The following is a 116,336-nucleotide window of genomic DNA, read 5'->3' as shown; positions in this document are numbered from 1 at the left end:
AAGTCTCCTGCAGCTCAGCCCCAAGCCATCTGGAGGCCAGGCTTGCCCTCATTGTTCAGGGCAGCATCAGTACTCTCTCGTCCAGGAAGTGACCCTGTCCATGGAGTGGATGCATAGAGTGGGGCTTGGCTGTCAGAGAAGTTGATGTGAGCACCCCTGGTGCTTGCCCTTTGTCCTGGAGCCTCCCACACCTGCACCAACACCAGAGGCACCTTGCTCCTCCCTCTCCCCTATCCCAGGTCCCAGGGCTCTCATCCCGGTTCCACACCTCAATCTCCCGTACCAGCCCACAGGTCCCCAGGGCCCTACACACATTCCTCGGAGACAGGCACAGGGGTCCAAGGATTTGGGACCTGGATGTACCCACGTGCAGCCTGGTGCCAGGGGAGGGTGAGGAGCAGCATCCTCTCAACAACTCCTGGGGAGCAAGTTCTTGATCTGCGGGAGGCCAGGCCTAGCCCTGGGGACCCAGGGGTGACCAACCCCTGGCTGGAGTTGCTGATTGTCCACCTGGTGGGGGAGGCAGCCACAGACACCAGCCAGCTATGAGCCTGGAGAGAGGACCCACAACTCTGCATGGTGGGGACCCAGGATCTGCAGAGCACCCTGAGGTCACTGCAACAATTGCCTTGCCTGTGTGACAGGGACCACCAGGAACAGGGTGGGTTACTAGGTCAGCCTTGGCAGCTGACAGTGCCCCATGCCTAGTGCTGCGGAGGGAGAGGGATGGGGGCAGGGGCCGAAACCAGCAGGAAGCACTGCGGGCTCAGCCCCCGCCCTGGGGAGTGGGGAGCTTATGGGGGTGTGGGGGGCAGGGAGACAGCCAAGTGACTGGGTAGAGAATGCCGTGGAGCAGAACAGGCCCCAGCCTTCACCCAGCCTTCAGTGCTGCTGGATGTGGGTGGAGTGAAGGAGAAAAGGCAGCAAGTGCCACTGCAGAGACCTTGCCCTGCCAGGGCCTCGGGCTGGGGTCTGGGCCTGGGAACTGTGAGTTTCCCGTCTGTCACACTCTGCAGCCAGCCCCCCGCCCCCTACCCTTGAGTTCTCAGCAGAGACCAGGCCAGACTCTGGCAGGGGGCGGGGAGAGGCCTGGGAAGCTGGCGGCCTGTTTGCTTTGGACTCATCCCTGCATTCCTTCTCCTCCCGGCCCGGCCCGGGGCCCACGGATATGGCACTTCCTGTTTGGACTGGGTCAGAGGTCAGCAGCCTTGGAGGCACTGGCCCTGATGGGGAGGGCCCCTTGCTTTCCCAGCTCTCACGACCCCTCTTCCCCCGCCTGGCTGCCTGGCCCCAGCCCTCCCACTCCACTCTGGTCAGCCACCAGCCCCCTCCTTCCCCGCAGTCGCAGAGGTCAGGCCCTAGGAGGCACAGGAAGTTCAGGCTGGGCCACCTCCCCCCAGAGCCGCTCGCACCTCTCTATTGAGCAGATGGGGCCGGAAGGCCTCAGAGGAGAAGGGCCACACCTAAGGACCCACCGCCACTTGTCAGGGCCGCTTGTCAGGGCAACCTGGCCGCGGGGTTGGGGCAGAGGAGTGGAGGAGGGCAGGGGATGGAGGAGGCAGGCAGCCTAGGCAGTTCCCCGGGTGAATTCCACTGCAGACAGGGAGTCGCTGGGCTCTGGGGGCTGCTGTCAGGTGGCCTGAATCCAGGCAAGCGGGCCAATCCTTCTGTGATCTTCCTGAGACCCTAGTAGGTGTCTGCCAGTGAGCTCCCTGGAAGCTGACCCACCAGAGGCAAGGATGAGTGTGCAGGAAGTTTTCTGGGAGTCTCCTAGGGGAGGAGAGGACAAGAGCAGGAGTGGGCCCAGGGAGAAGCTGGCTTGTGACCGACGACACAGGCCCAGCCAAGGCCTCCAGGTGCTCTGGAGCTGAGCTGGTCCTGAGTTAGGACAAGGGGACTGGACCTTTCCATCCCCCTGTCATAGTTGGGTAGGGCTGCCCAGCAAAGGGGCTGTCACTAGGGCAAGGGCACTCTCTTCAGCCCAGGCAACTCCCCAAGAGGGCCGGGAGCTCAGGGCTGGGGTGCCAGCAGCTGGAGACCAGGGGCTTCAGTCCTAGCAGGGAGGTGGCTGTGGCAGCATGACGTGCCCCCAGGGGGAGAGGCGGGTCAGCAGCCCACCCAGGGACATCCCCAGACAGACCCCCGGCCAGGGGAGCATGCGCAATGCAGCCAATGCCTGGTGGCAGGACCAAGGCCACCTGTTGTCCTGTGCCTGTCCCTCCTTCACCCACGCCCCAACCGTGTATCCTCTACTCACTCGTGCCTGCCTGGAGGTGGTCACTGTGCTCTCCAAGGCGGGGGCTGGCTCGGCAGGAGGGTATAGCGGTAGGCGTGGCCCAGTCAGGAACCCGGAAACACTGGGCATCTGATGGTTCACCGTAGTGACTGTTGTGATGGTGGTGACAACACAGTAGGCTCAGGTGGCAAAAAGCGAGGCACTCATCAGTCGCTGGATCCAGGTGAGGGTAAGGACAGCGGGGACAGTGGAGACAAGGAGCAGATCACATAGGCTGGCAAGTGTGAGGAGCCGAGAACAGGGGCAGGAAGCAGTGGTGCACTCCTTCCAGGGACTTCGGCCCTCTCCCAGCCACAGTCCCAGACTCCTGCCTATTGGCCTCCAAATTCCTCTCCAACCCGCCTACTCCTCTCTGTCCACAGTGCCCCTACCCAAGGGCCCGCCACCCACTCCTTCGCCAGGCTTTCTGTCTAATGTACATCCGGTTCCAAACCTTCCTACTGCTTCATACCCCATGTCGTGGCCTCCAGGAGAAAGAGGCCAGGAAGGAGTGTGTGTTAGCAGAGGAGGGCAAAGGATGTGTCAGGCGTGGTGTGCCTCCCTCCGGCCTGTCAGCAGGGCCACCTCAGTGGCACGCAGGGCCAGTCCCGGAGACGCTGGCTGCCTGGCCCCCTCCCCTGCACCTGCTCTCACCCACTGCCCCCACCAGAGCCTCCTGGTCCTGCAGGCAGCAGGAAAATCAGACACTGCTCCTGGGGGCTGACCTCCCCCAGGGGAAGCCCGGGGGGACCCCAGGGTACATCCTGGCCTCCCTGTGTCTCGCTGGCTTTGCAGGCGGCCCACAGACACCTCCCTGCGGCACAACCCCCTGCCCACCTTCCCTCATCGGGCCGCACCCCAGACCGTGCCTCTCTAAAGATAGCTAGACGCAGGCCGGCCTCCGCGGAGCCCCCTTCAAGCCCTGAAATTACAGCCCTCACGGCCCGGGGCAGAGAGCCGCTGTGTGATTATGTCCTGAGGGGGAGGTCAAAAAAAGCTCTGGCGTAAAGAGTGCCAGCTTTCACCAGCCACGCCTCAGCCATCAGCACTGGGAAACTTCCAGATAGCAGAGGGTCGGCCCACTCCGCAGTAGCTCAGCTCCATCTTAGGCCCATTAGCATGAGCCTCTTCCAGAATGACCCCCTCGATCCTGAGGGTCACCTGAGCACAAGTTAAACCTGCCGCCTCTAGGGGCTCCAGGATGTCAGGGCTCTGGCCTCAAGGGATCAGTGAAGTGGGCGGGGCTGCCCCCTAGTGACTGTAGGCCTGGCCCTGGCCCTGCCCCCCGCCCAGCTCCTGACTGTGCGATGAAACCAGTAGGCTATGAGTAGGGCCATGCAAGGCTGTGAATCTGGGGGTACCGGCTCGGGTTCAGCTGCTGCAGTGCCTGGGAGCTCCGAGGGCCCTCTCCCAGCTTTTGGTTGAGTTCTGTCTGTATGTGATGTGTCCCTGCCTGGGAATTCATCCTGGAGGCCTAAGGGGGCTCCTGTGGGTGAGATGCCTCGCTCTGGGCTGGCTCTAGAGATCCGTGTGTGAGCGCCCCAGGGAAGGGCTGGAAGGCAGCCCCAGGGCGCCTCCTCCAGAAGTCCTCCCCTGCGCCACACCACACTGGGTCACCACTCTGCTTCTTCACATGCATGTGCTCCAAGGGGGGCTGGAAGTTGTGGCTGACTGATTCAGTGCCCAGGGAAGGGACAGAGATGCAGAGGGGAGATCTGAGAAAGGAGTGGAGAGCCCAGAAGAACAGATAGGGGAGCACAGAGGCAGAGAGGAGCGAGCAGGGGACCAGCCAGACACAGCAGGGCAGGGGGGCCAGAAAGGCCTCAGAAGGGGACTGAGAGAGGGCCCCTGAAGGTCAAGGCCAGGCTGCTCTTTCCAGGCCCCAGACATTCATGGGACTAGCTGCTGGGTGACCTGGAGCTTGGGGTTGGAGGGGAGCTCTCAGCTGCTGCCACCTCTGTAGGGGCTCCCTCTCAGCTTCTGGAGCCCTGCCCAAGGGGCCACCTCCAGGCTGCCAGGCTCTGCCCTTGAGGAACCCGCACCCAAGGCGAGATTTTTTGCCCAAAGGGGAATCAGAGACTTGAGGTCTGCCTTTTGGGTGCCCTGCTTCTCTCCTGGGCCTCCCCCTCTAGCTGTGAAGCCAGGGCACTGACAGCTGCAAGCCAGCTGTGGGGACGGGCCACAGCTGACTCCAGGCCCTTCTTCACACACAGGCCTACAGGATGGCAACAGGCTTAGACCGCCTTGCCCAGGGTGGCCCCCACATCTGCTCACCAGCCCGGCCTCCCCTCCTCTCAGCTCCCTTCCCTCCTACACACTCTTCTCCTTGGGTCTTCTGAATGCCCCCCACCCCCGCCCGCTACCTGCCAGCACCTGCCCTGGGCTCTGGGGCTCTGGGCGGAGCACTGGGGAGTTGGCAGGGGCAGCAGTGACCCAACAAGTGCTAGGTGAGGACTGGCTGCTCCATGGCCAGGGGACCTGAACAGGGGCAGGGGTGGGGGCCCAGGGCAGGACACTTTCCCGGGAAGCCTGAGCCACCACCAGGCTCCTTCTCAGGTCCAGAGGGACGCGTTCTTGGCTCCTTCAGCGCCTGCTGGGGTTTCCAGGTTGAGGGGTGGGCTGGTGCTTCCAGGATCACCCAGCACTCTGCAGTCCCTTGGGGCAAGTGTCCAGGCTGGGGCTTCGGGCGCCTGTCCAGTGGTGTCCCAGATGCGCAGGGCATGCTGGGAGAGGGCACTAGCGCTCCTGCTGGTGGAGGCAGGCTTCTGCCTCCCACACCCCCCTGCACCTCCAATCACTCGGCCAGCTCCATCTGCCACTCTTGTGGAGCTGAGACAGCTGTGCATCAACCTCCTCCAGAGCCTGGGGGCCTCAGGAAATGCCTGCTCTTCCTTCCTGCCTTGCCCCTCGTGCCTGTCCTCCCCTGCCTCCTGCTGCCTCCTCCCAGCCCTGAGAGGCCAGAGGGCAGGAGGTCTCCGGCTCTGCTAGCCGGCAGGGACGTGCTGTCCCCAGCGCTGCTTGAGCTGGGGTCCAGGTTTTCCCCGCACCACCACAGAGAGAGCTGAGGCCTGGGAAGAGGGAGGGGCGAGGGGGAGGCTCAGGACTGAGGTACTGCCCAGCTGGTCTGGGAGTGGCTCCCAAATTAGAGGGCCAGACCAAGTGACTCAGTGGGCCTTGGGCCGGGCACACAGTTATGGCTTATTGCAGACTGCAGACCACAGACACAAGAGCCTTTCAGGCGCGAGAACCATATTTATGGAAATATTGCCTTAGATGCAGCCCGTCAACTGCGGGGAAGAACTCCAAGGTGCATATGTGCCCTGTGCAGGGTGTCACCTCACTGCCACCCCCAAGCCACCTCCAGGAACTCGCTGTGCAGGGGAGACTGAGACAGGCCCACCTCATTGCAGGAGACTCGCTCCTCCCTGCTCCCCACATCCTTCACACCTGGCCCTGTACTCTTCCTTCCACCACAAATGTCCCTGTTCCCTACTTGTCTGTTCCAAGTCACCTCCTCCAGGAAGTCTTCCTGAGCCTCTTGTGCTGTTTATGGCCCTGGGGAATCCAGAAACCAGAGTGCCCCACTTCCCTTGCCACAGAGCTCAGAGCCCAGCCCCTGAGCTCCTAAAGTGTGTTTTCTCCAGCTAAGCCCTGACCACTGAATCTACAGTTCTTTTACCCCCGCTGGGACTCCTGGAGGCCAAGGCCCCTGAGTGACGGTTCCTAGGGTCCCAGCCCTCAGAGCAGTGCCAGGCGTAGTGGAGGGCTGGCTGCGAGCATGAGGCCAGGTGGGGCCTTATTCAGTAAGCAACTTGGTTAAAGTCTCTTTGGATAACGGGCATGCCTTATGTGCTTCTTTTTTTCCATTTTTTAAACAGCTTTGTTTGTTTGAAAACATAATTTACATACCATACAATTAGCCTATTTAAAATGTACAACTCAATGGGTTTTATTGATACATTCACAGAGGGCGCAGCATCATCACAGTCATTTTGAGAACATTTTCATCACCTTGAAAAGGAAACTCATACCTGTAGGTGTCACCACTCTATCCCCAATGCCCTAGGAAACCACTGGTCTACTTTTTGGCCTATAGATTTACCTGTTCTAGACGTTTCATGCCCAATCACACACTATGTGGTCTTTTTCAACTGGCTTCTTTTGTGGAGCACAATGTTTTATACATGTTTTGGATCCTCTTTCTCCTGCTCCCGGGGCTTCACTATATTAGTCTTTCTCCTGCCAGACGGGTTTGAATATGTCTCCAATAAACAGGAAAAAAAACCCACAAACAAACAAGTAGACAAATTGATCCCCTTTGTCTGGAAGGGCAAATGTTCTCTCCAATCTCCTGGTCCCAACCATTTGGAACTGCCTCATCCACGAAAACAAGAGGAAGCCAGAACTCCCAAACTGGACTCTGCTTTTCCCATGCCTCTCTCATCTTTGGCCCACACTGGAAACTTCTCGCAGGCAGGCCCCACAGTTTGGGCAGGCCACCATTGTGTCCCAGGTCTGACTGGGGGTCCTTGAACTGATACAGGTGCCCAGAAAAGGAGTCCAGTCCCAGCCACTCCCCACGTCCTTCTAGACCCCACCTGCACGCCAGGCCTCAGCTGAGCATGAAATGCTGACCCGCAGCTGGCTGAGTGGGCAGGAGCCTCAGGCATCACCCCTGTTCGCCTTGTGTCGGACCTGCCTCTCCCTGGCCTGGCCCCACCCCTGCCCTATTGAGCTTTTCCTCTCTCTATGCAGTTTTCTTTTGGTCTCAGTGGAGTTCTGTCCTGTCTGGCATTGCCTGCCATCATTTCTCCCCCTCTCAGTCTCCTATTCTCCCTGCCTCAATTTCTCGCCTCGTCTAAACCCTCCCCTTTGTCTCCTCAAAGTTGCTCCTGCAGGAATCTCCCTATGACCGAGGCTGGGCACACGGGCCAGGGGAGGAATGGGACCACAATGGACAGGGAAGAGGTGTCGTGCTATGGCCCTGGGCCCCTGCGCATGTAGGGCTGGGCTGCTCTGGACCCTCAGGAAGTGGCCAGGCTTCCAGTGGTTCTGTGGGTGTCATGGCTGATGATGGCCTCTTCCTGGGATGCTTGGTGGGCTGACCCAGTGAACCCCTGTAAGTGGCCAGCCCTGGGCTCAGCCCCGGAAATGCCCACCCACAGAACAGTTATTGCATCCTTGGGGACCTGCACAGATGGACCAAGAAGGATGACTCGCTAGGCTCCTCCTCTCTGAATCAGCTTCTCCAGACCTCAGCTCAGAGCAGACGCGCTAGGGAGGCCCCTCAGAATCTGTGCTGCCTCGCGCCAGCTCCTAGTTGAGTCCCATCCTGAGATCGCACAGACAGGACCGGCTCCTCTACTTTTAGGGAAAAAAGGCTGGAGTAGGGTGGGAGGTGGAGCGTCCAGAGTGCCTGGGAGCCTAGATCAAGCCTTTCCAGAAATCCACAACGGCTGCCTCCCTGACCCCAGAGAAACACTTCCTTTTTCAGGCCCCGGCTGCCACAGGTTCTGGGAAGACTGGATACAGAATTCCAGGGGCCACTCACTGGACTGGCCCCTCCTTTGTCTCCCCTTCCATTTCTGCCCTCTCCCCTTCCTCTGCCCGGCCTAGTGCCAGCAAGCCAACTCCCGCCCCTCTTTGGCCCTCAGTGTCCCCATCTGGACAGTGGAAAGTTTGAATTTCTGAGTCTGTGCCTGCCAGAGACGCCAAGGGTCCTCGTATGAGTTAGTTTGTGTCCCTTCACTTTGTGCCCCAGGATGAGGGGGTTGGGGGGAAGTCCTGGGGGGATGCAAGGGGGAGGGGTGCAGCTAACCCAGCTGTCTACAAGAAAATTGCTCCCTTTGAAGCTGCCAGGGGGGCCGGGAAGCCTGCCCCCTCCCTCCCTCCCTCCCTGCCTCCCTCCCTCTCCGCCCCACTGGCCCCCTCCCTCCTTTCCTCCCTCCCCGCCCTCTCCCAGCCGTCCCCTCCTTGTCAGCCGCCCGCCCAGTCTTTAGCCTCCCTCCCACCACCGCCTCTGTCTCTCTCTCTCCACGAACTGCCCAGGAGTGAGCAGCTGCTCTCAGACGGACAGCCTGACGGAAGACGGACGCACAGACTGCCCGACCCCCAAGCCTGCCAACTAGCCAGCCCGCGCCCAGCTGCTTCCCCTCCCCAGGTAGGGCCCCCACGCCAGCCCCACACCATCCCCGCTGTTCCTGTGCTGTCTGGAGCTGCCTTCGCTGTTTCATCCCCCTGTCAACTGCCCCCTCGCTGTCCTCAAGATGCCCCCGACCCTGCTCCTCCCACGCTCACCCTCCACGTCCCTACCGCTGTTCCTCGCTGCCCCCCTTGCTGCCCTCTCCTGCCCCTAGGCTGCTTGCAGATCCCCACGAAACAACTGCTTCTCCCAGTCAGTGCCCCTTCGTAGCCACCTTGTGGCCCCCTTGGTCCTTGTCCCATTTCTGCCTCTTCTCCCTTCCCTCTTCCAGGCACCTTCTCCAGCCCCTTCCCTCTCCCCTCTCCACGGCTGCCCTCTCTGCCTCCCTCTCCGGGTACTTCTGAAAGCATCGTCAAGGCATGGCTGGGTGGCTGGCACCGTGGTTCGGCCAAAGGCCCTCTCCCCTCACTGCAAGTCCTGGGTATGCCCTGCTCTCCCACTGGCCCCACTCTGCGCTTTGCACTTGGCCCTGGTTTGAAGGACCTCTGGGCACCCACTCGAGCTCAGCACCGGGGAGCAGTGCGCCCTGCCCAGGGCTAGTCCTTGGAGTGGGCTCAGAGGCTTGGTTTCCCAGGCACGCCCCAGGCACCCTGCCCAGATGTTCCTCACTCACCCACAGGCGAATGCCCTGCCTCCACCTCCTCCTGGCCGAGGTGTGGGTCCACAGAGCCCTGGCTGTGGGGGCCCTGGGTGGGGCTGCCTGGGTGGTTCAGCCCTCTTGGATTGGGGCTCCAACAGAGAGGGGTGTGTTGCAGAGACAAACTCAGGCAACTGTAGGGTGTTAGCCAGGCAGGCCTGGCCTGGGGCCCAGAAGGCTTCAGGGAACCGCGGGTAGATGTGAGGACACCGTCGTCCCAGGATGGGTACCTTTAGGGAAGGCTGAGGTTCAAGAGCTCCAGACTAGATGCTCTGTCCCCCAAAGGCAGCCCCCCACTGCATTGAGGGCATCTCTGGAATGGAGAGAGCCCAGGTCTGAAGCAAAGTGTAGCTGCAAGGTTGCCCCCCAGGGCCCTTTTGGAGGGGACGCGTGGCCCCTGCTGGTCCTATCCCCACCTCATCCATTGTACAGAAGGGGCGGCGAGACCCAGGGAGGGGCAGGAAGCTGCCCACGGTAGCACTGCCAGTCAGGGACAGAACTGGGGTCAAGACCCCGGGCTCCTGATGGACAAACCCTGGCTATTGACCCCATAGCTCCCAGGGAGCCCTCCAAGTCACCTGAGTGGTGATGATGATAGCTTATGGTCAACTACAGTGTGTGGGGATTGGAGTGGGAGGTGGCCGGGTCACTGGCCCCTGTCCTACAAGCTACCGAAATGGCTGGCATGCCGAGGGGTCCACCAAGAGACCCAGGATTGGAGCAAGGAAGAGCGGAGCTGGCTGGGTGTGCCACCAAGTGCCTTGGCAGGCTGGGGGATGGGAGCACCACCCTCGCTGCTCCAGGGGCGGGGCTGGGGCCTGGGCACTGGTTGGTGAGTGCTTCCTGAGTTGGTTCTGCTGAGTGGAGCAGACGGCCCAGGGTCCTCCAGGGCAGAGCGGTGGGTGGGTGGGGGGAACCTCACTCAGGCCAGGGAGATTGTTCCCAAACGGGGGAACAGTCTTCAAAAGGGCCACTCAGGTCACCAATCGGGTGGCCAGTTTTGTCCTCCTGCTTCTGCGCACTGGGCCCTCCCTGGCCGGCCAGCTCTCTGCCCTATTAGGACTGATTGGGATTGGGACAAGCTGGGGATGCTCAAGCACACTCCCCCACCCCTGCCCTCAGGGCCAGGAAGGAGGGTTCCCTAGCATCTGCATCCAGGGCTGCGGTTCTGCAAAGAGGCAGACTACATAAGTGCAGGTGAGCGCCTCCTGGCGACACACAGCCGCCTGTGCCCATCCACACCCTGGGAGGGCCGGTGGCCAGGCAGAGGCGCCTTTGTGAGGAATCTGCCCATGTCCGGCTGCCTTGGGCCAGCAGGGGTGAGCCTTTCAGGGCAGGACTCTGTGAGTACACCGAAGGGAAGGCACAGGGTTGCCTCGAAGGCACGGGGCCGGGCAGTGGGAACAGGCTGGGAGCAGGGAGGGCTCTCATAGCAAGCCAGCCAGCAGCTGAGTGGCTGCCCTGGCCACCTCTGCTGGCTCACCCACTGACCCACTTTCAAGCCCCAAGGACCCAGGTCATGGGAGCATTAACCATCCTACTGCTTCTGTCTGCCCCAGAGCAGGCACCAGGGACCCCACTGTACATGTACAGGGGGAGTCCAGGGCCCAGCCCCTTCACTGGTGGGTCTGGTGGCAGTCTGTGCCAGCTCATTTCAGGGACCCAGAAAAGTGAGTTGTTGGCCTTCTGACCGTCGTGCAGGGTGAAACTTACAAGCATCGACCAGAATTTCTCCCCAATCCCACCAGTGGCCCTGGCCCACTGGAAAACCATGAACAGAAAGGACAGGAGAGAGGGTGTCTGTAAGACAAGGAAGAGTTTCCCTTCTTTAGCAACACTACGTAGGCACTCAAGATCACAGAGTGTCCCAGTGCCAGCAAAGTCCCAGAGGAGGGATCTCTATTGAGCCTGTGTGCAAGAGTCTGCAGTGGTGCCTTCCAACAAGGCATCCCATCCTTCTGCTCCCCTGCATCCTGGGCCCACCCACCACCATCCCTCCTGCACTCCCCGGAGAAGCCCACGGAGACAGTGCAGCTCAAGCCTGTCCCAGCAATCACTTGTCTTTGGCCACCTGGAGACACAGCTTGAGGGAGTGGTCAGCCCCCAGGGCCACCCTGGGGGGCATGCATGTGAGCAGCAGGCAGCAGCCCAGTGCACAGACCCACAGCATGGCCGGGTGCTGTCACCCAGCCCCAGGTCCCAGGCCTCTGAAGCCCCATCTGCTAAGCCACTGGGCAGTTTGTTCTTTCGGTGGCCCATCTGGGGCCCCTCTCCTTCTTTGCTTATCTGCCAACACCCTGGATTGTTAGAAGGATCTTCGCACGCCCACGATGACTCCTCCCCAGCCTTCCTCATCCGCTACCCCAGGGCGGGGGGGCTGGGTCCCTGCTCTGAGCTGGCCACCCCTTCCCAGGCCTGTCCACCCTGCTGGTGGGAGGGGACACACCAGCCCAAGGGCTTAGTTCCAAACGAGGAGCCAGAGGGTGGGGGTGGCTCTCCTGGGCTCCCTCTGAAGGCAGGCACACAGGGGTCCTGCCAGCTCTGCCCCTCCTGCCGGCTGGTGCCTGGAGCGGTCAGAGCCCCTCCTGTCCGCTCTGTTCTCTCTGCTCAGACACTGGGGCCTGCACTTCGGTCACCCACAAAATCTTTTCTGTGAATCTCATTTTAGTGGGATGGGTGGGCAGAGGGGACTGAGCTGGGGGATGGGGGGGTGTCTGTTCAGTCCTGTCCCAGGCCGGAGGCCGGCTGAGGCTAATTGGCAGCCCTCTAGCCAGGACCCCTTCTCCAGCCTTCCAGAACCAGCTTCCCAGTGCTCTCTGGGACTGTGGTTCATGTCCCCATCTTCCAGATGGGAGGTCCTGGGGTAAAGGCCCTCCCGCCTACCTAGAGCCCCCAGTCCAAGGGTCCGTGGGACTTCCTTCACTCCCTCCAGGACCCCAGGCTCCTGGGAGCACCATAGCTCTGCCTTGTTTGGCTTGTCACCCATCCTCTCTGCTCTGGGGCAGGGCAGCTCCTGGGGTGGCCGTGGAAGCCACCTGCTTGCCCAGAGGCCACCAGCCTCGGCTCTTCCGGGTGCTGCTTGGCCCCCATCACAGCCTGCAGAGCAGTGGCAGCTCATGCTCATTGGCCCACCAGCGTCACTGACATTCCCAAGCCCACTGAAGGTGCCAGGGCCTCAGATGACTCACTCTCGTCCCCCGCCTGTGATGAGAGAGAGCGCTGAATCCTAGACAACCAGGGGTCCCCTGCCTGTGGTGACACATCCCTCAGGTTTAGGGGCCTGGAGGCTCTACCCAGCCTCCTCGGACCCAACCCTCCTGGTCTGGGGCATCTGAAAGCCAAATTCAGCAGAAACAGCAGCCTGGCGCTGAGCTGCAGGACAAGAGGCTGCGGGCTGGGGGAGGTCCCAGACTCTGTATGACTCTGAACTCGCCCCTGCGTCCCCCCAACCAGCTGCCTCTAGACCAAGAGGGACACAGCCATCAGAGGCCCGAGTGGCCGAAGGACTGGGGATTGGGGGAACAGAGGTCGGACTTGAAGGAGAAGGGCAGAAGGCAGAGAGAGGCTGGGGAAGTCTGGGAGGCGGGTGCTACTTCCATCGTCTCACAGTCTGAGTTCTAGCTTGGCTCTAATTTTGGTCCTATAGGCCTTACAGTCCGCCTGGCTGCAAGGAGGTGTGCATTGCCGGAGCCCTGGGAGAAGCTGATGGTGAACAGGTCCCGTTACCTCCCAGGCTGGCCACAGAGGGCTAAGTCCCACCCCAGCCAGAGCCCCTGGCAGAGAGAGGAGGACCCGGTTCAGGAAAGGGTCTACAGGAAACCTTGGGCACAGGAAGGGAGAGGGCTACAGGGCCTCCCTCCTGGGTGTCTGGCTGCTCTCCAGCCCAAGCAGTGGGGCCAAGCCCCCTTGCCTGGGCCAGGCTCATGGAGAGAGCAAGGCAGACAGGGCCTCAAGCTCTGGGAGCCAGGCTGAGAGCATCTCCCTGGGGGGTCTGGTGCCTGCTGGGACCTGAAATGCTTGGGGGAAACCCCTGGCCAGGCTAGGATGATGGCTTTTCCAGGCAACTTTTCTGCTGCTGGAGGCGGAGGCAGTAGGGCTGGGGCTGCCCTGGTGGTGCGCTGGGGCCGAAGAGGGGCATCTGGCCCTGTGGGCTGAGGGGAGCTATTGACAGTGAAAGCTAGACAGAGACGCTATGTTTCCAGAGGATTCAGGCTGCAAGTTGGGGAGGAGGTGCAGGACGCACAGAGCAGGGTCTTGCGCACCACCAGTGTTACCTCCCAGCCACAGTGAGGGAGCTGGCAAGGAACCATCTCCATGGACCCTGGGACTGGCCCAGCCCCCTGTGCAACCCAGGGAGTGGGGGATCCCGCGGCTTTGGAGTCTGTGGCAAAGTCTGCATTAGTGGAGGATGGAGCCAGACACATGGGCAGGTAGACAGACAGATGCTGGAGTCCCAGCTCTACCATTTCCTCACTACGCGGCCTTGGGCAAGAGTTTCAGACAGACTCTGGGCCTCACTTTACCAATTCATCAAGCGTAGAAACAGCACTCTTCCCCTGGCCATCAGCTGTGTTAAGAAATCACTTGAGTGCCCCCTCCCACCCCTGGGAAAGGAAGGCATCCTCCCCTTCAGTCAGGATTTCTTCTGTGAGTGGGAGGAGGAGGAAGGGCAAACAGCTCAGGTGCGGAAAAACCAGGAAATCCAGGACCCCCAGCCGACCTAGGTCCTGGCTGCCTGCCTCCTGGTGGGGCGGAAAGCCAGCAGAGGGACCCTCCTGCTTTCCAGAGGTTTCCCAGCGGGGTTGAGGGGGTGTGCGGAGGTGGATGGCTCTCCTCAGTGCTGTGGGGAGAGAAGTCTGGCCTGGCCAGCACCAGCCCCCTCACCACCTCCCCAGTGCCAACACTTTGCAGCTGATGGGCTGGCTCCCTGCTGGTCCCCTGCAGTCTCCAACACCCACCTCCAGGTCAGTTCTGTCCCCCAAAGCCTGCGGGAGCACAGGACCCAGCTCCGTCCAGTCATCCCAGCAGCGCCAGGGCTGCGGCAGGAGGGAGCCGCCCTGGCCAGCCAGGCTTGGGGCTGGAGGGCGTGTGAAGGCAATGGCGGTGGGCTCAGGGGGGCGGGGGGGGGGGCGGCACAGATGGGGCAGGGCTCAGGTCCATCCCCTCCCCACTCCAGCCACCAGCCCCTCACACAGTCACTGCCACACGCACGCACACACGTAAGTTCAGGAGACACATGGATAGCACACGTCCCATCTCTCTGAGTGACACCCAAGTGCAGACTAGAGCTGTCGGGCAGGGGTGGGGGATGCTGGCGGACTGGGGCCTGGGGGTGGGCAGTGGGGAGTAGCCAGCATCAGCCTGTGGGGCGGAGCTCTGGGCCGCGCCCCTGCCTCCAGCCTGCTAGTCAAAGCTGGGACTGGAAAGCTTTGGTGGACAGAGGGGAGGGAGGAAGGGCACCCTGCAGTCCTGGGGACTGGCAGGGCTGGGTGGAAGATGGCATGTGTGTCCGAGTTCAGGTAGGGTTGCTCCGTGGGGCCAGACACCCAGGCTGAGACTGCCGGACAGCATCCGGCGTCTGCGACTTGGCAGCTGCAGGCCACACATCAGCAGGCGAGCGCCCAGGGCCTGCCAGACCTCAAGTCCCGCCGCCCTTGGCCTGGCCTGAATGCCTGGCCCCTCCGCGTTCTCAGGGGCTGCCAGGGTGTCTTGTTTGGCTGTGCCCTGGAGCCATCCCACTCAGAGGACTGGCTGGTTTTCAAAGGGCTAGACAAGGAGGGCCCTATTGGGTGTGCGGTGCAGGCTCCAGGAAGCCCAGCCTCTTCTCTCCCTCACACCTGTGGGTGCCAGCCTGAGGCCTCACCGCCATGACCACTTCTTTCCTTTGCTCTGAGGAGGTGGGGCCCATCGAACTCAGAGAACGCTTTGTGGGGCTCGAGGCTCTCCTTGAAGCCCTTGGGGCCACGCCCAGGGAGGCTGATGAAGGGAAACAGGCTCACTGGCTTGGGGAGCGTGGGGAGGAGGGCCTCGGGGGGCGTGCCATGGGTCTCACAGCACCCGTCTCTGGAGGGCTCCTACATGTGTGTGCAGGGCGGGGCCCCAGTGCGAGGAGGTGGGGGGAGGCCGGGCTGCGCTATCTGCAGCCCCTACCCCAACCACCAGCCACCTCAGATTCCTCCCCCAGGCTCCCTGTGCTGCCCACGCTCAGTCAACCAGCCAGCCACCTCGAGACCCCTATCGCCCCCTGCTGGGTCAGGAGCTCCGTGGCTGAGGCCTGAAAGCCCAGGGCCTGGAGTCACCTGAGCTGGGCTCCAAGTCTCAGGCTGAGTGACTCGGGGAAAGTTGGTTCTTCTCTCTAGGCATCCCTTTTCTCTTCCATAAAATGGAGATAACTAATTGTGTGGAAGCAGAGAGACTTCCTCCAGAGCGCCCCTTCATGGCCCCTCCCTGGCTCCTTCCGGCTCTGTGGCGGTCTCTTGCCGCCTCCTGTGTGCTGGGTGTCAAGCCACCAGTACCCCTGTCCTCCCCCACCCAGCTCTGGCCGCTGAGTCCAGTGCCAGCTCTCCAAGGGCAAGCAGGGGCTATGCTGGAAAGCCCGCCAGCCTGCACAGCTCCTGCGCCCAGCCAGGAGCCAGGGAGAACCAGCCAGACCTTGTCCTCTGCTCTGTCACGGGGCCCTGGTAGAGGGCTGCCAAGCCCTCCGCCTCCTTCCCCCTCAGACTGAGCTGGCGCTGGAGCCCGCCCTTCCCAGCGCCCCTTCCTCAGCTTCTGCAGGGGCCCCAGATGCAGCGATGCAGCAACAGCAGGCACAGCTGCTTTGAGCTGGTTCACCTCCTCTAGAGAGCCTCCATCCCCCCAGGGAGGGTCCCGTGAGCCTCTGGGGGCCCTAGTGCCTAGTCCTGCCGTGGCTGCCCTTCCCAGCACCCATCCACCCTCTCCCATGCTGGAGGGGCCAGAGGCCCGGCGGAGGTTCCTGGCGGAGGCCCACAGCCCTCCCCAGTCACACCAGGCTGGAAGAGGCCTGTTTGCACCCGTGTCTCCCCACACCCTCCCCTGAGCCTGGCCAGACCACCCCACCCCACCCCTACCTGCCCAGGTGAACAGTGGCTCCCAGAACCTTCCAAGGCTCCCACTTGGCGTTCCAGGCCTGACTCATTCCCGCTGTGAGGCAGCGGCTTTGGCAGAGGTGCCGGCAAGGGGGCGCAGTCTCCTCCCTCTCCTGCTCCATCTCACCCTCCTGCCTTCGTCCTCCCCTTCCTGTTCTCCCTGCTGCTCTTCCTCCTCCCAGCCCTGGGTGTCCAGTGGCACCTGGGCAAGGGGCGTGCGCAGCAGCAGCGAGCTTGGGAGGCCTAGGCCCGCCCTGCTTTGCCTTGGGGTTTGCAAACTCGTGGGAAGAAGGAGGTGCCCTCAGTCCAGGTAGGCAAGCCTTCTCCCCCAGTCTGTGCCATGGCCCTCTGGGGGCTCCCCAGGGTCCTGCCCAAGGTCCAGCTGGGGCTGGCAGGACCTGGTGTGTGATCATAGGGTCTTAACACTGGAAGGAGCCAGGGAAGCTGGGTGCTCCCCCAGCCTGAGGGCTCCCTACTTGGCTTTGTCACCTGGGGCAGGCAGGCAGCTTTTCTGAGCCTGTCCCTGGGAGCTCTGGGGCTGACTCCACAGCCGAGACGGCTGAACCACATCCTGGGCTCCCCGGGCTCGGCCTGCCAAGCACACAGAAGCCCCGGTGACCAGAAAGGCTGCTCTGGTCCCTCACGCTGGCAGCTGCAGCTCCGTCCTCAGGTGGGTGGGAGCTAGGACAGGCCACGTGACCGGCTTAGGGGTGCCTGAGCGGGGCAAGAAGGGGCGGCGAGGGGGGATCAATGGGAACCCGAGGCACAGAGCTGTGGTGCCCAGGTCTGGAGGTGGCAACAGGCCCCCAGCCTGCTGGTGGAAGGACCCCAGAGTAGCAGCCCCCACCCTCAGCCTCTATGCAGGGGCTCCAGATGGCAGCCAGCCCAGTCCCAAGTCAGCGGGGCCTGCCCAGGAAAGCAGCAGTCCAGGCCAAGCTGCTCAGAAGGTACTCCTCTAGGGGGACAGAGCCTCCACCCCTAACCAGGGCATCCTTCCACCTTCGCAGCCAGCCCCACCGAAGCCCCCAACAGCCCCTCCCCCGGCCAAGATGGACTCGGAGTGAGGACTTCCCAGAGGTGGGGCCGGTTCAGGTCTGCACCCAGGGTGACCCCAGACACCTCATGCCTGGGAGAAGAGCAGGACAGGCACTCTGATTCCTTTTTAATGCATGGGAAAATGAGGCTGGGCTTTCCTAGGAAATCTGGGGAGGTGGGGATGGTGGGAGAGGCAGGAGCCTCTGGATGAGGGGCAGACTCTGCCAGAGGAGGAAGGAGGCAAACTGATGTGGGCACTGAGGACAGGTTCGGGCAGGGCAGCTTTCCCCCCACCCCCACCCCGCTGCCCGGCCTGGGGGGCCTCCAGACAAGCCTGACCCTGCCTGCCACCCTGGCAGCAGCCTGCTCCCCTCCGGTGGCCTCTCCAGGGGGCCAGGCCGTGGGCAGGAGGAAGGGTGGAAGCAGATGTGGAAGCCCTGGGGCTCCACTGCCTGAGCCAGGGAAAGGTTTGTGGGCCATGGGAGGAAGCCAAGGCCTCGGCGAGCAGCAGGGAGGGCAGGAGGGCAGGCGGGCAGGAGGGCAGGCGGGCAGGCGGCTGCGCCCCCGCCATCTCTGCAATCTCACCTGCAGCCTGGGAGGACGCTCCTCTCCTCCACTTTACCTCCAGGGCTGGCCCAGCTCTCCACCCAGCATGCCCAGCCCTGTGCCTTGGCCCCTCAGCTTTCTTAGAAAAATGTAGGTGCATTGCAAGGGGGACTCAGGCAGGAAAGGAAGTGACTCGTGGTCGCCTAACTCCACCCTGAGTGTACCCACGTTGCCCTGAGCATGTGGACTTGGCCCGGACCTCAGTGGTATCTTTAAAACTGAATTATTCAAAGCATGTGGGGGGTAAATGGTTGAGCTTCCCTCTCCACCTCCTCCATTGGCCTCATCGACCCCCGAGGCAGGCTGCCAGCTGACTTGGTGGCTTGTGTGTGTGTGTGTGTGTGTGTGTGTGTGTGTGTGTGTGTTTCTGTGTGTGTGTTTCAGGGTTGCAGACTCACTAACTGGGAAGACACTGCATTGCCCACTGGGGCCAAGTCCTGCCTGGGAATGGAGGGGAGTGGAGAAAGCCAACAGCACCCCCATCCTGCCTGGGGCTTCCGCCTGCACCTCCATCCCTGCCGCTCCCACCCCAGGGTCTGGCTGCCCCCCTCCCCGTGAGGAACGAGGGGCACGAGGCCCACACATGCAGAACCCCAGCCCCTGGGGCTGGGTGGGTAGATGGGAAAGGGCCCAGTGGCCCGGCCCTCCTGACAGCCCCTCTGCACTGGCCTCGCAGGCACGCCCACCATGTGGCCCCTGTGGCTCCTCGCATCCCTGCTGGCCCTGAGCCAGGCCCTGCCCTTTGAGCAAAAAGGCTTCTGGGACTTCACCCTGGATGACGGGCTACCCATGCTGAACGACGAGGAGGCTTCGGGTGCGGAAACGACCTCAGGCATCCCGGACCTGGACTCTCTTCCTCCCACCTACAGTGCCATGTGCCCTTTCGGCTGCCACTGCCACCTGCGGGTCGTTCAGTGCTCCGACCTGGGTCAGTCCTGGGGGATGGGCACGGAAGGCTGAGGGTGGGTGTGGAGTGATCCCAAGCTGGCTGGGGGGCCCTGATTTCAGTGGGAGGGTGTCCATTTGTCTGGTTGCAAGCAAGCAGGGAGCAAGAAGCACCTCCTGCTGCCGGCTCCAGAGCTGGCGCCTATCGGTGGCCGAGTCCTCGGGCGTGGATCTGTGTGTGAGTGTGTCTCTGTGCCCCACACCACTCTGGGGCCGTGGCCGTAGCTCACACTGGTGACAGTGGCACCGGCCCCCAGGTCTGAAGGCTGTGCCCAAGGAGATCTCGCCCGACACTACTCTGCTGGACCTGCAGAACAACGACATCTCCGAGCTCCGGAAGGACGACTTCAAAGGCCTCCAGCATCTCTATGTAAGCCCGCCCCAGCCCTTCCAAGCCGCTGCCAGAAGGTGGCAGGCCTGTAGCCGGGGGGGGGGGGGGGGGGGGGGGGATGGGGATTGGGCCCAGATGGGTGTGGGCACGTCCGGGTGGAGTGCAAGAGAGAGAGGACTGGGGAGCTGCGGGAAGAGCTGAGAAGTCTGAAGGCGGCTGAAGCATGAGCACCCAGGGTCACTGTCACGTGTGTGGGTGTCAGAGACCATAAGCACAGTGCAGAATCATTCAGCCTAACTCCCTCTTTGGCTGAAAACTTTTCATCTTATTGGTTCCTCCCAGTAACACGGGAAGAAAAGATTTCACCATGCAAGAAAAGCTTTCAAGGTGCAAGTGGGAAAACAGAGGTGCAGAGAAGTGATGGGATGGACTAGGCAGAGGCTTTGCTGGGCCTGAGTGCCAGCCACCTGCTCCGCACTCTGCCCGCCAGCACAGAGCTCCTTGAGGCCAAGCTGGGGCTCAGACATCCAGCTCAGGGGGCAGGAGAGGGAGGGAAGGGGGAAGGCGGACAGGATGGAGAGCTAGGACCCTCACTTCCGGCCCCTGCCCTGCCTCAGGCCCTGGTCCTGGTGAACAACAAGATCTCTAAGATCCACGAGAAGGCCTTCAGCCCCCTGCGGAAGCTACAGAAGCTCTACATCTCCAAGAACCACTTAGTGGAGATCCCTCCCAACCTGCCCAGCTCCCTGGTGGAGCTCCGCATCCATGACAACCGCATCCGCAAGGTGCCCAAGGGCGTGTTCAGCGGGCTGCGAAACATGAACTGCATCGGTGAGTGAGGCCCTGCCCCCGGTGGTCCTCACCTGCGCTTAAGTGTGGGGTTCTACCAGCCAGAGCCGCTGGGTGCTGGGTTGTCTGCGACAGCCATAGACAAGCTGGATGGGCCTCCTGGGACTTTCCAGAGGCTGGGCTGGTCTGAGAACTTCCCAAGAGCTGCCAAGGCCACGTGAAGAGAAACCAAGGGCCTGTAAAGAAAGGGAAAGGAAAAGGCCAGTGCAGCCAAGCAGCCAGAGGGGCTGGACTGGGCGGGGGAGGTCTTGCCTTGATTTCTGGCTCCTCTCCCTTTCTCTCTGCTGCCTGCCCCCTGAGGCCGATGCTAGGGGTCTTGAACCATGAGGAGTCCATGAGGAGTAAATTAGTGACACTGCCTTCAGGGGAAGATGGAGTGGGTGATGAGCAGGGCCCATCAGGCCAGCCCAAGCCAGGAAGCTGATGGGCCCTCGGGTGTGTGGGCAGATGCCCAGCCTCAGCTCCAGGACTGAGGGGTGTCTGTTTCCTAGAGATGGGTGGGAACCCCCTGGAGAACAGTGGCTTTGAACCTGGAGCCTTCGATGGCCTGAAGCTCAACTACCTGCGCATCTCCGAGGCCAAGCTCACCGGCATCCCTAAAGGTATGAAGGTGGCCCTTGCTTCCCACACTACCTGACCTTCAGGGCACAGATGGGCAGAGGTGGGGGGCTGGCTGCTGGAGCCATCCGGAGCCAGCCAGTCTACTCAGGGAGGTCTCTGGTGGCCCTTCTCCATCCTGCCCCAGGGCAGAGCTAGGGTCTCTGCTCCCATGGATGAATGCCAGCACCAGCCCACACACATGGCTTCCTCTCTTGAGCTGAGCTGAGAGCATCCTCTTTTCCTGGCAGACCTCCCCGAGACCCTGAATGAACTCCATCTGGATCACAACAAAATCCAGGCTATCGAGCTGGAGGATCTGCTCCGCTACTCCAAGCTGTACAGGTGGGCTGGGAATCTGAGGGGGGTGCCTGTGTCCCCCCCAGGGCCATGTGGCCTGTGGGCCCCACCCCACTGTCCTTTTCTCCTCTGGCCTTTCAATATATCTCACCCATCCCCTTCACAGGCTGGGCCTGGGCCACAACCAGATCCGCATGATTGAGAATGGAAGCCTGAGTTTTCTGCCTACCCTGCGGGAGCTGCACTTGGATAATAACAAGCTGTCCAGGGTGCCTGCTGGCCTCCCGGACCTCAAGCTCCTCCAGGTGAGAGCCGGGGGGAGGGGCAGCCCCTGGTGCCAAGTTCTCTAAGACAAGGGGAGGGGAGCAGCCTATGGCCTCAGGGCGGTTCCACAGCCCGTGCCCCTCCTTGCTCTGGCCCAGCACGTGCAGGGTTAAGGTCCAGGCTGGAATTGAACCTCGCTGTGCAGCTAGCCAGATGCGTGGTCTGGCCAGTTACTCCTGCTTTCTCAGCCTCTGCCTCCTCACCTGGAAAGGAGCGGTCACAAGGATCCCTCCCTCAGTGCCGAAGATCCGTGCTGAGGAAGAAGAGAGGGAGGGCAGGGCAGAGAGAGAGAGGGAGAGGCAGTGAGGGCTGAGCAGGAGTTGGCCTTGTAGATATTGGATCTCTCAGGTGGGGTGCGACACCATGAAGGTGTGTGGCAGGGCCTGAGAGCTCAGGGGACAGTCTGGGCCTGAGGGTACAGAGATCTGTGGCAAGAGAGAGACAGCCTAGGGCAGGAAGTGGGCTGATGAGGGGCTGTCAGTCACACAGGTGAACTCGGCCTTACTCACCCTTGCTCTGGGCCTCAGTCTCTTCCTCAGACGCATTCTCACATGCCAGGAGCCCGGCTATTCTCACGAGTCCACTCGAGAGCCCTGTATGGGGACAGCCCAACTGCAGCGGCAGCGCCACCCTTGCCGGGCTGAGCGCGCCCTCTAGCGGCTGCGTGCTCTCCGCCTCTAGAGGGCGCTGCTGCAGTCTGAGCGCCTTCCGGCGGACTACGGGTTACTTACCCGCCCACCTGTCCCCTCTGCTTCTCCCACAGAGCCAGACTTCAGGGAGCTGGGGCGGGGTGGGGCGGGGTGGGGCGGGGCTGGGGTGGGTGGCGCTGCTGGAGGACAAGTGCCCCTGAGGACTGGGAGGAAGAGGAGGCTCTGTCTCCACTTAGGCTTCTGGGGTCTCTGGAGTAAGAGGCTGCTTCCCTGGGGGGCGGGCCCAGAGCCCAGGGAACCCAGATGGAGAGCCAGGGACTTTATGTGAGCCCAAGGTGCCAACTTTTCTGCATCGACACCCACCACACACCCACCCCCACCAGAGGTCCTCATCCTGGCCCCTGGTCACACATCTGCGCCTTAATGCTGGCCAACACCCACTCCCACCCTGAAAACCATACCCAAGCCTTGGTTTGCTCCTCCTGACAATGGAAGAATCATCTGCAGTCCCTCAAAGGGCCGTGCAGATGCCAGGCAATGAAATGACACCACCAAAGCAGTTGTGTGGGACTCAGCCAAGAGGGAAGGCACAAGCCTCTGTGTTCTGCCCTCCGCTCTGCCTGCCCAGGCAGAACAGACTAAGGGAGGGTGGTCGTGGGGAGGCAACTGGGCCACTGACATTGAACCTGAGCCACGCCCCTCTGCCCCCAGGTAGTCTATCTGCACACCAACAACATCACCAAGGTGGGAGTCAACGACTTCTGCCCCGTGGGCTTCGGCATCAAGCGGGCCTACTACAATGGCATCAGCCTCTTCAACAACCCAGTACCCTACTGGGAGGTGCAGCCGGCCACCTTCCGCTGCGTCACTGACCGCCTGGCCATTCAGTTCGGCAACTACAAAAAGTAGAGGTGGCGGCAGCTGCCAAGGTGGCTTGGGCGGGGTCTCTGGGGAGCACAGAAGATGCCCTGAAGGGGGAGACAGAGCAAGGGAGTGAAGCCAGTGCCCAGCCATGCCCAACCCAGCCCCACCCTTGATGCCCAACCCCCACTCACTGCCCCCTGATGCCTTCACCCTGGCTCCCAAGTGGGCAGTGGGGCATGAGGCCTGACCCCCATCACTGCTCCTTGGCTTCAGAGCTGCCCCTGCCCCTCCATCATAGCCACTCAGAGCCCCACCCCCTCCACCAAGCTTTCTTCCCATTCACTCCAAAACCAAATTGTCTGAGGCTCCAGTCCAAGGAAAATGGTCCCCGGATCTGGCGGGCAGGAGGGAGGTAGGGGAGATGGAGATAGCGGATCCCCCTGAGCCCACCCCACCTGCCTGGCACAATCCCTCCTTCTCGTGTACTTCCAGCTTCCAACCCTCCTTGGCCTGGCCTGCTACCCAAGTCCTCCCTGTCCCCTGCCATCCTTCTGCAAGTTCAAGGCCCATCCATCCGATCCTCCTTGTTCTACTAGTCCCTGGACCAGTCCTCTTTCTCTCTCTCTCTCTCTCTCTCTCTCTGTCTCTTTGTCTGTCTCTCCCTCATCCTCCCTCTCCTCTCTCACATCCTTGGGCTGGATCTGGACCCATTCTCACTGGGCCTCTGCCCAGCCCCTACCCAGGTAAGCTGCCCCCTCAAGCCTGGATGATCCTCGAAGATGTTGGCAGGTGGAGGCACTGCACCCCCCATATGCTCCACAGTCAGGAGGGGAGCGCTGGACTCAGACCCTGGGAGTCTGCCCCTTGGGAGGGACCCAGCATCCCGCCGGAGTCTCCAGTATGCTTTTCATTGTCCCCCCCATGATGGCTAAGTCTCCCCTCCCCTTGCCTTCCAGCCCCCAGTGTGGTGGGGGTTTCGAGCAATCACACCCAGCTTGAGGAGGGGCTGCTTCTGAGGTCGGTTGTGTCTTTCAATTAAAGAAACACTGTGCAGTACGGCTCTCTGTGCCACCATTCTCGGGGTGGCCTGGGGACCCAGAAGAAAAGACAGCCACCGGGGCCACCGCAGCAGGCTCCCAGATTCTGCCTCTCCATGCCCACTCTGAGCCTTGGGCTGCCTATTTGCTGCCTTCCCTGCCTTAAAATGAGGGTCCTCAGCACCCCCGGGTTTGGGACTGGGTAAGGAGGCCCCAGGCAACCAGGCAGAAGGCCTTAGGCTGAGCCCTTCCCCCCTCTTCTAGGCACTTCTGTTGCCCCCGCTAGCCTTAGACTGGGCTCCTGGAGCTGGCCCAGCCAAGGTAGCACCTGCCATCCCAGAAAGGAGCATTTGCCGAGCACCTGCCCGCTGCAGAGGACCAGGCTAGTGCCCCTCCACAGAAAGAGGAGCCCATGAAGCCTAGGGGTCAGGGCCTGCCTGTCTTGATGGGGTTTGGGGGCTCAGAACAATCTCCGCTGTGGTCAGAGCTGTGTGCTACACCCACGTCAGCACCAGGGGGTGCACCCCCAGGAGGGCCAGGTCTCCGAGGGACAGGGCAGAGTGCTGTGCACACCCACCCAGGCTGGCTTGGCCTGGTCTTCCAGCCCAGGGTCCCCCTAGTGGGTCACACTGTCAGGCCAGCTGAGTCAGGCCCAGGTGACAGCGTGCAGGTACTGGCTCCGAAGAGAGAATGCGGGGCACAGCTTGTGAAGCTGGCTCACTGGGGACACAGGTCTGCCCTGGAAACAGCAGAGTTAGGGGTCAGTCCCCAGAGTGAAGCCCCTTCGGATGGCAAGCCCAGAGGGCTGAGCAGATGACAGGCTATGGCCTGGCTGCTCTTCCTTCGTCCCACACAAGGGGCCTCTGTCTCGGGGGGTGGGAGCCAGGGCTTCCCTGGGTGGCGTGGGCCACCCACGAAAACAGAGCAGGCAGGCTCCCCGCTCCGGGAGTGCCAGCCCAGGAGAGAAGGAGCTGGAGGCGCCGTGCACACAGAGCCATGCACCCTTCTGCCTGGCCTGGCACCAGGGCACCCGGAATCCCCGGGTTTCTCCTTTTGGGGATGGGAGGCACCGCTCAGGGTGGCGGCCCAGCGATAGAATGTCACCCGTCGGCATCATAGCACTATTCTGGGCCATGTGCTCCATGGCCCGACAATCTCTGCTGAGCTGGGCAGGCTCAGGGCAAGGGCACTGGAGAGGGGCCAGGAGTCAGGGCCTCAGTCAAGTCCCCTTGCTGGTGGGAGGAAGGGCAGCCAGCACAAGGGCCTGGCGGAGACAGAAAAGTGGGGCCCTCGGGCCGTTTCTCTGCGGGCAGGTCTGGGGCCCCATGTTGTGTGGGTTCCCAGCCTTCCTGTCCTTCTTTTCCCCCCTGTCTCCCTGCCACTTGGGGACACAGGTGTCATGACAAGCTTGTGGGACAAGCATCATAGTGGTGGTAGGCACAGAGGAGAGCCCCTGGCTGGGCCTCAGGGAAGGCATCCTGGGGGCCTGGTGGGTCACTCCACACAAGCAGGGACAGTGCCCTGCAGGCAGGCCCCACACTCAGCATAGACCCACGTGTGACTGTGAGGCACCCAGGGGAGAATTCGGGCCCCACAGCAGGAGCCAGGGAGGTGACCAGGGCCACACCCTGTAAGGGTTTGTGGGTGGTGGCTGGAAGGGAGGGCTTCATACCCAAAGCAGCTGGTCAGCCTCACTCTGCTACCACGTGTGTCACAAGCTCAGATAAGAATAATGACAATACAGAAGTTGAGGCCGATTGGGCTTTGGAAACAAACCTATGGCAATGTCCCTGCCAGCCAATGGCCCCTCATGTCCTCTTCCACATCCTCAGGCAGCTCGGGACCCAGCTGTAGTCCCAGGGAGCCCCAGGGTGGCAAAGCTGCAGAGGGCTAGGGTCCTCCCCTGTGAGCTCTGGGCGGCTGGATGGGCAGAGGGGGTGCAATCAGAAAGCCTCGGGTAACCATGGGGAAGTGGCAGGAAAGATGTGGGGAAGGGCCAGGTTCCAGCCGATGTTGAGCTGAGTAGGAGCCCCTGGACTTGGGTGCAGGATGGACGTGAGAGGAAGGGAGCGGCTGGGTGGGGGTGGTGTGGTGCCCCCAGCGTCTGAGGGATGCTGCTGTGGGCCAGGAGCACCCTAAAATCTGTGGGCTCACGGGGATAGCTCAGAGGAGGAGTCTGATCCAGAGGGAGAGCTGGGACAGCCGCACGCGTGCGCGTGCACACACACACTTGCACGCGCATACACAGGGTGAGGACAGCCACGGGAGTGGCTCCCTGGGGGAGGGCTGTCCCATTAAAGGAGAGGCCATGGGGCTGGGGTAGGGGACATTTCCAAGGACTTATTGCAGGTCAGGTGCCTGCTGGATGTGGCAGGGCCCAGCTGGAGCCTAAGCTGAATCCACTGCTTGGGTTTAGACGCGTCAGGGCTTGTCAGAGGGGCAGCCAGCCAGGTGTCCGCAGGCCGTGGCTGAGGATGGGGGCAGGGCACCTAAAGGGACAAGCCCTCCTTGAAGGGCCTGAGGGGTGGAGGGGCAGCTCTGAGATCTTCAGAGGGAGGGAAGTGGTTCATCCATCACTGGGCCCACCCTTGTGAGCTCTGGACTCCAGGCTCCAGTCTCGGGAGGGCAGGGGCTGCAGGAAGGGGCAAAAGCCAGCTCCACTCTGGACACGTGGAGCAGGGGACCATCGTGTGGGGTGGCGCAGAGCCGCTGTGGCCCTGGAGAGCCCAGGGCCACTCCAGCACTGGAGGGCAGCCTGTGGGCTGCCAGGGCAGGGGAGAGGGTGCCGGGGGGGTGAGCCCACCCTGGAGGCTGAAGCCTTGCTGGCAGAGGGAGTTGTGCTCAAAGGGCCACCTCCCCAGAGGCAGCCCTGAGCTGTTCCTGAGCATGGGAGAGGCCACCCTGGCTTTGCAGAACCTCTGGAGTGGGGGCTATTGAGGCTGAGCACGTGGGAGGCCAGAGGGGAAGGGCAGGGCTCTTCAGGGCCAGGTCAGGGCTGCTAGGAATTTCCCAGGGTTGCCCTAACAAAGGACCACAAGCAGGTGGCTTCAAATGGAGATTGATCCTTTCACTGTTTCTGGAGTTCACAAATCCTCTGCGCTCCCTCCAAAACCTCTAGGGGAGGCTCCCTCTTGGACTCCCCCAGTTTCTGGTGGTTCCAGGCATTCCTTGGCTTGTGGCTGCGTACCTCCAGCCCCGGCCTCCATCTTCACCAGACCTCCTGCTCTGTCTGCGTGTGTCAGATTTCCTCCTGCCTCCTTCTTGTAAGGACACTTATCACTACATTTAGGGTCTGCACAGATAACCCAGGCTCGTCTCCCCATCTCAAGACCCTGAACTTAATCACATCTGTGAAGTCCCTATTTCCACATAAGGTCCCAGTCTAGTTCCAGGGGTTAGGATGGGCACATCTCTCAGCGTGCATTTCAGCCAACCCCAGGCAGCAGGGGAACCCTGGTCTGGGAGGTCCAGGCACACTGGTGGCCCCTGAAGCCGGGGGTGGTGGCTGTGATCTCAGCCAAGGAGAGAGTGGGCATGAGAGGAAGAGGGGGACCCGGGCCCAGCCAGAGCACCCCCACTTCAGGGCTGGGCTGAGGATTGCTGTTCCCAGAGGAGCTGTGACAGCCACACTAAAAGTGTCAGGAGCGAAACCGGACCAGGGAGGGGTGGCAGCTGCAGGTCCCACAGAGAGGAGGGGCCTGGGGACAGGTGGTGGCCAAAGACCAGGGAAGGAAAGCATTTAGGGAGTGGGAAGGAGAGTGAGGGCAGAAGACAGCTGGAGGCAGATGACAAGAGAAGGGGGTCAGTGGGAGAATGGACAGCAGGTCCTGTCCGCAGAACGTGGGTGTGAAGGTTGGAGGGGCACAGGCCGGAGGGCGGGCCACTTGTTCTTGCTTTATGTCAGGCTGAGAGGTCTCTGAGGTGGTCCTGGGAGGAGATCGTTGACAGGGAGCCACCAACAGTGCAAGAGTGAAGGGCAGTGACAAAGGCCTGAGGCCGCCGAGGAGGCACCAGGGGCAAGCGCACAGTGGGGGCCGGGTATAGGACCAGAGGAAAGGGATGGGGGCAGATACAGGGAACAGGGAGGCCATGGGCCTCCCTGGAGCTACTCCCTAAGCATTTCCAGTGCAGAGGACAGGGCTTGGCACAACGAAGAACTTTGTAGGGGAAGTCTTCCCACCCACATCTGTACAGATGAAGAAGCCAAGAAGGTCACTGGTGACACTGGCAGAGTTTGCCTGGCACCCAGGCTCCCTCACTCCTGGGCTTGAGCCCGCCCTCCCTCTTGGCCTCAGGACCCCAAGCCAGGGACCAACTGACTCAGAGTACAAAAAGGAGGCCATGCCCTGCCCTGGCCCATGAGCTGCACGGGGACTGACAAGTTCTAAAAACTGGAGGACCTTCATGACACCTTGAAGGACTGTGGCTTTGTCTGCTTTTGCAGAAGCAGCACCCCCAGGTCAGGGGAGGAAGTGAGAGGTGGCGGGGGGGGGGGTGGTTCCTATCTCTGACTTTCTCCCCCTACCTTCTTCTTCCCCGTGGTGTTTGAAGACAGCCTGAGCAAGAGGGAGGCTGTGCCGGGCGCAGGGAGAGGGGCCCAGGTCACCGCCCAGCCAAGGCAGCCAGCCCTGAGCTCTGCAACGGGGCGAGCTTCCCGTGCTGCTGCCAGGGCCCCGTGCGGACAGCCGCCATCGGTAAAACGAATACCCCTCCCTGGGAGCGATCAGCATGTCCCCTGGTCCCTGAGGGAAGACGGTGACACGGTCTAAAGTGAGTCTTCTGTTCTTCAGCCTCTCTCCCAAAAAGCCTGCACAGGTGGGCACCCCCCTCCCCTCCCCAGGCCTCCCCTCCCCTCTCGGCCCCCATTTCTTCCGACCTCTGTCCTCCCAGAGCTGCTAACATGTCTGCTAAGAGGCTGGCCAGTAACTGAGGTGTTCACTCTCAGCCAGAGCATACTCCAGCCTCAGAGAGGCTCCGGAGGGGAGCCAGGGGAGGCCAGATCAGCAGCCTGCCCTGACCTCCTCTGGCTGTGGGGCCAGGGGCCTCCGGCCCAGGGACTGAAGGACAGAAAGACGTGCCACCAGGCCAGACGCCCGGGATCCTGCCCTCATCGTGGGAGGCCAAGAAGGGAGCAGCCTGAGCCTGGGGAGAAGGGCCCTCAGGAGGTGCTCCCACCGCTCTGGGCTCCTCTTTCTTGTGTGGGTGCCCAGGGGTGGGCGGGGCAAAGGCAAGAAGAACAGCACCACGACACAAGGCCCCATGGGCAGCACGGAGCTGGGGGTCCACGGTCAGGAAACTGTGGGCTCCCTTCGGCTGTGATCCTCCCTGTCCCGGGCTGCGGGTCAGGTGGGAAGGGGGCACGTGCGCAAGTGAGCATGTGCGAATGAAGTGGGTGTGTGTGTGTGAGGACAACCATGTGAGCCCATGTGAGTGTGATGTGTATGCATCCCTGAGCGGGCGAGAGTGGGTGGACGTGTGAAGAAACGTGAATACCTGTGTAAGTGTGAATGCAGGTGAATAACTGAGAGTGCGTACATGTGTGTGCGCTAGTACGCGACTAGGTGTGAATAATTGGGTGCAAGTGTGTGAAGGCGCATGAACAAGTGAGCACGAAGGGCGAGCCTGCATGAGTCATCGGGTGTGCATGTGACTGCGTGTGAGTGTGACCGAGCGCACGGAAGTGTGCATGAGTGAGCACATGAGCGCGTGTGAGCTTTGGTGTGAAGGAGAATGAGAAAGGCTGTGTGTTGTGAGTGTGTGTGTGAACAGGCATGAGGGTGTGTCATCATGTGTGAGTGTGTGTGCGCACGTGTGCGGGCTCGTGTGTGACCTCTGCCTGAACTGACGGGTCCCAGATCTCAGAAGCTGTCCATGGAACAGCTGCTTCCGGCAGAAGGGACAGACCATGGGGAGGTGTGATGGTCCCCCAACCCACGGAAGACCCCCTGGAGTGCCTCTGTGTCCTTCAGATCTCTGTCGCATGGCGCCTCCTCACAGAAGCCTTCCCTGAGCTCCCAGCCCCGTCTTTCATCTCTCCTTACTGATGGCCTCTTGGGGCCCTTATCCCAACTGCAATGTTCACTCTCTGCCTGCCAGCCCCTTGTTTTGGGGTCCCAGCTCAGCACCCAGCCCAAGTCTGGCACACAGGACACCCTGGGCCCCTGTTTGCCCAAGACAAGAAAGACTTTTGCTCTTTCCAGGCTGTGTCCCGGCCTCTCCTACCTGCTGGCCCCGGGCTGGTGATGCTCACTGCCAGTCCGTCATTTCCCTCCTGCACACTCAGCCCCCTTCCTGTGCCACCCCCGCCCCCTTGCACATCTGCTCGCTACTCATAAATAGTGGCAAAGGCCTGATCTGGGTTCGGAAGCACTCACTGTCCCAGGAGCTGGGAAGTTTGGGGCTTTAAAGACAAGGGGCCTGTGCCGGCCAGCTCCCGCCTGGCCACTGAGTGTCCACGGGCACACACCTGGGTCTCTGTCCACAGATGTGCCTGTGTGCATTTGTGCACATGGGGGTCTTCTCTGCGTTGGGGTTTTGTCTGCGTGTCTGTCTCCACTTGTGTCAGGAACCTGTGTTCCTGTGTGTCTGCCTCTCCGTGTCCTGTATAAGGGTGTTGGTGTGATAACCTTTTGGGGTCACTGACTTCGAGAATCTGTCCCAAACTCCAGCTTTTTGTTTAGATGTCTTACACCCAACAGTTAGCTGGCAGTTTCCTATGCCTTGTAGGCCACGGACGTTGGGGTCGGGGGTTGGGAGGGGAGGTGGTTAGCGGGGTGGAGGGGTCATGGGCCCCACGCTACAGATCTGCAGCCCGGTTCCACATCTTATTTGATTGTCAGGGAGACGGACCCAACAGGCAGTGGCCTTGAGAGGGCGCGGCAGCCTGCGGGCTCACTGCCCTTTCTCTGAGCTCCCTCGTGCCAGGGCCCCCTAGTTTCCAGCCACACCCACCCCCTCCCCTCGGGCCAGCACCCTCATGGGACGCCCCCCTAGGCCAGGAAGGGCGCGCACCTGCGCACGTCCTGGGGGACAGAAGGGCGCGCCCCGGGCGCGCAGCTCGGGAACCGCTTGGCTCGGGAGCCCCGCGGCCCCCGCGCCGCGCGCCGCCCCCCGCGCCCGCTCCCTCCTCCCTCCCCTTTCCCCCCGCCTCCCGCTCCCTCCCTCCCTCCGCGCTCAGAGCTGCGGCTGGAGCCGAGCGCGCCGCGTCGCCCGCCGCCGCCGGTGCGGAGCGTGGGGAGCACTCGGCCGCAGCCCTCGTCCGCCGCGGAGGGTCGCGCCCGCGCTGCCGGCCAGGCCGCCCCGTGCCCGGGCCTTTACGGTCCTCCGAGCGGATCGTTGCCCGCCGGGCGCCCGCCCGCAGCGACCAGCGACAGCGCCCGCCGGAACCGAGGCCGCGGTGGCGGCCGTGCCCATGACCGGGTAAGTGGAGAACCGGGCGCGCGGGCGCCGCCGGGGTGGGTGCCGGGGCGGGCGGGGCGGGCGGCCCGGCAGGTGGCGCGGCCGGCAGGTGGGGGGACACAGATCCCCGCTCGCGGCACCTGCTTCCCGCGTCTGGCCTGCGTGTCCTTGCGGCGCCTCAGCCGCGCGTCACCCCCTGGGTCCCCCGGCCGGCGGGCAGCGCCCTGCAGCCGGCACCCTGCGCCCCGCATCCCGGGCGCACGCGCATCTGCGTCTGGGGAAAAAGGCCTCTGGGGGCTGCGGGCGGGGTCCCGGGCGGGCACAGCCGGGGGCGCCGGGCCTGGGCCGGAGCGGGCCGCGCACGCACCTTCTCGGAGCCTTGGGCACCCCCTCCCCCCGCACTCTCACATTGTGTCATCCTTCCCGGACACACAGCCTGAGAAACCCTCACACGTTCCCACAATGTCCCCCGCACGCCCACATAGCCGCCCAGCCGACCCTGCCGCTGGCCTGGTTAGTGCTGACGGCAGGCAGCCCCGCCACACTTGGGTAACTCCTTCTCCATCCCTCTATGCACAGCGGTCCTCCGCCTCCTCACCTGTGTGACCTTGGCCAGACGGCTTCTCCTGCCTCCTGCCGGGTCCTCAGTTTTCCCACGGGTTTAGGATTCTGGAATTTGGAGCGCTGGTGTGGCGTCTCCCAGAGGAGGGAGCCCTGGGTCTCCCCCTTGGACAATCCAATTCGCTCTCTAGGACCTGGTCTCCTTCCTTCTGCTGGCCCCTTTAGGGCATAGCGGCCTGGCCAGCTTGGGAGGGAGGCACACCAAGGGGCAGGGCAGGACTGGAGGGAGCCTTGGAGAACCCAGGGTGAGGGTCTGGTGAGGGGCTGGGAGAGAGTGTGGAAAGTCTCCCTGAGAGGATGGGGCAGTGCCAACATCCCTCAACTAGGCACTCGGTACTCCCCGGGCTGGGGTAGGGGAGCGGGACCACTCGGTATTTCAAAGGTGAGGCCACTGGGCCTCTGACCTGAAGTGGGTCTCTGTCAGCCACATAGTCAAGTCCAATGTGACCCCAACCGTCCCATTCTCCCTTGGCTCCCCGCAAGGACTTGGGTGCCAGCCTAGCAGGCAGTCCCCCTCATTTGCCCATAGCTCTGGGCCCTCCTGACCCACTGCAGTCACCCTTCAGATCTGTGAGCATCTGAAGGCAAGGACCAGTTACTAATCTGCACTGGCTGCTGGGGTGCCCTGCACAGGCCTGGCTCAGAGTGGGCACAGGATTCTGTGTGGCACATTCACGACCTTGACCACATAGAATCTGCAGAATCACCTGGTGAGGGAGGCAAGGCCTGGATTTTTGTCCCCATTTTTTACATGGGATAATTGAGGCCCCAAGAGGGGAAGGGACTTGCCCCCGTGTTGACTGGTTAGGCGGGTGGCTGGGGACACTCTCATGGGCCTGGTGAAGGGAGCACCTCCCAGCTGTCCTGTCATGGTTCTAAGCAGGTTCCTAGACCTTCCAGCTGCGTCTCACTATCAGCGCCACTGCTTTCATCACCCTTTCTCAGCCAAGGAAACCAAGGCCACATGGCTCATGAGAGGGGAGCTGGGTTGCAGACCTGGGAGTTGGGAACTCCTGCCGGCTCTGGCCTGCAGAGGAGGCTGCCCAGGCCCCTGAGGGCCTCAGCTGAGGCTGGACAGGGGGGTCCGAGGATGGAGCCAGCCCCTGGAGAGTGAGCCATTTGGAAGCTTGTGGTCCAAGGGTATTGACTGTCCCTGCTGCTGGCCTCAAGGAGAGGGAGGGCCAAGGACACAGTCGGTCTTGATCAGACCAACCTGGTCCATGCCCAGTGCTGCCAGGTGGTTTGAGAGAAAGGGCAGGCGTCTCTGGCACAGAAGGGGGGAACACAGGCAGATGGAACTGAGGCGGCGTGGGAGAGGGCTCTGTGCAGAGCCAGAAGGAAAACCAGTCCTTTGGGGAAGGAAGCCCAGGAGGCTAAGAGCGCGCTGGGGAGACGGCTACCAGGCCATGCCAGGCCGGGGAGCAGGGATGCTGCAGCAGGCCCCTGAGGGGCAGAGAAGGTGGTGGGAAGTGTCTTGGTCATGTGGGGAGCACCCAGGTTGGGGGCTAGCTCTGGGCTTGATGGTCTTTGTGACCTTGGCTGAGTCTCTTCCCAGCTCCAGGCCTGGGGAGCGCGGGGGTGGGCCTCGGTGGACTCCACTGACATTTCAGGATTCCGAGCTGGAACTTCAGAGGTTGAATCATTTGCGGGCGCGGGGAGAGGCCAGGCTGTGAGTCAGTGAGCAGTCTTTATCCCAGAACATCTTCTTCCAGCCCAAGGAGGCAGCCGAAGGGTGCTGGGGTCAGCTGCAGCCCCTGTCCCCCTCCCCCAACGTGGCTTTTAGAGAGGAACCCTTGCCTTCTTGGTGGACAAGATGAGAGTGTCCTGGGCCCCTGGAGCCTTTGGGAGCTTAGCTTCATCGGAGACTCTCGAAGCCAGCAAAGCCGGGTCCAGCTTCCTCCCCCCACCTTGCAGAGCAAGTTGCCAGCACACATGTGGGCTTTGCCCCTCGCGCTCCCTTCTGGTTTTCAACCGAGGGCGTGGATATTTAGCTGGTGGCTGCCATCTCTGTCGGAGGTTACCAGCACATCAAATAATGGCAGTAGTGACAGTAATAATAATGGCGTTCATCCTATGCCAGACACTGCTCTCAGCGCTTCGCAGACATTCCCTCACTTCAGTGAGACAACCACCACAGGAAGCCATGGCTATCACTGTCCCCATTTTGCAGATGAGGTAACTGAGGCCCGGAGAGATTAGGCAACTCGCCCAAGGTCCCACAGCCAGTAGGTGGTAAAACTAGCATGGAAGGCAGGCCGTCAGGCTCCTGAGTCCGGTTTGTGTATGTAGCCACTGGTTCCGTCCTCTCTAGAAGTCTGTGCTGAACTCAGCAGAATGCAGCATTGTGTGAGTGAGCCGATTGTCAAGGGCACTTCTATTCTTTGGAAGACCCTGAGCCCACCTCTACCCACTGAGAGAAATGGTTAAACTGTAGATTGGTATCAATCCGAAGTTGGGGGACTACCCGTCCTCCAGTAAGTCTTCCCCGTGACCCCACCAGGGCACCTCTGTGAAGGGATTATCTCAGTGTGTCTAAATGGCTGCTGAGAGATGGAGACCTGGGCTGCGGCACCAAAGGCAGATGCTGAAATCTAACAAAGGGCGTGCTGCCCGAGAGTCTCACCAGTGCCATCTTGGAGATGGGCACAGGGGCTGGGCTCAGGCTGTGACTTTGCTGGGCACGGTAGGCAGACACCTGGCAGGCACAGATGTCTCCTCCCCACCCCACCCCCGTCATTTCCCAGAAGGCCACTTCTTTAGATGGGGCCCCAGTTCCTCACTCTTTCTCCGTTCCCTGCCCTGGCTAAGCTGGCAGAAGCCAGGCCAAGCAGGGCCCGGCTGGAAAGCCCTCCCCTGCCTGTGCACCTTCTGTTGGGTGGGAGGTGCTGGAAGTGGGCCTGGGAGTGCCGCCTGGAGAGCAGGATCTAAGCCCACACATCACCGGAACAGAGGGAAAGATGCTGTCAGGCAGAGGAGCAAAGACTGGGTGTCCAGACTGCCCAAGGCTGGGAAGGGGACGAGATCAAGGTCACAGGACTGAGCAGGTGACAGAACCCAAACCAGAGCCACAGGGTGCCGGGAGGAAGGCCCAGAGTGGTGTGGGAAAGGGCTGGAGGTTTCTCGGGATTCCCACCTCCGAGGACTGGCAGGGGATTTGGGGCACCAGAGGATTCCGGAAGCTTGGGTCCACATCAGCACTGTGCAAAGGGGGTGCCTTGGCCACCGTCCTGGGGGAGCACCTGATTTAAAGGGACCCTGAGCCTGCCTCTTTGTTCTGTAGGTGAGTCCTCAGTAAAAGGGAACCCTTTTCTTCCAAGGAGAACTGCTGTCTGCAGCCACGGGCTCAAGGTGCTTTCTGGGGTGGTTTTTTTTTTTAATATTTTTTTATTTTTTTTGTTTTCTATGGGGGAGGTAATTAGATTTACTCATTTATTTTTAGAGGAGGTACTGGGGATTGAACCCAGGACCTCACTCTACCACTGAGCTATACCCTCCCCTCGAGGTGCTTTCTAGAGTGGCGAGATTTATTGTAGTAGCCACTAGCCACAAGTGGAGATTTAATTAAAATTAAGTCAAGTTTAAAATTCCGTTCCTCAGTTGCTCACCACGTTTCAAGTGCTCCGTAGCCACACAGAGAGAGCATCTCCGTCACTCCCGGAGGTGCTATCATCCAGCGCCACTTCAGAGCCAATGCAGACAACCCTCACATGGACCCCAAGGCCACTCCCATGCCTCTTCCCCCATGGTTCCTTGAAAGGGACTGGGTCAAGCGGGTGTGGACGCCTCGGGGCAGCCTGTCCGCCACCTGAAGAGTCTGGGGGGCTCTGCCACACTTGCTAAGGGCCAGCCCAGGAGCCCACAGACTTGGGCAAGGGAGGGGAGAGAGTGCCTCGTTCCAGGAGCAGCTCACCGCGTGGTGGGGACGCTGATTCCAGCAGAGGCGAGCCTGGCTCTAGCCCGCACCTCGTGCTCGGGCTCCCTCACCTGGGGCAGGCGGGGGCGCCTGGGCAGCCCTGCAGACGGGGGAGGCTCTCGGGGGTTGTTGCCTTTTTTTAAATAATGTTTATTTCTTTCATTTAAAGATAGCTCTTAACATGCATGCTCTTTGCAGAAAATTCGTGAACCGCTGAGAAGTAGCAGACATAGGAACCCCCTCCATCCTATCACCAAAATGCCAGCCAGTGTTTCCCATTTCATTGGACGCGTCTCCGCTCCTCTTTCTCTGCATAGGCTATTTATTTTCACATTACTGTAATTATACCATGGGCACAATTGTGTAATCTATTTTTTACTTCACACAAGCATTTTCTTTATTAATGTAATCCCTTTCTAAATGAATTTTTTTCAAAATGGGTATAGTTTAATTTTTTTAAGATTATGAAAGCAGTAAGTGCTTTATTGCAAAACATAAAGAACTTGAACCGAGCAATGAAGAAACTACACATGATCGTTCGCTCATTCAACAGCTGTTTATCAAGCACCCAGGGTGTATCAGGGAGGTCCTCTGGGCTGTAATTACAATTTTTAATGGCTGAATAATATTCTCTCAAGAGATTGTAATTCGCTTAATTATGTGGCTATTTGTGGAGATGCAGGCCGTCGGGTTTGTTTTGCACTCCTATGTGAGGCTCTGCTGAGCATCTGGGTGGGTGACGCTCGTTCCGTCCCAAGGAGAGAGTACCCAGACGGAAGCTCATTTTGCCAAATTCTTCTCCAAAGGGCTTTTCTGGGCGTCCGAGGGGCCGGCCCACTGCAGCCCTGCCAGCCTTGGGTATTGTAATCAAACAACCTGGCATAAGTGTCTAGACCCAAAATGTCTACTTCGCTTTCTATTCCTTGAATTGTGCCTGAGAGTGAGCGCTTTTCCCCCTGTGGATCGATGGCATCTCTTTTTGTTAAGTGATCTGTCTGTCCCTCTCCTTTATTTATTGAGCTCCAGGTGTTTCTCTTGTGGGTCTGAATAAACTTTATACGTAAAAGATTAGTTCAGCATCTTTGTTGCAAATCATTTTAAATCCTCTTTGTCTTTTGCCTTTTACTGTTTTCATGCTAAAGGTAAACACTTTTCTATCTCACTGTTTTTTTGTGATTTCTTCCATTGCTTGTCAGCTTACAAACTCCCTTACAGAAATCTGAGAACTGTCCCTCTCTGGGTTGGCCATATGTCTGTGTGTGTGAGTGACTGGTTGTGTAGTTGCATTTTTAAGATTTTTAACTCTTTAATGCAGGGGTGGGCAGACTTTTTCTGCAAAGGGTCAGATAGTGAATATTTTCCACTTTGCAAAGGATGCAGACACGCCGGAAATGTAGGGATGTGAGTGTACTGATAAAACTTTATTCACAAAAACACTTGGCTGCCAGATTTGTCCCTGTGGCTGGAGTTTGCCGAATCCTGTTTAATCAAAAGGAAATTCGTAGGTGAAGACCTAAGGTACAGTGTTTTCATGAGTGGTAACCCATCATTCCCATTTCTTTTATGAAATCCTTTGTCTCCTGGCTGATTGCGTGGTCCTGGTGTGCAGCAGGGCCTGTGTCTGGGCTGTCTGTCTCACTCTGCGGGCCCGTGCATGGGCTCCCACACTGGCAGCATGCTTTTATTTCTTACACCTTGCGTCATTTGATACCTGACCTGCAGGTCTCACCTTAGGAATCTTAAAGCAAAATCAAACTCCTTGCCTCTTTGTCCCCTGAACTTTAGACCCATTTGTCAAGTCCCGCAAATCAAGCACTCGGCCACACGGTCCTGGGCCTCTTTAGAGTTCAAAGCAGCAGGTGAGTCCTCGCCAGCTCAGATGGCGTCTCGCTCTCCACAGACGCTGTGTGTTTTCCTCACAGAGAGAGACACAGGGGAGGCAGGTGTGGGCAGGAGAGCGTGGTCCGAAGCAGAGGCCCACAGCAAAGGATGCCCAGACGGCCAGGATCCCCGGACCCTCCTGATTGAGAAACAGGAAACCAAAGCTGGCAGCCAAGGAGGAGACAGGGAGATGCGGGGGTCACTGCCAGCCAGCTCCAGCCCGGCCACTGTGGACCTCAGAAGACAGGGCTTTGGCCCTGGTGCTGTTCTCTGGGAGTCTGGTCTCCGGCTGGCCTTGAACGAAGGTGGACTCAGCTAAGGTGACTTTTTCCTGACTGGCCCGGGAACGTCATCGGTCCCCGGACTGGGTGACACCGGGCACCCCTACACGCTTGCGTTCTGCCGCAGACCCTGAACTGGGCTCGAGTCTGTGGAGCAGTAGGCGGGCTCTCTGAGGAACCGCTGTCCACAAGGCCACAGGCGTGGCTCGTGGTGGTGCACAGGGCACCGCCTCGCAGGGAGGGCCCTTCTCCACAGAAGGACCAACCCGGCCGAAAGCACCCGGTGCCCTCGGCGCCTAGCACGGGGAAGGGCCTCCACCTGCCACGCCAGGCCCGGGGGACCTTTCCCGACACCCTGACCCCACCCACAGGGCTCAGCTTCGCTCCTCCCGGAAGAACTGGGGCAAACTGTCCCGTCTTGGTTTGGAGCCATGGGCCTGGGAGTGACGCTCATGGCCCCTGGCCAGGTGGGCCGGGGCTCCTCGGGCTGCTGAGGTTCCCAAGCACTGCCCTTCCTGTGGGCAGGGCGGCCCTGCAGGCAGAGGGAGGCTCCCACATGATGGTGCCCGGGACCTGGAGCAGCCCGGGAGGGAGGGCCTCGAGCACAGACACGACCCGTCCTGGGTGCCCCTCAGCCCACCCGGTCCCAAGCCCCCTCCCAGGGCCCCTGGCCGGATGGCCCACTGGGCCATGGCCAGTGGTCAGGCCTCTTCTCTAGGACACCTCCGTACTGGGGAGCAGAGCAGGGTGAGAGTCACCCTAGCCCCTGCCATCCATCCGTGGGGCCAGAGGCCAAGGGGGCCGGCATGAGGGCTGCTGGCATGGGGCCTGGCAGCCCCCAGAGAGGCCCATGTGGCTGTGGCTGTGGGGGCAGGGGCCACAGGGTCAGGGCTCCCGGCCTCCCTCTTTGGACCAGGAGGCAGCACTTTCATTGCAGCTGGTGCCAGGCCACGCCCCCCCATCTCATCCCCCACCATCCACCACTGCCTTCCTGGCTCTCAGCCTTAGTGGACATCTGGCTGTGAGCAGGCTGGGGGAAGGGGCACCACGGACGAGAGGGTCCGGGACCTGGGGGAGGGGCAGCCTGGACCCTGATGGGCTGCGGTGTGGGGCTCGCTGAGGGGGGACTCTCACTGTATCTTGTTGTCACTGAGGCCCTGCTGCTTCCACACGACCCCCACGCCTCCCCACACACCCTGGGCCTGCAGGAGCTTTGTGGTGTCCTCTCAGGGCTTTGCCAGAAATGCTTTAGGATTTGTGTGCTGGTGTCCTCCTCCATCAGAAATAGCTTTTCAGGACCCAGCAGGGCGCGGTCTGTGTGACTCAGATGGCGGCCAGGCCCCTGCCGTCTGGTACCGTGGTGACCTTCAGGTCCTGCCATCGCTGCCAGTTGGGGTTGGTAAGGATGCTGGAGTGGAGCCTGAAGGCCTTGCAGATGCCCCTCCCTAAGCTGCAGCTTCCGAGGCTTCCTCTCGAGTGGCACTACTGGCCACTGTCTCCTCCGCTGTCCGTGCATTTGGCAGCAGACATCCCTCCACGGTCAGCCTGGAGAGGTGGCACACACGCTCTGGTGTGCTAGTTCTTCGTGTCTGGGTCACAGAAGGCCAGCTACGCTGGACTCCCATCTTCAGTCTGAGCACGTCTTCTCTGCTCCAGCCAGCACTCATGCCACTCTCACCTCCCAGTGGGATGCCCAAGACCAAGGTCTTTTCCACGTACTCAGAGTGGCCTGTGCCCAGGGTCCCTGTACGGTGGCGGAACTCATTAGCTCTTTCTCCACGTTGATTTGGCCCTGTGGGGGAGTCAGCCAGGTCTCTGGACCTGACTCTAACCTCCAGCCAAGCTGAATCCTACGGGAGACACAGGAGACCAGCTTTGCCAGCACTCAGAGACCCTGAGGTGGAGCCAAAGTTAGCTCACACAGCTCTGGTCTCCCACTGGGAGCCTGGCCTTCTGGACTTTTTTTACTGGCCACAGGGAAGTGGGCGTCTCTCCCTGACAGTTCCCTAGCCCCTGACCTTCACCTGAAGAGTCTCTCCAAGCCTGTCTCCCCAAGGGCTTCAGCCAGTTTCCGGAAACCTGGTCCTTTCCTCATCAGGACCCACAGTCGGGGCCCCATGGAGCCTGTCCTCAGGAGGACACATATGTCCCAGCAGTCTCCTTATCTAGTCACCCTGGGCCTGCAGCTGTCTGTAATTTCCTTAATTACCTATTTAAGACTTGGCTGCTTCCGGTGGCTTCGAGCTGGCTCTGGGGATTGGAAGCTGGCAGGGGTGCAGTGTGGTACCATGGACAGAGCCAGGGAGACACGCCTCCCCTTTTTGGAGTGGGGGAGGGCTGGGATTGAGGGCCCCTCATTCTGTCCACATGTTGTCCCGCTATAAAAGCCTGGAGGATGGGGCCCTGTGATCCCCTGGACCCCAGAGGAGTCTTCTCGGCCCCTTTGGGGGCTGGAGGCATGCTCCAGAGGCCAAGCCATGGCATCTCTAGGTCCCTCCACCCCGCCACTTCTGAGACCACAGGCCAGCCATGCTCTGCTCGCTGGGCAGACCCGGGACCTCACTGCCTACCAGCTGCTCACAGGGTAAAGCAGGAGGGGCGTGGGCCGTGTGCGCCAGCCGAGTGCGGGCGAGGGGCAGCTGGCTCGGCTCCCTGCTGTGGCGCAGCTCTCTCCTGCACAGCTCCAGCTCCAGCTGTAATTGGATAATTAGTGTCATGATGCTTCCTGCCCATCGGCTTCTCCCCCTCCTGCTCTCCCGCACTCTCAAGCCTTCGCTGGCAGGAAGCAAATGACTGACCCCCCCAGGCTAGAGTCGTGACCCCCAGAACTACACTTCAAGGCCCCAGGAAGAAAAAGGTTCCAACTTTCCTCAGGGACAGAGGGGCACCAGGTGCTGTTGAAGGGCTTCCCTCCAGGAGCACCTTAGGGAACTGGCTGCTGCCCCGGGCCCCAGCCCCCGCCCTACTTGGTGCCTAGCACTCTCCAGGAGAGATTCAGGGCCTGGACCTGCTTGAGGAAGTCCCCGGAAACAGGGGAGCATCTGAGAGGCCCATGTGGTCAGCCCCCAGCCAAGCAGAATGTTCTGGCCTCACTGGTGGAGCCTGGTCCCGAATCCTGAATTCTGGGGTGCAGGCAGAGGGAGGGCAGGCATGGTAGATGGATTGACTTAGCAAGAAGCGTTCCAGTCATTCATCTTCCTGCGGAAAGTCTGAGGGGCACGAAGAAGCCCTCCAGGGAAATGGGCCCCCAGGGCCCTTCCTCCGTATGTGTGCGTGGTGGCGCCCTGTCCTCTGGAGTTTACGCCCACGCAGCCAGGAGGAATGAGGAGCCATTTCCTAGATTCAAAAGTGGAAAGCAAGCGAGGCTGAGTGATCTGTGCCGGTGAGCGCTGCCAGGCCTGACTCCGGCACTTGCACTCCCAAGCCCTGAAGTTTAAGGGACAGACTTCCTTTCTAGTCTCTTCGTTGAATTCTTTTAATTGGTTTTAATCCTGTGTTCATTACTTTTCCAGGGTTTTTTGGGCCGTCACTTGGCAGAGGAGCAATGTAGAATTCTCTTGAGCCAGACCACCTGAGTTCTCACTGGCCTCTGCTCCTCGCTGGCTCTGTGATCTTGAGTGAGCTCTTTAAACGCTCTGTGCCTCAGCGGCTTGAGGCTCAAGTGGGGATAATCACTCCTCCCACCTTAGAGGCTTGGAGCGCACGGGGTAGGGGGGTGGAATTCCACCACAGCGTGGAGAAGGGCACTGGGCGTTGCATGTGACCAGATTTTTATTTGGCTCTCCCCCCAGTACACCCATTGTTCTGTCTTCTGCTTTGGCTGGGATTTCTAGGACAATGTCAAATGACGCAGGTGAGAGGGGGCCCAGCTCTGAACCATCCCACGTTCCATGGAGCCCCTGGACGTGGCAGGGGTTGGTAGGTCATGGAAACTTCAGGGATGCCTCCTGGCTCTCCCAGAACCAGGGCTGGCTCCGGGTATGGAGGGAAGGCAGGCATCGTACCTGACGACAGGCTGGGTTCCTTCCTGCACACCTGAATTACCTGAGAGACGGGCTTGACTTCTTTAACAGACCCAGCTTAATGGAGACACACACGAGAGAGATGATTTCTTCTGTTCATAAAAGTCTAGGTAAGCAACTAGGGCTACTGGGCTGTCCGGGGTCAGGGCTTCTTCGACGGTGTTGCCACATCCTCAACATGTGGATTTCGTGTGCAACATGGAGCAACATAGCTGCTCCTGCTCCTGTCTTCACATCAGCATTTCAGCCGGCAGGAAGGAGGAGAGGGACCGGGGGTGGGGGGGAGCCCGTTCCTTCCCTTTAAGAACACAACCCTGAAGCACCGTCCCATGTGCTGAGAACCCCCCTAGTGTTGTCCAAGAGTAAGGCGGTTCCCTGTCCCTTTTGCTCACATCCCATTGGCCAGGACCTAGTCACATGGCCACAGGTAGCTGCCCCTGAGTTGGGGGAATATAGTCATTAGCTGGGTGACAAGACACCTAGCTAAAAATTAAAATACACTTGGGAAGACAGGAATAGAAATCAGGGAATGTCTGGCAAGTCTCTGCCACAAGCTCTGGGGGTTCGAGCACCTTCTAAAGCCATACTGTCTGCACAGAACCTGCAGTCGGGAGACCAGGCCCTTCTGACCTCCCTTTCCGGTTCCTTTTGAGGTGGGGTTGGTGCCTCTGAGAAAATGCATACTAGCAGCACCCAGAAGGGGCAGGCGGGGGAGCCCTGAGGGCCACCCTTCTTTCAAGTCGGAGAGCGAGAGCGCTGGGGGTGGCTTGTCAGCAAGCCCGGCCTCTCAGCTCATCCGCTCCTGTGCCACCTAATAGGGCACCCACGCCACTAAGGCGGGGTGCGGGTGGTGCTGAAGGTCACTGAGACCAAAGGCTGGAGGTACAAAAGGTCTGCTTCCAAGTCTTCCAGATAGGGGATGCTCCTGAGAGTTACCATCAGCCTGGGCAGAATGGTCAGGGAGTCAGCCAGGCTAGACGCTGGAACTCCTGCGGTCACCATGTGGCCTGGGGCACCATGGGAGGCTACTCTGGACACAGAGCAAAAGGGCTGGTAGAGCCCGTTTGGTTTTTTGATCGTGGTAAATTACACGCAGCATCACATTTACCGTTTTCACTGTGTTTAAGTGTATTGTTCGGCGGCATGAAGTACATTCACACTGTTGTGCAGCCGTCACCACCGTCCATCCCCAGAACCCTTCATCTCCCCCAACTGAAACTCTGTCCCCGTTAGACACGAACCCCCTCCCCCAGCCCCAGGCCCCCACCCTCCCGCTCTCTGTCTCTAGGGACCTCATAGAAGTGGAATCTACAGTGTCTGTCTGCATCTGACCGGCTGATTTCACTGTCCTTAGGGTCCATCCGTGTTGTCAGAGGAGTCAGAATGTCCTTCCCTTTTCATTCTAAATAACAGCCCACTGTATGGATGGACCGCATTTTGTTTATCTGTTATTTATCCATCGATGGAACCCTGGGTTGCTACCACCTTTTGGCTACTGTGAATAATGCTGCTGTGAACTCAGCTGTACAAGCAGCTCTTTGAGACCCTGCTTTCACCTTCTGTGCATATACCCAGGTATGGGATTGCTGGATCCTGTGGTAACTGTATGTTTAATTTTTTGAGGCACTGCCATGCTGTTTTCCCATAGCGGCTGCACCATTTTACATTCTCTGTTAGGCTTGTCTACACTGGAGAATTCTGAGCCCTTCCTGGAGCCTCTGGAGGCAGGCACACGTGTGGTATTAAACCTGGCTAGGCCTCGGGATCCTCTTCGGGAGCTTTATAGGGTCCCAGTGCCGCCCCCAACCCCGACTGGGAGGCTCTGACTGGGACTCTGCTTCTATAAAGGCCCCCCCGGGGGGGGGGGAGTGGGTGCCCCTCCAAGTCTGGCGTCCATCCGCTGCTCTAGATTAGACTGAAGCACCGGGCCATCAGTTAGGGAGGGATACTGAGGAAATTCACCCATCCCAGGAGGGCAGGAGCTGAATCAGGTAAATCCTGGTTCCCTGCCACTTCCAGGAATCTAGACTTGTGTTTCTCTGGGTTCTAGAATTCTCCTTGAATGGACTCTAATTAGTGAGGACTTCAATGCCCAGAGTCTGTGCATCCATCTTTCTGTTGGGCTCAGATCATCCTTTGAGTCTAGACCGGATGCTGGCTAGGAAGCATCCTTTGGCCTTGCTGGCAGCCCTGCATGGGTGCGCTGGTCACAGCACGACAGGCCCTCCCTAGGGGCAGCTCTGCAGGGGCGGAGCTGCGAGTGGGTAGGGATGTGCAGGAGTTTTGGGAGAGGGTGACTCCCACAGCGGTGGTTGACCCTTTATGCTGTTATTGTTCTTGCCCAAAGCTGTTCCCTACGAGAGCCACTTGGCATGTGCACAGATTGTACCAGGAACAAGGGGAGGAAGGAACGGAGGGGGGAGGGCTGTCCCTTTAAATCTGTTTTCTCTGTTTTATTTCCTCCTTTTATTCCATCCTCCTCCCTCCACTAGCACAAGTGGCAGAGCTGTGAGGGCCCAGGAGCTGCAGTGACGGCGCCTCTGAAATATTAATAAGGCTGTTCTCTGCCTCTGCTCCTGCCCCCATGCCCCCCACCCCCACCCCCGGGCTCCCTCCCTCCTCAGCTGAATGCAGGCCTCGCCCTTGGAGACCTCCTTCCCCCTGCCTGGTGGTCGCCACCTCCTCCGCTGCTTGGAGGTGCATCAGAGCAGAGGGGAGAGGGTGGGGCCGGTGGGAGGGAGAGAGCCTGGTGGGGGAGGGAGCAGCGCAGGAAGTCAAGGGTTAAAGGGGTGCCTGGGCCACCTTCCTCACCTGCCAGGGACCAAACTGGGCCCCAGAGAGGGCCAGGGGCGCCTGGAGGCCCTGCTCCCAGCTCCCTGCCGCCTCCCAGCAGGTCTGCAGGTGCCAGTGGGGCCTCTGGCTCTTCCTCTTCCTGCTTCCGTGGGGCCTGGCTAGGGTTCCAGGTGCCTGGAAGTGGAGAGAGGAGGGGACTGTTATTTTAAGGAATCCCCACAGTGAATCACTTTGCTCAGCCGGCTGTGAGTCCTTCTGGAAGGCGAGCCCCTGTGGCTGGGTTAGTCAGGAGGGCACATGCCCAGTGGGCTGCAGGTCTGCAATCTCCTGCCCTTGGACCCTGCCTCAGAGGGGACTTGGGATCAGGGACATGGCTGTGGTGGGTTCTGCTCCTTCTTGCCTCAAGGTGTGGTGTCCTGGGCCTGTGGGAGCCTGCAGGGCAGGACCCGGCCCTTTCCGTCAAAGAGGGGGAATGTTCTTGTCACCAGTTCAGTGCGCTGACAGGAGGGCTGAGGGCCCAGTGACTTCTAGCTGGTGCTGCCGGCCGGGATCCATTCATCCCAGGGAGACAGTGGTACCTAGCAGCAGGTGCCCCATCACCAGTGTGGGGACAGATGTCCACTCAGACCCTAGCAGCTTCAGACAGGTGTTGGACATGTCTCCCGTGGGCTGTGCTTCCACAGTTGTGACCAGTGGGGAATTCTAAGGCCTTGCAACGTCTGACTTGGGAGACGGCGGTGGGTGTGGACCTTCACCCCTTGTGCCCTCTGTAAAGGCACCGGGTAGAGTGCAAGACCAAGCCCGCTGGCAAAGCAGAAGGGTTCTCTCTCCCGGGAGCTAAGGGGCTGAGCTGCCCGGGGTGTCATGACTCTCTCCTCGGGAACGTGGAAGGCAAGGCCAGGAGGTCTGGATGCTGGAACCTCCCCGAGCCTCTGTTCCCCCTCTCTGAAATGGAGAGAAGGTGTCTCCTTGCCCTCCCAGGGTGTTTGTGAGTTGCAATGAGGGAAGTGTCTGAAGCAGGTTCACGAAAGAGGGGAGCTTGGAAACAGAGGTGCCCCCACCTCATTCAGGAAGCTCCTAGCTAAGGTGGCCAGGGAGGGCTGGCACAGATGGACGAGGACTCCTGGGTTTCTGGTCTGGTGGACACAAGTCACGACTGTTAGAATGTCTTCGGCGATCTCCTCTTGGAAGTCACAGAGCAAGGGAGTAGCGGGGCCAGGGAACCCGCAGGAGGTCTGCTGTCACCACCCCCACCAATGCTGGCCAGTTTGGGCCAGGATGGAGCAAATAAATGCCAGAAGGTCAGAGTCCCCCTCTGTGGAGGTTTTCAATTCAATTAAGGCAATGAAGCTTTGAGGGATGAAAGAGTACAGAAATGGTATGTTCCTTGCCCTTTTGGTGCCTACAAACCGTTCTAGGCAGCCAGCCCAGGCCGGAAAGTCTCTGTCGGGCCTGCAGCACCGATAGGCCCAGTCACTTCTGTTCTTGGCCATTTCGGTGATGTCTGCTGTCCTGATTCAGACTGAGGGAGGCCATCGGCCAGGCTTACAGAGAACCCAGGGAAACAAGAGTATACACCGTTTAGTCTCTGTAATGGCCAGCGCTCACTCAAGCTGGACCTTGACTTTACTGATAGCTCTTGTGCTGGTGGCCTGAAAGAGGTTAGCACGAGCAGTCTTTGACTTGAGCGGGCCCCCAGAGCTGGGGGTCATGGGCGTTCCCGCCTGTCAGCCCTGCACCCCACCATATGCTCTCTGGGACAGCGATCGCCCACTCCCAAGCCTCCCGGCTCCTCCTCGGCTGGCTGGGGCCCCGCTCACTCACTCCTCTAGGCCCCTGTCCCCATCCAGGGCTGACAAGGCAGTGGACTTCCCACTGACCCAATAACCATGTGTTTTGAAGAGCTTCCGACCCCAGAGCAGGAATGACACGCTCATAGGTCATGGCAGTACCACGCAGAGCAAAATAGGAACGGTCATGGGATTCGAGACTCTGCGGCCATCAGTTTTGGCAGGGCCTTTCTGGAGAAGGGTCCCCCTGAAGTGCTGCACAGCTTCGTCCAAGGTCGTCGGGTGGAGAGGGGATAGAAGGGAGCACAGGGCAGGCGCGTGTGGAGCTGGCCAGTGCACGGCACTGCCGAATGGCCAGTGCAGGACAGGAACTGTCAGGTCCTTTGAAAGAATGTGGCTCTTGCTTGATAGGACAGGGGAAAATGGAAACAGAGGGTGTGCCTTTCTGGCGGCCAGTGCGGCTTGGAGGCAGAGGGAGTGATAACACCTGAACCAGGCGATGCGGTGACTCAGAGCAGGGTGGCGACCAACTACCTGACTGGAGGGAAACCCTATATGAGGGTAGGGGAAGAGGGGCAAATAGTCACCCCAGCTGCAGGCAGGGTACCAGGGGACACCGAGGCGTGGAGGGACAGCAGGGCCCGCCCAGGAGCCGTGGTGAGGGCCAAGAGCACTTTGTGCCCCAGCCAAAGGCCAGGCCTCGACTTCCTGCCCAGTCCCCTTACCAGGAGTCACCTTGGGCCCGGTCGGCCACAGCAATGACACCGCAACAGTTGGAGCAGCTCAAGGACCCGGCGTGGCCCTGTCTGGGCCACGGCTATTGCTTACTGGAAGGGAGTACCACCCCTGGGGATAGGGGCAGGGAGCAGGAGGGGGAGGGTAGAGCTGCCCTTGGGTGAGCCCTGCTTGTCAGCAGCAGGGTGCTGTGCTGCCCGCCTGCAAGGTGCCCCTGCTCTGAGTAATGGGCGCTTCTGTCAGGCCCTGCAGGTTGTATGTGTGTGTAAGGGTGCGACCTCCACCAGGATGAGCCGTTGGATCCCAACACATGCCAAGAGCCCCCCACCCCAATTATGGGCCATTGGCTAGGTCACCCCTTGGAGCCCACTCGTGCCATGTTGGTGGGGCTGGGTGCCTTCCAACCAAGTGAGTGTAGAGGCCAAAAGGATAAAAGGGTTCCCAATGAACAAAATCATTCATCTGGCTTCTCTTTTAGAAAGAACCCCTGTGGAGGCCCCAGGCAGCTCAGTAGGGCCGTGCACACACCCAGCTTGTCCCTGGGGCCTCAGAGGCGAATTTGCAAGGTCTTGGAATGCAGGCCAGTGGCCTGCCCACTAAGGGCATCAGAGCCTGGGATGAGGACTCTTCTCAGGGACAAGTGACTCACATTTTTGCTGGATGCCTCCCACCTGCATGGACCTCACAAGGCCTCTCTCAGCCATCCTGCCTGCCTGGGGCCTGGAAGCCGACTCCCAGTGGAGGGCGTCTGTGCCTGTCAGTGGACCCGAGGCTGGGGCCTACACAGAAGCACCAACTCCATCCCTCCCCTCCAGCTGGGGGGCTGGGAGACAGCCCAGTCCTGCCAGTTTCACCCAAATTGCTGTAAACTGGGAATGGTGAGGCACAGGGCATGGAGCTCAGGGTCAGAGAAAGGAGGGGAGGGGTGCATCTAAGCAGAGGTCTAGAGTGGGGAAGGAAGCAAGGGAATACAGGCACAGAGTGGGAGCCCCAGGTGAGGCTGTCTGGAGAGACCGAGGAGCGCGGGCCACAGTCAGAAGCTGCCTTCGCGGCCTCCAGTGGTTCCTGAATGGCCGGGCAAGGCCAGCAGTCAGAAGCAGGTGACCCGGGTGTTCTTGGGGCTCTGCTACTTCACCTGGCCAGGCCTCCGTTTCCTGAGCTGGCAAATGGGACAGTGATTCCTACTGTGCCCACCCGGGTGGGTGGATGCGTTCACAGAGCACTCCAGAAGGAGCCAGCCCTGCCTCGAGCCCCTGGAAAGCTTCACTTCCTTCAAGTCCTGGGCGCTCTGCTGCCCCACGCAGCGCTGAGCTCAACCCTTCAGGCCCCTCCCTCATCTCCCCACTTCAGCCCCTACAGTCCATCATCACCCAGCAGCCCTGTGCTCTGTGCTGGCCCATGTCACCGGTGGCCCCAGGGGATCTGCAGCCCCCTCCCTTACCACCCTGTCCCCTTACCTGCCTCCTTTCTCACATCACAACACTGTTCCCTCCAGAAGAATGGCTCACTCCTCCATCTCTCTCACCAGCGGGACCTACGAGCTACCCATCTCCTGGCCAGATAGAGAGCATGGGAACTCACTCAGCACTGTCACCCTCTATGCCCAGCATGGATGACTAGCGCGGGCATAGAGTAGATGCTCAGTAAACACTTGTCAGCTAGCAAACAGGAAGGACGGGCCATGGGAGCTGCGTGGGAGCAGGAGAGGGCAGTGTACACCTAGGTGCCCAAACTTTTACAATCTGGATCACCTTGGCTGGTCTAAGGTGCCTCTCTGCCAGGGACTGCCCTAGGTACACGGGATTTTTCCTGCCAACATGGGGCCAGTATCCAGAGGAACTGAGGCCACCACCATGTTCTGAGACCCCCAGGCCCATGGGCATGGAGAAAGGGCCTTGCTTCCCAGAGACCCTGGTCTCATCCTCTGAGGGCTGTGGCATGTCCCTCCTCCTGGCATCCACTGGCCTCTGAGAGAGACACGGGAGCTCTCCTGAGAGCAGAGGACACGAGGCTCTGGGCTATTGTGTTTCCATGGGCAGTTCTAGAGCAGAAACCCGAATTGGTAGCCAAGTTCTGCTTCCAAGGGGATCCTTCTGGGCCAGGAGCTTCCCCAGAGGTGAGGGATCGGGCCCAAATAAGCCATGTTGCCAGGAGACTTCTTTGCCAGTGTGAAGGCCAAGGCCATGTGCATGGAGACTAGTTTGGTCCTGGGAGCTTAGCACATGGCCTTGGGGGATGCTGCCACTCAGGCACCGGCTGCAAGCTGGGAAGGAGAGGTAGGGAGAGAGCAGCAGGAGAAGCCAGGGGCCCAGGACAGAGCTGTCCAGCAGCCACCGTGGTCCCCACCACTAGACTCTGTGAAGGTGCAGCTAGGGTGCCAGTGGTTCCTTGGGTGGGTGGGGGTGGCAGTGGCAGAGCGTGGGGACAGTGAGAGGGTTGACAGCTTCGTGATGCTCCACAGTGGAGGCAAGGCCATGTGGCCAGGACTTGGCCAGCTGCTGCTAATGTTAGGCGACCCCAGCACCTTCCTTGGTTATCTGGAGGGCAGAAAGGTGTGGAGGGGAGTGGGTGGCATCCAGCTGTGGGACAGGGCAATGGAGACATCACCAGTGACCTGTGGCTGCTCTTGGCTTTCTGCTCTACCCCTCCCCTTCCACTCCTTCCCTTCCTTTCTTCCCTTCCCCTCCTTCTCTCCCTCCCCTCTCCTTTTATCCTCCCCTCCTCCTCCCTTCCTTGCCCGGTCCCCAGGTACTCTCAGGGCAGCAGAGACATTCTGTGTGCTAAGCCTTGACCTAGCGCCCAACTGGATCTGTCCATGCTCCCTGGACCCCTGTGCAGCCCTGGGCCTGAAACCTCCAGCCGCAGAGGCCACGCCGGAGGACCACTGCCACGGGGATTTATAGCATGCCGGCTGCACACCGCAAGTCTTAATCAGGCAAGAGCAGGAACGGGAGGGAGCAGACGAGAGAGAAAAGCTCGCGGTAGGATGGGGGCACAGATTATCCATCCGTGCCCAGGCCAGACCCGCACTATTCAATCCCAAGACATGGCCCTTGCTTCAATATGGGTTCCGAAATAGATTCGGAGGGGCAGTGAGCACCTCTACATCCCAGGTTGGCTAGTGTTGGTGCAGCGGGATCGCAGTAGGAGGCTCCAACATGTCCTCCTTCCCCACGTGGACAAGTCCTCCAGGCCTGGGCGCTCCTGGCGGGCAGGACCGTGGGGTCCCCTGGCAGGGGAGCCTGGTGAAGCCTGAGGGCCACTGGCCCGGCCTGGGAGGGGAATGTTGTACTCAGTGAGTCATGGCTTGGACTGAGTGCAGATTTGCAGAGAATGTTCCAGAAAAGCGAACCTTGGTTTTTTCTCAACTGCGACCCTGGCTTCTTCTCCCCTCCTTCTCCCCAGGTGTCTGTGCTTGGCCACTTCCCGGCTGCCATCGCGTCCACCACACCTCATTCAGGCCCCGGGACCTCAGGTGGCTGCCTGTCCCTAGCTGACGCCGCACCTGCGAGAACGCTCTCCCCTCCTGGGAAACAGGCAGGATGGGTGACGTTGCCAACAGTTCCATCGAGTTCCACCCCAAGCCACAGCAGTTGCGGGAGGCCCCCCATGCAGGTGGCTTTGGGTGCACGCTGGCTGAGCTGCGCTCCCTCATGGAGCTCCGAGGGGCCGAGGCGCTGCAGAAAGTCCAGGAAGCCTACGGGGATGTCAGCGGGCTCTGCAGGAGGCTGAAGACCTCGCCCACAGAGGGTAAGTTGGCTGCAGAGCCCCCGCACGGGCCACGTGTGTGCCAGGGGTGCCGGGCCGTGTGCCACCTGGCACTCCTCCCTGCAAACAGTCCCTACCCCCAGGGCAGGCCGAGTCAGCCTGAGCCCCTGCACTTGAGCCTGACCCTCCACCACCAGCAATTCCCACTCGCATCTCCTCTTTGGATTACGTAGAAATCTAGCAACAGACCAGAGGAAGGGAGAAGATAGCACCGCATCAGTGCAGGCAACGGAATGGGCCCCAAACTGAAACCCTAGAAGCTCTTCCAAAAAGCGAGAGGGGCTGTCCCTGACTGAGTGATTCCCAGTCCCCCATGTGCTCAGTCCTTTGTCCAGTTGGGAAGTGGAGGAAAGGGTGTGGGGTTTGTGCTCTCTGGGTCGGGAGTGGGGGTAGAGGTCAAATTCTGAGGCAGTACAGCCCTGAAGAGTTCTGCTGCAGGGAGCCACTAGGGAGCCTGGGTTGTGTCCTCCAGAAGGTTCTGTGGGTGGAGGCCAGTGGCTCTTTTCTCCTACCCTGCACCAGCCTTCCCCAGTCCTGTCTATTGGGCCTTCTGGCAGGCCAGGACCACCGGGAGCCAGGCTTGGCCCCAGATTGCACGAGCTGAAGCGTTTTCTGGCCCCCTGGCGTCTCCCTGGCAGGGCTGCTGGGGCTGTCCCAGCTTGGTGCCAGGCCTGTTCCCGGCCAGCACTGATTGATCTAAACTCCTGTCTCGGCCGTCACACCTTCGTCCACCCAGGGCCCTGGCCACCACCTGTGTCTCTTGCCCCCTGGCCCCATCTGTTTGCAGGTGACACCTGGGCTGGAGTGGGGAGAGGAAGTGCGTCCCCCAGGGGAGGTGGCCCCAAGGCCGGACGAGAGGGCACCCACTCGGCCAGGTCAGGAACGCGGAGGGACCACCTGGGTCTCTCCTGCTTTGTGCTCTAAAGGGACCCAACCTGGCGCGGGTGTGTGACCAGGGCAGATGGCTTGGCCCAGGGCCAGAGGATGTCTCTCCTTCCCTCCTCCTTGCCCCCCCCCCGGACTGGGGCTGGGGGAGGGGAGGCTGGGGTAGAGGGCCATTTAGCCACGAGGGCTCTGGTCTCTCCCAGATAAAAGCAAGCAGATGGGCTTCAGCTGGCAGCTCTTCCCTCTGCCTGTCAGGCCTTGTTAAATATTTAAAATGTCAAGGCCCCTGGGAACGCCCCGCTTCTGCCCCAGTGGCTGTGGCGCTCACCCGGTGCCTGTGGAGGGACAGGCGTGAGGACAGGCAGGTGCCCGGGTGGGTGGCCCAGCCCCAACTGAGGGAGCCCGCTGGGCCAGTCTGCGTCCCACGGAAGGAGTGCTGCGAGGACCACCCTCCCCTCTCTGGCCCTGGGAGCCCTCAAGGACCCCGAGTTCTCACCCGACCACTCCTGCTCCTGCTCAGACACAATGGCTTGAACTCCTGGAGGGGCTGGCTTAGTTGCGCCCCAGGCCCCACGCCAACACCCTGGCAAGGTGGTCAGACTTGGGGGTGCCAGCAAAGTGGCAGTCTGGGGTGGGCGAGGGGGTCGGGGGGTGCGTGCTTTGGGGAGCAGGGGACTTTGTCTTCTCCTGGCAATAAGCGCACCCATGATCTCCACCTTTTTAGTGATCCAAGAGGGTTCCAGAAGCCAGGGAACTTGGGTCTTAGGCCAAGCTTAGGGGGACCTGGGCCCCAGCCCTGCCCCTGTGTGTGCCCCACTGGCAGTCTTGAAAAGGAGGGGCAGGTTAGCCAAGAGCCGCCCGATGAGGTCCTAATGCAATTCTGATGGCATCTGGCCTCTGCTCTGGGCACAGTGCCCATCTATGTCCATGCCAACCAGCCGACTGCTGCCCCTGCACCCTGGACCTGGGCCACCTCAGGGGCCTGCTGGACCAGCACTTGCTCAGAACCAGAGGGGCTGCAGCTGCCCCCGCCTCCCCCCCGCCCAATGAGTGCTTCGGCCACAGCAGCTATCCGGACCCCCGAGCCCACAGGAAAGCCAAGGCCTCGGGCTGGCCTAGGGCAAGGGAGAGCGAAGCGTTGCCGCAGCACCAAGGGCAAAGCAAGGCCAAGGGACAGGCTGAGGGGAGGACGGAGGTCCTGGGGAAGGGACCCTGAGGGCCCAGCTTTCCTTGGAACAAGCTGGGCCTGTGGCCAGGACGGGCAGGATGCAGACTCGGGAGGTATGACGAGCAGCCCCGGGCTCTCTAGTGGGCGGAGTGGGTCTCTGTCATTCCTGGGGACTCCAAGACAGTGCCTTTTCCCAGGGCAGGGGGAGTGGATACCCTGCATGTCTGGGAGACTCAGGGTTTGAAGGCCCTCGTAGTAATTACCCACCTTTTCATACCTCCAATAGGTCAAGGACACAGGCTCTAGTCAGGAGTGGGGTGTGGGCCCTCACTGGGTCCCCAGCCCTTACAAGCTTAGGTCCTGAGCTTCTCCCAGACACCCAACTGGGAGGCCACGTCCTCCAGAAACTTGAGCCGTGGCGGGGCGCAGACACAGCGAGGCCGGGGAAGAAAGGCAGGGACAGCTGTGTGGGGAAGACGGCGTGAGGTCAAGGCCTAAATCGGAGGACGTGCCCAGGTGGTGCAGCTGTGAGCTTTTGTTCTTGTCATTCCTTCCCCTCAAAGGGGTCTCTCCCCTTCCCCTTGTTCCCCCAAAGCCGCCCTTCCCTGCCCAGTACACACCCGCCCTCCTTCCTTCCAGCTCCTTCTGCACCACACTTAGCACTTTCTTGTTCTCAAGTCATCAGGGGCCTGGTCTTGTGTGGCTGGGATCTGGGCCCTTCCGGCTGCCCCTTCCCCCACCCCCACCCCCAACCCCTCAAGAGACCACAGGTGTTGCAGCTACTCAGGGCACTAGGTGTCAGTGTGGGGCTGGGCAACTGGGGGCAGAGAAGCCAGTGGTCAGGGGGAGTCCTGGGGATGGGCCTGGAAGGAAGCAGAATCCTGTGGGCTGAGGGTGGGACCAGGGCATTGTGTCGCCCCATTGCCTGCCTCTGGGGAAGATGGCCAAGTGGATACCTGGCCTTGGGAGGCACTGACCCGGATGCCAGTCCCACATGGAAGCTTTTGGTACCTTCAGGCCTGAGGACATTCATGCTGTCGAAGCAGAGACCCAGAGGCGTTGGTACAGGCCTGGGTAGGAGGCGGGTTGTCCCAAGAATAAGAAGTCAGGGCCCAGCTTCCAAATGCTGGGGCTGGCCCCTTTGTGGGCGTTGGTTCTGAGCCCCTGCATCAACCAGGCCCGCCCTCCCTCCCAGCCCCCGCAGAGCAGCTGCTCAGGGATGCAGAGGGGGCTGTTGTTCCTAGACCTCCCTGGGCGGATCGGGAGGATAGTCCAGCCCTTCCTCCTGCTTGGGGCTCTGCATTATCATGTGTTTGTGCACCTGTGTGGTCCAGGCAGCTGACCCCAGGGTTTGCAGAAAGGCTCCATTCAGGTGCCAGGCCAGTGCAGTCCCGCCTTGCGAGAGCTCTCAGTCTAGAGTGAAAGACAGGCATGGAGAAGGGAGCAGGAGCAGCAGGGCCAGCCTGTCCCATCCTCTGCCTCTGTGCCTCTGCTCTATGTCCCCGCACCATGCAGGCCTGGCCGACAACACCAACGACTTGGAGAAGCGCAGGCAGATCTACGGGCAAAACTTCATCCCTCCCAAGCAGCCCAAGACCTTCCTACAGCTGGTGTGGGAGGCCCTGCAGGATGTGACCCTCATCATCCTGGAGGTGGCCGCCATCGTATCCCTGGGCCTCTCATTCTATGCGCCCCCTGGAGAGGAGAGCGAAGGTGGGGAGCCAGAGCTGGCGGGGGGCGGGGCAAGGGCGGCAGCATAGTTGGGCTAGCAGGAGGCGAGGTGTGGGCCCTGAGACAGGAAGGGTCACAGGGCAACCGGGTCCCAATAGCAGGAAGGAGCCAGCTGAAGCCCTCCTCAGCCACCTCTGTGCTTCCCTTCTCCTCCCGCAGCGTGCGGGAACGTGTCAGCTGGGGCAGAAGACGAAGGGGAGGCCGAGGCTGGCTGGATCGAAGGGGCCGCCATCCTGCTGTCTGTCATCTGTGTGGTCCTGGTCACGGCCTTCAACGACTGGAGCAAGGAGAAGCAGTTCCGGGGCCTGCAGAGCCGCATCGAGCAGGAGCAGAAGTTCACCGTCATCCGGAATGGGCAGCTCCTCCAGGTCCCCGTGGCCGCGCTGGTGGTCGGGGACATTGCCCAGGTCAAGTATGGTGAGCTCGCCCGTTGTCACCCACCCTGTGAAGGAAGCTCAGCTCCCATTTCAGGGGGAGGATGGGCCAGAGGAGCCCCACCACCACCACTAACTTCTCCCCAGGAGTGAGTGTGCCTCACCTGCGGGGGCCTGAAGGCCGGAGATTGGGCAGGAGGCAGAGCTAAGAGGGAGAGAGTCAGAGGTTCAGAGCCCCAGAAGCAGGCTGTCCCCAAGGCCTGTCGAGGGCTTCCCCCAACATCCTTGTTGTCCCCATCCCTGGGAGCTGGGGTGAGTGGGTCCCCCCAGAAAGGACAAGATGGGTCTTCTCTGGGGGAGGTTAGAGGTGGCACAGACAAGGGCCACCTGGATCCACAATCTGTGCTGGCCCAACTTAGGGGACCTGCTGCCTGCCGATGGAGTGCTCATCCAGGGCAACGACCTCAAGATTGATGAGAGCTCCCTGACGGGCGAGTCGGACCACGTGCGCAAGTCAGCGGACAAAGACCCCATGCTGCTCTCGGGTGAGGCCTCAGGGCACGGGCTGAGCCCAGAGGGGAGGGGGACGCTGGGTGCCTACCTCTGAGATTCCCAGGAGGAAACATGGAGGTGCTGAGACTGCGTCCCACCTAGCAGTGCAAATCTCTGTCTTGGTCTCTCTGTGTTGCTGGGCCAGGCACTCATGTCATGGAAGGCTCTGGAAGAATGGTGGTGACAGCTGTTGGCGTGAACTCCCAGACAGGCATCATCTTTACCTTGCTTGGAGCTGGTGGAGAGGAGGAGGAGAAGAAGGATAAGAAAGGTAGGCGCCCCGACCTCCAGTCCTGGAGCGGGGGTGGGGCTGGCCTTCCTGTGCAGCCCACTCTTTCTTTCTTTTTTTTTTCAATCACTGATGTATGTTTGTTTGTTTGTTTGTTTATAATGAATAGACTTTATTCTTTTAGAGCAGTTTCAGGTTCAGAACAGAACTGAGCAGAAAATACAGAGTTAGCACATAGCCCTCCCCACCCACACATATATACTCCCCTACCCTCAACATCCCTCATCAGTGTGGCATACTTGGTACAATTGATGAACCAACATGGGCACATTATTATCAACCAAAGTGCATAGTTTACATTAGGGTTCACCCTTGATGTTGTAAAAACCCGCTCTTTCTTCTACACCTGCCGCTGGCTATCCCTCACTGGCCTCATCCCTGTCTCCGGCTTTGGGGAGAACCAGACCTCGAGGGGGGCGGGAGGCCATACCCTGTCTTCTGATTCCTTCTGGAGATTCTTCTTTTGGGGTCTTTGCCTCAAAGCCGGCAGGTTGGGGGCCCCCAGTTCTGTGTAAGGGCAGCTTCCCTCACATGGCCCTTCCTGAAAGGTTTTGGGATGTGGGTGCTAGGGTTGGCAGAGTGGCCTGCCTGGGTAGAAATGGGGCTGGAGGGACAGGGACCAGCCACCCTGGCTTGGGAGAGTGCTGCCGGGGTCTCGTGCCCACCCTCGGTGAGGTGCTGAGGGTCCCAGGCCAGCACAGCAGCTGGGGAAATGCAGGTCACATGGCCAGAGGTGGAGGGCTCCCAAACGGAAGGGACATCCCGGGCTAGAGGAAGCTGAGATGGGGTGGGCTCTCCCTCCAAGGGAGAGCAGTGCAGAGGGACAGGTGGCTTCCAAGAGTCCAGCTCTGTGTCCACCCTGGCCTCCCTGGCACATAGCTATCCTGCTGCCTCCTTTTGCCACTGCTCTGAGCCCCAGCATGGCCAGCGGCCCTCCAGTCCTTGGAACAAGGCTTACAAAGCTACAGAGCTGACCCTGACCTCCCCCCAGCCCCTCCCCATCAAGACCCCATTCCCTTCCATGTCTCAGGCCTGCATCTGTTCCCAACTCACCTTGCTCTGACCTGGGTCTCCCCTCAGGCCACTCCTGTGATCACACCAAGTGAGGGATGATGTTTTCTAGCTGCACACTTGACCTCTGAGTGAACCCCCTGGGCCCGCTAGAAGGGGCAGTGAGACGCCAGGGCTGCTGAGCTGAGCAGGGGATGGAGGGATGCCGGTCACCAGCTCCACCTCAGTCAGTCACCTGGAGAGCAGGTGGGATCAGTCTGCCAGCCCCAGCAACACAGGGACAGATCAACATCAGGAAGGAGGCACTAGTGTCCCCAGCCCTGGGCCACCGTGCTGCTGGAGGCGGTGGAGGGAGGAGATGGATGAGTCACTGTGGCCTAGAAGCTTCCATGGGCACCATCTCCTAGCAGCCTGGGCCCAGCTTCTCGGCAAGGGCTTCTCCCTGCTCCTGGCTGGCCAGGCCTGCCCCTCACAGCCTGCCAGCACCGGTGGACCCTTGTCTACCTTTGCCACACCAACGCCTCTTCCCTGCAGGGCTCAGCCCAGTGTCTCCGCAGTGAGCACCCTGGGGCCCACCGGAGGGCAAGTGGGTGGGTAGGCAGGCCCTGGCCTCGTCTGGGCCGGACTGGAGTCCCTGGTGGCCCTCCAGCGACACCCTGATGGCTGGCTGTCAGGGCGCCCCTCCACATTCCTTTCCAGGCTCCTCTCCTCCCTCCAGGTCCCTTAAATGTCAGTGCCCTTCAGGACTTGGTCCTAGGCCCATCCTCTCCAACCTTGACAAGAGCCCTCCTCCCCCTCCCCAGCCCCCAGCCCGTGCCCCTCTCTCCCCCTTGCTGCGCTACTTGTGAGTCAGAGGAGGCGCCCCACCAGCCGGCTTCCTGGAATGAGGGGACCCTGAGGGGCCCTGGACAGGGAGCAGAGCTGACCAGGCACCCACGACCCCTCACCAAGGTCTCTGCCCGAGGCCGCGGGCCCCTGTAGAAAGAGGAAAGTGGCCACGCCCAGTGTCTCCCTCTTGCTCCAACCCTCGCCCTCACCGCCTCCTGATCCTTGTCTAAGGGCTCAACGCTCCCTGCCCCCAAGGGGCACTGCTGCCCACCCCCACCTATTTCTTGCCTTTTGGCCTTTCCTAGTCATCCTTCTCCTTGGGGTGGCCTCTTACCCTTCCTCCTCTTTTCAGGCCAGGCCCAGCCCTCCTCTGGCAACACCCTCTCACTGTGCTGTATTGTCACCCTGTGTCTGCAGGTGTCTCCCCTCCTCACCCTGGAAGTGTCCTTCACCTTCGAACCACCTCTACAGGGCCAAATCCACACCCTACTGGGGCTGAGGGGGCCTCTCCCTCCTCCCTTGGGCCCCCAGACCAGGCCCCCTGTCTGGGAGCTGCCTGGCCCCCATCTGTGTTCCTGGATCCTGAGTGACATGAGCTGCCGGGTGGTGGCTGACAAGCCAGCTTCCTGCCCCGTGGTGGTCATCTGCCAATGCGTATGTGGCCCTCGGGAGAGCTGCTCAAACTGCTTTCCCAGGCCCCTCACCTGTCGGGTCTCCTGGACCCTCCCAGGGTTGCAGTCCTTCCTGGCTTTGGAAGCCAGAAACACGGCCAGCACTGTTGACCTTGGCCTTGGGAAGCAGTCACTGCCATCATCCTGAGCACCAAGCCACAGGCTTTGTGGTGCCCGAGCACTAGCTTGAAGGAGTCCCGGCACAGGTCCGCCTGGAGCCCAGCCCGTCCCGTGGCCCTGCCACTCCCTCCCCATCCAGTGCCCTAGGTGCCCAGTGCCCAGCCAGCGCCCTGAGCCTGGCAGATCCCTAGAGTCTGGCTCCCTCATTCCTCTAAAGCGCACCCAGAGCCAACCGCTGGCCGTGCTGCCCAGAAAGCTCATCTCTAGACCGCCAGGGGTTAGGAACCACCTAGGTAAACCCCTCGCGGTTGTTCTGCGGGAACTGCACATCCTGACCAGGGGTCCCTGCTTAAGGCAGCGGAGCTGGGACCGGACACCTGGCAGTTCTCATTACTCATGGTGGTGGCCCTTCCAGAAACCTCCCACTGCCAGCCACACGTGACCCAGGGTCTGTCCAGGACTGGCTTCAGGGGTTCGCTGGAGGGCTAGGGACAAGGCCAATGGGAAGCCCAGCGTGCTTGTGGCCCCCACTTGCCGGGAGGTGGCAAAGGGCCCTCTTTCCTCTCTCTCCCCCCTTTCCCTGTGCTCGCTGGCTGCACTGTCTGTGCCCTGCTGTCCTGTGTGTGTGTCCACGTGCATGTGCCAGGGCCACGTGGGTGTTCTCAAGTCTCCGTGTCTGTCATTCCTCTTCCGTTGTAGGCAAGCAACAGGATGGGGCGATGGAGAGTAGCCAGACCAAAGGTAATGCGCGCCCTGTGCTCAGGGTGGGGGGCAGAGGGGACGGCACGGGGTGGGGGGCCGCCCGCCTCAGTTGCAGGAGCAGCACCAAGAGGTCAGGTGAGTGGGGTGGGGCAGCCTGTCTGCAGACCCTGCTGGACGCAGCAGAGTTGGCCCGTGAGCCGGCACCCTGGGGCCAAGACTGAGGCTCAGGAAGGGCAACTTGCCCCAGGGGCCGGGGTCTCGGCCGGAGCACAGACTGCCAGTTGGCAGGTAGAGGCTATAGTAGCCCAGCTGAGTGGGGCTTTGAGTGCTGCTGAAGCTGTGGCCTGAGGCTGTGGCAAGCAGCAGCTGTCGGTGAGTGGTCTCAGGGGAGAAGGGGTGGGTGGGCAGATGGGAACAAGAGGGGGCAGCTGACACAGGAGGCTTGCAGAGGCACCAGGAACCCCATTGGGTGGGGACAAGGACGAGTGGCAGGGTTGAGTGTCCCCTCCAGGTAGGGGATGGAGAAAATTACGCAGGGCAGTGTAGTTGGAGGCCCGGCAGGCCATGGTGTGCGTGAGGTGACGGAGGGGACAGAGGCAGGGTGGGGGACACACCACCACCACAGGAGGGCCCACCAGGGGAGCTGTGAGGGGGAGAGGCAGCTAGGGAGGAGTAGTGAAGGCTGCATGAAGAGAGAGAGGTGCAATGCTTGCCCACTGGCAAATGGGGAGTGGGCTGAGGAGGGTGCATGGGGTGAGCCCAGGCCCTGACATGTCTACTCAAGGGGCGGGCAAGAGAAGAGACAGCCCGAGCAAGAGCAGAGGAGGAGAGTGCAGGGACTCCTGGGCCTCCCTGAGGGGAGCAGGGATGTGGCTTGGACACCAGCGGGCCAATGAGTCAGCTCAGGGTTCTGGAACGTTCCATGGGCCCCAGACCTATGCTTTCAGGTATTGAGATTTGGGTTACAGGACTGGCCACGCTGTCTGTGTGCCCAAGTCACTGGTGCTTGTGTCTGTCCCCTCTTTCCCTGCGAGGCTCCAAGAGAACCATCTCTGTCCTGCTCAGGACAGCGCCGGAGCCACTGCCCACCTCAGGAGGGCCTGGGCTGACAGGACAGGAGGGAGAGGACAAAGCCCTCATTTCCTCTTGGATGGTGTGGCATGTCTTTCCCTCTGAAAGCCCCTTGTAGCTGTCACCCCAGCCGCCAGGCCCTAACCTTGGCTGTGGGGTTCCTCTGTGTGCAGCTAAGAAGCAGGATGGGGCCGTTGCCATGGAAATGCAGCCCCTGAAGAGCGCGGAAGGCGGGGAGATGGAGGAGCGGGAGAAGAAGAAAGCCAGTGTGCCCAAGAAGGAGAAGTCAGTCCTTCAGGGAAAGCTCACCAAACTGGCCGTGCAGATCGGGAAAGCAGGTAGGGGGCAGCCGAGGGGGCGGCCCTGGGGCCACCAACAGGCGTGGAGGGCACTGGGCTCCGGGACATGATGCTGGGTCATGGAGAACACGTAGGGAAGGGATGTGACGGGCGTGCGGGCCAGGCAGCAAGAGGCCAGGCCCGGGGTAGGTGACGGCCTTCAGGGCCAGGTTCAGCCCCAGTGGGTGAGTATGGATAGTAACCCTCTGTCAGGCTAAGGACAGGGAGCACCTCCTCTGACCTGGGTTCAAGCTAATGCTGGCCACAGCGTCCCTCACCTCTTCCCTCTTGCTCTCTCCCTCCCTCGCCCCCTGCTGACCCCGCTTCCTGCCTTCACCCTCTGTGGCCTCTATCATGGCTGGGCAGGGCTGGTGATGTCCGCCATCACCGTCATCATCCTGGTCCTCTACTTTGTGATCGAGACTTTCGTCGTGGACGGCCGGGTGTGGCTGGCAGAGTGCACGCCCGTCTACGTGCAGTACTTCGTCAAGTTCTTCATCATCGGGGTCACTGTGCTGGTTGTGGCTGTCCCAGAGGGCTTGCCTCTTGCTGTTACCATCTCCTTAGCTTACTCTGTCAAGGTAATAAACACAATAGGAATAAGAATCCTTTGATACTGGGATACAGACCCAGGAACTGGGGCACAAAGCCGTTAAGCAACTTGTAAGAAATGAGGACCAGATAAAGTTTGGGGTCACTCAGGGAAGAGTGGGAAGGCTGAGCAGGGACACAGAGCCGGGCTTGGACACCATTCCCCACCCGGCTTCCTGGGAACAATGAGATGAGCTGGCTCCTGCAGGATGAGGGCGGGAGTACTGAGGGGGAAGGGAGTTGAGGTGGGAACAGAGAGGAAGGGTGACCACTGGGAGACACTGGGCAGAGCATGGCAGAGATCGGGTGGGCAGGGAAGCCACGGGGCCTGTAGGTGACCGAAGAGGGGTCTGTGACATCATCCTGGGCAGTGGGGAGGCCCCAGTGGAGCTCCAGGGAGAGCAGCTGCCCAGATTCCACTGCTTGGACTGTCTGATGAGAGCCCTTACACCTTATAGCCTGCTGCCTAGCTTTGCCCGCCACCCTGCTCCCTTTCCAAGCTGTACCCTTGGGCACTGCTGTCGGCCCAGTGGTGGGGGTGCGTGCCTGCTGACCGAGGCTCCCCGGGCTGTTAGTGCTGCTCGGAGAGCTGGCTGGGCCAAGCACAATCATACATGATGCTGTATTGATGACCTCTTGCTCCCCCACCCCGTGGGCCAATCCCTGCCCCCAGGGCAGCTGGCTACCCAAGCTTCCATCTGTGCCCTTTCCAGAAAATGATGAGGGACAACAACCTGGTCCGCCACCTGGACGCCTGCGAGACCATGGGCAATGCCACGGCCATCTGCTCAGACAAGACAGGCACGCTCACCACCAACCGTATGACCGTGGTCCAGTCCTACCTCGGAGACACCCACTACAAAGAGGTTCCGGCCCCCAGTGCCCTGACCCCCAAGATCCTCGATCTCCTGGTCCACGCCATCTCTATCAACAGTGCCTACACCACCAAGATTCTAGTGAGCCGGGAGTGAGCGGCAGGCGGGCCGAGGTGGGGATGCGATGGGGGAGGGGGCCTGGCCAAGCCACGGCCTGAACTATCACCACAGGCTCACTAAGCTCTCTTAAGAACTTTCACCCAGAGCTACAGTCATTTCCAGGGTGCTGGTCACCCTCCTCATCCCTGGACGCTGGGCAGGGCTTGCAGGTTCTAGAACACTTCCCAGCCTGGTGCATTGTGGGAAACCTCCTGGTCAAGTCCGGGCTGGAGACCTGCCTGGCTCCCTGCCTCCACCCCCAAAAGACGTGGTGGCCGAGGCTGGGCCAGAGCCCCAGGGACAGCAAGGGGGTAGCCTTGGGTCCCCGGGGCCATGCTGGTTCTCCTCACCTTGCAGCCTCCAGAGAAGGAGGGCGCCCTCCCACGCCAAGTGGGCAACAAGACGGAGTGCGCCCTGCTGGGCTTCGTCCTGGACCTGAAGCGGGACTTCCAGCCTGTGCGGGAGCAGATTCCTGAAGAGAAGCTTTACAAGGTGTACACCTTCAACTCGGTCCGAAAGTCCATGAGCACAGTCATCCGCACACCTGACGGCGGCTTCCGCCTCTTCAGCAAGGGTGCCTCAGAGATCCTGCTGAAAAAGTGAGTGGACGGCAGTACCGAGCCTGGGGCTGGGGACGCCAGGGGCTAGGGGCTAGCTAAAGGGTAGAATAGACATGATGTAAAATTGGCCATTTTAATCACTTTAAAGTGGGCAGTTCAGTGGCATAAAGTGACATTCAGCGACATTCACAAGGTTGTGCACCATCACTGCCATCCAGTCCCAGAACAAGTTCATCACCACAAAGGAGATCCCGTGCCCACAAAGCAGGCACCCCCCTCCCCACTGCCCAGCCTCTGGCAGCCACCCGTCTGGTTTATGTCTCTGGATTCACCTGTTCTGGACATTTCTGGAATCATACAGTATGTGGTCATTGCACCTGGCTTCCTTCACTGAGCCTCACGTTTTCAAGGTTCATCCAAGTTGTCCCAGGGCTTCCTTCCTTTTTGTGGCTGAATAATGTTCTATTGTATGGCTGGACCACATTCTGTTTAGTCAGTCATCCACTGACAGACACTTGGGTTGTTCCCACCTTTGGGCTACTGTGAATCATGCCGCTCTGAACATTCACATGTAAGTTTTTGCTTGAACACATGTTTTCAGTTCTCATGGGTATATTCCTGAGAATAAAATTGCCAGGCTGTATGGTAATTCCATGTTTAAGTTTTTGAGGGACACCAAACTGTTTTCCGCAGGGGCTGCCCCATGCTACATTCCCACCAGCAGTGCAGGACGGTTCCAACTCCTCATCTTCACCAACATGTGTTGTTATCTGGGTTTTATTATAATGACGACAGTGGATGCAAAGTGGGGTCTCACGGTGGGTTTGATGTGCATTTTGCAGATGGCTAGTGATGTTGATGCCTTTTCATGAGCTTACTGGCCATTTGTTTCTCTTCTTTGGAGGAGTATCTGCTCCAGCCTTTGCCCGTCTTTGACGTGAGTTGTTAGTCGTTTTACTGTTAAGCTGTAAGAGCTCTCTGTATGTTCTGAATACTGGACTCTTAACACGTACCTGATTTGGAAGTGTTTTCTCCCATTCTGTAGGCTGTCATCTTTTCACTCTCTTGAGAGATTTCTTTCTTCACTCTCTTGATTCGTCCTTGGATGCACAAATGTTTTCCAATGGTGAAGTCCAGTTTATCTCTGTTTCTCTTTTGTTGCTTGCGTGGGGTTCCTTTTAGAGGTGATGAGAATGTTCTAAAGTTGCCTTTGGTGGTTGTAGCATGACTGTGAATGTACTGAAAGCCGTTGCCTTGTAGGTTTTCAATGGGTGAATCATGTGCTCTGTGAATTATATCTCAGCAGAGCTGTTAGAAAAATGGAGGCAGGCGGCACGCAGGTCCACGTCCAGTGCCCCACCCCACAAGCCTGCTCAGCCTTCACACCTCCCCTTGGCCTTGTCATCTCTCTTCCCCAGTACTACAGCAGCCCCCATATGCTCTCTCCCACCCACCTGGCTCCCCATCCAAAATGCTTTTCCCCGAAAGTCTGCCCAGGTGCAGCCTCCCCAGCCCAGGGCAAAGGCCACCTCCTCCACTGGCCTCCACGGTAAGTTCCCGTCTTTCTTCACCAGCCTGTTCGGGGCCCTGTCCGTCCCTCTGCCACACTGGCCTCTGCAGCCTGCGGTTCCTTTGCTCCGTCCTCTTCTCCATCGGAGTCCTGCCAGCCCTCCCCGGCCTGGCCCCTCTGAGGCTGTTGCCTCGCCGCCGCCCGGCCCCATGGAACTCAGTTTTGCTCATGTTCCACCTCTTGCCCTCAATCCCAGGGCTGTGCTCCCTCCGAACCCTTCCTTGTCTCTTCCCACTCTGGTGGTGGCTGGCGGCTCTTGGCCTTCCTTGGCTCATAGATCCAGCTCTCCCGTCTCTGCCTCCATCATCACGTGGCCTTGTCCCTGTGTCTGTGTCTCTGTGTGTCCTCTTCTCTCTTTATAAAGACATCAGTCATTGGACCAAGGGCCTCTTCTTAACTTTGCAACAACCTCTTTCCAAATAAGGTCACATGCTGAGGTCCCAGGAAGAACATGAATGCGGAGGGCGGGTACCATGTTAGGCCCCGCCCAAGCCAAGTGCCTCCCCACTTGGAGAAGCCCCTCTGCTGTGTCAGGTGCAGGGCTCAACTCTCTGGCGCCAGCTCCTCTCATCCTGTCTCACCCCAGGTGCACCAACATCTTGAACAGCAGTGGTGAACTGCGCGGATTCCGCCCTCGGGACCGGGACGACATGGTGAAGAAGATCATCGAGCCAATGGCTTGTGATGGCCTCCGCACCATCTGCATTGCCTACCGGGACTTCTTGGCCACCCAGGAGCCCGACTGGGACAATGAAAACGAGGTGGTGGGCGACCTCACCTGCATAGCTGTCGTGGGCATCGAGGACCCTGTGCGGCCCGAGGTAGCCAGAGCCCCTCCAGGAGGCCCAGCTTGTCTGGATGGGTGGAGGGGGAGCCCTGCTTCCCAAGTGGCCATAAAAATGCAAGGAGGGGACCGCCCCTTTTTCCTGCCTTCCCGGCCACCACAGCACTCCCTGCCCGACTTTATAGGTGGAACAAACTGGCCACCCACCACAGTTGGAACTACTGGGTAAGGTGGGCAATGGCGGAGCACTGGGCCTCCTTTGTCCTCGCACCCTTGCACCCGCCCAGAGGCTCTGTCCTGCCTCCGCCAGATGAGAGAGGGTGGCAGTTAGAACCTCAGCCGCAGGACGGGTGGATCAGAAGGGCTGGTGAGGGAGAGGGAGGAGCCGGGGAGAGCTGGGTGAATGGTGCTGCCATAACTGGGCTTAGGGGGCTGGGGCAGGGGAGTGGATGGTTGGGGTTGAGCAAGGTTTGGGACATCCCCACAGAAATGTGAACAGGTTAGGTGGCTGTAGGCATGGAGAGCTCGGTGCAAAGGTCCTGGCTGGAGAGAGGTTCTCCAGAAGCGTCTTTACATGACTGACAGTCGTGGGGTGCACTAGAGCAGAGGTGGGAGGAGCCTGTGAAAGAGCCTGCAAGGAAGGGGCCAGTCAGGGAAGGGAGACTGAGGAACATGTGGCCAGAGCAAGAGGGCGGCTTAAGGCAGGTCATGGCAGAGGCGGGCCCTGGATGTTGGAACATCACCTTGCGATGGTGCTTGAGGGGCCAGTGTGTGGACACTTCACCCGAGCTTTCTGAAGAAGGAACAGAGACAGGGCAGAGGCTGGTCAGGGTATAGAGTGGAAGAGCGATGGGGAGGGTTATTGGTCCTTAAAGATGTGAGACCCTTGAAGGAGGGAGAGCCTCGCGGGCGGGCCCTGGAGTGGGGAGCCAGGCAGCTGCAGGACACTGGGCCCAGAGGGAGCGTGCAAGGCACCGAGGGTGCAGGTTACGAGGCAGGGAAGGACCCTCTCACTCCTCCCAGGGCCTCTCCGGTGGCGCCCACTCATGTCAGAAGCAGGACCACCTGGGTCCTGCCACTTAGCCTGAAAATGTATGTGTGGGGGCCGGGGCATGGGGTAGGGGAGGGGTGCTGAGACAAGGGGGAAGCTTCTCGGCTCTCCTGCAGGAGCCCCACATTTATACACTGGGTCGGGTACCAGAGATCCTCAATTCAGAAGTCAGTCCTTGCCGCAGCTAAACACCGGCCGTGGGTCATCAGTGACAGCACGCCCCCAAATTCCCAGGAGACGGGGACCTCGTGTGCAGAGAAGGGGCACCTGGAGTCAGCCCCGGGAGGAAGCAGATGGTGGCAGAGTTGAGGTGGAGAGACTTTGAGCCAGAGGAACAGGCCTGGAGAAGGCAGGGGGTGGGAGGAGCTGCCTGGGGGTGCTGCTGAGGTGACAGGGCCGCCCCCAAGGACACAGGGACCGGCCTTACCCTTTGTTGCACCAAGGAAAGACTGAGGCAGAGAGGCAGGCTGCGTCCATACAGCCAGCCAAGTCCTAGAGCCGCGACGCCCTTACACAGACCCAATGGCCTCCCCTCTGGATAGAGCCTTTCACCCTCACCCCTACCCACAAATGGCTGCCAGCCCCACGTGGGGTTCTGTGCTGCTCCTTCTCAGAAGGCATCGACAGTGGCAGCTCTAGACTTTTCTACACAGTTTACTGGGGCTGAGGGAAGATGCTGGAAGGCTGGAGCTCCTGTTGAATGTCTCACAAACCCAGGAAGACGACGTTCCCGGACTCCCAGGGCCGTGGTCAAGTCCATTTCCTACCAGCTTCCCCTAATTTCTGGCATAAATATTTGTTGCAAACTGAAGCTTGAGTCATAGATGTCAGCTTGGAGGCACAGGTGTATTCATAGATCTCCAAAACAGAACTGCAGCAGCCACCTTTCCATCCTCTCATTTACAGAAGTGCCAATGAGGCTGGATGGGGTGGGGGTAAGATAGAACAGTCCAGAATAGCTGCACATGGGTGGGGCGAGGCCCAGCCCTTCTCCTGGTCAGTACTCTTCTCACTGTGAAGGCCCAGCCACAGTGGCTGCCCCGGCAGGTGGAACCACAGGGTGGGACAGGCCTCGAGGCCAGGCAACGGGCCACTCATTTAAGATCCAGAACCAGCCTTGGTAAAAGGGCCCAGGGCACAGGATAGCGCCTCTCTGGCTTCACAGTGGTTGAGTGAGAGTCTGGATGGCAGATGACACCAACACGGCCCGGCTGGGGAAGCCCAGCAGACCCCATGGAGACTGGCTGGCCGGGTGGTGGCCAAGGAGGGACCCCAAGGGCCCAGCAGAGTCCTGGCCTCTGTTGCACTTGCCAGGATGCTTAGGGGCATGGCACGGCTGCAGCTGGAGGAAGCCCTAGGGGGTGTCTGCCCTGGGGTGCCGCATGAGACCAGAGGCAGGCTGTATTTATGCCAGAGGGGTGCAGGGGCTCTGGCAGGCACTGCACTAGCTACTGTGCTGTCTGCCCTCAGTCAGCAGGCAGGGACCAGGGCTGGGCCCAGGGAACAGCAGAGAGGCAGCTGAGGAAGGACAGTCGCCTGATGAGGGAGAGGGCACTGGTGGATGGCAGGAGCTTCCCACCACCTGGCTGGGAGGCCTGGGGCCTTGGGGACCAGAGAGGAAGCCATGCCTGGGCTGCACCTACACAAGACGAGCCAAGGCTGGGTCCCTTGTTCACCGGGCTCGGGCTCATCACGGCCACTTGGTGGCAGCAGAGGAGTGGCTTCCAGGCACTTCAGAGCCAGGAGGAAGCTGCTGGAAGGGCAGTGTCTCCCTGGAGCTCATCACTCAGCACCCCACAATCCCCACAGAGCAGAAAGAATCCCTGAGGCTGACAGCAGGGAGAGGCCTATGGGGGTGTGGGATGCAAGCCCCTCCTGGGGGCTCGGCCTTCTAGGCCACTTGGCAGTATTTGCTACAGGGATCATAGGGTCACTGTGTCACAGGCCTGAAGTGGGGGTGCTCTGGCTGGGCCCGGGTCCCCCTCTTCCTCTCATGCCCACTCTCTCCTTGGCTGAGATCACAGCCACCACCCCCAGCTTCAGGGGCCACCAGTGTGCCCGGACTCCCAGACTAGGGTTCCCCTGCTGCCCGCCTGCCCTGGGGTCTCCCAGCTGCCCTACCTCCCACACCGCCTGGCTCTGGCTCCCCCGGCCACCGCACCCCCTGGGCTCCCAGGCCCGGCCGCTCTTGCCATCTGTCCTCGTGCCCAGACTGTCACTGGGGCTTCGGTCTCAGCCCAGTGGTACTCACTGGGAGCCCGCAGGCGGGGGCGCTGGGCCCAGTGGACAGAGCAGGGAGCCGGGTCTCCCCAGGCTGTACCCCTTGTCGGGGCTGCATCTGGGCATCTCACAGGCCTAGGTCTGACCTCTTAATCCAAGTCCCTCAGCTCTGAGCCCGCTCCTCCTGCTGCTCTCCCCTCCGCACCCCTCAGGCACCGTCTGCCGGGCTCCCCTCCGCAGAGCCACCTCCTCACTGGGAATGGGAGTATCTCAGTTCTCTGGGACATGCTGCCACTTCCTGGCTGGTCTCAGCTCCTTTCAGTGCATTTTGCACTCAGCACTAGAGGGGTCTTTTTCTTCTCCCTCTTCTGGAATCTAATATTATATTTGGAAAATGGAGGTGTGTGCTAAGTCATCAAAGCCACGTTCCATTTCCCCTAAATGAGCACCTTATCATGTAAAGCCTACGGCTCTAAATCTCTTAGGTTTTGTTTTGTTTTGTTTTTTTCTTAAATGGCAGGGCAACAAGTGAGAGCTGGCAGCCGGCAGCCCGCCCTGAGTCAGAGCCCTGGAGGGCCCGGGCTGCAGTGGGGCCTGCTACCTGGCTGGGCAGCTGGGGCCAGAGGTTCCACTCTCGTCCTTCCAGAGCCAATGCAGCAGCTGCCGGCTTCCCTGGCTCAGCTGCTCTGGGTCTCCATTTCCCAGTGGAAAATGGGGTTGAAAGAGCAGGGTGATTTCTCTGGTCAACCTTGGCCATGGCTCTGATGCAGCTCCTCAGCAGGGTAAGAGTTTCCACTGGCTCCTCCCAGCCTTGCTCGTGATGACAACTCCTGGATCTGAGTCGTCGCTGGTCCCCTGACCCAACACAGTGAAGGAGGCACGGGGGAAGCAGGGTGGGGGACTGGGGAACTGAGGGAGGCACCTTGCTCCCTGCAGGCTAGGCTGACGGTGATGGCAGAGCAGACAGGCTACTTCTCTCCTCCAGGCCCCGTGCTGGGGGCAGGGTGCTGCAGATCCAGATAGAGCAAAGGGTACAGCCCGGACACGTGTGTCTGGCCTTGATGGCCCCACCCACGATCTGGTCTCTTCCAGGTCCCAGAAGCTATTCGCAAATGCCAGCGTGCTGGCATTACGGTCCGCATGGTGACTGGGGATAACATCAACACAGCCCGGGCCATTGCAGCCAAGTGCGGCATCATCCAGCCTGGGGAGGACTTCCTGTGCCTGGAGGGGAAGGAGTTCAACCGGCGGATCCGGAACGAGAAAGGCGAGGTAGTTCCAGGTCCATCTGCCCTCCCGCAGGCCCGGGCTTCTGGCACTTTCTCCACCCCAACCCCTCCTGTTCAGCCCTGTCCGCCCGCCCACCTAGGCTCTGCAGCTTCTGCGTTCTATCCCCTCCCAGATAGAGCAGGAGCGTCTGGACAAGGTGTGGCCCAAGCTGAGGGTCCTCGCCCGATCGTCTCCCACTGACAAGCACACTCTGGTCAAAGGTAATGGACTTGGCTCACTCCTGCTCGCCCTTCCCTGCCCCTGCCCAGGTGGCATGGCGCAGGCTGCCTGTGGCCATCACCCCCACGTGTTGTCTGAGCTTCCGCCTAGGAAGTACGGTACTCAGCTCTGGACCCATTGTTGCAGGAGACTTGTTTTGTGTCTCAGAGAAAGTCACTGGCCCTCCCTGAACCTCAGTTTTCTCATCAGGAAAATGGAGATGATAATGTTAACACAAATGGAAGAGGCTGGGGAGACTGGTCTCTCATCCTAGCAGATGGGGATACTGAAGCCCAGGAGATGGAAACGTCTGTCCCAGTCACACAGCGCTGAGCCCCTGCCTTCTAGAAATCACAGCCCCACCCCATGTCATCTCACTGGGTGATGGGCTGGGGTAGGAGAAGGGGGACAAGCCTGCCAGTCAACGCACAGGGACTTGGTCCCAAAGTGACAGAGAGCATGGAGGCAGTAGCACAGTCACAATCCCAGAGCCAACTGGTCCCCCCCACCACAGCCCTGGGCTGGTCCCACAGGAACACAGTTAGGCCGCAGCCCTGCCCCGCCCTACTGTGTTCCAGGCATCATCGACAGCAGCACCGGCGAACAGCGGCAGGTGGTGGCCGTGACCGGGGACGGCACCAACGACGGGCCAGCCCTCAAGAAGGCGGACGTGGGCTTCGCCATGGTAAGCCACCTGCTGCCAGCCTAGTTCACCACACTGGTGGAGGCGGGTGCTTCTTAAGGACATAAGCTTTGTGCAGGGATGTGGGGGCTACCATTAAAGCAAGTTGCAGAGTGCCAGAAGTTTCTTTCTCTCATATCCTGGCCACCTGGGCCTCGGCAAGCTCTGCCGATCAGGGGACACATGTGCGATTTATTTAAAGGTATTTGGTGTGATGATGCCAGAGGTGACCGCGGGGCCCGGCGGCCCTGCTGGGGGTTGGGGGGTACTGGTCAGTTGTGCACCGGCCTCCTCATGTCCCGGTCCAGTCTCAGTGAACCTCAGTCACAGGTGTGGTTAGCACAGTCCCCAAATGAGCTCTTCCTCTGTGCTTCTCTCCTGTTGCTTTTGTGGACCTAATTCTTCCAGTAAAATCCATCGAGCAGGGTGGCGCTGGGAGCACAGGAGGCTGCTCAGCTGCTGAATGCAGAGACCCAGCCAGCCCAGCTCCCACCCTGCCTGGGCAGGCACAGGGGCACAGGCCAGTCCTTCCGAGAGCCGGACTCCCGGGCGCTCCCCACACAGCAAGCTGCTCTAGTGTGGAGAGACCGGGCAGAGACTAGTAGGCGACCCAGCTGTGGCAGTAGGGCAGCCTCCTCTTTGTCTCTGAGCAAAACTGTTCTAGTGCAAGGACTCGTTGCATGGACCAAGGGACTCGTTTGGAAGGGAAGGATGAGTGGTTGTGGGGGGCTGGGGAAGGGGCCCATGGACTCTGTGTGTGCCCCCCAGGGCATTGCAGGGACTGACGTGGCCAAGGAGGCTTCGGACATCATCCTGACCGATGACAACTTCACCAGCATCGTCAAGGCAGTCATGTGGGGCCGCAACGTCTACGACAGCATCTCCAAGTTCCTGCAGTTCCAGCTGACTGTCAATGTGGTGGCCGTGATTGTGGCTTTCACAGGCGCCTGCATTACTCAGGTAGGCACTGGGGGCCACTGTGCCCGAGGAGGACCCTGAGCCCCTCCCACAACCGAGGGAGAGTGCAGGAGGCAGCTGGCTCCCCGGGCCCCTCCTGCCTCGTGCACCCGGACTCCTGTGTGCAGAACAAGCCCAGGGGACCCTGCTCCCAGCAGCGTGAGGGCCAAAGAGCCCCTGTCCGAGGGCGCAGTTGTGGGAGTCAGGTTTTTCTTTGCTCCAGAGTTTTTTAGTTGAGAGAGAATCCATATACCAAAAAATCCACCATTTGAGTATACAATTCAGTGATTTTTAAGTACGGTCACAATGTTGTGCAATCATCGCCTCTATGTAGTTCCAGAATGTTTTCATCACCCCAAAAGGAAACCAAGACCCCATGAGAAGTCACTCCCCTGCCCCCCTCCCCCAGCCCCTTGCCCCCACACATCTGCTTTCTGTCTCTACAGACTTACCTCTCCTGGACATTTCAGATAAATGGGATCAGAGCATATGTGGTTGTGTCTGGCTTCTTGCCCTTAGCACAGTGTTTCCGAGGTCCATCCATGTTGTAGCAGGTACTTCATTCCCGTTGAAGGAGGACTGATGTTCCATGGATGGAGAGAGCACGTTGTGTCGATCTGTCCTCCATCAATGGGCATTTGGGTTGTTTCCACCCTTCGACTGCTATGAACACACGTGTGCAAGTCTGTGTGGATCTGCCTTTGCACTTCTCTTGGGTCTGCTGGCAACTCCAGAGCTCACCTTCAGGGGCGCCTCTTCCCCTTCTCTGGTGGTCCAATTCTCCCCATTAGTGAGTGTCCAGAATTTGTCTCCCTTTCAAAGGTGTTTTTTAATTGAGATAAAATCCACGTAACATAAACTCTCCCGTAATAACCATTGTAAGCATTTTGAAGTGTGCGATCCGGCGAGTCTTAGTGCATTCACAATCTTGTGTGACAGTCACCTCTATCTCATTCCAGAACTTTCTCATCCCCCTTGTGCCCACTCAGCAGCCACTCCCCACTCTCCCCACCCTGGGCCCTTGGTGCCCGCTCATCTGCTTTCTGTCTCTGTGGATCTGTCAGTTCTGACAGTTTCCTAGGAAGGGAATTGTACAGTATGTGGTCTTTTGTATCTGACCTCTGTAAGGCTCACTTTTAACCAACTGAGAGGCTGTGAGAAGGAAGGTCCAGTGCAGTTTCTGCCTCTTCCCACTCCTCGGGTGTGCGAGACGGGAGAGCACGCATCCTCTGGGCTCTTGGATGCTCTGGGTCAACTGACGGGGGTGGGCAGCTTCCTGCTAACAATCTGGACCACACCTTCTCGATCCCTGCCACCAGGTGAGCGAGGAAGGGAGACTGAGAGCATTTTAAGAGCAGGAATCTGAAAGCCCAGCGTGAACCCTCTGCTACCCTTAAGAAAACATGGGGATGGAGGTGGCACGTTGTTGTGGGAAGACTGGATTTGTTGCATTTCACTTGAATTAAATGCCAATGACATTGCCCCCCAAGCTGAGTTTCTTACCAGGAGTGGGGGGGCCAGTGGGGTTTCCTATCCCATGGTGGGCTGACTGCCTCCTTTCCACAGGACTCTCCTCTCAAAGCCGTGCAGATGCTGTGGGTGAACTTGATCATGGACACGTTCGCCTCTCTGGCCCTGGCCACCGAGCCGCCCACTGAGTCGCTGCTGCTTCGGAAGCCATACGGCCGGGACAAGCCCCTGATCTCACGCACCATGATGAAGAATATTCTGGGCCACGCAGTCTACCAGCTCAGCATCATCTTCACGCTGCTCTTCGTCGGTAGGTCAGCCCGGGAGCACACTGCGCTGTTGCCGGCCCTGTGGGTTCTGACACTGTCTAGCAGTGGCAGGGACGGACGGGCTCCTGGGGACCCCATTTCCAGTGAGAACCCCCTTGGCCCTCCCCTCCCTGTGGCCCTGGGAGCTTTCTTCTGCGTCCTGCCTCAGCTCTGTTCAGTGGATCCCTTCCTTTCCTTGGGGGCAGGTTTCTTGGTTGGTCTGTGTGTGGCTGCTTCCTGACATGAGGACGCTGTCCGCCTGTCTGGGGACCCTTGACCAGGAGGTGGCTTGGCTTCCAGCCCATGTTTCCAGGGGCAGGCTCGAAGCTCAGTGCAGGGATGGCGTTTGCTGAGGGGCCAGAGTCACGCGTGGGGGCCCCCCAACGTCAGCATCTAGGGGTCCCCTTATGGGCTTTTCTGGAACTTCTCAGGAGCAGAAGCCTCTCATGGTTCCTCCTCCAGCTCGAGCCGGTGCACAAATGGGTCTGAGGCGTAGATAGTTTAGAGCCTTGTGTCTCATTGTCTTCGCTCCTGTCCCCGGGGTTTCAGTGCCAGACCCCTGGTCCAGCCCCTGGCCTTGGCTGTGGGCTGAGGGACTCGTTACTTTCTCCTCACAGTCGCCCAGCAGTGGCATCGGGGCTGCGGCGCAGACCCCAGCCCTGCCTGGGGACACCGGTCCCACTCAGGGCCCGGCTTCCCTCACGGGCCCCTGGGCTTGCAGGGGAGCTCTTCTTTGACATCGACAGCGGGAGGAACGCGCCGCTGCACTCTCCACCCTCCGAGCACTACACCATCATCTTCAACACGTTCGTCATGATGCAGCTCTTCAACGAGATCAATGCCCGCAAGATCCACGGCGAGCGCAACGTCTTCGACGGCATCTTCAGCAACCCCATCTTCTGCACCATCGTGCTGGGCACCTTCGCCATCCAGGTAGGATGGGTGGCTCCAGTCCTGGGAAAGGGGTGGGAGAGGGGACCACCCCACCCTGTGCTCTCCACACCAGCCTCCGCTTCTCCCTTCACAGAACCAGCTCTGCCCGCACTCCCGCTGTCCATCTTCCCAACACCCTGGCCTTGCCCTGGGTTCACTCGCTAGCTTCCACAGGGCTTGAGTGTGCCCGCCTCAGAACTGCCCTTCTCACAGATCCTTCCAGGTCTGCTCCTCCCATTTCTAGCCCTTGATTCCTTGGCAGGAGGCCACCATCACTCCAGAAGTTTCCTTTGGAGATGCTCTCTGTCCCTGGTGTTGACACCACAATGCTGTGGTCAGGCTGGTCAGTCCGCTCTCCATGAGGCACTGAGCACTCAAAACAAGGGTGTCTTCATGAACATGTGAGCTCTAGAGAGGCCACCAGGTCAGGACAGTTTGTTTCTCACAGAGGAGGGGGCCTGCCACTCCATGGGGGGCCACCAGAGGAGGCACCTGGGTTGATCAGTAGCAGAGAGAGGGCGAGGAGCCCTGGGCGGGACAGGACCTTCAGTGCGCTCTCTGGCGGAGGGCTGGGAAGGTGAGGTGAACAGGCCCAGGGCATGACGGTTGTGAATAATGTCCAGGCTCTGGGCTGTAGGGCCTGGGCGATCAGGGCAGGCGCACGGTGGCCCAGAACACAGAGATTGGAATGTGGGCTCTAGTAGGTCTGCAGTCGAAAAGCTCGTCCCTGGGAAGAGGACTCCTCCCACGGAGGGGAAGTGAGGCTCCAGGAGGCCCAGGCAAGGAAGGTGAGATGCGTTATCGGAGTATCTGGCATATGTATGTTAAACCATCACATTTACAGAAGCCACAAGCACTGCTAACACAGCTGAACCACGCCCAAAGGCTGGAAAAGGGACAGTTCAGGGCCCCTGCATCGGTGGGCATCTGGCACCCAGCGAAGCCACGCGCCCGCCTGGCGTGGCCCCCACGGCCGGTGGTCAGCCAGTCTGGGAAGGCTTCTTTGCCCCCTGGTTGCGGGAGGAAGGAAGGGCAGGAGCCCAAAGCAAGGAAGACTCCCAGGGAATGGCTTGTCTACCTGAGTGAACCAAAAACCCCTCTGACTCCCAGAGCAGAGCACCAGGCCCGCACGGCAGGGTGTGCCCCGAGGGCTGCAGATGCCAGCCAGACCCACCTCCCTCCCACCCCTCTCCTGCAGATCGTCATCGTCCAGTTTGGCGGAAAGCCCTTCAGCTGCTCCCCTCTGTCTACGGAGCAGTGGCTCTGGTGCCTGTTTGTTGGTGTTGGGGAGCTGGTCTGGGGACAGGTAAGTATCTGCCTTGGCAGCTCTCAGGGCACCGCCCCCTTCCTGTTTGTCCATTCTGGGACAGCACTGGTGACGGGCACAATGCTGGGGAATTGTGGGCAGCCCAGGGATCCCTGCCTGGCTCCCTACTCCGGAGCCTCGGAGCCCACACCCGGAAAAGCCCATGGTGTGTTGGCAGGGGGGCTGCACACCACGGGTCTCAGGCCGGGGACATGCCATTCCCTAAGTACCAGGCCACAAGTGACAGCATCCACAGAGGGAACGCCAAGGGCCATGGCTGGGATGTCACCGGCCCTGGCAAAACCACCCGCCATTCCCCTTTCCATGGTAGGAGCTTGGGAAACACTCACCTATTTGAAACTAAACTGCACCTCACTAAACCCTCCCCAGGGCAGAGGCTGGAGGGAAACGAGAACATTCTTTGAGCTGACGAAGGGCAAGCCTTACACCTCAGGCTCTGCAGCTGTGGCTGCAGCCAGTTCACAGGGCCAAAGGTCACCTCAGGAAGGGAGACCTCGGTGCTGGGGCTGGGCAGAGCCCAGGAGGGGCCAGACCAGGCCGTGGGCCCACAAGAGCCCTCTGACAGCCTTTCTCCAGAGTTCTAGAGCATTAGTGTAGGAGGCTGAGTCCAGGATCCACTTTGTCCTGTACCTTAGCCACCTCAGGCCCCCACACAAACTACCCCGCATCGGGTGGCTTCCGTGGCAGATGCTATTCTCTGGAGGCTGGAGGTCCAAGGTCACGCTTAGGTACAGCAGGTCCAGGAGAGACCAGGTGCGAGCTCCCAGACCCCTGCCAGCCAAGTTGTGGGACAGCGGCCTTTCTCCCAGCGGTGATAGGTGACAACATGCACGGGCTGCTGTCACCAGGGACGCTCCCTGAGCGCTGCTGTCCAGGGACTTGATGGGGATCGGTCCTGGAAGCCCGGAGCACCCGCCCAGCTGACCTGAGTTCCTGGGTCCCTGCACCCTGGAGGTCAAGCTGAGACGTGTGGCCCAAGGCCCCACCAGGAATCACGCCGTTGGCAGAGACTGACTGGCAGGGCCCTCGGCCCCAGGCAAACCAAGACCTTCTCATCAGGCAGGACATGCCAGGGCCTAGAGGTTCCCTCCCAGGAGCTGGGGTCCAAGGCCAGGCCTCTCTCTGCCTTACATGCCACGTAGGAAGGCCGCACTGGCTGCTCCTCTGGACGCTGATGGAGGTGGGCCCATGTACAGGGACACGGGGTCCCTGCAGGCCCCCGCCCAGGGCTCTGGGCTCCAGCTACATCACTGCCCCCTCACTGGGAAACGCTCCATGGCCCCCAGTGACCTCCGATCTCAGTACCCGCTTCCACAGGACTGCTTTCCGCCTGCTCGCTCCGCTTAAACACAGAAACCCGCAGTGTCCAGGGAAAGAGGCGGCCCCTCCGTCTGAGGAGCAGCTGCAGGCCCCCGGGGCTGCCCCTCAGGAAGATGCTGGAAGGCGGGAGGCATGGGCACCGGCTTTGGCGTGCGTCAGACAGAGGGGGACACTCTGGGCTCCTCTCCGGCCCCAGCAGACCTTCCACCCCGAAAAGCCCAGCCCAGCCCAGCCCTGACAGCCACCTCTGCCTCTTGGCCAGGTCATCGCCACCATCCCCACCAGCCAGCTCAAGTGCCTGAAGGAAGCTGGACACGGGCCCGGACAGGACGAGATGACGGACGAGGAGCTGGCGGAGGGCGAGGAAGAGATCGACCACGCCGAGCGCGAGCTCCGCAGAGGCCAGATCCTCTGGTTCCGGGGCCTCAACAGGATCCAGACGCAGGTAAGCCGCCGTGCCACTCACCTACTCTGGCGTTCCTGCCTCCAGAGGGTGGCAAGCCAGCAAGAGGCAGAGAATGGGCGAGGCGAGCCCGAGCCCAACAGGGATGCCCTGGGGTCTTGCTGCTACGACCACAAGGGCAGCTGCTGGGGGTGTCCAAAGACCATCGAGGCACTGAGATGCCTTCTCCCTGACACCTCCCCCAGGGCCCAGGCGGCCCTCCCCGTAGTGCGCGCAGGTGTCAGCCAAGGGCACGCGGTGACTGAGAGCTGTGTCTCGGGGCAGTGGGGGCTGTTCGAATAGCTGCTGGGATTTGTTTTATTTGCTGGGAACTCTCCCAGGTCATGGGGAAGTGACATTCTCAGGATGAGGTAGGTGTTCATTTCAAACGGCCTTTGGCGAGCTCACCACTGCTGGTTGAAGCCGAGGCAGTCAGCAGCAGTCCTCTCCAAAGTCAGGCGGTCACAGCGACCGCCCAGCTGCGGGCACTTGCGAAGGCTTCACGAGAGTCCCTCTGACAGAGCCACTCTTGCTCCCTGCCCCTAACTCTTCCCGGCCAGCCTTCTTGCCAGAATATTCCACGCTCACTGTTTCCCCGAGGCCTTCCCTGGCCCTCACTGGTGACTCCACCACAGCCCGGCGTCTTCCCTCAGCACTCGGAGGCAGTTCTCACCAAGGTCTGCTTGGAAGCTGCCTCCTAGCGCCTTTCCCTGAAGCGCGGTCGGCCCTGCTTTCCTGGTGGCCTGCTGTCCCTTCCATCTCGCTGCCTGCCCTTCATCCTTGCTGGCCTGTGACTCCCACCTCCTGCTAAGACCTTGGTCTGTCCTGTTTCAAACTGTGCAGCTTGCTTGCTGAAAATCCCACGGACCAGGGGCGCTGGTCTCTGCTTGCCAATTCCTCACAGCCTGGCCCTCCCTTCAGTTTCCAGACGGCGACCAGGCACCCCTCATGCACCACCTCCTCCTCTGCCCGGCCAGGAACCCCAGAGTGCCACACCCACACCAAGAGGCACCACAGCACCCACCTTGGGCTCAGCTAAGCCCAGACCACAGGCCCCACCACCCCGAGCACACCTCCTCCCAGCCCCCCAGCTCCTGATGGAGATGGTTCTGTTACTTCCACTGCCAGGGACTGGTCCCAGAGCCTCTTCTTGTCTCCGCATCCACCTGGTGCCTTCGGCTCAGCTCTACCCCCTTGCATGCACATCCCCAATCCAAACACGCCCTCCCTGCACCCCTCACCCAAAGTCCTCCTGGCCCAGCCACCCATGTCTATGCCTGGAGGGAGGCTCCCTGTGTTCACCCTGAACACCTGCAGCCGCCTGGTGACACCCATCACGCCCTGCCCTGCCCTTCCTGGGCTTCCTCCTGCCCGGCCACTGGCCTCTGGCTATGCTCTGTCCGGGACCCCCAGCCCCTGCCCTGACCCAGCTCCAATTGCTCCTTTTCCTGGGGATTCCACCATGCACCCGGCCCGGCCCTTCTCTGGAGTTTAGGCAACTTCCTGCCGTGGGACCCTTGGTCTGGGGCAAGACCTGAGACCACACCTCTCCCTAGTGTTTGCCTGTAGAGTCACACACGATCACAGGCTCATTCCAAAGAATCTTCCATGCAAGGCACACAAAGCACCTCCCAGTGCACGGCTGCTCCCACACAACCCCCAGGAGGCCAGCCTCTGGGCTCCCCTCCTCTCCTCCCCCAACAGAAGCTCCACTGAGTTTTGCTCAGCGCAGCCCCTCCAACACCACCTCCTGCTCTGTGGCCCGTGTAGCCTCTCTCCTCATCCTAAGGGTGAAGTCCAGGGTCCTGACCGTGGCCTTCAAGCCCCTGCCCCTTAACATCTCCCCCAACACCCTGTGCCCCATAACCCCTGCTGCCTTTCCAGATGCCTGCTCTGCTTGCCCACTTGGCTCAGTGTCTGTGTTGGCCACTGTCTTGGCCTTAGGCCTCCCCAGGCCCCACTGCGTCCCCCGGGGGTCCCCCTAATCCTACAGCAGCCTGCTCAAAGGCTGCTGCCTAGTGAAGCCTTCTCAGAGTCCTCTCCGTCCGGCCAATGCAGCACATGCGCTTACGACAGCCAGTTCTACATGCGGGATCTGTGCTCCCAGCCCAGGGCACTGGAATCACTGAGGTGCAGACTGCCCCGGGGAACCTTCCAAGGCTGCAGAGCCCGGGCTGCCCAGAGCTCCGGATCCTGTAGGGCTGGGTGAGGTGGCTCATCCCTCCTGGTGTCCCAAGCACGTCGGCCCACGTGGCTGAGAAAGGATGTCTCAAGTCCGGCAGGAACATTGAGTCCCCAGTAGAACGGAGTAGCCCTCCCAGCCAGCCGCCCCACTCTCCCCCACCGTCTGCCCAATGTTCGACTCTGAGCACCCCCCTCCCCGCCCCGTCCTGGCCCCAGCAGTCTCTCGGGTGTTGTGCTGGGGTCTGGGGCAGAGCCGGAGCCAGCTAAAGCCCGCTCAGCCCGTCTCCTTCCGTCCATGAGCCTAACTCAGCGTTAGCTCTTTAGCAGCTAAGTCCTCAGCCCCGCCCCAATCTGAGGTGTCTGGGAGGAGGTCGGTGGTGCCCCAGCCAGCTGCGTATCTGTCTCCTTAGTGCCTGCGGCCTCTTGGGCTGACACTGCTGCCTGGTTAGTAGAGCGGGTCCTTGCAGTCGGAGGCTTGGAGTTCCTGGCCAGTCAGGTCCCTGCTTTGCACACGAGGCAATAGGGCCCAGAGAGAAGGGACTGGCCTGAGGTGGCCCAGGCTTCCCTCTCCTATCCCTTAGCCTTGTCCTCTCCGCAGAGGCACTCATTTCTTTGCAGGATCTTGATTTTGTCCCAGCAGATTCACCGCGCTTCTCAACAATACTGAAGCCATGGGTTACTTGAGCTTACTTTGCAAAGCCTTTATTCTTTTTGAGTCAAAATACCAGCTTGAAAAACAGAAAGTCTGGGAGAAATAAAGTCTCTCAGCTTGTAGACATCCCAAGCCGAGAGGAACTTTCTCGAGGCAACCAGGCCTGCATTTCTGAGGTTTCAAAACATGAAAGTGCTCCCCAGATTTCAGAGGCCCGCACAGCTTTTTCTGTTGCTCAGGGAAGGCATTTCCTATCTGCTGTCACCTCTGCCCCATGCTAATGTAGCAACACACCTGGCGGCTAGGGTGTCGTCCAGAATCAGGGTCCTCAAAACTCGGAACGTGGAGAAGCTTCAGCCATGTTCCCAGCCCAGTGTGTGGGCTTTCAGGGTGGGCTGGGCGACAATTCTGCAGTATTTAGACTGTCCAATCGTGCCACCACACGGAGAGGCCAAAGCAGAGGCAAGAAAGGCATCTTGCCCTTCCCTCATCACCTTTGCCCCAGAAAGAGTCCCCTCTTGAGACAGACCTGTCTCCAGAGCCTTAGAAACACCTCAGTCCGGAGGGGAGACCCCCCCCATCACGGCTTGCAGGGGTCACCTTGCTGCGGTGCGCTGGGCGCTCGGCACTGTGCCAGTCCCCTGTGGGCACTCAGTACACCTGACTCACGGGCCTCAGTCCCGGCACGAGGGTCCCCTGCTCTTGAGCGGGATGTGCTGGGCAGAAGAGGGAGCTCAGCGGCCGAGCCTGTGACAATAAGTCTGTCTCACAGCACGTCTGGGGGTGTCAATGACGGACATCCTCATTTTGGTTGGGGTGGGGGGAGTCTGAGCACTCGAGCTGCCTCCTTCCAAGAGCCTGGGCCCGTGGCAGACACACCCCTGAACCTGGCAGCTGCCATGTAGCTACCTGGGGGCCTGGGGGTGGGGGCCCTGGCGCAGAGCCCTGAGCAGACCGGCAGTGTGGTACATGCTTGCCCTGCTGATCACATTCTCTGCGAGGGCTGTAGTGCCACAGCAAACTACAAGGCACTTTCCAGACGTCAGAGCCACCTTCTAAGGCCAAAACTCCCCTCCCTCCACCACCGGGGGGCATTCCCAAAGAAGCAGCCAATAGTGCACCACACTGGGCTGGCCTCCCAGAATCTAGGAACATGCTCTGCAGATAGGGAGACATTCACTGGGGCCACCTAGACACAGTTCCGCGGAACCCCAGGCCTGGGTCTGATCCGCCCCCAGGCCCCTGTGCCAGTCAAAGGCAGGTTTAGGAAGTCCAGAGACACTGCGTCTCCCATCAAGTTCACCCATGTGGCTCTCATTTCCCCAAGACCCACCTCCCTTTGGACTCTTAGGAAGGTTGAAGGGTGGGGGCCAAAGCAAAAGCCATCTCCGCTCTCCCTCCTGCCCTGCCTGGGGCTCTGTGGGAAGGCGAGCTAAGACAAACCAGTGCTTTGGGGAACCCCCTTCCCGCTCTTAAAATCCATTCTTCCACTGAGACTTCCCACAAAGTCACCCTCAGTCACTTGGATGAGCTGCAGGAGGGGAGTGGTGGCCCCGCTTAGAGCGCTGGAAACAGGACAGGCCCAGGGAAGGGCCCCTGTCCCCACCACCAAGGAGCCTTGTTTCTAATGGGAGCGTGTCACATCCCTCAGGTGTGTTGGGGTGGAAAAAAAAAGATTGAGAACTACTGACCTAGGATAACAGAGTATTGCCAGACACAGGTATTTATGGACCAGTGGCTTGCAGTGAGCATATCGTGAATGCAAATGGCTCATTTTAAAATGCTTGCAGTGTGCCCGATCGATCGTTCCCCGCCCCCCGCGCGCCCCGTCTTCTGAGCGCCTGTCTTTGGCTCAGCAGACCCTCTCTTGGTGGATGACATAGAGGCCGGCCTCGGCCTGGGCCAAGGCCCCGTCAGAAGCATCGTCAGCTCCCAGGGAGCAAGGCGGCCTAGAGGAGGCTTTGCTGTCACGATATGTGTCCGCTCTGTGCCCAGTGTGGCCCCTGTCCTCGCCCAGCCCCACCCCCGTGCGGTAGCCGGGACAGCAGTGCAAGCCAAACTTTATCTCATTTTCTCTCCCACAGATGGAGGTAGTGAGTACCTTCAAGAGAAGCGGTTCATTTCAGGGTGCCGTGCGCCGGCGGTCTTCGGTCCTCAGCCAGCTCCATGACGTAACCAATCTTTCTACCCCTACTCACGTAATTCTCTCTGCTGCCAATCCCACCAGTGCCGCTGGGAGTGAGTCTTGAGTCCCCTTTTCTCTCATAAATGGCATCTCGGGGGGAGAAAAAAGCCTCCCAACTCTTCCTTCTCTTTTTTCCAGTCTTGCATCCTCTGCTCACCGTGGCTTTTCCGTTCTTTCTTTATTGCCCTGTCCAGTCCTTCCCGCCCAGACGGTGTGTCTCTCCAAAGCCATATTCTCTTATGAAATGTATTGAATCCATGGTACGGCTGGACCATCTGTTTTTTTTTTTTTTCTTTGTTTGGTTGGGGGAGCTTTTTGTTGTTTTTTTGTTTGGTTTGGTTTTGGTTTAGTACTCCTTCTGTCATTGGTATTCTTTTCTTGAACGTGTCTGCATCTGCTGATGGTTCTTCATGAACTTGGGCCGCTTCTGGTGGTGTCTGCTGTCAGGGTGGGGCCTTGGTCCGTGTTCTGTGGGGCAGCACAAGGGACGCACGCAGGCTCAGGGCCACCCTCCAGGACTGGAAGGAAAGGCCGGCGTCTTTTCAGCATCATTCACAGCAGAAGAACGCAGCCCACCTCCTTGGGACTTAAGGGGCAGCTTCCAGAACTCTCCTTGAGGTGGTTTCCAAAGGCAGTAGATGTGCTGTGGGCTGCAGGAGGTTGCTGACATGTGTCCCCAGGTGTGCTCGGTGGTGGCCAGCTGCTCCTGCTCAGATGCTATGTCCCCTGTCAGCCATTGTCCTGAGCCACCAGGAGTCAGAGGTGTCCTGAGGAGCCCTCCTCACGCCCCAAGCCTGCACTCTGCTGCATTCCCATTTGTTCCCAAAGCATCTTCGCTCTTTCCAAGCAGGCTTCGGGATTGGAAAGTTTTAACCTGGTCTGGTCCATACTCTCTCCTCCTCCTTCCTTTGAGAAGCTGGGCAAAAGTGATTCCTTTCTATACGCTCCACTGAAAAATTCTCGCCATGTTGATCACAGTTTAAAGAGAACCCAGGGGTGTCCTTTATGAAAGTATAAACTTCCATATTTGCTCACATCTTTTTACAAAGACAAAAGGAAAGCCACGAGACTGTTGAACCAACTGCCCCATGGTCCCCACAACCAGAGACAACGCAAGCAACCGTGTGGGTACCCTGCTCGCTCTGGGGCCACCTGCTTCTTGTAACAAACTCGAGATCTCAAAAGCCAAACAGTAAACCTTCAAGTGTGAGCCCAGAGCCCCTGCCTGGATGGTTCAATGCTACATCTTTCCTTTCCTTCCAGTGGGACCCGGCAACTCTCAGCTCCGTGAACATGTCACTCCCTGACAAACGGGAGTTGTTAACTACGCTTTTTCCCCCCGCCAGATTCTGGGATTTTCTTTTTGCTTGATTTCCCTTCTCTTTTCCTTTTTTTCTTTTGCCTTGTATTTTCTTTATTTGTTTTTTCTTTCCTTCTTCTTCTTTTTTTTTTTTTTTTTTTTTTAGGAACTGGTGACAGGTCCCCAGTGGGAGGCATTCCTCCTCTTGTTTGAGCTGTCGTTTCAGGCCCCTCTGCCCTTTAAGGAGGGGATGTGGGCTGCACTGGTCCCCGTTGGGGCCACCCTGTCCCCTTTGGAAACAGCGTGCACATGAACACACACCCGAGCGCGCAGTCCCGGTACCACAGGCCACACCCACCCCCAGCTCGGCACTCACTGAGCCACCAGCCCGGCCATAGATACAGGCTGACAGCCACCCCAGTCCACCCAGAGAAGTCTGTACGAGGCTCGGCCACAGTCGGTTGAGGACAGAGATGGTCCTTGGCCTCCCTGACGGGCCTCAGCCCGGGCCCGGCTGGGCCACAGCACACTCCTTCCTGGGAACAGAGGGACAAGAGGGGGCATGCGCTGACCTCTCCTGTCCCTCCCTCCCCTTTGACTTCCTCCATGTGTTCCTTTGCCATCTCTCTCTGTGCTTCCTCTCTGTCTGCCTGTCCATCTGCCTTCTCCACACTCCTGCTGAGGTCACACTCTCTTGACTCCCTGGAGGTCCCTCTGTCTCTTCTCTCTCCCTCGGCTTCCAGCACCTTCCCTCCTTCTGTGGAGATCAGCAGTTCTGGGTAAGAGCCATGGGAGAAATGCCACCCCTTCCATCAGTCACAAGCCACTCCCAGGGGACCTGACTCACTCCTGGCTGTCCCTTCTCACCACGTGCCGCCCGGGAGAGGAGCAGGCAGCAGAGCAACCAGTCATTGCTGAGCATCTTCTGTCTGAGAAGAGCGCTGCTGTGCCAGAGTGGGGTTCCCAATGTCCTGACTCACAGTAGGTGGCCGAGAAGGCTGATCCTGGGTGAGCCACAACACCTAAGAGAGGACCCCCGCTATGGAGGAAGATGCTGGATGGAAGACCAGGTGACACCGGTGGGGCAGACCTGCTTCCAGAAGCTGCCGACCAAAACTGCTTCTTGCCAGCAGCACTGTGAGGCAGGTTGCTTTGGAACTCTGAGCCAGCCCCCAGTTGGAGCTTTGAAGACCCCAAGAAACCACCAAGCCCAGAACCCTCATTGTACGAATCGGGGGAAGGCCTGGCAGAGTGCAGGCTAGCCCCAGGTCCTCACTCTCTCTTGGAACTTACCAGAAGGAATGCAGGGAGCAGGCCACAGCAGAGCTTCCAGGCCAACTGAGAGGCAGGTGCCGTGGTCATGGGGCACAAGGTTTCCTAAGGAAAACCCAGCTCTTACAGGAAGGCTTCTGTCCTCCCTGCCCGACACCCGGCCAGGCCGCACTTCATCCTGCAGTGCAGCCAGTCTCCAGCCCCACGTCACTTCTACTGAGAACCTCAGGCTCTCTAGGTGGGAGGCCCAGTTGGGGATGTGGACAAGGAGCCTGAAGGCCAGAGTGATAGGTGACATTGCTCACACAACACAGGCCCTGGCACATGACACCAGTGCAAGAAGTGGCCAGGGAATGTCCCCAGAGCCAGAGAGGGAGGAGAGCCCCTCCAAGGGGTGATGGGGAGATGCAATGATCCTGGAGGCTCAGCGCACCCACATTCACACCCACCCACGCTTTCTAGTCAACCTCTGACCCTCCCCCAGGCTTCCCACACCCGCATGTGCACACAAGTCTTTGCTGCTTCTGGATTTGGGAGTCCCAATGTGGTCCCTGCTCCCCCAATTGCACACAGTGACCTCCGGCTCCAGGATGGCCTTGACTACCTCCTCCCCGCTCACTCAGCCATTTCTCCTCCTGCCTGGCTTGCCAGCCACCCCTATCACAGCCATTTCATCCTTGGCCCGCCACCTCATTTCATGGGACCTCAGTCATGAACGACCTGGCGGCCACCCATCTGAGTGTCCTAGGATGGAGCGGTCTTTACCGAGCACTTTCAGTCTTTTGGAAATGAAGGGGGCATGGACTCCTACCTCTCTTGGCATGTCAGTCACCCCCATTCCTGCCCCAATCACGCCCTCGCACAGTGATGCTCCAAGAAGCTCAGCATCTCCCTGGCTAGGTGTCAGGACCCCCAGGATGGAGCCGGAGAGGGCTTTGCTCTCTTCACTCAGGTTTACTAATGAGCAGCGAGCCCAGGGCGCCAGACGGCTGACCCCTGGTGTGAGGGAGGACACACAGACACACCCCAGCCCCTCCCCATCCACAGTTCCAAAGCCTGTCCCCCAGCAGCCCGGCCCTCCTACAGTAATGCTGGGCCTCTGCTCAGACACGTGTGATCGTGGGGATAGGTGCTGAGCTTGGTCAGACGTGGCCAGTAGGTCTTCACAGGGCTGTTGAGTTCTGACGGACCGCGCCAGAAATAGATCACGACAGTCACTTTATTGTAATTGGCTTTTGCAACATGAAAACCTTTCTTCCAACTTGGCAAAGTCCAGCCAGGTGAACCCCCAGGACTTAGGTGGACACACCTTTCCCAGGCCTGGGGAGACAGCCTCCTCACACACTCAGGAGCGACCACTCCCGGAATCAAGCCAGCCCCATGGAGGAAGGAGCCCTGTAAAGTGAAAGCTGTCTTGTTTGCTGGACTTTGCCTCTGTTTCAGGAAATTCACTGACTTTGAGCCAAGTCCACTCACTTGGGTTTCTGGGAAGTGTACTGGCGTTTTTTTCTGTGCTCTTTGACAGTGTGCACATGGTCTCCATACTAGGAACGGTCTCAGCCCTGCCTGAGACTTCCTGCACCCCTGGCCCTAGTGCAGGGAAGGGCCTCCCAGGCCATTCCCAGAGCACACGCCAGCTCACAGCCTAAGGCAAACCCTGGAAGCCCTGCTCTGGAGCCCTCCCCAGTAGGCACTTCCAGGCCGATTCCCAGGACTGGGAGCCAGGGCCTAGGCAGCTCAGGAGACTTATTTGAGGCCCCACAGCTGGACATGGCCGGGATGAGAGGCAAGGCTGAGCCCCTGAAAAGCCTGGGGCTCTCCATGCCTGGGTCAGCTCAGTGCGACATCCTATGGACACCAGCCACCAAGTCAGGGCTGTTCCAGTCCTGGGCACACATGCGTGCCCACAGAATGGGAGGTGATCTTCACAAAACTCACCAGCCACTAGCATTTTCAGCTTGTCAACCTACACAAAGCCATGTCTTTAGCTTGACTTGGGATTCACTCCCTCAGTGAAAGGGCCAACTCTGGAGTTGGCATTTCCACATTTCCTAACTCCGTGGTGAGGAAATGGACCCTGCCCCTTGCTGCCCTTTTGATCGTGGGCACGTCGGCCCACACATCTTTGTGTGGCTTTCAAGTCATGACTCGCCCCTCCACACCTACAGGGAGGGCTTGAGGCGTGGGGACCCCAAAGTTCATGGAGTCTCCATGGCGCTCCATGGTGGCTGTGTTGGGAATTTGTGCTAAACCCAAAGCCCAGGTGCCAGGGAAGCTGACAGGTCCCTTCCTGCTGCAGAAGGTTCTGGATTAGCAGTTGGGACAGAGACAGGCATGTCCGTCAAGCATGCAGGGACTTTGAGGGAGCAGTGGGGGGACAGGGAAGGAGTCGGATGGAAGAATTCTGAGTGGTGTGAGCCCCGCAGTCTGCCGGGCGCAGAGGGCAGAGGGGGTGACTGCTCCCCAGGGCACCGTTTCCCTTGTGGCCGTTGTCATTGTTGTTCAGGCGCCTTCGCTCTTCTTTTTCTCTTCTCTTCTTTCCTTCTCCTTCAGTGGGGTGGGTGTTCCCGCAGCCCTCCACTCTCCTCCTGGCTTTCCCCTCCCTTCTCCACCTCCACCATCACCTACGTTGCAAACTCAAGCTATTAAAGCTCACGACAAAAGCAGGGGACATCCACTTTCAGCCGTGACCTTCACTCCCTCTGCTCTCAGCCTAGCCATGCATCCGTGGCACGGTCACCCGGCAGAGTCTGGCTCGAGCATCCGTTCTGCTTTGGCTCCATGGGGCTGGGAGGGCCCCTGGGGCTGGAGCATCACCTGCCCTGTCCCCACCAAGGGAGCTGAGGTGAAGGCAGGCCAGGGCTCACGTGCAGGGACAGGGCTGGGCAGCGGACAACCAACAGACAAGTAAGCCTCAGAGAAGGAAAGAGAAAAATGAATGGCACTATTTTGGATGCAAGGTGTCCAGGAAAGCCTCTCGGAGGGTGGATGTGTGAGCTGAGTTCCAAATAAGAAGAAAAGGCCAGCTTCAGATGGAAGAGCAGTCTGGGCAGGGGATTGGCAGATGCGATGGCCCTGGGGGAGACTTAAGCTAGTTGTTTGGAGGTGAACCGTACTGGGGAGGAAAGGAGGCAGAAGAGGTGTAGGGGTGCTGAGGGATCTGGATGGATGGTGACTGTAAACGGCAAGAGGTGAGGGGGAACCCTGAGGCTCACTGGGGAAGAGCTTCCACAGCAGACGAAACAGCCAGTGCAAAGATCCTGAGGCAGGAATGTGCCTGGCGTACTTGAGGAAAAGGGAGAGAGTAAAGGAGAAAGAGGAAGAGCACAACCCACAGCCGGCCCTGGAGGACTTCAGGTTTTCCTCTGAGGGAGACACAGCTATTGAAGGGTTTGGACTAGTGGAAGGTATGACATGCTCTGACTGAAAAGATTGCTCAGGCTGTGAGAATAGACTGCACAGGTCAAGAGTGGCCACAGGGAGACAAAGCGTGGAGGTAAATTTGAAGAAGCAGAGCCTGGAGTCTGGAGAGAGAGTAGGGGACTCATCAGCAGACAGATGGACAGAAGGATCCAGGAAATGCATGGATGTGGATGGATAAGAGAAAAGGTCCAGACAAGCCCAGGGGCTCTTGGCCAGGAAGGAACGGGGAACGGGGAGCGACAGGAGGAGGACCCGGAGGCAGAGGTGTAGTGCACAGAGCACCGAGCGCCCAGGTGGAGAGGTCCCGGGGAAGTAGGGGCAGAAGAGAACAGAGTGAAAGGATGTGGGGGTCCTGAGTACTGACAACCCTCTCCGGGCCATCAGCAGCAGGTGGAGGGACCACAGCACCAAGAGAGGGTCTCTTTTAAGATGGGACAAATGAGTAACCTAGGCAGGGGCAAGGGAGCTGGTGGGGCGATGCACCCAGGCGGTGAAAGGGGAAGAAGGACTGCATCGCAGATGCCAGAAGGTGAGGGGCATGTCGGGCCTAGCTCGGGATGAGACGGGAAGGCACAGTGCAGCCCTCCCCCCTCCTCCGGCCCAGCCAGACCCACTCCTTGGCCTTCCCAGACACCTCGGCCATAGCCCTAGGATAGTGTCATCTTTACTGGACAGTGCTTTTTGTGTCTTTTACTTTTAAATGATCTTACAGTATCATGGACTTTGGGGGGTACCATGCAAAGAGTTCCCACAGTCAGGACCCAGAGGAATTTGATCACATGCTGAAACATTTGGAGTCCCCACGTGGTAGACAGTGGAGGGCACAGCTTGACTCAGTGGTCAGAGAGAAGGGATGGGGCCAGAGACCCAAGGGACATCAGCCACATAGGCGGCAGCTGGGGAAAGGCAGAGCTGGTTGTGGGTCCCTGGCAGACACGATACCACAGCGGAGGTGGGGAAGGTGCCTCCATGAAGAGGTATGGGCCTGGGGTCGGGGGTCTTGGTGCCTCCAAGGCTCAGCTGGAGCCCCACACTGGGATGGGAAGACTAGGCGAGAGTCAGGGTTGGAGCAGCCCAGGCTGAGGGTCCTCCTCGACCCCCTTCAATTCGAGAGTCCTGTTAGGCACTGTGGGGAGATGAAGGAGCTGAAGCTGCTGGGAAGGGTGGGCCCTGGCCGCTGACACAGGTGGAGGTGATGCAGACGGTGTTCACGGCATCAAGGTGGGCGATGGGCGGCACTGACAGCGTTGATGGCAGTGAGGTCCATTGGGGAGTTCCAGAGATGGAGAGGTAATCTGAGGACCCTGCCATAGTCCTGGGAATAGCCCCAGGACAGGATAGGAGTTCCAGGAGGCAGTCAGGGCCACGCACTGGGAAAGGACACTGGGTCCGCTTGGCCATGACTGCACTTTTGCTGGGACACACTAAACTCTGCCGTGGGGACATACTCGGCCCCAGTGTGCGAGCTCAGGCCCTCAGGGCAACCCTCTCTTAGAAGCAGTGGCCAGTTCTCACCAAACCCGTGTCCCGGGAATTGACTGTGCCCAGCAGCATGGGGTGGCCTAAAACCAATCCGAGTCATTTGTTAGGAGCCCAAGACTGGAATGCAGGGAAGTGGAACCTGGAGGGAAACTGGCTCACCGTCAACTGGAAGAGGCTCGGGATGACTTGCACCAGCGGCAGCATGTTTGAGCCCACGGCCCTGGCACCTTCCGGCTTTGGCAATAGGCAGCTAACAAGGCAGACACCACCCCTTGCCTGGTGGCTAGTGACAGACGTCAAAGTGAGACTTTGATTATACCCAGGAGGACTGTCCTGAAGGAACAGAGGCTAGGTAGGGAAGAGCTTGGAGTTCAGCTGGGGGCAGGGAGAGCGGAAAGGATGGAGCCAGGGGAACCAGATCGTGGCTGGCAAACTGACCACAAAAGATCAAGAGCAACCGTGTGCCAGGGGCTCCCCAACATTTCTGGCATCAGAAAAGGCCCAAATAATGAGGCCACAGCTGCACCGGCTACAAAAAGTGAACTGGTTTTTTTCCTTCATTAAAAAATGTCAAGTGATTCTCAGTTCCTGTGTTACCCTGAGCGCAGAAGCCAGTCTGGGGACTGAGAGCAGATAGTGGCCATCTGCCATCGGGAAGGTGTGGCTTCACCAAATTCAGAGAAAATGCTAAGTGGATTTAAGATGCGGAATTAGAAAATTCTAAATGTATGGAGCTCTTCGGCTCACTTTTTTGCACTTGACTGTGAGGGTCTCCTCGTTTAAAGTGATGTAGGAGCACTATGCTTGGCTGAGAAGTGCTGGCTCCGGGGTCCAGATGGCGGAGGGTTGAAAGAGACTCACTGTCAACAGTGCAATTCATGGGCTAAACCAGGGGCAGCCAACTTCTCCCATCAAGGGCCAGAGAATGACTGTTTCTAGTTTTGTGGGCCAAGTCTCTGTCCAAAGTACACACCTCTGTCCTTGGATCTCAAAGATAGCCGCAGACAATGCATAAAGGAATGGGCATGGCTGTGCACCCAGTCAGACTGGATTTCCAAAACCAGGTTGAGGGCCAGAGTTAGCTCGTGGGCCACAGTTGGCCAACACCTTGTCTAAACTGAGGAAACCAAACCCTAGGACCTTGGACCTGGAAATGACTTCAGAAGTCAGGTTGTGTCCACTCACTCACATCAGGACAGTCTGGCTTCCCCACTTCAGCCCAAGGCCAGCTGGCTAGTGGAAGGCAAAGGCAGAAGGCTTTGCATCGACTCTGGCTTCTGGAAGCAAGAGGGAGCCCACGCTGGGGGGCCAGGGAAGGAGCAGAGAGGAGCAGCAGCTCTGTGGCTGGTAAAGCTCATGAGATTCAAGTGCATGTGTAAGGCAAAGGGGCAGCAGCCAACAGAGACAGAGCAGGGTCCTGCGGGCCTCAGGACTTGGGGCACCTGAACTCTGCTGGGGCCGTGGGCTGCCATGGCCAGAGAGCAGGGCATTGTGAGAAGCTCTTCCTTGCAGGGAGTTATGCTGATCTGAGGTCTGCAGATACCAGGGGGGTGGCCAGGGAAGGTGTAGAAAGCCTGAGTGGAGGGACAATATGGCAGATTCTGGGGACTGAAAGAAGCTGTCTGGCTTGGAGAGTGAAGAGGAGGACCAGCGTCAGGTAGCAGTAGATTGTGAAGGGCCTCTGGTGGCAGGAGATGCAGGATGGAAGGGTCTGTGAAGGGAAATGAGGACCCAATCCAATGCACTAGCAGCAGGCAGGGGGCGGGGCTGAACAGGACAAGCTCAGTGGGAGCAGATCAAAAGTGGGACCATTGTCCATCTTGGATGCCTCTGGATGGGGGACTGGCAGGGCCTTGGGCCTGGAGCTCTGAAGAGGGGCCTGGGCTGCAGTCCCTGGTTATAGCCAAATAAGCCCCAGAGCCGTGACCAGGGCTAGGAGGTGGGGCTGGGGGTGTGGACAGAGAGGAGGAGGATCAGGGCCAGGCCAGGGTTCTGGGGACCCTGGGACAGAGGAAGGAGCAATGGAGGAAACAGAGACAGAGAAATTGGTGAGGCAGGAGGAGGGCCACACAGGGGCAAAGTCAGGGAAGCCGGGGCAAGTTTCTGGAAAGAGGGGCAGTTGGCCCCTGAGGGATCAGATAAGATGGAGACACAGGAGGGCCACTGGACTTAGCTGCAGGGAGACTGATGGCCGGGTAGGCCTGGGCATGGCCGGCACTGGCTACAGCCACGGGAGTCAGGGGGGCTGAGAAGAGGACGCCAAGAAGCCAGGGAGAGAGACCCACTCAGGAAGGGCCTGCAATGTGCCCTTAGGCTGGGGGCTTTCTCTTGCCGGAAAGTCTGAAGAAGGGAAGATAGAGAGCCCACTGGCCACACCCTCCCTTTTCCAGGTCTTCTTTCTGTGCTCCCACGTTGGAATTCAGATCTGGCTGAGAGCCCAGGAGAAGCCCCAGCAACGGCTCCCTCCAGTGCAGGGACAGGGGGTGAGACCCAAATGTGAAGCCCTGCCCACGGCCAGGCAGCGGGCCCCCGTTGTTCATGAACACTTGTCATGCAGTGACCCCCTGCCACGGATGTGGGTGGAAGCCACCAGCACCAGCCAGCCACTGACTGTCTCCTTCCTTCCTCCCTCCCTCCCTGCTCCCACCTTGGGCCACCCCTCCCCTACCCCTCCAGATCCGGGTGGTGAAAGCATTCCGTAGCTCGCTCTATGAAGGCCTGGAGAAACCGGAATCCAAGACCTCCATCCATAACTTCATGGTGACGCCCGAGTTTCTGATCAATGACTACACCCACAACATCCCCCTCATCGATGACACGGACGTGGACGAGAACGAGGAGCGCCTGCGGGCCCCCCCGCCCCCCTCCCCCAACCAGAACAACAACGCCAACGCCATAGACAGCGGCATCTACCTGACCGCGCACGCCACCAAGTCAGCTACCTCGTCAGTGTTCTCCTCCGGCCCCGGGAGCCCGCTGCACAGCGTGGAGACGTCCCTCTGAGCAGAACTGCCCTCGGCGCGCGCGCACCCACACACGCGCGCACTCGGCCGGCGGCACCAGCCTGCGAGGAGCGCCCGCCAGGCAGCTGGAGACCTTGCTCGATGGCACTTGCGAGAAGCCTATCCTTTCTAGGCTTCTTACCCAGGACGGAGGAGGAGGAGGTGGAGGGAGAGACCAGAGAGCAAGAAGAGTGGTGTCCCCCCCACTTTTTCTATCGAAGCTTTTTTTTTTTAGTGAACACTGTAATCGCACCAGATGTTCACCGTTTGGGCTGTGCAATGAGGCAGGGGCTGGTTTTGATTTATTGGGAGGAGGTTCGTGGCACCCTCTGCGGAGCCATTGGAGCACCAGATTCACACAAAAAGAGAAAAGGCGAGCAGCCCCACTCTGCAGGGCCAGGAGTATTCTCTGCCCGGACAGCCCCCCGTGGGAGCCGCCTGCAAACACAACCGCGTCGCCCAGCACCCCAGCCCCAGGACACGTGCTGCCAGTCTGCGTGTGCGTGTGTGCATAGGCACGTGTGTGTGCGTCTAGACATATACGTGCATATAGGACCAGATGCATCTTTAAAGAATAAGGAACTATTTATCGGCATGATATCTCCATTTTTCTTATCAGGTGTTTTCATTTTGAAATTTCATTATTTATTGTGGCAGGGGTTTTTTTTGGGGGGGGGGGAGCGCGACGCCGGAGCAGTTGTAATACAATCGGAACATTTGGAACATTTGCACTTTGAGACCCCTGCCTATAGAAGAAGAAAAAAAAACCTGTCGATGGAATTTTTTATTTAAAAGGAAAATACCAAAGTATTGATGAGAACGACCTCCTCCAGTAGGCGGAAGGGGGAGGTTTGCTTTCAGTTTCCTTTGGGTCCAACTCCAATTCCAAGTCCTGAATTCTGGCTGGTGGGCTTTCTCTGTCTGCACCCCAATTGCAAGAGCATAAGACCCCACCCCCAGTGGTAGCTGACATCCTGGAACAATCCAGAACCCCCGAGCAGCCCCGGGAGAGCCAGGTCTGCCAGGTGGGGACGGGGAAGTGTGCCAAGAGTCCGAAAGAAAGCAGAGGGAGAACAACCATCGAAACCTAAGAGGAGCTGACAAGACCACAGCGCAGACCCCAGTGCCCTCAGCACCTCCACCTGGATTCCCACTCCGCTTTGGCAAAAGCCCAGAAGTTCTTGCTGAGGGAGCTGCAAAGCGCCTGGGAAAGGTTTTCAGTCACCACCGACCAAAGCGCTCTCCTGATCCTGGTCTTCTCATTCAAGCTCTGACCACAAGGGAGGGCATGGATGTGTGTCTTCAGCCACCTCAGGCACCCTCCGGGAAGCAGACGCAAAAGCAAAGCTCCTGGGAGCGACAGTCCCCATCTCCATGGCCCTCCTTGCACCTGTGGCTCTACCTCTTGGGGCGGAAGGCTGAGGAGGTCAGCCGGCTGAGCACCCAGTCTGCAGGTGGGGAGAGCTGGGCCTGGGCTCCCCAGATGGCTCCCTCGGGAGCCTCTCCTTGGAGTGTGGGCACCCAGCGTGCCAAGCCTCAGTTTTCCCTGAATGCGTGATAACCAGGAAGGAAAATGCAGAAAAAGCAACGGTTCCTTTACCTTCTGAATTCACCTGCCTCACTTTTTGCAGGGAGGAGTTTGAGGTGCAACCTGTCACTTGGGCCTGGGGCTGAGCCTCTGGGGGACAGCTGGGAGCTGAGGGACCAAGGGTCAGAACAGAAGGGCAGATGTGGAGGGGCACACTCAGCAGCTGAGCAGCAGCTGGACTGGTGGCCAGGCTGGTTCACCCATCACATCCCCACTGGCGGCGGCTTGTCTCAACTCCACCTGCCTCTGTGAGCATCCGGACCACCGTCCAAAGAGCACTCTGTCCCCACTGTTAACAATAAGGCCATGTCACCCCTGAGCAGGTGTCGTCCAATCTTGGGCAAAGGAATTTCGGTGAGAAAAGCAAATCCCACTTAAAATGCCAGCTACAGGTAACTTAAAGCCATCCCTTTTTTCCAAAGGGCACATTGAGAATGTTACCCATTTGTAAATTGTTCCCTACTGTCCTTGTTTAAACAACAGCAAACAGGGCAACTCAATTTGTTGAGGGTCTGTGTGTTCGGAAACAAGAAGTAAAGCTGGAAATGTTTAAATTGAAGCAAATCAGCTACTCTCATGGACTTCTCTTCATTCTCCATTGTAGACACATTTCTAGAACAAATGGTCGACATATAGTCAAACCCTCACTGATGCTGTACAAAGTTGCCTAACGTACACGTCGACTGTTCAGTCCCCAGGCTGCCTTTCCACAGGGTGTGGGGCTCAGATTGCTGCTCTGGTTTCTGTACAGGTTTCAGGCCGAGGGTCCTGTCTCATCAGGAAGCCCCTCTCTATAAAGCATTATATTATATGGAATGGCTTGGTCAACTGTGTTTCAGTTATTAACTGAGTTTTACATTTTTATCTGCCTGTTATAAAGATGAACAAAAATATCTTAATGAGGAAGACCACAGATGCATAATAATTTAAAGTCTGTAGTTAAATTTCGTAACTTAAAGAATAGACCAAAATTTCTGTGTATTAAAAAAAAATGAAAGGCTCCTACAATCCCAGTCTGGGTAACGCGTATGATTTCTTACTGGGTAAAGTCTCGTATGGAACCCAGGAGAGGTGTTTTCCTCCCCTTTACCAAAGTGGGGTGAGCCCTGTGGGAGGCGGGGTTCCCTGAGCATGCGGCCACCTTTCTGATCCGAAGGGAAGGAGGAAAGGGCTTGCCCACCCCGCGGTCAGAGGCGCTCCTAGCAGAGGTTTGCATGGTGGTCCTCCATTGTCCTGACCCAGAAGGGCCTGGCCTGAGTCTCCAAGCTGGCATCCTCGGGGTGGGGGGCACCCAAATGCCCGAACCCTGGCACACTTGCAGACTCCCTCTTTTTTCATTGTGATAAAATACACACAGTATAAAAGTTGCCATTTTTACCGTCTTTAAGTGCACAGCTCAGTGGCGCTAAGCACATTCACATTGTTGTGCAACCATCCCTGCAATCCACCTCCGGAACTTTTTCGATCCTCCCAAACTGAATCTCTGTCTCCACAGAACACTGACTTCCCCAGCCCCTGGCCCCACCCTCCTACTCTGTGTCTAGGAATCCGGCTGCTCTAGACATCTCATACAAGTGGAATCATAAACTATTTGTCCTTTTATGACTGGCTGATTTCACTGGGCATAATGTCTTCAGGGTCCATCCATGTCGTAGCAGGTGTCAGAATGTCCTTCCTTTTTCATTCTAAATAACAGCCCACTGTATGGTTGGAGCACAGCTTGTTTCTCTGTTCATCCAGCAACAAACATCCAGGGGTGGTTTCCACCTTTTGGCTACTGTGAATCATGCAGCTGTGAACAAGAGTGTACAAACATCTTTTTGAGTCCCTGCTTTCACTTCTTTTGGGCAGATACCCAGAAGTGGAAGGGCTGCATCCTATGGTAACCTGCTGTTTAACCTTTTGAGTAACCGCCAGACAGTTTTCCACAGCAGCGGCACCACTTTATATTCCCCCGAGCAGTGCTCAAATGTTCCAACCACAGATTTCCTCTTTAACCCAAAGCCATGGAAAGAAAACCCAAGATTTTCAACTTATTCACTTGCTCCCATCCCTTCCTTCACTCACTAGGCGTCTTTGAACACCTGTGTGTGGGGACATCCACGGCCCAGCCCCTCTGCTCTGCCAGCAGAGCCACGAGGGCAGCTCTGGCCCAAGATTTGCCAATGACTACCACGGCGACAGTGCCAAGAGTCCCTGCATCTCGTTGCCTCATATTGCTATTCCTCCACTCTGCATGTCACCCTTGTAGACTTGGCAGTGCCCGGGGAAACATTTTCCAGGGAAGCTGCCAAGAAATGAGAAACAGGATTTTTTTAATTCAAATGATACTCCTTAACCCCTCTTTCCAAAACGGATGCTCACTCACCAAGCAGAATGACTGCCAAGCCATGCAAGTGCCCCAGTGGAGGAGCACGAAGGACACGTGGGCTCCTACAGGGGACATCCCACACTGTGCCATCGTGCCTTCAGGGACTGATGGAGGGCCTGCCCCAAGAACATGAGGCACACAAAGGGCAGTTCCACCTGCACAGCACTTTAGGGGAAACCGAGTCTGTACAGCACCCACAAAGCCCCCAGGGTGCACGGGCTACAAAGCAAACACAGAGTATCTCTGCTGATTTGCATCATCTTTTATTACACAAAAATAAAATTCCATCTATGTGGCACATTCATACTTGCTATAAATCTGGCTTTTAAAAAATCCCCAGGGGTGCAGTCCCATTCTTTCTTTGATTTTCCTTCCTATGGCGTCACGCCTGGACAGCAGTTGGTGTCCTCCCAAAGGACAAAAGCAGACACTCCGCTGACTCCACAGGCCGCCCCACGTGGTGCGCTCCCAGCCTGCCAGCTGGAGGCGCCACTTCCATCACCATCTGGACCGCGGCTGCCGGGGACACTCAAAGCATGAGAACCAAGTTGGCAGCACACCATCGCCTTCACCAGCCCGTCTCCAGCAGCACACAACCAGCCCTCCCAGCTGGTCCTCTGGGGGCCGGCCTTCACGGCCCTGTGGTGGTGCCGTCCCCAGGCAGCCGGGCGCCCCGGGCTTCTCTTTGGGCAGGCCTGGACCAGGGCCTTAGGGGATCTCTGTGTCCATGGTATAAATCTGAATGAGATCAGACACAATGTTATCAATGATTGGCTTGGTAAGGTCTTCACTAAACACCTAGAAAGGAGAAGGAAAACAGGTTCCGATTAGACTCCCTCTGTGCTAAACAAGGCACCCGTCACTAAGTGCACAATCACGTGGCACGGGGGGATGGCACGGGGACCTGGCCATCGGAAATGATGGTGGCTCTCTGGAAAGCCAGTTCAGTCACAGCCTGCCAGGACTGGTCCCAGAGCAGAGAACACTCCAGATGGAAGAGGCCTTGGTGATTGTCCAACTCAGATAAGAAAGGGGACTTGTCCCAGGTGACACAGGAAGTCGGTGACAGAGCTGGACACAGAGCACAGGTTCCTGCCTCTCCCCAGGGCTCTCAGGTCCAGGATCTCAGGTGGGGAGGGGAGCAATAGGAGAGGAGGGAGCAGGAGTCTATTTCCATAAACAAGCAAGAGAGGTCACCTGGACCCCACCCCACCCTTGGGCACCCTTGGCCACCCCCTGGGAAACATGGCCCTGCTCTCTGTCGTGGACCAGACTTCCTCTTGACTCGGCAAGGGAGCTTAGAAAATTGTAAGGTGAGTCCCCAGGGGCCCAAACCAAGAGGGCTAACCCTGCACATTTCTAAGGAAGGTCTGGACCTGGCCTGGCTCCTGGGAGGGAACCTCTAGGCCCTGGCATGTCCTGCCTGATGAAAGGGTCTTGCTTTGCCAGGGGCCAAGGGCCCTGCCAGGCAGTCTCTGCCAACAGCGTGGTTCCTGGTGGGGCCTGAGGCCACACGTCTCAGCTTGACCTCCGGGGTGCGGGGACCCAGGAACTCAGGTCAGCTGGGCAGGTGCTCTGGGCCTCCAGGACCGACCCCCATCAAATCCCTGGACAGCAGCGCTCAGGGAGTGTCCCTGGTGACAGCAGCCCGTGCATGTTGTCACCTGTCGCTGCCAGGAGAAAGGGCACTGTCCCACGACTTGGCTGGCGGGAGGCCCGGGAGCTCGCGCCTGGTGTCTCCCGGACCTGCCCTCCGCCCCTTTCATCTTGGCTGGTCTCACCCTGTGTCCTCCCCAGTGTCTGACCCTAACACCCGGAAGCACGAGAACAGCTTTTCTCAACTCTGCGAGTCCTCCTGGTGACACAGCGAGCCCGAGGGAGCCCCTGGGGACCCCTGATGACACGGGAAGTAAAAAGTAAATCAAGGCACCCCTGGTTGGATGCTGTGGCCCCTCAAGCCAGGGGCTTGCTGCGTGGGGGTCAAAGTACCACAAGGGTCAAGGCCTGGGGCTGAGCCAGGGCCAAAGCTGGACTGAGTCCACCCCCTCCATGGTCACCAAAGAAAGCTCAAACCTTCCATGGGCTCCCATGTCCAGTGGGGGCCAGTGACTGGGAAATGCCTCCAACCTCTGGCTCAGGAAGATCGGTCATCTCCCCTGGACTCCAGGTGGAAAATAAACACTTGAGAAATACAGGCTTACTTGTCACGTCCACTACCTATGTGACCCTGCAGACCCCAACCCGAGAAACGACCATTAAAAAGTAGTCCAGGGCCAAAAGGTGGAAGCAACCCAAGCGTCCATGCACAGAGGGATGGACAAACACAATGTGGTCCAGCCACCCCATGGAACAGGACTCAGCCTTAAAAAGGATGGAAATTCAGACACCTGCTGCCACATGCTACTGCAACCCAGAGGCCCAATGCAGCCTGGCACAAAGGGCTGCTCCGCTACCATCACGCAGACAAGCAACAACAGAGAGGCCAATCCACTAGAAGCGGCGGCTAGGAGAACACGAGGAGGGCCAGTGCCTCACAGTTGGGGAAAGCGCCCCAGGGCTTGCGGGCAGGGTGGAGGCAGCTGCCCATCACTGAGCAAGCGGCCCTGTCACCTCATATGCCCAGAGGGTTCCCAGATCCCCATGCACATAGCCCAGAGCAGCCCAGAAAGAGTGAAGAACTAGGGAAAACGTGAGCTTCTCCCCAGCCTGAAGAGGGATGTAAGTCTGTGCTGCCCAGAAAACAGGCACTCTTCTGTCATGAGGGCCAGAGCAGAGGGGAGCAGAGGCAGCGCAGAAAGGCAGGCACGTGGAGAAGCCATGACAGGAAACAAGTGACGACATCACAGATTCAAGTAGCCCAGGACCAGGGCCACCGTGTCCACCAGATGCCCTTGAACAGCAGGGCCAGGAAGCAGCAGCCCCTTCTGCCATCACCTGATTCAACCAAGCGCGGACACCATGCTCATGTGATCCGGAAGGCCCTGAGAAGCACGGTATTGTCCGCAACAGTCAACCTTTGACCCCCATGCTGCCATGGGGGTGTGTCAGGCCCGAGGCTGGGGTTACAGACGCGTCTGTTCAAAGACACTTGCACACCTGCTCCCTGCCAGGCCCAGGCGCTGGACGTGGGGAGGCTGATAAAGCGGCCAAGATCCCTGGCCTCCAGGTGCTTACAGTCCGGGAGACTGAGGGCAGGGGGGCGGGGGGTAGTGTGCGGAGTTAGACAGGCCATAAAGGACAAGGAAGCAGAGGGCAGGAAAAGCTGCGGTCTCCCGGGTAGGGTGTGCAGGCGGGGGAGGCTCCCTCCGGAAAGGGGGTGGGGTGCCATTTGAGCCAAAAGCTACAGGAGGGGAGGGGCCAGGAGCAGGCCCAGGAAGGCGCCCAGGGAATACTCTGTTCAGGAAGCAGGTGGCACACTTGAGAAGACCTCTGGCCACTGTGGCTTTGCAGGGGACAGGTGGTACACAAAAAGGAGGAGACCTCAGGTACCTCAAACTCTGCTTACACAGAATCTCATTTGAGGGCAAGGGCAGATGATGAGGTGTTGTGAAGAAAGGAAAGTTCACATATGGGAAAGGAAAAACTGAAAATGATCTCAAAATTCCCTTTTGAGAAAGAGGGGGACTACTCAGGGAAAACCAGCCAGTACTGCAGCCCATCCCACAGACAGAGCTCAACTGCCTGTCCACACACTGCTCTTCAGCTTCAGGAGGTCTGGGGGAGGCAGAGGCTCCACCAGTCACCGTACAGGGGCCTTGGTAATGCCTTGTCATGCCAACGTCTGGCCCCGAACAGCTTCGGTGCCCTTCAAAATGGACCACAACCGCCCCATTTTTCCTAAGGGGCCTGTGCAACAGCGAGCACCGATTCCAACTGTTCTGTGCTTTATCACTAGCTGGTTCCTTCTCTCTCTCACCTGTCACCCCTCCATGAACATCTGCCTACCCTCCATCATGTGCCTAATTCATCCACCCCCACCCCTTACCAGTCGTCCATTGGTATCTGTCATCTGTCTACCCACATATCATCCACCCGTCTTCTTGGAGCATCCCTGTACCTCTTCCACTGAGAAGCCAAATTTATCAACCTCTGATCTATGACAAGAGAAGCAGCTCTCAACCCGGGGTGGCCTCCACCCATGACAGCTGGCTGAGTCTGGGCACGGTTTTGGTTGTCAGGACGGGGGGCAGGATGCTGCTCAACAGCCTGTAGTGCCCAGGACAGCCCCCAGAGCCATCTGGCCCCGAATGTCCACAGGGTCGAGGGGGAGAGCCCACCTCGGACTGTCATGACAGTGTATTTTCAAGCTTCAGCATTCCCAAGTAGCCCACATCTTTCTTCCTGGATAACTGAACACTAGGCAGGGGGACCTCTGAAAGTCCCTAGGCAAAGAGAAGGGAGATCCACACCAGTGCACAGGGCAGTCACCTCACCTGCCACCACGGCTTCTCGGCCTCGGCCTCGGCGGGCACCTCGACCCCATAGGCCTGCAAGGCCAGGTGAAGCACTGCCACAGCTATGTGCTGAGCCCGGAAGCGGAGGCACAGCCCGCCATGGTAGCTGTCCCGCAGCAGGGCCCAGGCAGTGACGGAGACGGGCGTCCGCTGCCAGCTGTACCGATTCAGCCAGTTCTTGAGGGAAATCAGGTAGTGGAGCAGGTACTGCAAAGACACGCCAGTCAGCCGGTTGGCCTTCGGGGCTCCACTTCCCCCCACCCCTGTCTCCTTACTGTGAGAATCTGTGGCCCCTCTGCCCGCTAGCCACTCTCCCCTGAGCTGTCGCACTGTGTATGAAACATAGATCGGATTGAGTCACTTCCCTGTTCAAACCCTCCAACAGCTCCCAGTGTCCCTTAGAAAAAGCCCCAGTGCCTTCCGCTGGCCTCCAAGCCCTGCCTCTCGGGCCTCACACCACCCTCTCTCCTGCCGTGTTTGACTCAGCCAGGCGCATCCCACCCAAAATCACATCCACCCCTGCCCAGGCCCCAAGTGCCCGCCCCTCTCACCCTCCAGTCCAGCTCCTGAAACCCACCTGGGCCACTCCTGATGGCCACCCCCACCACCATCCCTCTCCATCGACGTGGCCCTGCTCTGGCCACCATCAGAAATCATTCTGCTCATCCCCTTGGCCCAACTCAAACATAAGGTCCAGAAACAGCACCCTCATCCGGAGAACAGAAGACTGCACCCCTGCGTCCAGCCTGAGGCTTGAGGCCTAGAAGCTGGTGACTGCAGTTTTCTAGCAGTGCCACGGCCAGTGTCGCCGCAGCGGCATCCTCGGCCGTGAACTCTTCCTGCCTCCCCAGCACAGCTGTCTGTCAGCTCCCGCTCTGGGAAGACGGCTGCTCCGCCTGAACATCACACTCCTGAACAGACCAGTGAGCCCACTGGCCAGGCTGGGGCACAGACGCTTGGGACTCCAGCCGCCATCGTACACCCCGTCCCCACCCAATGGAGGGGAGCCCCACTCCCGTCCACAGCCGGCCCAGGGTGGCCCCTGCCTTTCAGCTGCACTCTGCCCTGAAAGGAAACACAATGGTGGGAGGACCCCACCAGGGGTTTCTGGGATTAGGAAGGCAGTGGGGTGAGATTCTAAGAAAGGCAACATGAGGGCCTTCTATGGTGACAGACCTGTTTTCCATCTTAACTGTGGCGGTAGCTACAGGGAAGTACGCACCTGGGACAAGGGCACGGTGCTGGATTACACAGCACCACCAGGACAAGTCACAAGCGAGCAGCGCCCAGACTGGGGGGCAAGGGTAGGCCGCAGGACACCCTGACAGTTAGACTGTATCAGAGTTTTGCAAAATTTGGGAGACTGAGCAGAGTCTCTATCTCACACGGGGTCTCTGCACTATCTCTTCCAATTGCTTATATATCTACAATTCACTCATCAAACATTTCAGTTAAAAAGAAAAAATCACAGAGCAGAGCCCCACGTCACAGCCCCTCCCCCACGTCTCTGTAGGCCACCCTCGCACGCTGCCAACACGGGGGGTACAAGGCCCCCAAACAGTGCACCTATGTGCTCTAAGGGTTCATGTGTCCCTTTTGCTGCTGTTTGAAACAGTTCTTCTGTCGGGACTCACGTGTTCCTAGCCATTAAAAATGAGTGACTCGGCTTTTCTCGTAGGTTCCTAATAAGCACAGCTGAGCAGGATGGGAGCCCTGAGGCAGAGCAGCGACTGTTGGGGACAAGGACTCTGGCAGGTCACGAGAGCAGCCCTGCCTCCCCATGGCTCACTGGACACACAATTTGTATAGGTCTGGGGATCCGCATGGGCTTCGGATGGTCACAGAGATCCCGGCTTGTGGCCACAGCTGAGTGGGCGGAAAGGCGGAAGCTGAAATCAGAACTGCCTGGGAGAACCCAAGAGGGAGCGGGGACAAGAGAGGTACCCGAGCTGGTCCCCATGAGCAGCAGGAGCGTGCTGCACACTGCTCTTCCCCAGGCACCCCACATGGCGTAGGGGTGCACACTTTCCAGACAAAGAACAAAGAGGTTCGTGCCTCTGGATGCTGTCGCCAATTCCCTAACGTGTACCTTGTGTGGGTGCTGGAAGGAGACTTGGAAACGCAGGACTCTCAGCACAAGAAGCTCGCACTGCACGATGCTGTCCCGGAGCTCCCAGAAGCGGGAGTCCAGCTCCAAGGGCTCACCGCCCGGGTGAAAGTACCTGTGCAGAGAACGGGTGAGGCTTACAGTGGCCAGGGAGCCCCTCAAGCCACGTGATGCCCGCACGCAAACGCCAGCGCCCTTCTGCCCTCGGTTAGCACAGGGTTGCTCTGCCCACACTTTTATCACTCGCCCTTCAGCTACATGACTAGTGTTCAAGAGGGAAACAGTAAGCAGCAGAGGAAAGAGGCCGGCTTCTAGCTGCCACCCTGACGGCCTGTCCCGCATCGCTCAGCAGGACATCTCTGCGGTCGCTGTGGAGCTCCCGGAAGCCGCACTTCCCGCCCGGTTAGCCTGGCACCTGGGACGGTCCCTGCAGCAGGGATGGCAATGCCCAGGGCTCTCATTCTGGGCCCACGGAGGTGTCTGAACATAGGGATGATGCATTCGGAAAAGCAAATGCATTTCCCAGATTGTCCTTATTTACACCTTAAACACCCACAACACTCGCACCTACGCAAGACGTCCAGGATGTATGGGAACAGGATTTACACCCAAGTGATGGAAATTCTCTGCTGCTGCCTCATCTTCCTAGCTCCTCACGCCTCTTCCGATTTCCCTGCAGACCTCCCCTCCACGCCTACTTCTAATTAGTGGTCCACACAACGTCCGCCTCTCCCCGTCCTTCCCGCTGAGCCCGGCAATTACAGGTGGACTCCAGCTGCCCTCCCTTGCTTCCCTCCCCCATTTTTCTCTTGGTCTTTCGCAGTACACCGAGAACCTGTCATGTTTACTGGGCTGGAAGTGCTTTTCCGCTACCTGTTTATTAAAAGAGAAGCAGCACAAAAGAGGCTTCTTTCCTAACGATTAGAGTTCTTGGAAAGGCTATGACCGCCACTAGTCAGTAACTTTCCACACATCGCCTTCTCCTGGGCCCCTGGGCCTCAGCAGAGCCTGCCCAACTAGCTGGACCCACGCGTCCCTCCGAGAGAGGAACACAGCTGCTTGGGCTCAGCACTGCAAGAGACGCTCCTTAGCAACTCTGACTCAGTTTCTCACACCATCTATAAAAGACAATTGCCCCAGCTGCATGGCAGACCAACCTCTGAGGCCCACAGAGCCCAACTGGTTCGATCCACCCTGTCCAAGACTCCACAAGAATCTTCTTTGACCCACCTCTCCAAGCTCCCTCTGCTCCAGCTGTACCCCACCCATGATGCCAGGAACTCTCTTACCCATCCCCCTCCACACTCCATCCGGTCTTCAGGCTTCCCAAAATCTGGCCCGAGCTTCTCTTCCACAGACGCCCCAGGCTTCTGACAGTAGGCTCACTCCCTGCCTGTGCTGTTTGTGCTTCTGACCCTAGCTCAAGGCCACCCAGGCACTTCCTTCCCTGGGGCACAGGGCCAAGCGGGACCTTTCTCTGCCCTCCCACTAGAACAGACACGAGGAATTCCTCCCAAACACCTGGAAGCTATTACCTGTTGGAAACGTTGATGATGTCACGAGTACGCAGGTGCTGCTCCTCCACTTTGCCAGCCAAGTAAAGGGAAGACATGGCGACCAAGTAGGGGTCATAGGCGTCCAGGTTGATCTCGCAGAAGAACTTATGGTAAATGGTACAGGCGGTGGCGATTGGAATTGACTGCATCCCTAGCTTGACACCTACCGAGAGAAAGCAGGCAGGAGAGGACTTCAGGCAGCGCTCGCCCCCGCGGAAGTGCAAGGGGGGCCGCTGGGCCGGGCCCCTAGGGGTGCACAGCCCTGCTCAGACAAGACCAAGCGCTTAGCGCCTAGCTGGCGGGGGCTGTGGAGTCTCTCGCTGGGTCCTCCACCTGAGGGACTGAGAGCCAGGCTTCTCAGATTCTGATGGGCTAAGAAGCCACTGGGGTCGTGCTCCAATGCAGCACCCCCTCAGTAGCTCTGCGGATTCCACACCCCTCGCTCCCAAGTCCCCAGGCCATGGCCCAGCCACGACCGCAGAGCACACTAGGCGAAGACTGCAGACTACCGCCCAGTAAGCGCCAGGCCTACGAGTTTCCGCACACCTCAGAACTGAGGTGGCTGTCCACTTTCACCTTAGCACGCATTTAACTAGAGGTTGCCCCTGCCTCTGCAGCTCGCCTAACTAAAATCCTGCCACGGTGACAGGAGGAAAAAAGGCCTCTTGAGTATCAGAGGCCACAAGTCCCAATGCTATAGTTCACGATGATGCTCAGCACTGGTCTACTCATCCACAGTTTAGAAAAGGCAAGAAAAGCGAGCAGGATGACTGCCAAAGGCAACCATGGGCAGAGCAGGAGAAATGCAACATCTATGGCCACAGCCAGGGAAGAAGACCAACACACCGAAAAGGGCACATAACTCAAAAACCAGAGCATGGTGGGTTGATTTTAGGGTTCAAGGCCATTCCCCAGACAGCACCTAAGGAAATCATTGGAGCACAGAACCAAAACAAATTCACAATGACCAGGGTTAACAAGAGAAGGTTAAATGACATCCAACAGACTGAAAGAAGGTGGACAACCACCAATCAACAGTAAGATTAAGTTCAACATCCTCTACCTCAGAGAGAGTACTAGTTCCACAGAGCTGCTGTAACAAATTATCACAAACTAAGCAGCTTAAAACAACACATTTTTTTTTTCTCTTACAGTCCTCATGGTCAGAGGTCAGAAATGAGCCTTAGGGGGCTAAGCTCAAGGTGTCGGTAGCACTGGTTCCTTCTAGAGGTCCCAGGGAACAATCCATTTCCCTACCCTTTCCAGCTTCCAGAGGTGCCTGCAGTGTTTGGCTCGTGGCTCCTTCCTCCATCTTCAAAGCCAGCAGTGCAGCATCTTCTATCTTTCCATCATCAGATGGCCATCTCCTCTGCCCATGCACTCCTCTGGCCTCTCTCTTTAAGGATGGGTGTGATTATATGGGGCCTACCAGATAATCTAGGATAGCTCCCTCATATCAAAATGTTTCATCCCATTTGCAAAATCTCTTTTGCTACTTGAGGTAACAGTCACAGGTTCTGGGGATTGGAATGGGGACACCTTTGGAAGACCAGTATTTAGCCTCACACAGAGGGCAAGGGCATTGCAATACATTTTATAAATAAGTCCTTCAAAAGTGACATCTAAAGTGCTTTTAGCATTTCAAGGTTTAAACTTCAGTTACACAGACAGTTCTTACACGGGACCCCTCATTCTCAGAGATGTCAGATTAGGTTGTATTGCTGCACGAGACCGTCCAAGTCTTTTTCTACATAGCAAACTCGCGAAGGGCAGCATGCTTCTCTGGTTTACACGGACCCTCCAAGCAGATGCAGGGCAGCATTATAAGGGGACGCTGCCATCCTTCCTTATATACTTTGCAACTCTTCTTGGAAATCAAATGTACAAATCACTGGGAGTAATGATCCTGCATCATTCCTCTAGACTCTTCCCACCTTGACTCGAAAGCCGACTCACCCAAATCCCTCTCCCCTAGAGTGCACACAAGTAACAAAGATCGGAAACAAACTATCTGCCAGTGGAGAAAGATACTACTGACAGGCAAACTGTTTCTACAGGAATCCAATTGGCTTCATTGTATGGCCTTGGGAGGAGGGGCGCCCAATACGACGGTGGACGCCCTGGCAGCGTTCAAAACGGGAGCTGCGCCCTGGGTGCTTGGTGTGATGGGACCTCGTTAACAAGGCTTGTCACAAGCCTCATCGACGGCGTGCTCCAAAATCCTCCGTGAGACCAAGTGCCAATACCCCCGTATGCTGGGAGACAGGTGTGGCAGAAGGCGAGGTACACTCAACCCAGATACGGGCGCCCCGACTCCTCCACCTTCTAGCTGCAGCTAGGCGCTTTCCACGTCCTCTCTTTGGACCTACACGCCCGAAAGTGAAATGACAATGTCCGCGTCTGCCTCGCATCTCAACCTAGGACACAGGGTGTGGCGGAAAGGCAGAGGTCGAGACCCCTGAGCTGGGGCTCCCAGCCTCCGCTAGGACCGGGCAGGCCCGGTCTCTTGCCTCCGCTCAGCCGTGATAGCTCCGCATCTGGCGGGTCCCCTCTTTCGGGAAGCAAGTCCCCGCAACACCAGCCCCTGCCCGCCCGCTCGGCCGGCTTGGTGAAAGTGCAGCACTGCAGCTCCGGCCTCCACGTCCCGTCCGCGCGGGGACCTCCCCCTCTTCCAGGTGGCGATTACCTGCCTCCATGATGAACCTCGTCACTCGGAAGTGCACCCTTGCTTCGGGTGCCGGCCGTCCCTCGGCGCCCGGCGTCTCGCCCCCTCCTCCGCAGGTTCCCGGGCCAAAGGCCTCCATGAGGCCCCGCCCCACGGCGGCCAGACCCCCCACCGGAAGGAGAAGCGTTCCCAACGGGCGGAGGTCAGCTCCCGGGGTCCTCGCGGCGGGAGCAGAGGTCCCGCCCCAGCCCGCCCCGGCTTGCCCGCCCCCAACTCCCCCACCCGCCTAGGTGAGCGCGCGCAGCTCTAGGAGAACGCGGGTCCGGCTGAGTGCGCAGGCGCAAGCTCAAGCGCAGGCTCGGAGACCGACGCTGCCCGGAGGCTGGCGTATGCCTGCCCCGCCCGCGGATGCGGCACACCGCGCCCCTGGACCCTTCATGCCTCGAACTAGAGAGCCGACGCTCCGCCCCTGCACGCCGGACGCAACCCGCCCCGCCCCTGGAGGCGCACGCTCCGCCCTTGGGAGCCTCACGGCCCCGCCCCCTGGGGAAACGGCAGCCAGAACCCGCGAGGGTACTCCTCCAGGGCGCAGCGAGCTCGCCGTCCGGGGACCAGGGCACAAAAGTACCCCCGAGCACCTGAGCTGCAAGTCCCTGCAGTCTGACTAAGGTGTTGCTCCTGGCTGGTGGCCCCCCCGTAGTTTTAGGACGGGAAGACCTGACTGTGGCGGCCGAGCCGGGTCGGGGGTGGGGAGGGGGTGTTGCCTACCAGACCTCAAGCTGAGGCGTCAGTGGCTCCCAACAGGAGAAGGCATGGGATTCCATGTCAGTATTCGTAAAACCCGAATCCAGGTTTGCCAGAGTTTCCCACACCTACAGATAAGCCCCGAAGGAAGGGCTGTACACAGAATAAGGGCCTTAGGGTTGTTTGTGTCGGAGTTTCCAGCGGCTCTGCATCCCTAGGGCATCTGGTTGCTGCTCGCCTTTCCAGCCTGACACTCAGTAGAAACTTAATACATGTTTGCTGAATACCCAACTCCCAATGCCATCCCGCATTTCCTCTGTGTCCAACAGTAGGGAATTGTGCATCAGGCATTAGGGATGGAGAACAGCAAAAGGACTCCTAAGCTAGTGACAGTCACTCTGGTCATTCTGGTACAGTCAGACAGTTGGTATGATTTGAGAGGAAAAAGCCACCCCCTCTCACCTACCCAGGCCAACCTTGATTCTCTTCCGCAGCTCCCATTCCTCTACTCAGCTCCACTCCCCCCCCCCCAGGCCTCTCTCCACACCAGCTGGGTTGGTATTCTATGCTGCTGTAACAAAGGACCGATAAACTAGGTGGCTTAAAACAGTAGAGCTTTACCCTCTCACAGTCCTAGAGGCCAGATGTCAATTTGCAGTCCTTAACTGAATTACATCTGTGAATCTGCAAAGATGATTCTTTTGCCAAATAAGGTCACGTTCACAAGGTTCCATGGATCAGAACATAGACCCATCTTTTAGGGGGACTGCCAAAGCCCACAACACCAGTCACCAAAATCGGCTCCCAAAAACTTAAGGCTGAGCAGACCCTGCCCTCCATAACACCCTCCAGGGCCCCGTCCCCTCCAGAGAAAGCCCAAGGCCTTAACCTGACATGCTAGTCCAGTGGAGTCACCCTGTTGACTGGCCACTCCTGGCAAAGGCCCTTGGCAGCTCCCTGAAGCCCGAGGTCTTCACATATGCTCCGCCCAGTGAAGGAATTCCTGCCCTGCGTCCATCTCCCCGCGTGTGCTGTCCAAGGCAAGGGGCAGGCACTCTGGGCTGAGTAGTGCTGTGCGTGTGTGCGTGTGTGGAGGGGCTCAGGGCCCCCAGCCTCCTGTGCTGCTGACCTCTGTCATACCTTGAACACTCTGTCACTGCTGTCTGTCCCTGGGCTGGGAGCAGCTCCACCGCCTCCCCACTTGAAGGGCCTGTGGATCTTAGGAGATGAGACCACTGCCTCCCAGCTTCCCACATCCATGCACAATGCACACGCCCCCTCCAACGCACGCACACACAGATGCACACACTCACACACACACGTCAGACACTCCCCTCACATAAACTGGGGTGCACACATGCACACACCCAAACCGTATCATTCTTCTCTCTGGCCCCTGGCCAATGGCCTGCCTGTCACTTCCTCACCCACTGGGTTTGCTGGTTAAACAGCGCCGCTGGGACTCCTCATTCTCCCCAGGGCCTTCTGTGGTGTGAGGAGTCTGGGCTCAGCAAGTCGTAGGTGCCTGTGAATGCGAGTCGAGGGAATGACTCAATGAACACATTAATTTTTAAAGCGCCGGGTCACAGGGCACCCTCCTGGCAAGCAGCCTGGGCTCAGTGGTTGATAAATGAATCATTCACCAGCCACCAATTGGAGCCAGCAAACCGCTAGGCAGCGCCTCCTCTCCCACGGGCAAGCCACACCCACCACCTGGGGCCCCGCCCCCTTCCCTGCCACAGGTCACCACTCCCAGAGGTGGCATCTCCCGTCTCATCCCCACTACCCCAACTTCACCTGGGGCTCATCTCCAGGCCCAGCACAGAGAAGAGGGTCAATAAAGGTGGGGCGGACGATCATATCTGAAGAGGATTCTATGATGTTCGCCAATGCCTCCTTATCGACCCCCGACTGTGTGCCTCCCGACACTCAGTAATCGGCAGCCTCCTTCTCACTGTGGCACTATCATCTAACGAGTGAGTGAGTGATTGAGTCAGGCTGAAGGTCAGAGGATGAGGCAGAGAAGGGGGAGAGGCATTTGGGATGCAAAGGAAAACCAGTGCCCAGGCAGGGCCTCGGGAAAGCCAAGGGGGTCTTCAAAGGCAGGGGTGATTTCCAGAGTGCACGACTGCCCACCTCCTCCCCAGTGGCCTTCCCCCAGCAGTCAGTTGAAAAGCAGCCTGGTCCAGGTCCAGTCCTACCACTTGTCCTTGGAAGCTTCTCACTCCACTGTCACCCTGGCTTCCCCCTCCTCCTTCTCACCACAGGCAAGTCCAGCAGCCTCCCTCAGGGTCCCCCTCCCTGCCCTCACTGCCCTTTGCCCACCCACCCTTCTCAACGCCACATCCCTGAAGCCACTGGTGTCCCTGGATTCCATGCTTTGCCCTTGGCCCCCCGTATACGACCCTGCCCGCAGTAGACTGTCCCGTCACCCCACCCTCACCCCCGTCCTCCTCTTAGTCCACTCAGGTTGGGGGCCCTATAAACTGCAGACGTTGGTTTCTCACAGTGCTGGAGGCTGGAAGTCCAAGATCAGGGTGCCAGTGTGGTTAGGTTCTGGTGAGGATCCTCTTCTGGGTTGCAATGGCCAACTTCTCGCTGTGTCCTCACATGGTGGAGAGGGTGAGGGACCTCTCTGGAAAGTTTTTATAAAGACACTGATTCCAGGAGGGCTCTGCCTAATCGCATCCCAGAGGCCCCACCTCCCAATACCGCCACCTTGGGCATTGGAACCTTATCATATGAGTTGGCGGTGGGAGTTGGGGGTAGGGGCACATTCAGAGCCGAGCATGCACCAAGGTCATGAGCAGCAGCACTCGTTGCAGTTGACCGCTTGATAATAAAGGCTCTGGCTCTGTACATTGGTGTCTGACTGCTGTCCCCTTGTGCCCCGAATCTGATTAGACAACCCAGGTGCTCCCTCCTTTGGCACCAGAAGGGAGTCCAAACCCCACACAAGACCCCTCACCCCAACCACGACAAAGAGCCCTGCCAGTGTCCTTTCTGTGACCCCTCAGCCCTTTTCCCACCATCTTGGGGACCCCGCCCACTCTCGCCCGGGAAGCCTCAGTATAGAAGTAAGGAACCTTTTCACAACCCCTCGGTGGGTGTGGCGCCATCAGTCCAAACCAAGTCTGAGGTGGGGCTCCATCCTGTTTCCACAAAGTGACCACAACACCCCCGCTCCTGCCCCAAACGCTTTCCTCTGGTGGATTCCTGGATTCTGGCCCCCTCCTCCAGGCTCCCTTCCTCCCTCCTGTGTTGACCGAGAGCCCAGGGGGCCAGGCTCAGGCCCGGTGCTGGGACAAAGCAGACAAGGTGTTCCTTCAGTCAGTCTCCTCGCCCTCCTCCCCAACCTCTCACACTCCAGACACAGCGACCTTTGTAAAACCAATGTCTGACCTGGGTTTCCTTCTCCAAGTCCCGAGAACCATGCCAACTGCCAGGATGTAGCTCTATTTACCTGGTGAGTAGGGGTTTGGTTTTACTAAAGATGGTAGAAGTGGCCTCACACGTGGGGACAGTGGTGGGATTATGGTTCTTGGTTCATCTACTGCCTGGCATTACTTCCTTTTAAGTAAAAGAGTTTTGAGTAAAAAACAGACTCAGAGAGAGCGAAACGGAGTGAGCTCTGAGCATCCACGGGATCTCAGGTGCGACCAGGTGGGACCGCGGGAGAAGTGCTGACTCAGAAAACCCGTCCAGCAAGAGGGATGCACGAACAGCTGCTATGAATTCTGAGACAGAAAGTGAATGAGTGGGGGCCACAGACTGGGGGAGCAACGAGGGTGACTGCGAATGGGGACGGGAGGGGTGATGAAAAGGTTCTGGGATTAGATGCTAGTGATGGTTGCACAACTCTGCAGATGTTTTAAAGAAAAACATTGAATTGTACAGTTTCCATGAGTGAGTTTTATAGTATGTGAATTATATCTCAACAAAGCTGTGTTTTTCAGAAATTACCATGGATGATTGTGCCATCAAGGACCAAGCCCTCCGGTGGGGAGAAGGGGTTTCAAAAAAAGAGCCAGGAGGCTGACCAGCAAAGAAAATCAGAGGGTGGAGCAGTGCTGACAGAAGCCGGGCACTTCTTCAAAGAGCAGAGACTCTACAGGGACAAGGCCCACGAGGACATCAGCAGTGGGACAGCTGCCATGAGGGTGGTGATCCTGTGCCACAGAAAGGCTCAGGGACCCTGAAGACCAAGAAGACAGAAAGGACAAGGAGGTGCAGGGAAGACCCACGGGGGTGCCCTCAAAGTCCTGAAATGGGGCAAATGGTGTCAGTTCTGCAACACAACACTCTGCTGTGCAGAGCCCCTTGGGGAGGGGAGCTTGAGTAGATGGTTGGAGATGCAGGAACACCCAGGTCTGGGGGTGCTGGCACAGAACTCTGCTCTAAAGTTCCACACACCCAGGGTCCACCAGCCAGAGTGGGGCTGAAGGAGACATCTTGACCTGAGTCCATCTCACAGGTGGCCTCCTTGACCCTTAAGCCATGTGAAGATGGGAACAGGGCTTAGAGTGATGTGGCCACAAGCCGAGGGATGCCTAGAACCATCAGCTGCTGGAGGAGACAAGGGAGGGTGACGAGATATTCAATGGGGAAAAAATAGTCTCTTCAACAAATGGTGCTGGGACAACCGGTAGCCACACACCAAAGAATGAAGTTGGACCCCCCTACCTCACACCATATAGAAAAATTAAGTCAAAATAGACAATAGCATTTGTGGTATAGTGGTGAGCATAGCTGCCTTCCAAAATAGACAATAAACCTAAGGGTAAGAGCTAAAACTATAAAACTCTTAAAAATAGTCATAGATCTTTATCAACTTGGATGAGGCAATGGTTTCTTAGCTATTATACCAATAAATAACATAAGCAACCAAAGAAAAAAGAGATAAATTGTACTTCATCAAAATTAAACAGTTCTGTGCTTTAAAGACCACCACCAAGAAAGTGAAGAAACAATTCACTGAATGGGAGAACCTATCTACAAAGCATATAGGCAATAAGTGACTTGGGTCTAGAATATGTGAAGAACCATTACAACTCAATAATAAAAAGACAAATAACCCAATTAAAAAGGGGCAAACGGTCTGAATAGACATGTCTCTGAAGATTATATACAGTGTGCTATGAGTTCATGAAAGGATGCTCATCACTTGACATTAAGGTAATGCAACTCAAATCTACCCGATACCACTTCACAGCAACTGGGGTACCTATAATTAAAAAGAGATAATAACACAGGGAATTATGTACAAGATCGTGTGGTAGCTCACAGCAAAAAACAAAATGTGACAATGAATATATGTATGTCCATGTATAACTGAAAAATTGTGCTCTACACTGGAATTTGACACAACATTGTAAAATGACTATAACTCAATAAAAAATGTTAAAATAAATAAATAAATAAATAAAAATTTTTAAAAAGAGAGATAATAACAAGAGTTGTCAAGGATGTGGAGAAATTGGAGAAATTCCCACGTTGCTGGTGGGAATGTAAAATGGTGCAGCCGATATGGAAAAGTTTTGATAGTTAAACATGGAGTTACCATATGCCCCAGCAATTCCATCCCTAGGTGTACACCCAAGAGAAATGAAAGCATGTGTCCACACAAAATCTTGTACATGAATACTCACAGCAGATTTATTCCTGATGGTCAAAAAGTGGAAACAGCCCAGTGGCCATTAATAGATGACTGGATAAACAGAATGTGGTCTATCCATGCAATGGAGTATTATTTGGCCATAAAAAGGAATGAAGTACTGAGATAGGCTACAACACGGATGAACTTTGAAAACATTGTACCAAGTCAAAGAAGCCAGACGCAAAAGGTCACACATTTTATGATTCCTGTTGTCTGAAGAGTGAGGATAGGCAAATCCGTGGAGACAGGAGATTCAGAGTTGCCGGGGGCTGGGGGGAGGGGCACTGGGGAGTGACTACTTAGTGGGTATGAGCTTTCTTTTGTTGGTGATGAAAGCGTTCTGGAATAAGATGGGGTGATGGTTGCACAACCACATGGTGATAGTAGCGAATATTCTAAAGCCATTGACTTGTGCACTTTAGATGGGTAAGTTGATATGTAAATTGTATCTCAGTAAAGTTGTATTTTTTGTTGTTTTGGGGGGCGCAGTAATTAGGCTTATTTATTAAATTTTTTTTAATGGAGGGACTGGGGATTGCACCCAGGACCTCGTGCATGCTAAGCACGTGATCTAACTGAGCTATACCCTCCCCCCACCAGTAAAGCTGTATTTTTTTTAACGGAAGCCAGAAGAGAATGCTTAAATTGTTACTTCCCTAGGGTAAAGGAGTTGTCCTGAGTGAAGGCCACAGCGTGTGTCTCAGAGACACTGTATGAAGACACCAGACACTGACCTCGGGCTATCTGGCTGTCACACTATAGTTACGTAAGGGATCATCATGGAGGAACCTGGGGAAAGGCACTCAGTACCTCCCTGGGCTGTCTCAGGAACTTCTTGTCAATCTATAATAATCTCAAAATAAAAACAAAAGGTGTCAGATGGGCCTGGGCTCTTATCTGGAGGCTCTGGAATATTCTGTTTCCAAGTTCATTCAGGTTGTTGGCAGAATCCATTTCCTTGAGGCTGAGGGACTGAGTTCCGTTTCCTTGACTCCTGGCCCCTTCATCTCCAAGGTAGCAATGAAGCTCTGCTTGTTAAGGGCTCCTGTGATGACACTGGGCCCAGCCAATAAGCCAGGCTGATCTATCTCTGTTCAAGTCAATTGGTTAGTAACAGCATTAATTACATCTGCAAAGTCTCCTCAGCCATGCAGTGTGACATATTCATGGGAGTGACATCAGAGGGCAAAGGTCGCTGGAGCCAAAATTCAGCCTACCACGAGTGGATTATTTAAAATCAATTCAGGATGTAAATCCCTCAGGATGGGTCAGGAGTTGGGTGTTGGGGAGGAGGAGGGGAGCCACCAAGGAGTTGTCTCAGTTTGGGGCAGCTGGAGGGAAAGGTCTGGACAGCCATTAGAGGGGCTATGGTCACCCAAGGAGAAGGTGGCAGGTGGAGGGTGGAAAGAATGGCCTGGCAGAAGTCAGCTGCGATCCCCTCCTGAGATGTTCTCTGAATGTTCTCCCACCCCAGACTTAGCCTGCAGTTTTCTCCTTGGACCTAGCATCAGAGGACCAGGCCCTTGTCTGTCTCCATCTCTAAAGACCCCTGGGTCAAAGCTGGAAGGAATCCCAGTGAGTTGGATGGCAGCCTTCCCCCTGAGCCCGGTGTGTTGGCCACAGCCTGCCACTAGGGGGCAGGGTCGCCTGCACCAAAGACCACATAGCTGGACTGCGTGTGCGCGCTCGCAGGCACACTGGGGGCTTGCTTGGTGTTGGGTTGAAGGACCTCGACTCTCTTCCCCGACCATGTCAGAGCCTCCTCCCCGTGATCAGGGCAGCTCAGAAGTTCCTCTCTGCTGGAAACAGAGAAACAGGCTCTCAGAACAGGAAGAGGTCACGCAGTGAGGGGGATCCCTCAGTGGATCCCGGTTCCACCCCAGTCACACCCAAAGCACCCATCTGCTCCTGTTCAGGCAGAAGAAGGGATCTGATTGGGTGCTAGAGATTGAGTCTTGTGGCAGCACAAATGGCCTTGAAGACTGGGACCAGGAGTTGAGTCTCCTTCAGAGAAAGAAGGTGAACAGGTCACTTAACCAACACCGCCCCCAACTCAGGCCCAGCATCCTAAAGCCAGCTCTCCAGAATTGAAATTCACATCAAAATGCAGAACTAGTGAATAACTGGGCTCAGGTCCCAGAAATAGGCTGCCCTTTCTACGGGGTGACGGGAAGATCCTCCCTGCTTCCTGTTGCCATGGTTTCCACTCGGCTACCAGGCAGCCTGCACGGTGGAAGCCATTTCCCGCAATGGGATGCTGGCTCTGCCTGGGTGTGTAGCTGTGGCAGCCAAAAGAGAGCAAGATGGTGAAAAAAAAA

General features: G+C 58.8%; 3 protein-coding genes and 1 long non-coding RNA gene across 13 annotated transcripts; 2 read left to right on the top strand and 2 right to left on the bottom strand.

The window, feature by feature from the left end:
- Nucleotides 1-1,341: 1,341 nt before the first annotated feature.
- Nucleotides 1,342-20,137, bottom strand: LOC116150675 (uncharacterized). Of its 2 annotated transcripts, none has more exons than XR_010379339.1 (3): nucleotides 20,001-20,137; nucleotides 2,258-2,449; nucleotides 1,342-1,770 (listed from the first exon to the last, which is right to left on the bottom strand). It is a non-coding gene; the product is annotated as an uncharacterized LOC116150675 (long non-coding RNA). The 2 variants fall into 2 exon arrangements; XR_004134400.2 differs by lacking the exon at nucleotides 20,001-20,137 and adding an exon at nucleotides 16,203-16,387.
- Nucleotides 8,279-23,777, top strand: BGN (biglycan). 2 transcript variants are annotated; one of them, XM_031446111.2, is made up of 8 exons: nucleotides 8,279-8,435; nucleotides 18,538-18,789; nucleotides 19,064-19,176; nucleotides 19,755-19,968; nucleotides 20,478-20,588; nucleotides 20,835-20,928; nucleotides 21,050-21,188; nucleotides 22,569-23,777. In XM_031446111.2, exons 2-8 carry the CDS (start codon nucleotides 18,549-18,551, stop codon nucleotides 22,764-22,766), a joined length of 1,110 nt encoding a protein of 369 aa, XP_031301971.1. In that variant the 5' UTR covers nucleotides 8,279-8,435; nucleotides 18,538-18,548; the 3' UTR covers nucleotides 22,767-23,777. The 2 variants fall into 2 exon arrangements, with proteins under 2 accessions (XP_031301971.1, XP_064338813.1); XM_064482743.1 differs by lacking the exon at nucleotides 8,279-8,435 and adding an exon at nucleotides 16,513-16,530.
- Nucleotides 23,778-31,012: 7,235 nt separating this feature from the next.
- Nucleotides 31,013-93,542, top strand: ATP2B3 (ATPase plasma membrane Ca2+ transporting 3). 6 transcript variants are annotated; one of them, XM_064482778.1, is made up of 23 exons: nucleotides 31,013-31,177; nucleotides 49,941-50,127; nucleotides 50,598-50,942; nucleotides 54,529-54,726; nucleotides 54,904-55,161; nucleotides 55,538-55,663; nucleotides 55,816-55,941; nucleotides 59,289-59,330; nucleotides 60,536-60,700; nucleotides 61,067-61,281; nucleotides 62,005-62,247; nucleotides 62,623-62,864; nucleotides 64,982-65,216; nucleotides 69,543-69,722; nucleotides 69,853-69,940; nucleotides 70,517-70,623; nucleotides 71,389-71,580; nucleotides 73,144-73,357; nucleotides 74,077-74,288; nucleotides 75,487-75,594; nucleotides 77,198-77,380; nucleotides 82,298-82,384; nucleotides 92,552-93,542. In XM_064482778.1, exons 3-23 carry the CDS (start codon nucleotides 50,735-50,737, stop codon nucleotides 92,876-92,878), a joined length of 3,756 nt encoding a protein of 1,251 aa, XP_064338848.1. In that variant the 5' UTR covers nucleotides 31,013-31,177; nucleotides 49,941-50,127; nucleotides 50,598-50,734; the 3' UTR covers nucleotides 92,879-93,542. The 6 variants fall into 6 exon arrangements, with proteins under 6 accessions (XP_064338848.1, XP_064338852.1, XP_064338849.1 ...); XM_064482782.1 differs by having other exon boundaries at nucleotides 82,298-82,451; nucleotides 92,552-92,675; XM_064482779.1 differs by lacking the exon at nucleotides 59,289-59,330.
- Nucleotides 93,543-97,083: 3,541 nt separating this feature from the next.
- CCNQ (cyclin Q) lies at nucleotides 97,084-109,879 on the bottom strand. Of its 3 annotated transcripts, none has more exons than XM_064482767.1 (5): nucleotides 109,790-109,879; nucleotides 104,933-105,116; nucleotides 103,380-103,512; nucleotides 101,270-101,497; nucleotides 97,084-97,634 (listed from the first exon to the last, which is right to left on the bottom strand). In XM_064482767.1, the coding sequence occupies exons 2-5, from the start codon at nucleotides 105,100-105,102 to the stop codon at nucleotides 97,545-97,547; spliced, it is 621 nt and encodes a 206-aa protein (XP_064338837.1). In that variant the 5' UTR covers nucleotides 105,103-105,116; nucleotides 109,790-109,879; the 3' UTR covers nucleotides 97,084-97,544. The 3 variants fall into 3 exon arrangements, with proteins under 3 accessions (XP_064338837.1, XP_031302100.1, XP_010995872.2); XM_031446240.2 differs by lacking the exon at nucleotides 109,790-109,879 and adding an exon at nucleotides 107,640-107,856; XM_010997570.3 differs by lacking the exon at nucleotides 109,790-109,879 and adding an exon at nucleotides 107,640-107,856 and having other exon boundaries at nucleotides 97,084-97,574.
- Between the last annotated feature and the right edge of the window lie 6,457 nt (nucleotides 109,880-116,336).

This window comes from Camelus dromedarius, chromosome X, assembly GCF_036321535.1.
Source record: "Camelus dromedarius isolate mCamDro1 chromosome X, mCamDro1.pat, whole genome shotgun sequence".
Taxonomy (NCBI): Eukaryota; Metazoa; Chordata; class Mammalia; order Artiodactyla; family Camelidae; genus Camelus; species Camelus dromedarius.
Note: the sequence above shows the minus strand (reverse complement) of the source record. Positions and strands in the feature narration are given on the sequence as shown.

Coding starts and splice junctions, on each gene's coding strand:
- BGN (XM_031446111.2), top strand. CDS start 18,549: ATGTGGCCCCTGTGGCTCCTCGCATCCCTGCTGGCCCTGAGCCAGGCC. Junction 19,969..20,477: donor GCGAAACATGAACTGCATCG/GTGAGTGAGGCC, acceptor TCTGTTTCCTAG/AGATGGGTGGGAACCCCCTG. Junction 21,189..22,568: donor CGGACCTCAAGCTCCTCCAG/GTGAGAGCCGGG, acceptor CTCTGCCCCCAG/GTAGTCTATCTGCACACCAA.
- ATP2B3 (XM_064482778.1), top strand. CDS start 50,735: ATGGGTGACGTTGCCAACAGTTCCATCGAGTTCCACCCCAAGCCACAG. Junction 65,217..69,542: donor AGGACCCTGTGCGGCCCGAG/GTAGCCAGAGCC, acceptor GGTCTCTTCCAG/GTCCCAGAAGCTATTCGCAA. Junction 82,385..92,551: donor TCCTCAGCCAGCTCCATGAC/GTAACCAATCTT, acceptor CTACCCCTCCAG/ATCCGGGTGGTGAAAGCATT.
- CCNQ (XM_031446240.2), bottom strand. CDS start 107,757: ATGGAGGCCTTTGGCCCGGGAACCTGCGGAGGAGGGGGCGAGACGCCG. Junction 103,513..104,932: donor ATCATCAACGTTTCCAACAG/GTAATAGCTTCC, acceptor TTCTCTGCACAG/GTACTTTCACCCGGGCGGTG. Junction 97,635..101,269: donor CCGAGAAGCCGTGGTGGCAG/GTGAGGTGACTG, acceptor TCTCCTTTCTAG/GTGTTTAGTGAAGACCTTAC.